This window comes from Ilyonectria robusta, assembly GCF_021365365.1.
Source record: "Ilyonectria robusta strain PMI_751 chromosome Unknown BGZ61scaffold_49, whole genome shotgun sequence".
NCBI lineage: Eukaryota > Fungi > Ascomycota > Sordariomycetes > Hypocreales > Nectriaceae > Ilyonectria > Ilyonectria robusta.
In genome coordinates, this window is record NW_025764483.1 from 35,465 (window position 1) to 168,999 (window position 133,535).

Sequence of the window (133,535 nt, forward strand, 5' to 3'; positions counted from 1 at the left end):
ATGGGTTGATCAGGATTATCAGCTGCAGAAGGCACTTCTAGGACTACCGGAATGTCGCGACAACCACTCTGGAGAGCGGCAAGCTGATCTCATTATGAGTATTCTCGAGACCTTCGGAATCATGTCAAAACTCGGCTATCACACCGGGGATAACGCTACGTCAAACGACACATGTCTGGAGTCCATAGCACGTCGATTGAAAGAGAATCTTGATGTAAGTTGGCGGCCGTTTTTGATGGACTAATCTAATGATGAGCGGTAGATCGACTATGACCCCAAAAAACGCCGCATCCGCTGCATCGGCCACATCATCAATCTCTCCCTTCAAGCCTTCCTTCTCGGGTCATCGAATGAAGCCCTCGTCGCCGCACTTGAAGCCGCATCTGAAGTCACTAGTGAAGACCTGTTAATTCGCTTCTCTCAGGCCCTCACCACCAGAAGACGTCGAGGACGTAGACGTCTCTCGAGATCGGAAGTTGATGAGGACTATCTAGGCATTGAGGGCATACCTGCGCTACGTAAACTGCACGGTCTGGCTGTTTGGGCACGCTGCTCATCGCTTAATAGCCAGCTGTGGGACGATGAAATCGGTTTGCGACTAGGGATCGATAATGAGACGCGGTGGTCTTCATGGTATCATGTCCTCGATAAGCTTTTCAAAAAGAAGTCGCAGATCGTTCAATTCATGCATGAACACGAGCAGATCCTCGGAGACAATCGATTGACAGCGGCTGATTGGGATTTGCTTCAGAAAGCGTACCTATTTCTCCAACCCTTTGATGGGGCCACATTGTGCGCTGAGGGCAATAAAGCATCTCTTTCACAGTCATTATTTCTAATGGACTGCCTTCTTTCTCATTATGAAAACGAGAAGGTGAGCCATTTCATTGCGACGTAGCGAGGACATCTCATCACCGGTCTCAACAGCTAAGATTGATGCTAATACGATTATAGCGGCACTACAGCGCACCCGAGACACGCGATGAGCGCATGCTACATGCCATCGATATGGGCTGGTTCATTATGAATAAATACTACACTATGACCGAGGATGTTCCCGTTTATTCCGCCGCTCTCCTTCTCGACCCTTCGAAACGAGACGCCTACATCAAGCAGAACTGGCCGGATGAGTGGTACGACAACGCAATTGGCGGAGCACAAGCGATTTGGGAGGAAGAATACAATATGGAGCTCCCCACGAAGCCTCCGGCCACTCCGAGCGCTGTCCCGGACTTTGTGGAACATGAGACTAATAAACTAGCTCAGTTGGCAAGGAATATGAAGGTAAAGACCGCCGGATTGCGTTATGAGGATGATTTCATGACCTTTATTACCGCTCAACCGATAGAGATCGATTCTACGCCGCTTCAATGGTGGTGTGCGTCTGAGCAGCGGAGAAGATATCCACGACTTAGCCGCATGGCCATCGCGATACTTTCCATCTCACCAGAGTCGTCCGAGCCAGAGAGAGCCTTCTCTGGGGCGCGCAGGACATGCTCATGGGATAGACTGCGGATTAAATGTGCAAACATTGAGAGGGTAGAGTGTATAGGGAGCTGGTTGCGCGAAGGTCATATCTTACCTACATCCCGCGGTGGATTTGGGTTACCGATGATGTTTTCCGCATTAAAAGATGATCTTACTGATTCAGATGAAGATTTAGAAGACAGGGAGGATATTGATTGATATAGAATAGAGTCGTTAAATTAATTGTTTGATTTGTCGCCTCATTGGCCCACTATCGTGTTCCTTATCCTGTTATCCTGTTATCTTATCCTGTTATCCTGTAATCTGTATTTTTTCTTATCTTGTTCTGTTTAACATGTTAAGGGATTTCTTAACATGTTATACAGGTTGCCCATGTATGCGGCCTGTGGCCAATGCAAATCGGATTGTCGCTTGAACGGCCTTCATGTTTGGCGTCCATTTTTGGTCATCAGATGGTGACTTTCCTCCAAGATAAAAAGAGACATTGCTCCTCTGGGTGCTAGTGCATTGAAGCATCTCTGTACGGTATGCCGTCCACTTTCGGCATCGGAAGAGGAAGTGTTCAACCGTCTCGCTCGCTTGTCCACAATCACACTGGTCCGATGATACCGCTTTGATGTGAAAGAGGTACGAGTTTAGTCTTGCCATGCCCGTTCTGAGTTGCGCCAGCACATTCGCTTCCTTCCATGATAGCTGGTCATAGAGTTGTTTCGTGTGTTTGCCTGGCAGTGCTGCGTCTATTCGCTTGGAGTGTCTTCCTACTTTTTCCGGCAGTGTCCTATTAGCGTCGACTTTCGATTGCGCAATTCTGAGCGTCGTCGACCGCATGCTAGAGCACTGTTTTTCGGGCATGGTTCCTTGCTGTGTTGCCTTCCGAGCCTCCTCCTTGGCATGCTTGAGAAGCTTGTTCTCGGCACTTGAGGGTAGCCACAGGACTTTCACAATGTTTCCATTATCCCGTAGTTCCTCAATCAAATCGTAAATACAGCGTATGTATTCTTGTCCAGATTGCTGACGGGGTTGCTTGAGTGAGAGCGCAGCAGCTTTGTTGCTCGTGATCAGTGCGACGCTGCGATATTTGAAGTATGGTAGGGCTCGCCTCAAAGATATTCCATCGCCGCAAGTTCTCCGCTGTACGGGTTCTGTTCTGTTCTCAGACCAAGGGTGAGCGAGAAGGTCTGGAGTTTCGGACCGCCTCGCATGGACAACGGAATCTGGATTGCTCCGCCAACACCTACTATGCCGTTCCGCGCGGAGCTGCTCACCGCGACGCGTATGGCCCAACCTGCTTCTGCCTCTCTCGCTGCTGTCCCATCGGTAGTAGCTTCCACTCGTTCTTCTCATGGCGCTAGCGTAAGTGGTTGAATAGTTTCCAGCTGTTCCATTGGGATATCAACTAGAGTCGTTGCTACCTGGTAGAGCGGTGACCGGTGAGATCTTCTGAACATTCGTATGCGAGATGTCATTCTGCGAAGAGGGTTGGTATCGGGCAAGGTGTGTATATTCGTTCACAACTTGATTGCCCTCTTCCAAAACCTTTGTTGTGCTGGAGCAATGTGGGCTTCTGCTTCTGCCACGCTCGTCGCCACGGTACTAAACGTCCCAACAATTGCCTGTGCTCCCGCTTTCTGAACCCTGTTGATCGGTCCTATAAGTCTGTCTTTGACACGATGCATCCACACATTGGAGGCATAGTCCACAACTGGGGCTACTGTAGCTGTGAATAATTGTCTTGCCGTTGCTGGCGACAAGCCCCTTAGCCTCTTCAGTGCCATTGCTGCCTTCAAACCCTTAGAAGCTGCCCTTGCAATATGTTCCTTGTACTTGAGCTCGGCGTCCATGACGACTCCCAGGATCTTGACATGGTCTTTTGGTTGAACCACCTGTCCCTTGATTGTGAAAGGTTTTGAGTCGGTTTTGTAGTTTCTCCGAGTGAAGTGTATGATAGCCGTCTTGTCCGCCTCAAACGTCGCGCCGCTTCTCCTCTCCCAATCCAACGCGTCTTCGATGATTGACTCGACGCCCTCGCGGTTGCTTTGTGCCGTTGGCCCTGTGACCCAGGCTGTGAAATCGTCCACGAATGCGATCGCTCCTCTGTTGCTGTCGATATGACGCTGTACCAAATCTGCGTTGAAGAAAAGGAACAAGATTGGAGAGAGCGGAGAGCCTTGGGGTAGGGCCTGCCTGTGGTAGGTCTCGGGTTTCTAATGACTCTCCATTGATTTGGATCATTGCCGTACGATTGGAGCAAAACGCCTCAACCCATTAGAGTAGTTTCTCCGGGATGCCACGTGCTTTCAGTCTCTGAAGCAGCCTCTCCTTACATACTCCATTGTAGGCTCCCTTGACATCAAAACTGACCAGGCTTACGATCCGTCGACCTCGCCAGGCAGCATAGATTTGCTCCTGCAGGAGTAGAAGAGCTTGCTCTGCTGATCGTTGTTTACGGGCTCCAAAGTGATTCGTCGGGAGCAAGCCGTATGTTTCCACCGCATGTGAGATACGTTCTGCGACTACCGATTCCAATACTTTGCCGAGAGTAGCTAGAAGTGAAATTGGTCGCCACACCTTTGCAATCGTGTGGTCCTCTTTGCCGGGCTTTTTTTAGCGGTATGATCTTTGCATGCCTCCATTGATTGGGTAATATTCCCTCATCTAAGGACGCTCGGAAGATGGCCATCACCTGATGTTTGACCACCGGCCACACCTGTTTCCACACAATCACCGGTAATCCATCTTCTCCAGGCGCCTTCCATGATTTTGCCGCGAAGAGTTGTCGTTCTACCTCCTCCATCGTGATGTCAGGCATAGACACAGGGGCTCTCTGAGGCCTGGGGCATTCGTCTTTGATGTCGGTCGGCAAGGGAGGGAAGAACTTGGACAGCAACTCTTCAGCTTGTTCTCTATGGTTGGTTGTGGTTGTTCCGTCCGCCCTGATTAGCTGCGGAACCTTGCCGAATGCCGTGTCATCGCCGGACTTCAGGTACTTAGCTGCCTCCCAGATGTTATCATTATCCGCCAGAAACTCGTTCCAATGCTTCTTCTTTTGTTGCCTGATGGCGTCATGATACTGCTTCGAGGCCCCTTTCGCTGTCTCTTCCAGTTCCATCCTCGCCCATCCTGCCCGTCTCGCGGACCGAGCGCGGTTCCTCCAGTACGGGTATATCCGACGAAGCTGCGTCAGATCTGCCGTCCACCACCGCTTAGCGTACGGCGAAGGCTTGGCTCTTGGCGTCAGGGAATGCACTGCCTCCATAACCACCGACATCAATTTGTCAGTCTTCTCCTGTACCGTGCCTTCCGACGGCATCGTCCCTAGCGCGCTTGCAATTCTTGCGTTGATTTCTTTGCAAGGCGCATTCTTTAGGAGAAGTCGATTCTGCTGTTTTGGCTGGGGAACCGAAATATCGAAGACCGTGTTAATCGCCTGATGATCCGAGCCGTGCTCCGTCCCGTGTATTGCGCATTTGACGGTCGAGGCCGTCAACTCCTCCGAAGCCAGGACCAAGTCGACTGTTGTTGCAAAGTCTCCACTACTCCACGTCTTCGTTCCTCTGGGGAGCAAGCTGGTGAGACCAAACTCGTTCATGAGGTCAATGATCCGATCCGCTTCGCCTTGTCTTACTAAAGAAATATCATCTCCTCCCCACAACTGGTCGTGCTGGTTGAAGTCTCCGACAACCATCACATCCACAAGCCTGCCAGCCTCTCCTCTTGTGTCCAAGATGACCTGGCGTAAGGTGTCGCAAGTGTCTCGTAAAGCCTGAGGATCCCCTCCCGGCACGTACGTTGATATCACCAGAACCGTCCGCTCCGGGAGACGTATGATGGCTGCCGTCATATCCGGCGTCTCTATCGGTATCTGCTCTGCTTCCATATCCTTGTTCACCCACAGCATGCTCCGTATCGGCCATCTGCCCTCCCTCCAAACTGTAGGGACCATTTTGATCCACCTGGGGTGTCCCATAGGGGCTGTCAGCAATTTGCCGTCGATTTTCCGTGCCTGTGGTTCCTGAATCGCTACAACTGCAAAGTCTTGGAGCTGCTTGTCGTTCATTAGGCTCTCGTGTACCATATCCTGTTTTCTCACATTCAGTTGGATTGCCTGAAACATTCTACACATGTCGAGTAGGGTAGAGTTTCGGGCAGCTTCGACTGAACGACTCATGGGGGCCACCACAGGGTACACACTTAGGTACCTGCGCCTGGCACTCACTATGATGATGGCCTTCGGCAGCACACCTTGCACAAACCCGATTCTTGCTGCACGAGAATGCCTTATGGCCGAGCTCCTGGCAGTTATAGCATTGCATTGGTCCGGTTCTGCGCTCGAAGGCGCTGGTGTATGCCGATTCGCCGGCTGCATGGAAGTAGCGTTCCTGTAGAAGTCTCATAGCATCCCTATTTTTAGTGAGATATACTACCATGGATCCATACGCCTTTGCGCAGTCCTTTCGGCTCAACCAGGCTATCTTTGCAATTTGGATTTCGTTCTCCTGGCCCAAGGCTTCCATTGCTCCAGGGAGGATCTTGCCTTCCTGGTCGAGAACGGCAGCACGGTTGATGTTGTCAACTTTGACTGGGTACAGTTGGTCTCGGAGGACTCTCGCACCTGGAGCCTTCTTGGCCTCGATGATCGCCTTGATCCTCTTCAGTTCTTCCTCGTTCCTACCGATGACCCTCAGGCGGTTGGTATTTCGTCCATCTCTGGTCACTGCAACGCATCGCCAACTAGGTTGGTCGCTAGACGTTCGCATTTCCTGTTCAATGGTCCTGCGAAGCACTGCTGGTGTGGTATCTCCGATATGATCCTCGGGCACCCTGGATGTGTCTACAGTGCAGAACACCGGTTCCGGGGTTGCCGATCGAACCGTGGATGGAGTTTGAGTGGTAATACTGACAGGTGTCATTCTGGCAGCATCCGCATATGTCTGGTTAGGCGATCGTGCTGCATGAGCATTGTTCATGATATCCAACTGTAGCCGGGTTTGTTCCAGCTCGCTGCAAACCTGGGTAAGCTGCTCACGGACTTGGGATAATTCTTGTGCCATCTGGGCCGTGGTCCTAGTGACTTCCTCAGCCATACGGTCGCGAAGCTTTGTAAACTCGAGCTGAAACTCGGCCTTCATGATTTCCATTCTCTTATTGAAGTCTTGTTCTAGTAGTTGTTCCAGACCCTGGATTGCCTCCGTCATGCTGCGAGCTGCCTTAGGCGTGGTCCTTTTCTTAGTTCTGGTGTGACTCAGAGCTCCCTCACTGCTCTCCTCTTCCTGCCATTCTATATCACCATTTTGCTGCTCGGATTCCAATGCCCTCGTCGTTCTGGTCCTTTTACGCAGGGGACGATGATATCCCCCGCCCGAAACATCCGGTTCGCCTTGTTGAGATCCGTTGTTTGACGGATCAATGGCTATTCCGATCCATTGGTGGCTGGGATGTGGATGTCTTCTTGTCAATAGCTTCCGCTGGTTAGCGCTAGTTTCTTCTTCTTCAATCAATACAATATGCTCATTTTAACACTATAGGCCAGACTGAGGACGCGGAGGGCGAGTTGATTCGTGTCTGGTGCGGCCAGCCACCTTGGCGGTGATGCTGAGCAAGTCTCCCGCTGCGGGGATCTTGACCTTTTCCCAACGCTTCGTGTTTTGCAGGAAGCAGGCGACCGAGAAGGGAACCGGAGCAGCTTTTGACGTGTCGTAGACGGACGTTTCGAGAGTGAAGCGGCGGGGTTCCGAGGGGTCAGGGGGATCGTCGGAGCGAGCCGACACGGAGCCGGTGATGGTCACCATCGGGCACCATTGTTCTGGCAAGTGGCGCCGATACTCGTCAAAGTCGGACGGGTCCCCCGGGTGTCTCGAGAGACTAGAGGAACTGAGGACCTGGACGCTACTGTCCAGGGTGCCATCGGCAGACGGGGTGGCGGAGAAGCAGCCGTCAGCATAGAAAAAGGTATTAGGGACGTAGAGGTTTCGTTTTTCTCGTGTCAGGTAGGCATGGATGCGGGTGCGGATAGGTTCGACATCGATACTGCAACTATAGAAGCCGTCCTCCTCGAAGATGTTGATCTCCGCCTGGATCTCGACGTAGTTGGCGGCGTTTTCCCGGCTCGGGTCGTCCTTGATGTTATCCACAAAGTCTCGCAAGTGGATAGTATTCGAGAATGTCGATTGCCGAGACATGTCGAATAGCGGTTGAAGGTTGACGGAATGTGTGGAAAAGGATCCGGAACTCGGAGGAGTGCGGACGGCTTGTATGGAGAGCAATCCCAAATCTTTGGTGTTGTGGCCTCGGCGGCTCGGCCGAGGAAATCTATATCTTCTCATGGATACTGGATGCCGAAAGGGCGTTTTGAGGCAGTAGTGGTCGAACACGGCAGATGTACGGCCAGATAGGTGGAAGGACAACTGCCGAGCCGGCCGTGATTGTTGACAGGTGTGGCCGAGACGGGGAGAAGGTAGGGAAAGGTCTGGGACGGGTGACACTGCGGGTGGAGCAAGTCGCGGGGGAGGCCGTGCGGGAGCTCGGCAGGACCTGGTGTTCGATGCGGGGCTGAAGCTAGCATTGACGATGGGGGCAGAGGGTGGTGATCGGTGGTCAAGATGGTGCCTGACATGAGGTGATGCTAGAAAGATTAAGGTTCGGCACGGGTGCACTGCGCTGCGGGGTGAAGGGGACCGAGGGCAAGTATGCGGAGGGGCCTCATTTGTATGACGAGAAGCAGTAGGCCGGCCATGTTCCGGTTGTATGGCAGGACACAGAGACATGCCGCGGTCGCCAGAGGGAATATATTCAAGTCGATATGGCCGGGCAGGTTGGAGTTCGCCAGGTTCCATCTTGGCATTTCAGCCGCTCATGATTCTCGGTCTGGGCCAGCGTAAAGGACCAGGGTCAGCTGTCGAGAGGGTGGGTGGTGCGGAGAGGTCACGGCCAAGGTAGCAGGACTATTTCTCCGGGACTCTGCGTCGTGTTTTGTCCAGCGCGGCAGAAACACAGAGATAGGAGGGCTAGTAAAAGCGAGTCGTTATGGAGAGGGAGAGTCTAGCCGACTTGTTCCGTCGCCTGGACGCGCGCAATCGCGAGAACGTGGCGCTTGCCGGTTTGGGAATCCGCACATCAGCAGACATCTTCGAGGCTGCACAGAGACAATACGAGGAGGCTAGGGAAGAGAGGAACCCAACGCGCAGGGGAACGGCTGACGCTTCGGCGCTAGCAGGTCTGGGCATCCGGACGTCGGCTGACATATTTGAGGCGTCGCAGAGGGAGTACGAACAGGAGAGGCGTGACGGGACTTCTCGCCGGAAACGGAGCCGGAAGCCGAGGGCTTCGGCGCTAGCAGGTCTGGGAATCCGGACGTCGGCGGAAATGGTGGAGTCTGCACGGCGAGGCCGCACGGTGGCCAGGGCAGAGGGAAGCACAGCGCGACGAGGGACGTCGGACGCTTCGGCGCTAGCATCCGTAGGGATCCGCCAATTAGCAGAAACATTAGAGGACGCGAGAGGAGCTCCTGGGCCGGGTGGAGAGAAACAGGTCGCAGAGAGGCACGGTCGATGCGTCGGTGCTGGAGAGTCTGGGCGTCCGGACGTCGGCTGACATTTTCGAGGCGACTCGGAGCGAGTACGAACAGGCGAGGCGAAAGGAGGCGCCTCGCCGGCAGCGGGGTCAGAAGCCGCAAGTGGCGACGTCCGGCGAAGCCGCCGCCGAGATCGAGCGCATGGCTGAGGGCCGTGCTCCTCCTGCGGGGCCGAGCCGTCTACCGGGACGGAAAAGAGTGGGTCTTGGCAATATTGATCAGCCGGCGCCAAAGCGCACGAGGACCGTGACCCGACGAGAGAGGAACGAGGAAGAACAGGCGCAGGATCTCGCTAGCGTTCTGCGAGCCCTCGATGAGGAGTTCGTCGAGAAGGACCGACTGTCTGACAGACAAGAATGGTGTGCACCTGTTCCCCAAGAAAGGAAGGTCAAGACGGTTGTGGCCTTCTACAAGGCGTTCCATGACACAAGGACGTTGCCGATCCTCACGTGTATTTTCTGCTACCGCAAATATAGCAGGGCAGAGCTGGAGGATGTTGAGTGGGAATGGTGGATGGCAAGTCCTATTGAGAAGCGTGACGGCTCGCCCTTCAAATGCGTCCGGTGCTTCCCTGTGGGGGAGAGGATTAGCGGGTGTGCCGACTGCGTGAGACACCTCGGGCGAGGAGCCTTGTCTCCAGCAGCGCAGCTGCACACCCGACTGGGATGCGAGCACATGTTTCCCGACGAGCTGAAGGGCCTCACGCCGGTCGAGGAGAAGCTCATCGCGCTCAACTCGTGCTACGGCTTCATCACCAAGTACAGCATCGCAGACGGACATCGGCAGAACTCCAGATATCCAAGGAACGTCAAGGGGCACATCACGGTATTCCCCAACAACGTACAGGAGCTCGTGACGAAAGTGCTGCCGCATCCGCTGCTGAAGGTCATGGACGAGATCCATGTGTCATGGCAGGGGCCGGAGAAGCCAGAGCCAAGCGATCTGGCCGTGCTCCTCTCGGTCCGTCGCCGTGTTGTGGAGAATGCGCTGATGTGGCTGAAGGGAAACAACCCTCTGTATGCCGACATCAACATTGACACGGCGGAACTGGATAGCTGGGAGACCCCGTCGCATGGCGTGCCGTCCCAGGTCTACGGTCGATTGGAACGGAACGAGCCTTCGGCAAGAGAAAAAACGCAAACGGCGCACATCGTCCCGCCGACCGAACGTGGGCTTGACGATCCGGGCACGGTAGACATCCGAGAAATCATGGCATCCCTGGCCGAGGACCGGAGCAGCTCTGGGGACGCAGCCAGGAATGATGCGGCTTCCATGGAAGAAACTGGAGGTGGGCCTGATAACAACCGCGATAGCGTGCACGAGATCGGATCGTCCGGCATGTTCGGCCTGGATTGCCGGCCAGACATCGCGGACGTGGAAAAGTTGCGGTATCTTGTGGATTCCATAGGCGGAACCGTTACCGGAGAGGAGACGTGCGGAGCCGCCTGGAGAGGGTCGGCCGAGGTGCGGCACGGGTGCGCGGCTGAGCCGTATATCGTTGTCTCCCGGGGCCAGGACTTTGCGGATTCCTTTGACACGTGGTTTTTGGCAAAAGCATTCCCTACTCTGTTTCCGCTGGGTAAGGACGGTCCTCGGCAGGCCGAGGAATGCGTCATGGGTGCGGAAGGGGAGGCATTTCGTGCTGTCGACGGGGAAGTCGCTGCGCAACAGTTGGTGTCGTCCCGGAACATGAGTCTGGAGGCATGGGCTAAACTGGTTCTCCAGCGCCACGGCGGCCGCTTTGCAGCGCACCCCGTGCTTGCGTTTCTTGTCTTCAATATGGGGGTCCGGTCCAGAAATCGTCGCGTGAGCATGGCCAGCGTGAGGAAGAGCGATTTCCCGGAGGTAGAGCGCACCGTCCAAGCGCTGACGGCGGCGAGACTTGAAAGGGCGAGGGTCGAACTGGAGGCCTTCGGGAAGACCACAGATCAAAGGTGTCAATCGACTACTCAGAAGCCTGTCGCTGTACGGCTACCGTCAGCCAATGTCGAGGGAGAGCCGATTGGCCATGCGGCGGAAGATCAAGTCCCTCATAATCCGGTACGGCATCCCCGCGATATGGTTCACACTCAACCCGAACGACATTACGAACCCGATCAAGCTTAAGCTCGCCGCATACCGCACACGCGAGACGGGCGAAGCCGAGGAATTCCTGAGAAGTCTCGATCAGGTGTACAAAAGGGTCCGACTCGCGATATCGGACCCCCTGAGCTCTGCCATCTTCTTCCACCGGGAGATCTCCATGTTCTTCAAACACTACGTGAGGATCGGGGAGGACTCGGTGTTTGGCCGTGTCAGCCAGTACTACGGGGCGGTAGAGACGAACGAGAGGGGTGCGCTCCACCTCCACGGCCTCCTCTGGCTCCAGGGAAACATGCACCTGAGCTCCCTCATGAGCGATGTTGGGAGGGAGGATCAAGCTGCATACCGGGAACGGGTGATCGAGTACATAGACAGTGTCTTTACCGAGGTGGGTTCGCCCAACGACCGGGGCAGGCTATCGATGAGTACGTTCTGACACGTGCAGTAGGACCTCGACGCAGAGGCATCTGCGGGAGTGCGGGCGGGCAGGTCGGTAACCGGCGAGATATCGTCGTTGCTGGACAACGCGGCCCAGTTCGCCGCATCATTCGAGGAGGAAGCGAACTTCTGCGCCGGCGCCACCCATGCGTGAAATATGCTATGGGGAGACAGAAGAGGCAGAATCCCTGCAGGTTCGGGGCGCCTTGGCAACTGGTCGAGAAGACCTGCTTCACGGAGGACCGGCTGCTGCGAATTCAGCGCGGCCACAGCTGTTGAATCGCTGGAACAAGGCGATGGCGGTGGGGTTGCGACACAACCACGACATATCCTTCATCGTGACGAGATGCAAGGGCCTGGCTCTCGTCTATTACGTGACCAACTATGCCACCAAGGTAGAGGATCCGGTGTGGAAGCGCGTGGTGGCAGCCAAGGAACTGTTTCGGCTCCTGGGCGACGGGACGACGAGGGATCAGCCGAATGACGAGCCGCGCTCGACCGAGAGTGACGGCCGGGGGAACCGAACGCGGCAGTTCCTCCTGCGCGTGGCCAACAGGATCTTCACGGAGCGGGCGTTGTCGCAGGTTGAGGTGGTGGCCCATTTTCAGGGGTATGGCACAGAGTTCACAAGCAGCAACGCCTGGACGTTTCTGAACGTGTGCACCCTGTACTGGCATACATTTAGGCGCTGGCCCCTCCTGCGGCGTGCAGCCGGCGGGGAGGACCTGGAGGAGCCAGTCGAAGAGACGGTCCTGCTGGGGGAAGGTGGACAGAGGATCTCCTTGTTGCAGGCGTACCCATACCGCGGCAAGCTTCTGGAAAGCGTGGCTCTGTGCGACTACATGTCGGTGGTCAGGCTGAAGCGGAAAGGGCAAGGTGTTGCTTGGGGAGAGGTGGAACTCGACAGCTCCTGGCCGCTGTCGAGGTTGTGGGTTCAGGCGCTGCGGCGGCCAGGGCAGCATGCAACCATCTGCTTCGACGGGTATCTGAGCATGGATTTCACCGAGGACGACTCTTACCACAGAAGGTACGTGAGACCCGCCACACAGCGGCCCTGGTGGCTTGTGCAGGCAAAACACAGAAGAATGAAATGGTGAGAAGAGTGCAGAGCAGAGCTGAGAGCTAACGAAGGGTGTCGCTAGCTTCAGAGCAGCAGTGCAACATCTTGCCCTCTTTGTCCCATGGCAGGCATTCCTGCGTGAAACGTCCGGCGACATCAACGGCATCTGGGACAGACAAAAGATGCGTCTTCCCAAGCGCATCTTGTGGCTAGTGGATAACATCCAACTACTGCGGCGGTCGGCCGAGGACGTCGCGCAGGACGCCAAACAATGGGCGGCATTGTCCGGGGAGCTCGAACCCGCCGCCGACGCGGCGGAATCTAGCAGTGCCGTAAGGAACGACGCACAGAGCGTAGCATATCGGTCGGATAGCGTCGGGACCGCGACACGTCTTGTAGACGTATTGAGAAACGCGGTATCTGCGAAGGAGATCACGGCCGGTTCGAAGGAGATCTCCGCAATGCTAGAGCAAATGTACCGGTTCCAAGCGGCCGCTCTCGGTTAAACGGAGGATCTCCACGGTGCGGTCCTCGCCGAGGACGCGACAAGGATCGTCAGCATCCTAGGAGGGACAGTCTCGGGAGTGGAAACCCCAGGTCAGGAGCAGCTAAGATCCATCAAGGCGCAGCAGACCGGTCTCTCCCGCGAGCGAGAGAAGGCGATTCAGGGAATGCAGAGCGGGTCAGGCGATGGAGTGGCGGTCCACGGAGCCACGGTGCAGAGCAGGTTTGACAGCCCCGGTCAACAGGACGACCCTTTTGTGGAAGCCGATTGCACATGTCAATCCCCGGGCACGGAGCCGTCAACGAGAATCCGGTTCGGCCCGTCCACATCGTTCTGCGAAGTGGGGAGGCAGGTGGCCGAGTCCCTGACGCTCAACCGAAGACAGAGGATTGCCCTCTGGCTGATCTGCCGCCAACTTGACCAAGTACGGCACGACGAGAGCGGCACCCCACAGCTCTGCCTGTTCGTTGGAGGCGAAGGCGGCACCGGAAAGTCGCGCGTCATCGCGGCCGTCGCCGAGTTGTTCGCCCGTACGGAACAATCCCATCGCCTCCTGGTGACGGCAACCTCCGGCACAGCGGCGGCGAACATCAACGGAATCACCATCCATTCCGCTTGCAAGTTTTCCAAAGACACGTCCCCCAGAGCCAGCCGGGCCGGAGACCCAGACGGCTTCACATCGTCTGGCTCAGCAGGCCTCCGGATTGACGGGCAGACCAAGATGGACTGGCAGAAGTAGTACGTCCTGATCATAGACGAGGTCAGCATGCTGGGTGTGCGGACACTCTACGCCGTCAACGAACAGCTCCGCAGGCTCCGGGAGTCCAGCCGAGACTTCGGCGGCATCCCGGTGGTCGTCTTTTGCGGGGACTTCCATCAGGTCCGTCCCGTGCAGGAGAGATCGATTCTCCTCCCCAGCTCGATTGTTCCGTGGGAGGGAGATCATGGCTTCGGTCCGGAGCAGCGGCGACAACACGACGTGGCTCACGCCCTGTGGGGGAAGTTCACCACGGTGGTAATGCTAAACGAGCAAGTCCGTGCCGCGCAAGATCCACGACTACGCGGCCTGCTGACGCGCATTCGACAAGGAGTGCAGGACCAGTCGGACGTGGAGTACCTGAACAACACCTGCTACCAGGAAGGCAGGCGGATCCCATGGGAGTCGGGAATCACGGTGGTCACGCCGCTCAATAGGAACCGCTGGAACCTGAACATGGAGGCGACGATTGCTTTCCAGAGGCAATGGCAGGCCCCGCTCCGCATCTTTGTTTCTGAGCACAAGTGGAAAGATGGCGAGCCAACGGAGGAGGAAGCCTTGATGATGTTGGGCCACGGCGATGACAGCGCAATCCCGGTGCCTGCCGTCTTCATGTTCGTTCCCGGCATGCCCGTCGTCGTGAACCACAACACCCACCAAGGTCTGAAGCTGGTCAACGGCGCCCCCTATATGGCGATGGATGTCGTCCCCGACAGGGGGCGCCCGGGTCATCGGATCAATAGCAATACCGTACTCCGCTTCGGTCCGCCGGCGGGGATCGTGCTGGCGTCGGAGACGACGAGGGACTTCCGCTTCGTGGGCATGCCGCCCGGCACTATCCTCCTAACGCCTATCAGCACCAAAATAGAGTGCCAGAGAAAGCGGCCATGGCAACAGCACGACGTCTCCCGCAGGGGGCTGCCATGCGCAGCCGCGTTTGCGTGTACCGATTACAAGGTGCAGGCAAGGACCCTAGATCGGGTCGCCCTGGACCTGCGGGGGACGAGGACGACCAATATTGGCGGCCAGGCGGTTCCGAGTACATGCGACCCATACAGCCTGTACGTGCAGCTGTCGCGGTGCAGGTCGCTGGACGGCATCATGCTCCTGACCAAGGCTGGATGGATGGATTTTATTTCGCCCGGGGGGACACACCCCAGAGGGCCTTTGCGCTAAGCTATTTTCGTTTCGTACGGTTCTTCCATAATCACCCGAAGCCCCACAATTTCACTTTACTGACTGTTCCAATCTGATGTATATGCAGTGACAGGCCTGCTTGAAGGCCAATTTCTCCAAGTATTCAGCATCCTATCCTCAGCAGCTGAAGCACGGTCTGCCAAAATGAGACTGTATGATGTTAGTAGGATTCAATCTGAATAGTTAGTGTGCCTGAGGCTTCTGGTCCATGTCAAGCCTCCCCGTTGCAATGGCAAATTTGATCGTCGCCCGTACTGCCCGCATGTCTGGCGCCCATTTGTCACCGTCAGACGCCGCCTTTCCTCCCAGGAAGTATGATAGGTTTCCCATCTTTGTCTGTGAGCATCGCAGCATGCCTTCTCGTTGCGCGGTCCATTTTGTGCAGCGGAATAGGAAGTGTTCCACTGTCTCTGATGCTTGCCCGCATTCGCAAGTGTCCGATTCCATTGCTCCTATCTTGCACAGAAAGCTGTTAAGTCTCGCCATTCCGGTGCGGAGCTGCGACAGTACGTCTGCTTCCTTCCTCTTCAGCGGGTCATATAGAGTACGGGTATGCTTGCCTGGCAGTGCCGTGTCTATCTGCTTCGAGTATTTCCCGACTCTTTCTGGTAGTGTTCTTGTTTGCCGCTGCTTGGTTATCGCTAGTCTGATCCTTGTGGATCTTGCTAGATGTGGTGGCACGTCTGGTCTGCATTCTCCTTCTGTGGCCTTCCGCGCTGCTGCTTTGGCTTTTGTTCCCAGCGCGAAATCCTCTTCTCCTGTTGGAACCCACAACATCCGGAGAGAGTGGCCCTCGTCTTCGAGACGCTTGATATGGTCGTATATTTGCCGTATGATCTGTTGGCCGGATTGTTGTCGTGGCCGCCGTATGACTTCTAGTGCGGCGCGGGCGCGGGTTGCCTGAGGATTCTGTCAAGGTGCTTACACTGACTAATCGACAATTTTCGCGCCTCCGGAGTATCACTTTTTTCCATATCCATTAGTAGCCACATCAAAGCACATTATATTTGTCTTCAATTTCACTGGGCTGTGCATAAAGGTATGCTCTATATAGAAATCAATTTTTGTGACACCCGTATGCCTGTGTCTTGTGGAAAACTCTGATATGCGGTGGACCAAGACTTTGGCGCAATCACCGATCCTGCCACTCTTCTGCCGAATAGCCCACGAAGCGAAGAGGAAACATGGTCAAAAATCAGTGAAGTGCTATCGAGCATTGTATAACGCTTCCTTCGGTCAGAGTTTGCATGTCTATCGTGTTGTAAGGCACGCGTTGTGTCCATCTTGAGTCAGGCCCAAAATCATTGACACGGCACTCAGACCATTTGCTCGAGGACGTCAGGTGACCTTTACCGATTAGGTATAGTCCCGTCCGTTGCCTTTGCACGAGCAAAATGGTCTGAGCTTGCTGAGGTAAGGCGCGGGAGCGTGACTGGTAGAGAGCGAAAAAGTCACGCTGCAAGTCACGCGCGAAGTCACGCCTCAGATCACGTGAATTTTGTGTCAGTGGGTTTTGGCTGAGCCCCTCTTTTTTCCCCGCGCCCGTCCTCTAAGACCCTTTCGTTCCTCAAGGCACAAATTGATGCAGTTACCGAGAGCCGGCGGTCTAGGCTAAAACTAACTCATAGAACGTGTGACTTGCAAAGGGGGGGGAATTTGACCAGAACTCGTTTGCTCGCTCGCTTTACACCCGCCGACCCAACTTCTCCCCAACCGCAAACCTTTCCTCCAGCAGCCCATTAATCCATGCCCACCGCTCGCCAATCAGCCCATGCCCTAGCCCCTCCGCCATGATCCCCACCGACGGCTCGATATACTCGATCAGCTTTTGCCCGTGCGGCGCTGGGATAACGTGATCCTCCGTCCCATGCACAACTAGTATCCGCTCCCGCCCCACCCGATCCGCCATCTCCTTCAGCTGCGCTCTCGTCTTTCGATGGAACCCCACCGCTACCACCTGCAGCATAAGCCCAGCCTTGCCGAACCGTTCCTGATCTTGGCGCTTGACTAGTTCCTGTGCCGAGAACCGCTGAAAATTCGTGTCGAATTTACCATAGGCCCCGTTCGGCGGTAGCATACACTTCGGTGTTGCCGCTGCCGGCAGGTGTACGTCGTCCGGAGCGGAAAGCCAGGAGGAAGTAAAGTTCTGGCCTGCCGTGTCCACGATAATACGGTCGATGCTCCTAGGAAGAATCATTGATATGCGGCCCATCATGTTCTCGCTCAACATCGACGTATTTATAAGCTGCGCGGAAGTGGATATGAGATTTAGGGTGCTAATACGGTCGGGAACCATGCAGGCGAGCTCTTGCGCGATCATACCGCCGAGACTAAGTCCCACGACGTGGAGCTGTCGCGAACCGGACCATCCTAAGTATTCGAGAACCTTGAGCAGGTCTTTGGCCATCTCGGACGTCGACGACCGCACCAAACGCTTGTCAGAGTCGCCCATGCCGCGGGTATCCGTCAGAAGGACGGAGTACTTGTCCCCATGCTCATGCCCAAAGTACAGGGTTTGTGGCTGCCACATGCTTTTTAAACTGCCGGTCCCGTTTATGAACTGAGGGTGTTAGCTGCAGTAAACTTGGGAATGAGTTTGTTCAAGAGGAAGCCAAGCACTCAGTATCAGTAGAAAGGGAGAAACTCGCTTCTGTCACGAGAAACGGATATCCACTCACAAGAACATTGATCTCGCCCTCGCCATGAACCTCCCAACTAATTTTCTGAGGCCTGGTTCCTCCCCCCGCCACGGGAAGCAATCCGCTCTGATGAGGCTCCAGCTTCCATATTGCGCCTAGGTATGATGGATGATTGAGAATTTCTTCCGTTGTTGAAATTTGTCCCTGGAAGATACATTTGTTAGCCTTTTCCTATTTGCTATGTTTCATATCTAATTAGTTCGTACATCTTGCTTCTCCATGTATGTCTTCAGGCAATCTTTTTGGATAATGCTGGTGCTTTAAATATAATTGAAGAACGGAGGTCAACCAGGGCTAGAAATACTCTAGCAGGAAACGTGAGCAATATAGCAACGGCGACAACACGCAGATGGTTATAACGAGCAAGATTCACTACGAAGGCCGGGCTCCTGACAATCTCCAGGCACTTGCAGGAGCCGTCTCGCGGGTAAATGGAGATTAGTTCTGTCTCAGCTTAGTCATGTCGAGATCCAGGTCGTCGGTGAAATAGCTGTGGGCTCATCCTGTTGTCAAAGGTGGCATCACCCCCACAGGTGTTTTCCAGGTGAAACGTACGATCAGGTCGCCGACCCCGGCTTTCACCGCCATACCCCGCACGATGGGTTAATACAGTATGTGCCTGTTGAGAACAGACAAATAGGCCCTAATTCCACTACCGGGAGACGCCGCACTTGCTGACCAGTTCAAAAAGTCTAAATGTCGCCACCAGCAATCTGCCGTGTTGAACGTCCTCACATGATATCAAAAAGATCAGCCCACCGTCACCTGATCAAATTATATATCCCAACCTATATCTGGGTACGCACTCTTGACAGGCCATACACGGTCGTTGTGCCATATTTTGCAGAGAAATGCTGGACAAGCAACACCATCTCAAACTATGGCGCCAAAAACCAACACTACAACCGCCAAAACCCCCCCCGATCTTCCTCACACAACCGTAATCCGCCTCGCATTCACATATTTCGGCGTTGTCTTTTCCACCGGCTTCCTCTTCGGCACCCTCCGCCAACTCTACATCATCCCCACGTACCATCTCCCCTCATCCAACACCGAAATCATTGAGGCACCACTCATGTTCATCGCTGTTATTGTTTGGGCGAATTGGCTAGTCAACCACTACAAGATCCCCGCCAGGGCAACTGTGAGACTGGCAGTTGGACTACTGGGCCTGGGAGTTATGGCTTGTGTGGAATTCATGGGGAGTAGATTTGTAGGAGAGCGGGGTCCTGTAGAGGAAGGTGAGGAGGAGGAATGGGCTGGGGTAGCTAGAGCGCTGTATTTGTTTGACTTGATGGTGTTTGGGATCATGCCTTGGATTCTGATGTTGATGGAAAAGGGGCGGGGGAAGCAGAAGGCAGAGTAACTGGCTTGCAGAGGAAATTCGATAACAATTTGATCTGTAGACCCCATCATCCACTTGAGCTCAAAATCCTTGATAAATAGAGTGACAAGAATAACTCGTCCCTTCCATTATAGTCTGCAGTTCTGTAAAGACCTCATCGTCTGTCAATGCATCAATGCGTGTCAACACTTCTTTTGGCGAACGAGAGAAGGTCCGGTGAGTGATGCGAATATACCGCGGAGGTCACATAAAGTGAGGTTGTCATGTAGATGTAGAAAGATGGATGACGAGCTAAGACTACAGTTGAGGACGGGAGCATAAGGTCTCCTTCCTCACGTGATGTTACATATAACGCCAGTCTTAAGCACCAGGCCCAAGACTGGTTTTTCACGTATCAGTGAGACAGTGGTAGATTGATCATATTGCTGGGAATGAGTGGAACAGAGGTCCTGTAAGAAGTCAAGTCATTCGGAGCGAAAAAAGGTGAACAGGTGAGATGAACGATGTGAACGGCCTCTAGTAGCTGGATTCCAGCTATCTAGTCCAGGATGCTATTTACATCAAAGATGAAGAAAGAAAGAAGTTCCCAAGTGCCCCTGAGCTGTGGAACGATTTCTCGTCCCTGGCGCGCACGAGCCTAGTACGTCTTGCGGCACAGCCGCAAGGATATGGGCCCTGGCCCGTGACAAACGAGGAGATAGCGAAGGCTTTATTTTCTCGCTCCTCAATAAATAACAACAAAACACCCTTTCCAACACCCCTCAGCAATCCTGATAAGAATATACACGTGTCTTTACTTGATATCAACCATTTAACAAGCCAAGCCAAGCTCAGTTACAAGAAAACGAAACTAAAATTATGACTCTCCGAGCGAACGGTCTCTCACCGGTCTCCACTAGGAAGAGCTGGTATCAAATATAACCTTCCAAATCAAATTTGTAACTTTTTCCTCCTCTTCCCCTGGTGCAAACAAATTGTACCCACAATCCCAACAGCTCCCATGCTTCAGCAATCCATCATGACCCTCAAAAGTCTAGTCAAGGCTCCTGAGCAGCTAGTAACGCTCATAATCCAAGGATGCGAATGTCACGGGCCAGGGCCCATATCCTTGCGGCTGTGCCGCAAGAGGTACTAGGCTCGTGCACACCAGGGACGAGAAATCGTTCCACAGCTCAGGGGCACTTGGGAACTTCTTTCTTTCTTCTTCATCTTTGATGTAAATAGCATCCTGGGCTAGATAGCTGGAATCCAGCTACTAGAGGCCGTTCACAGCGAACCACTCAACGTACTTCAATATATTGAATGGATTGATGATCAACGTCAATTCAACTCAATCAATATCGATATTTGATTATGTAATACGTCAATCCATTTTGATATTCTGTTGATTGAATGGGTTGAATTCGTTGACTTGTTGATTTAGGGTAACTTAGCGGATTCTACACCCCGTGATATGCCTTGTATACGAAGCCATCGGGTCAGTTGAAATTACCCTTTTGAGTTTCGCAGTCATTGCACTAGCCTATTTGGGATTTAGCGCTCAAATCTCTAGCCAACCAGAATTTAGCCGTCACGCACTAACTTCATTTGATTTTCGCGGTCACGCACTAGCCTAATCAGGATTTCGCGGTCAACTCAGGGGCAAGCTCATTTCATCAAGCTGCGGGAACTTCAACACAGCCCAAGTCAATCACTGTAATTCTGCATCTTGCTCACTATGCCTGAAGCACCCAAAAAGCGTGGGCGACCTCGAAAGTACGATACGCCAGAGGAGAAAGCAAGGCAAGATGTCATTGCTAAACGCGCCCGACGACGGCTTCGGAACTCCTCGGTGCACGGAGATATCCGATTTCAAGTCTATGTCCCCCAACCGATAGAAGCTTTGCCACCTTCATCCTCGCCGCAAGGTCGCCCAGAGTCAACAAGCTGCCTTGATGTCCTCGCAAATACCGCTAGCCGGTCAGATCGAACTGAGACGCCACTCCCACCAGCCTTGAACCACATTACAAGCGACACCATTGTGGCCAGAAATGGATTGCGTTCACAATCAACGGAAGGGGCTGTGTTGGCACCGTCGTGTCTGCAGCATCTACGCAATGCGGCAGAGCCACGCAGAACAATTGATACAGGCTCAAATTCGCCTCGCCCGTTAGGAGAGGCGGTGTTGAGCTCGTGCGTGATGGGATGATGCGCAGGCGTAATCTGGTGAGGGGAGTACATCCTAGGCCGTGCCATCGACTTTAGCCCAGCAATTGATACGGCGGCTATGGCTGGGGTGGCTACTGGTAGCAAGCAGCTGAGAGTGTGTCAGCAACAGACTGCTACTACGGAGGGCCCTTTCAAAAGTCTTGTCCTGGCGCTAGTTCAAAATGGGAAATCTGGCGGCTGTGGCTGGGCCAAGTACGTCAAGTACTTCCTCTGGGATCTTATCCACTAAAGGCTGCTAATTTTATAGCAGCTTGCACTCACTGTGTGACATGGTGGTCCCCCTAAAGCCCCTAAAGCTGTAGGGGATATAGCAGCTAACCTACTGTGGCTGGGTTCTGCACCTTGTACCTCAGGTAGCCGACAAGGATTGAGGGATGTGGCGCATTTAGCGTTGGACAAGACTTTTGAAAAGGCCCTCCGTAGTAGCCGTGGGGCTAATGTAGCCGTGGGGCTAATGGTGGCTACCTCAACAAGAAATGGCTACTCGTAGCAAGTGACTACTCGTCTCCGGCTGCTACTAGTAGCCGCCTGTGGCTGTGACGGATGTTATTATTAGTAGCAAGTGGCTACTAGTAGCCGCCTGTGGCTGCGAGGGATGTTATTCTTAGGAGCAGCTACTGCTGGCTACGTCAGCAAGAGCGGCTACTCGTAGCAAGAAGCGACTGTTGGCTCTGACATCCAGGTCAGTTAGCGAGGGTGGATTAGGGTTAGGCGGCGAATTTTAGCGACACGACCCCTGTTCGTTACGTTCGACGTTTTCTTATGTTCTGTTACACTGAATGGATAGGATCACAATGATGATGATGAAAGCTCTTGATTTCTAGCTAAGGGACGGGCCTAGAGCCCGTCTTTTATACATGATGAAGACGGCTGCTGCCGGAGGCGGCAGTCCGTCGCCGCCGCACAGGGGCCGGGGCCCTGTGGGTCCCGGGGACCGGGATCGTGGTCATAGGGCCGGCGATGTGGTCTGAGATAAGACGAGAAAGAAAGGAAAGTCGCGTTGTCTAGGAAAGCCGGAAACGAGGTTATCATGCGTCTCAGGATGACCCCGAAATGTGACACGTTCTCGAGCCGATCAGGGCCTAAATCCCCCTCCGTAGTCAGTCAGCTCGCTTCCTGCCTAATCAACAAGTGCATGCTTCAACGCTTCCCTCGTGCTCGTGCAGTGTCACCCCCTCTCGTCCGGCATTTCTTTCTCATCTTGCCGTCCTAATCTGGCTCGTTAGCCACTGTCTCTAGGGACCTTTGTCTTCGGGCTGTGTTACCTCAGGTACCTGAGGCATGGTGCCACCACGCAAGCGGCGCCGGCCCCGCTCGCTTGATGGCAACGACACCGAGTTCGACCACCACGGCCACCACAGACAGCCGCGCTCCGGCTGCATAACACGGTCTCGTGCCGCCACGGACTGTGCCCTAGCTGCCGCGGGAGCAGCTACCGGCCGGTCTCGGCGCGACTTTCTCTCTCCGCTCCCCAACGAGCTCGCCATCCGCATCCTCTCCTACTTGTCCGCCTGGGAGCTCCTCGACGTCTCCCTCGTCTCCAAACAACTCTCTGCCTGGGCTTCTAGTCCCCAGCTATGGCGCGGCCTGTACTACCGCTGCTTTGTCCTGCCCAACGCCGGGAGTATCTTCCAGCGCCGCCCTGACCGCGGCGGCGATGAGAGTGTGCTCTACTCCTCTGTCCATGACGTGGAGTGGGTGGCACGAGGTGGCAGCCTGGTGTCCCTGCCCAGGGATGAACTTGATGGCGAGAGCGCCGGCGGGGGTGCCAGGGATGCCGACTGGAAGCGGGATTATAGGAATTACCATTCATGGCGAAAGCTCTCCTGCATCGTGGAGATACCTCTGGAGGCCCCCGCGCCGCGCTCTCCAATGACACTGTCCTGGGCAACGCCGTCGATGGCTATTCTTAGTGCTACTGGTGGCTCTCGTAGCATGGTGGCTACTCGTACCAAGAAGCTACTGGTGGCTCGGGCATCCAGGTCAGCAAGGGCGGGTGGCTCTAGTGTTTAAGTTAGCGAGGGTGGATTGTCAATGACCTGCAACGACAGTAACAGGAGACCGGTCCCCTACGGGGTCCGCCAATGCCTTGAGGAACGGGACGAGAGTTGAGCATGAGTTTGAGTTTGAGCATGGTGGTGGGTGTCGGTCCGGCGGATCAGCGGGAAATCCCTTAATGAAGCTTGTTCCGCTCGTGTGGCTGTTTGCTCATCTTTTAACCCCGCCCACATCACCTCACCGACTGAAAAGCTCATTAATTACACGGCTTGTACCTACCCCTCATCCACCCACTCAAGTCTTTATTGCGACACAAGCTTGAACACAGACTTCAGATTGATTCAGTCCTCACAATCAGTCTTTTGCAATTATCGTTGCCGGAAACGACTCATCATGGCCTCTGCATGCACCAGCTGCAAAAAGTCGCCGCCGGAGGTCCACCTCAAGCGGTGCGCAAAATGCTCCACGACCCGGTACTGCTCTAGGGACTGCCAAAAGGCAGACTGGAAGGCCCACAAGAAGATTTGTGGCAGACAAGCCGACGCCACGACATCGTTTTCAGATGGGCCTGCAACCGCAAATTTATCGCCTCCGAAGGGGTTGGAACAAGGTGTCGCCTGCCCCTTCACTCGCCTTGATAATGGCACTTGGCTCCATGACCGATCGGAGAAGGATGTCTATGGGCTGCTCATTGACGCTTACCGCTTACGCGTGGAGGACATGTACAACATGGAAGGCGAGGCGGACACAGACAGCATCTATGGCGGCGCTGCCGACGGGTTGCGTGGCTTCCAGCACTTTCTGGAGCGCGTCGTGGCTTGTCCTGGTCTGCTGCCACCGTGGTGGGATGCCAAGAAGAAGAGGGATTGCGAGCTACTTGGTATGACTCCGTCGCAGTGGTACGACCTGCGAAGCGCTGTGCATAAGAGCGACATCATTGAGAACTACGGCGACTCTCAATTCCCGATGCAGTTCGCATGTTTGCCGAGGCAGTGTACGGTCAAGCTCCGGGGGGGACAAATGGGACGGCAATGAGGCAGATGATGGTCGCAATGGAGCAGGGCAGAGCAGGAGGCATGCACTCGCACATGATGGATATGTCACCAGCTATGTTTGGTCGACGTTGAGGAAGAGAGCGACGCGAGACTTTTGGGATGTGCCTTTCCTCAGCTATCGACGAGATTTATCGAAGAATGCCAGCCCAACTGGTAGCTTTGCAGCGCATGGCCCCGAGGCCAGAGAGCTCTGCTTTGGATCGTCGGGGCGGTGGCGGTTGCAGGGTTGGGGGAAGGGGAAAGAGACAGCCAGCAAAAGAAACCATTGACGTCCACTCGTGGGGTAAGGGCGGTCTAGCCGTGCCACCGGGGATGCAAACGCAACCATTGCACGGAATCGAGTCGAAAGGTTCAGAGGGATTTTCAGGATAAGACAGGAAGAGCTCGGCCGATGATTGATTTATCGGCTGTGTTTGGTGAATATAGACCGTAGTGGAGCTATCGAAGGGCAGTTCCCAGTGAGCGGAGTCAGACAGACAGAGATGGAGCCTCGGGCGGACCACCCCGCATTCCTCTGCTGTGAATCGTGGGTGAATCGATCCCAAACTTGGTCCTGTACTGTATATTTGCATACAATAACTGGGCTATCTTGAGCTGTAAGCGCACAAGGGGAAGGTATTACGATCAGAGGGCAGGACACGACCCATCCCGTCAGTTCGACGTTCTGTTGAAGATCGATCAGCCCGCTATCCACCACGCACAACCCCGCAATCGTTCTATAACACTTCTCGAGCGCGACCCGCCCACAAGAACACTCGCAAGTTTATTAATTCCAAAGCTTGTTAAATCTCGTCATTTTACCCGCTCGCTCCGCAAGATTCGTTGCGCTGTTGACATGTCCTTCATTAGCTGGTCACGCGCCACGGCCAGCTGCTGGTTCTCCTCCTCCAACCATAAAATGCGCCGTAGCGCAGCATCCAGGACTTCGCCCTTGCTGACAATTGCGTCGACGTCGTCATAATCGTCGATTGACGACCGCATTGGCAATACAGAAAGTAGTTTCTCAAATTGCATCTTGAGCCGATTTCGATATTGCTTCTCGACCATGTTGTGATTCTCTCGTGCATGCAGTACCGTCTCTGGGGCGGGGATCTTGCGGGACGAGTTCTTCGATTTGCGTGATGCTGTGCGGAGCTTGACGTCTGGGCGGCCGGGGGTGCTGTTGTTGCTGCAGGGGGAGCAGCCCAGTGGACTCTTATCTCCCGCTGGTGACAAGACCCTGATTGTCTCAGCATCGACGCCCTCTGAGGTGGGAGCATAGCTCGGTTGCAGGTTGGTTTCACTGGAATTATCATCGCTGCTGACCTGACCATATAGTATGTTTGTATCCAATTGCGAGGGATCGGCCGGCAGGATTTCTGGAGATTCGAAGGCCATATCAACATCTTGGGCGAAGCACTCAGTTGCTGGAGATCCATCCGTGCTCCAGGTGGTCCAGGTCGGCGTAAAGACATCTGCCCAATAAACAGAGTTCAGAAGCGTACCTTGACCCAGGGAAGGGTTCATGGATGCCTATAGACTTGTTTTAATTATCGGCGGCCGGAAGAGCATTATGCGGTGGTTTTGCAGCAGGAGGAGTGAGCAGAACTCCGCTAAGCCGAAACCGTGGCAAAGGTGAAGAAAGAGCAAATCATTGGAAAAGGTAAGCAAACAGGGGGGTTCTCACCTGAGCTTGGCGGTCATTTTGTCCCCAGTAAAGGAGCCCCAAGTCCATATCACACTCAGGCCCAATCATGATCGGCTTGACGGCAGTTGTTTGTGTTGCTAGAGTGGAAAATTGTGTCTTTGGGTCTAGGACCAGAAACAAGAAAGCTCGTGCTTGGCGATATTTAGCAAAGAGGACGTTGCAAAAAATATACTTGCAGTAACCGTCTCGCAGCGGTCACCTCCGTCATTGTCACTTTGGCATGAAGCATCACAGTTGGGCCACAGCAGCTCGTGTGGGCCGATACGATGAGTCTAGACCACGCGATGGTTTGCAGATTGGGTTCCATTCCCAACTTCCGGTCGACTCCCCTCACCTCCAGTACCTTTAGGAGCAATGCCTCCAAATAATGCCTCCAAAGGAGGATTTTCCGCAAGGGTCCAAGTTGGGACGCAAGGGTTCACTATGATACCCTGTACTGTATCGTCACTTCTGACGCAGGGTTCAATTAGCTTGCAAGTCCAAGTTGCTTCAAGATTTCCTCACACCATCGCATTGTCATGTGTCCATCGGGCCGCGCCGAGCGCGACGATAAGAACATAGCCAGAAAGCAAATCTAAGCCTGACTGCCCACGACCGCCGCCTGGATGGGTCGGGTATCTTTTTCGTTGCTGGTGCTGCTTGGGGCCGCTGGTGCGCAAGACGCACGCAAGTTTGGCCAATCGCGCCAGCACGGGCGTGACTTCACCCCGTTCACTCCTCACCCTCATCAACTTAACCCTTTGCTTGTCGCCCTTCATTTGCCCTCATCTCCTACCACCCTTCTGGCTCATATGAGGTATCTCAACGTATGCTGACGTTGGCTTTGAATCGCGTGATTTGCCTGCGGCCTTCGCCGTCTGCCGACACTGGTGCGAAACTTCATCCTGGCCAGGCATGATGTGATTCCGAAAATTAGCTTCGAGGCTTGCCCAGAACATCGGCTGATATAGACACGTGCAGGCTGGTAGGGTGCCTAGTGCGCTGCAACTTATTTCGTAGCGCGGTATTTGATTTGGCAATTCACCGGAGGAGGGTCTGCCTAGACCTGCTTCACACCTAGTCAGCTGCTCATAATATCATGCTGCAACGCGCCATGTCATTGAATTTTAGCGTCAGAACAGCTCAACACGGAGTTCGGAAGACTCTTGTCAGTCCATCCAGCTTCTGAGATTGGAGGTGGATACGGCGCTTCCAACGAAATGGAGGCCCAGAGGAGTAAAGGAACGGCTCGGACGGTCAGCAGGGCGAAAGTGCTAGGCATTGCAATGAAGAGGATCAGGAATTTGGCGGCCCTGGCGCAATATGAGCAATTCTGGAATGAGCAGCCGAAGACACAAGAGTGATCGATGATGGCGACAAGGGCCCAAGCAACGGTGAATGGTATGTCATAAATCCTTCGCGGGGGCACGGGGCTTGTTACCAAGCGTCAGACCAGGCGTTGTGGAACGGCGGACCAGGGTAAAGAGACGGACCACCAAGTCAATGAGAGCATAGCTCACCAGAAAGGAAGGAAGCTCACCAGTGTGAGTTTAGGAACAAGGTGATCCAAGGACAAAATACGGTGTGTATAGACCTCACCAATTTCCTTCATGATGTACGTACATCACCAAACGTGACGCCAGCGCTCACGACAACGCCCTAATAAATCCCTGACCTAGGTTTATCCCTTAGGAAACCCGGTCGTCGCAGGGCTGTCGTAGAACCCTGACCCTCCTAAATCAAAAGTCTTTCATGTCGCTGTTAGTATGAGACAATCCCAGCACCTCTCCCTCTTTTGCCTTCTCTTCTCCTTCCTCGCTCTCTTCACAGAGCCAGGGCTGCAGATGTTGAAGCTGAGATGGAGTGTCCGGAGCTGTGATGAGGGGCGTCAGGCGGCTCTGGAGCTCCATTTTTTCCTGCAAAAGGCTTTTATTCCTCTGGTCCAACTCCATAATATAATCCGTTGCCCTTTTGAGGATCATCGTCTTGCTAGGATTGCGCTGGGGCGTTGATCTTGGTAATGCCTTCTCCAGGAATGCTTGGTCTTGCTCGTCAGCCTCGCTGTCCGTTTCTTTCATTTCCTGCTGATGGGATTCTAAGGAGAGCGGAGGAAGACATTTGTGAAGCGCCACGAACTTGTCGTTTAGGTCCGTGTGGTACCAGTCCTCGACCAAGCTGGACGCTGTCCCTTTGGATAGGTAGCTGAGAGTGTGACGATCAGGCGTTGAAAGGGACGGCGATGATGACTTATAAGGCGACGACGGGGCATTGCCTGAAGACTCTGGCTTGGGCGAACAGCGAGGTGAGGAAGCTTCGGGTGATGAGGATGGGGGCAGCCGCTTCTGCTCTAGTGATACAGGAACGGAGTCGATACGATCATCATTAATTTTCCCCCAATCTGATTTTGCAGGTTCCATTCTGTCAAAGTGAGTAGGAAGATGCCATGCATGTGAGGGTTATTGAGAGTCAATTTTTTGGCCTTAATCACTGCTCAAGTCAAGAGGACGAAGGTCCCAGTTATATACACAACAATGGTGCCCAAGTGGGTCGGGACGCCTCCTCGGCTGGGGCGGAATATCGTTTGACACTCCCACTCATTCCAGTCCGAGGGACCTTACCTCCGACCGCTTGGTTACACTCTTAACGGTGGGTCTAGGACACCTCCCCCATGGACGCCACGTGGTGAGACCAGTTACGTACTCCTCCCACTGGTTCCTCCATGGGGGCACCTTTCCTAGCCCTCTTCCTAATGGTGGCTGGCCAGGACGCCTCCCCTGCGGACGCCAAGTGGTGAGGCCAGTTACGTGCTCCTCCCACTCGATCCAATCCACAGGGCCTATCCCTAGCTCTTTGCCTTGGTGCTCTGTAGACCCGGTCAGGACGCCTCCCCTACGGCCACCATGTGGTGAGGCCAGTTACGTACTCCTCCCACTGGTTCCAAGTCCGTTGGGGCCCCCAGTGATGGATTTATACATTGAAACTGAAACCTAGCCTCTGTTTTGTTTGTTTCAGTGAAACTTGCACTCTGTTTCGGTTTTGTTTCAATGTTTATAAAACAGAGCTGTAAATATGGTAATTTGGCGGAAAACCTGAACCCAGTGTATGTAACAGTCTCCAATTAACTTAGTAGTACTAGATAGCCGGAGACAGGGTTCGGAATAGCTCGTACCTACCCCTAGTTACTCTTAAAGTATAATGTAATCCTCTCGAGGATCTTGATCTGCCTCTATTCGGGCATTTTCGAGTATTGCTGCTGCCTCTTCAACCTGTGTAGCATTCCTGAATATGCCACTTAACACTGCCCGCTCTTTGCCTGGTGGAATCCTCACCCAGCTCTTGAAACACTCGGTGATCTCTACCATCTCTGCTCCTAGCCGAATGCGCTCAGGCGCTATAGTATGCTTTGTACCTGAGAAAACCCGTTCCGGCTCGGCTGACATGGGTGGGATCGAGAAGATTGTGATAGCCATCTTGCTCAGATTCGGATAGACGAACTGGCGTGCCGGCTCAAGCCACCAACCTAAAGCTGATTGTTCGCCGATTATGTGAGGCGTTGCCTGGTCTACGTATTAGCAAATATTCAAAATGTTGATAGGGCGCAAACAAATCCTGATGAAGTCGTCAAATTCGTCTCGGAGTTGATCATGAATAGCGCCTGCTGCCTGAGCCTTGAAGCGCCGAAAGGGATTCTCTATCTGTCCGATATTTGAACTTTGGGAAGTTGGCGTGAGTTCTTCGCTTCGTGGCTTGAAGTGCTTCTGCCATAGCTTCCGCGCAGTCTTGATTGTTGGTTCGATATATTGCCTCTGATGGTCCCAATGAGTGTCAAAATAACCCTTGCGGTACCTAAGCTGGATGGAGAAGTACTGCAGCGGCATAGACTGGCGTGTCATCAGTAAGCTTGTAGTACTTATCAAACTTAAACCACGAAGCCAGGACACGAGCTTCAAGCCGCGGATGATTTGACTGAGCGCACTTTTCCTGCTCTTTGTAGTGCTGAACTAGATAGTCCATTGAGAGCAATATATCATCCAGAGTATTGACCTTCCCCTCAGTGCCCTTTGTAGCAAAGAGAAAGGCTTGCAAAAAAGAGAAAATGTCCTCGAGCTCTTGCCAATCTTCGTGGGAAAGGTAGTCCTCCTTCAGCTCGTCATAGTGATCATCAAGGCAGCCACGAATCTCCTTTCTCATTGCGAGGGCCGCTTCAATCTCTTTGGCCCAGGGATTCCACCGAGTGTCGTTGTCCAGCGGGATTGCTCTGCCGGCTGCCGCCACAAACTCTTGATAGCGCTGTGTAGACGATCGAAACCAAACGTTGATGTTATGGAGCTTGCCAAGTGCACCCATCTGACGCCATTCGTCCGCGATATCTGCTTGATCTCTCTTATTGCTGTTTTCTTCGTCGGTGAGGCGTTGAGTATCCTGAAGAGCCATTTTGATTGCCTCATCCTCATCGGCTCTAGATGCTCGACTCTTCCCCCGGAAGAGGAAGGCTTGGACTGCGAGGTCAGGGCTCCTAATAGTGCAGACCATTTAGACTATTAGTGCAGACTGCAGATCAGGGCAGGGAATACGGACGCCCGGTGTGGACGCTAAGTACGCTAGGTTGTTGGCATGGTGTTACAAAACCAGGGTACCCATGATTGTTGCTGTGCCAACCACTTTGTTTTGGATATTTCTGATCAATTCACTGGTGCGATCCGGATCAACAAGGCTCGTTTCAAGGGGCGCATCATCCTAGTCGTCAATCCACGAACGCCCGTCGTGGATTGATTATTGATCTTGGATTGTAGTCTGCACTAATAGTGTAAATGGTCTGCACTATTAGGAGCCCTGTGCGAGGTTGATAACATGCCCGTTACAACGAACCCGGCGGATGCGAGGGACGAACAACGCAGGATGTACCTCGTTGATCTCTTCAGCAATAAATCGAAGCATATTATCATTCGATGCCGCGTTATCAGGGGTAAAGAAACCAATCCTGTCTAACCGAATTGCATAGTCTTCAACGACCTCAAGGAATACCCCAGCTTGCTGCTCGCCGCCGTGAGTTCCTCTAAATTCGCGGAGGGAAAGGAGAGCGGTCTCTGCTTGCATTGATTCTGCATCGACCCAGGAGGCAACGAGAGCTTGGTAGCCGGTTTTTGACAGGGCTGTCCACATATCGATAGAGAAATGGATCCACGAGAGCGAACTTTGAAGCTTTTGCACGAGCGCGTTCTTGTGGAGGGTGAAAGTCCCTCGGAGAAGCTAAGGCACATCCTTGCGGCATACTCTAATCATATCCTTTCCCATGTAGTTAACGGAGTGGATAACTGCCCAGAACTCAGGCCAATCGAGGAGAGTATGCGGATGATTTCGGATGGCAATAAGCCTAGCGCAAGCTTCGTTAAACTCGGGAAGTGGAATAGCCGAGACAAGGGCTTTTTCTTGCTGAATATCTCGTTCTCTCTGGCGTTCGCCTTCTCTCCCAAAAATATCATTAATGGTCGCTTGATTGGCAATTGTTTGAGCTCCTGGTGGCGCGCCTTTCATGACGATGTTGTGCTTGCTGCTCAGATGGGCGCGGAATCGACTCGAATTCGGTGTACCGCTATACGTACAGTGTGGCTGGCCACAATAGTAGATCTCCTGTTTATGCTTGTTCCTTAGAGGTTCTCCATCTTTAGGAGGCCTCGTGTGAGCCCAGAGGGCTTTGTTGCCGCGCTTCCGCTTTGCTGGTTCGTCCTCCCCCCTTGCATCTGATCTCTTGCGCTCGTTTCGGGGTACTGGGTGTGATTCGAGATTTTCAGTGTACTCCGTGAGCTCGGAGACGCTGAATTCATCGTCTAAGGCCATATTAGCCTTCGTCACTGAGCTAGGTTGGCTGGCGGTGGTGGACGTGATCAAATTTGTGTGATTAACAGAGGAGGCCAGTTGACTATTTATTACTGGATGACTCAATCGAGCGATGCACGACCTGTAATATAAACGCACCATTGACAGCCAGGCAGCTAAGACACTTCGTAGGCAGCGTAGCCAACACAGGCAACCACAGAGATCAGTTTGAACTAATTAGGCAGCAGGGAAGCTTGGAATTATGTTGAAACGTTTGAAACCTTGAAACAAACATCTGGCTGGTTTCAATTGAAACATGGGAGGTCGGTTTCATTGAAACTGATGCGTTTTTTTCCATCACTGTCACGATGACGCTCTGTTCAAACTTATTGCCACCCGTCTGGTCGAGCCACACCACAGTCGCCCCCACCACAGGGCCAAAGAATCACAGTGTAGTGGTGGAGTGAGTGTAAGCTCATCCTAGCAGCAGCTCACAGCGGGCCAGCATGTGAGAATCACACCACTACAGAGCAAGAATGGACTGATCAGCATGTGAGAATCACACCACCACAGAGCAAGAATGGACTGATCGTAACAATGGCCATATATTAATCAGACTAAGTCGTTCCACAGAATCCTGGAGACCAAGAGCTTCATTGCCGAATCGCCTGGCTCCTCTTACTTCGGTCTCACAGCCAAATATATCCTTGACCGCATAAGCTGCTTGTCTAATGGAACCTGCAAAATCAGATTGGGGGGGGATTAATGATGGATCGTCTCGACTTTAAACCTGCCGTTCTATCACGAGAGCAGCAGCGGCTGCCCGCATCCTCATCACCCGAAGCTGCCTCGCCTCGCTGTTCGCCCAGGCCAGAGTCTTCAGGCAATGCCCGACCGTCGCCTTATAAGTCATTATCGCCGTCCCTTTCAACCCCTGATCGTCACACACCCAGCTATCTATCCAAAGGGACAGCGTCCAGCTTGGTCGAGGACTGGTACCACACGGACCTAAACGACAAGTTCGTGGCGCTTCACAAATGTCTTCCTCCGCTCTCCTTAGAATCCCATCAGCAGGAAATGAAAGAAACGGACAGCGAGGCTGACGAGCAAGACCAAGCATTCCTGGAGAAGGCATTTCTAAGACCAACGTCCCAGCGCAATCGTAGCAAGACGGTGATCCTCAGAAGGGCAACGGATTATATTATGGAGTTAGAGCAGAGGAATAAAAGCGTTTTGCAGGAAAACATGGTGCTGCAGAGCCGCCTAGCACCCCTCATCACAGCTCCGGACACTCCATCTCAGCCTCGACCTCCTCTCTCACATTTGCAGCCCTGGCTCTGTGAAGAGAACGATGAAGTGGAAAAGAAGGGAAAAGAGGGGGAGGTGCTGGAATTGTCTCATACTAAACGCGACATGAAAGTGATTCCAGGAGTGTCACAATTTCTGATGGATCTGGATCATAGGGATAAAAGCTCTTGATTTTCCTATCTAGTGAGTGAAGAAGGGTCGGCTTCTTATACATAAGATGAATTGAGCCTCCAGGGCTGGTGTTGAACTTGCTTTTTGAAGACATGACACCAACCTCTGGCTGGAAGTCCGGACTTCCGGGCTGCCGGCAGTGTTGCTAATAATATGGCAATAAAGTAGTATATTGCAATATACCCCATATGATATGGACTTTCTCATATTGTGACAATATAATATGAAGATTTTGATATTGTGACAATATAATATGAGGATGTCCATATTGGCAATATATTATTTATATTGGGTTCAGTCCTGGGGCGAATTTGCCTCTTGACAGTAGCCGGACAGGCCTTACCCTACACCAGCGACAGGGATACTTGGCTTTTTATTGGCTGGCATTCACTTCGACAACACGTCTTCGTTGACAATCATTGAATGAATGAAATTTATTCCGCCCGGGAGGACTAACCTCATAGGGCCAAGTGCGCTAAGCTATTTACGGTTCTTAAGTTTATCGGTTCGCGTCTCCCAGACCACGCGTTTCTTCCACGCGTCAGAGAAGGCATAGCCGGTACAATCCGCGAACCGGAAAAGAAGAGTGGCGCTGCAAACATTGTGACAGATTGCAATTCTGAACGGGTTTATGGCTTTACAAGCGCCCTTGCATAGTGGCTAGAGGAGGCGCAGCAGAAAAACTACCCGAGCCTGAGCAAGATGGCCGTGGATATACTGTCAATTCCTGCAATGTCTGCGGAGCCTGAACGACTCTTCCCTGGGGCAAAGATAACGATTACAGACCGTCGAAATCGACTTGGGAGTGATGTAATTGAAGCATTGGAGTGCCTGAAGTCATGGTTTGGGATACGAGATTTTCAAGGTGCGGTTTAGCGATGGGGTCACGTGGAATATATTGGATGTATTGTCACACTGCCAATATATTGGGTTCTTGGCAATAAATACAATATGGGTCCTGTTCATATTGGGTAATACAATATGCACCTCTTGACAATACAATAATATTGCGAGGGTGTCCATATTGCCAATATCGTATTGTTTATATTATTAGCAACACTGGCTGCCGGTCTGAACAGCTGGAAGACCTTCCGGTTTGATCAAATGTATGACTTTTTAGTCTGTTGGATGTGACAAGGTCAGGGTTCAACGACAGCCCTGCGACCACCTGGGATTCCTAAGGGATAAACCTAGGTCTGGGGTTTATTGGGGCGTTATCCTGAGTGTAGGCATCACGTTGGTGATGATCTCAAGGAGATGCAAATAAATGATCGTGGATAGCTAAGGAGTGTAGATACATGATGAAGGAAATTGGGGAGGGTCTATATACACCGATTTTTCCCTTGGATCACCTTGTTCCCTTAAACTCACACTGCTGAGCTTCCTTCCTTTCTGGTGGGCCATGCCCTCATTGACTTGTCGGTCCGTCCATTTACCCTGGTCGGCCGTTCCAGATCTAGCCTCCAATTTGATTTGATTTGGAAATTTGGATAGCCCCACTTTTCTCCCAAGATGATACACACAGAGCTGCTCCTGCATATAATATAAAATACTACGTCACCCCATGCACATTGGAGCGGCGATGGGGTGCATGGGGTAGCCTCAGCCGAAGGCTGTGTGTCCGCGGGCTGGGAAGCTATTCCTACTACTGCATTATCTACGTACTGATCCATTGCCATGGCCATTCTTGGTATTATGTGACATGTACGGATTCCGTGTGAGCACCTGTCGTTTCCTAAGCTCCTGATCCCTCATCTTCATCTTCATGCCATCCGGGGGAGACCCGTAGACCAGGTGATTACGATCAAATGGTGCATCCAACATCAGACCCTCGAGCGTTTTCACGCGAGAGACAGCCACGTAGCTTAAACCAGTCTGAAAGTCCCGGCAGGACAGATCTGTAACTATCATGTCTTCGGTGATGCTTTGTGACTTGTGCACGGTAATTGCGTAGCATACGATCAAGGGAAACTGGGTGCGAGCGCAGAGAGTGGCTCCGATGAGGAAGTCCCTCTCCACTGGGAGAATCGGCACAATCTTCCTGCCATCAGCGGTGGTCAGGAATACCGGTCCGCTGTATTTGTCAAACTCCATCATGATAACACAGGGAGGGTCTTGGATGGGGTCGGCCCCAGGACCCAGGTGCCCAGCCGATATCGTAAACTGTGCCGCGAGCGCCGTTGCAGAGGCCAACTGGCTGCCAAAGGTTGGACGTCAGCATCAGACGGGAGCCAATGCATATGGGGATCTGCTTCGCAAGGTTGCCCGCCTTGTCATCAGGCGCAGCAGCCGCGCCGGGGCCGACGTTCTTAGCCATGACCTGGATGACTGGCCGGCTGAGGCGGTCGAGGTGATAGTGGTTATATTCGTTCACCCTATCTTTAGTAGCGTATACTCGTAAAGCGTTGACAAACCTTGCGACCTCTTGATCGTCTAGTTTTGCCTGTACGCGGTTGGAAAGGAGCTTCCAGGACTCCACGTCTTCGTCCCCTGGTTCGGAATCGCACTCTACCCCTAATTGCTCGAGATACCTCCGAGGCCGAGCAGGCGAGAGAAGCAAATTGAAGTAGCCCTCGGCGTTATTGGATTCAGAGAATTCCCCCTTGTCACCCATATTTATCCCGTCCCGTTCTGGATGTGCGCCATGACCGTCGGCTAATCCAGTGGTTAGCCTGCACAACGACGACGATCACGGCCAGGGATACCTTCTTCAGGCTCATCAGGAACTCCAGAGACGCCCAGTTGAGATATCGAGGGAGTCAGGGAGACAGTCTCCCCCGCACGGCGCCGTGAACGATGGTCGTGCTGTATAGCCACCTGCCTTGCCTTCGCCTCAGCCTTGGAGGCATCATCTTGTGAGTCTTTCCCGCCCTTATGGAACCTAGAAGCTAAGTAAGAGTACTCAGCATCAGTTGTGCTGCTTGGGACAGTAGATGGATCAGAATGTGACGCGATTTGATCGGTCGTTGGCTGTACGGTCGGTGAGGGAGCAAGAGTCCGGAAGTTGCGCAAGCTTTGTTGGGTTGGTGGGATTGGCGTCCCCAGCACCACCTGCGGCTGGCTAATCGGCTCTTCAAATAACCTCCTCGCCGTGTGAAGTTGCCGTAGCCTCTGGGGAAGTAGGCTGGGTTCCGGATCTCTCGTTCGGAGGCGAGAGGCCGGCATCACCGTCGGTTCTCTTCCGGGCAGGTCTTTCAGCTGAGGAAGAACGGACGGCGAGCTTCCTCAATATTTGGATCGCGCTTCTGGATCTGGAATTCTTTATTCAGTTAGTGTTGAATGCTCTTATGGTCTTACGGAGTGGGGAGACAGAGCTGACATGAGAATTGCACTGACTACGACAGCCGAGGCAGTTTTTGGTTTTCCCAGCAGATTTCCGTTTGCTGACGAAGTCACCCGCCGGTTTCTCCTCGCCACAGCGGGCACAGACGATGGAAATCAAGTCATCTTGAAGCCCTTGAGGAGTAGACTTAGGACTCATTACTTAATGAAGCACGCATCAAGACGCGTTGTTTCAATGAAATTTCTATGTCAAGCGAAGCGCAAGTAAACAAACCAGGGGTGCTGCGAGCCGCAGAAAGCTAGGCCCACTTCTTAGCAGCCATTGTCCAGTTGTTGCACGTTTTGCGACCATCCATACAAATTGTTGGCCAATCAGAACCCGGGAAACTTATTGACCCCTGTCTGCACCAAACCCTTAATGTAGAGTCAGCCTTCGGCTGAACAAATTCAAAGTTGTGGGCTCAGGCCCTCTGGGAGCATTACCCCTTTAGGGAAGGCGTCGCGCTATTAAGCGCGTCCAGTGGGCCTGAGTGCCTGAGGTAATAAGCTCCGGTCCTCAACTGTAGTCTTAGCTCGTCATCCATCTTTCTACATCTACATGACAACCTCACTTTATGTGACCTCCGCGGTATATTCGCATCACTCCGTGACCATCTTTCATACCAGGAGGGTGTTCAGCGTGTAGAAGCCCCAAGTTCTATTCTCAATAAACACGGGATTTTAAACCTGCAACGGGCAGAATCGAGGGCGCAACAGATGCGCTATGAGCTGAAACAGAGCGCCCGTCCAAGGCAGGCCGGCTTTAAATCCTCTTGCTCCTGCACTGTCATCATACGGTCGATACAGTCCAACTCAGCTTTCCTGCGCTCTGGACCTGGTCGATACGGCGACTCTCAGAGCATCCAATAGTCCTGATGCTTGGGTGCGTTTAGAAGCTGGCGGCGGCATTGACACGGCCGCACCTCACGCGGGGTTCGATGGGCACGAAGGTCGAGTCGAATAGTCGATCACGGGGCCGGAGGGTGTTTTCGACTCGAGCTTAACCACCAAGTCCGGGGGCGAGATGTCCAGTTGGCCCAGTATCAAATCACGCAGTGCTGCCATGAAAGAGTGTATAGATTGATACTCTCCGGTCGGCGCACCTTCTACGATACTAACGGTCAGCTCTCTGCTAATCTCTTCGACGGACGACCTTGTTCTGTTTCCTGAGAAGCTGGCTCTTCATGGCTCTTCGCTTCTCTCGCCCTGAGGGAGCTGGACGCTCGGAGCAGACTAGATAAACACCGCGCGCTGCTAGGTCGGACCGCCTTCTGGGATGGGATCTCTGACAGCGGAAATAGAAAGGCAGCCAGCAAGAACTCGCAGAGCGCGGCTGGCAGGATGTCAGTATTTAGGAATAATATGTAGAGACTGGGATAACTGACCTCCGAGCAGCCTCTCCTGGTTGGATATCTCAGTGATGGCGGCTCGGTATTTTGAATGGAAACTGATACGGCCTGGCGCACGATCTGAAACGTCCCTCCTCCACGGATTCCCTTGCGTTCCAAACGACCAGGGAAGTCTACCGAATGCAACCCTGAAGAGACTAACGCCCAAGGCCCACACATCAGTCCTCCCGTCGTATTCCGAACTTTCGTGCTCCGGGGAGTGAAATCCTATAGTTCCATTGGTGCCCGGTCGAGCTGGGATGGTCTTCCTCCCGTGGTGGATCTTCTCGATCGAGTCGAGGTCGAGAAGAACAGCGCGGAGTGGACGTGGAGGGAGTTCTGATGAGGCTTCATTGTGGGCGTGATCCAGCCGCAGGTTTACGAGACCAATGTTTGTCGGCTTGATATCTGTGTGGACGAAGTCGTGGGCGTGCAGAAAGGATAGGCCTTGGAGACAGTCGCGGAGTATCAGTTCCAGTTTTGTGCGGCTACCACCGTCAGTGACCTGAGCTTGTAGTCGTCAAGATAACCTTACTGCGTTTGTAATGGTACCTTGTCCAAAGTGATGTCGACAAAGGGTTCTAGCACGATATGAAACTCGTGTATGTTGCCTCCCATGTGGATGGACTCAACGCAGGTCAAAATGTTGGTCTGCCTCTCCATGGTGGCAATCTGCGAGATGGACTTGATCACCTCGATTTTCTCACGGATAGGCTGCGTATTCCCAGCCTTCTCCAGAGTCTTGATCGCCACGAGCTTGCCATCCGGACCAGTTGCCGGCCGCACTCGTCCGAAGGAGCCCTTGCCGACCATGCCGGCCGCAGTGATGGTGTACGACCCGATGGTCTGGGCATTCATCGTGGGGGTGGGCGTCGCGAGAAGGGCTTCTTTGGTTGGCTGGTCATCCCCGTGGATGGCAGTCAGATAGTCACGGAGCCTCGCTTGGCCTTCGGAACGCCGGCAGTGTGGTGTATACTCGAGTGTGTAACGTAGATCTCCCAACGAGATGGAGTTTTCTGCATTTGCACAGGCTACAGTACTCCCTTGAGAGCTTACCGAGGTATTGTTGATAACAGCAGAGTCGCCAAAGTCGAGACTGACGCAGGCCATTTGTGTTTCTTTCGAAAACGAGATGAAAGCATGTCGTCGAGCGAGTTGCGTTTTCCGCGATATCGTCAGTAGCAGGTCAACGACAGGCTGTCCCAAGGCGACATTCTTCTTACTTAGGCGCCCTCCAGACCACCCCAGAGAGTGTATAAGAGGTGAGGTGTCCGGATCCAGGAAGTAGAATCCAGTCCAGATAGTCACCGGAGGCGACGAGTGTTCGCTCGAGGAGGAGGGTGAAGAGCTTCCAACACTCCTTCTCTGGTTCACTAGACGTGTGACGGCAGGATCAGAAACCTGCTCGTCGGCGAACCAGATAAATTGCGCGTAGTGAGACTGAATGCGGACCAGGTTCTCGTCATCCCGGTGAGTCTGTTCCTGGATGAAGTCGACGACCTCGGAGAAGGCCAATTTAGCAGCGGCATTTTCTGGTCGCAGGATGACGAGAGCACGGCCGGCTGGAGAGTTCGCCCCAAGAGGATCCCAGTTCGTGGCATTGCTGCTTGGAGACGCCATGCCGGTAGTTGATCTGGAACGGAGGCCGGGGTGAATGGCGGGAGTCGGGACTTCGTCGGCCGGCGGGCTGATGGAGCGGATTAACTTTCAGCCGGACCATCACGTGAGGAAGTGACATCTCCCGGAGGAACCATAATCGACCCCGGGAAAAATTCGAAGCACGTGATTCGGTGTATGGTTACTCCACCTCCGAAGATTTGTTTACATGCTCGCGTTTTGGCCAGTGGCACCCGACTTCGTCCTCTTATCTTCGCGCCTCTCTTTCCAGACCTCTCGTTCAAACTCTGCCTATTGTCCTGGTGAATCAAGATGGACGCCAATTCGACAAGTCAGTCTTGGTGCTCGAAATGTAATGCATTTCGTGATTCCGGGAGCTTCGAGAGGAACAAATCCGGCAAAATAAAGAAGCTGTGCAACCGGCACGGGAAAAAGAGAATCCCGTTTGATGACTGGGACATTTTCGAGAAGCAATTACGCGATTGGAATTGCCCAGTAAGCTATTCATTCAATTGCCTGTTCTCCTATTAACATTTTGCAGAACCAAAAACTCCCTCTGAACCTCGAATGTACCTTCGACATTGATAGTCTACCTATTGCATTTGGTTCCCTCGAAGACGACGGCACGTTTGATCGGACTAAAATAAACAACATAATCAGTAAACTTGCCGAGATAATTTGGGAGAAAGGTGGTTTTCGATTTTGGCACCGAAAGACATACTGGGCCGATCGTGCGTGGATTTATTTCTGTTCCCAAGATGAAGAGCGTGTTCGGGAATCTGTAGCCCAAGGGAAACGCGATACGCCACGAATGGCACGGTTCCCATGCAAAAGCCGCCTAACGTTTAAGCCGGCGCTTGGGGATCGTACATTGGCCGTCAATCTGCAACATATATACCATACGCCATATACAGATCGCCAGCTTTCTCCGGCAGTGGTCGAGTTCATCCAGGCACGAAAACTCCTGGTGAGATATATCGAAATTTGCAAACGTCACAGCCGTTAGGGTGGCAATCCGCAACTCCATCTCAGGTCTATTACCTATGGCAACAATCGAACTCAAGCATATGGCGTCGCGACCAAGATCCTTTGGCTTCAGCCCAAATTTTGCTATCGGAGCACCAAGAATGTACTTCATCTTTGTATTTTTCAGAGAATTTACGTGCAATAGCATTCTACGTTTCGGATGCTATCCGTATTCTGGCTTCTCGTGCGAAAGAATTGGCTATAGATGCAACTTTTGGGACGAACAACATGGGCATGGACTTATTTGCGGTCTTGGCGGAGGTTGATGGCACAGGGGTGCCATTAGCTTATTGCTTTACGGAGCTCTTCAAGGACAACGATCGAGGCGTTCGCCGTGCAAAGCCAGGGGCATCGACGGGTATTCTGGAACAATTTTTACGACCACTTCAAACTTCTGGATTTGATCCGACCTTCTTTGGGACTGATAAGGACAGTTCTGAGATCTCGGCAATACGCCAGGTATGGCCAGGGACGACAATCCAGCTTTGTTGTTGGCACGCGCGGCGGGCCGTCCGTACGAAACTCACTTCTACTCGTCAAACCGATTCCCAGGGGGACTACAAACCCGAAGAAGCCCAAGCAGTGATTCCGGACTTAGAAATCTGCTGGGGTTCAATGCCAACACGTCGTCCAAATGGACCTCATCGATATGGTCGATGTACTTGCCCCTCGAAATCAACGGATATTGTTTCCTCTGGTCGAGTAGAAACATCAACCAGCGACGAACAGGATACCGTCCTCGAGATCTTTACTCGCCACTATAATTCCCACCCATTCATCCCCGATCAAAATGGTACTTTCCGATCTGCAGAGGAAATTCATCGTCTCAGTGCTTCGGAAATGTATTATTGGTGTAGGAAGCGGAATTACTTTCGTTTATGGGCCTATCTTTGGGTCAATTGGTATCACCCAAGCCAATGGGTTTTGTGGGCGAGATCAGTCAATGAGAAGGAAATTCCGGTCCTCAAAACGACAATGATTGTTGAATCGCATTGGCGAAAAATTAAACACGATTACCTCCATCGTTTTAATCGGCCTCGAATCGACCTTGTCGTCTGGGTACTTCTTTCACGATTGATCCCCAGTGCCATGATACGGATGCGAGCTCTCCTTCAACACGATCATCGACAAGCAACAGCATCGTGGAGGAAGGACTTCAAAAGAGAATGGAAAAAGGTAAATGGACGCCTAACCGACCGAACTCGCATTCAGCACTATCACACCGACCCTGCACGATGGACGTGTGCATGCCCTTCTTTCTTAGACTCGCGTTTTTTACTCTGCAAACATATTCTCTCTTGTTATGAGCCGGTTTCCGATCGCGTTGACTTCTTTCGATCTATTCAAAGACGCCGAGAACCCCCGTTTTGGACTCATGCACAGTTAGTTTTACAGCCTCAATATCAGCCATTGCAAGCTGATACTAAGGCTGATGAAACAAACGATGTTGACATGGACGGCGCTGTTAGCATTGACTCAGATGAAGATTTTGATCCTGCAATAGTTGAGCAGGATCAACTGGTTGAGCTCGAAGAGGAAGGGGAGGACGTCGAAGTAGATGGCAATAAGTTTGCTTCAAATATGCAGTTCGCTCTAGATGTATTTCGAGAACAACAAGCGAAAGGGAACGAGAAGTTCGTGCAAAAATTCATGGCGATGTATGGATCGATTGAGACTCTCGTCGAGGAAGTCAAGGCGCTTGAAAACCGACGCACAATGCGTCGGACTTGGGATACTTGGAAACACCCTTTAACAATGTATCATAATTGACAACAGACGCGGGTTAGAGGCATAGATTGACTTGGCGCAAAGATTGACTTGGTGCAAAAAAGAACTTGGCGCGAAAATGAACTTGGGTTGCCTGGAAAAATATTTACCCGCCAAAAGTTCACGTGCTCGAATTTTTCCCGGGGACGATTATGGACGGTCACATCTCCCCTCCTCGTCGCCAGCTGACGCAAATTCCTCGAAACAACAAACGTCGCCTGGACGGTCCAATTCACCACCGGTCGCCAACGTCCAAACCCGCCATGACGGCCAGCAAACATATGCCGCCATGATCTACAGCGTTGAAAGTAATTTCTGATCTCAAGAAACTCCCCGCCCGCGTCGAGAAACACGCTCAGAGCGACACCGCGAATGACGGTCGCAACTCCGCACCTCAGCTACCGATGGACGCACTGGCTCGCCTTGGCCTTTGAGAAGGCAGGAGGGGTATGCTTCCCGACCCAGCAATCTTGTTTCGTTTGGCTGATCATGTCCAGAGCCTCCCATGCCCCGTCTCGTCACAAGGTGCCCACCTCGTCCACCCGCCGCCGACGCCAGCGCTGCGAGATGCCCCCATCGATCCCACTTTCGCCCAGACCCTCACGGACCGACTAAACAAGCTTGTTCGAAGACAGGAGATCCGCGTCAATATGTACGGCGCTACTTTTGCGGAGGAGTGGCCGATCTCGCGCACGCCGATGCAGGAGGCGCGTGAGGCCAAGGCGAGGGTGCAGCAGTTTCACGAGCAGCAGCTGCGCCTCGACTCGGATTCGCCCTCGGAGTCAGAGGAGGATGTCCCGAATGTCCGTCCACAGCTGCCATCGCCGGTCGGTACAGAAGATGGGGAAGAACGCGTGTCGGCTCAACCAACGGCTCAGTTTGTCAGATCGTCTCGGGCGCACCCTCCGCTCAAGCGCAAGCGAACGGTTTCGACCCTTCCGACTTCGGCCGATCGTCGGACCAGTAGACGATTGAGACCGCGCCGACAGACGTGAATGAGACGGGTGGACAAGGCTGAAGCAGAGGGGTGCAGCGACTCGTGCATATGGATGCAACGCCAAATGCCGCTCAATTTTACAGGCGATCGGCCTGTTGACTCGACGGCCGTAGATTATCGCGTGTCAGTGGCCACGGCCTGTCGGTATATACCAATTGAGGCGTGTTGAGCTGCTCGTACTAAGGCGCAATCGTGATTTCACCGTGTTTTATGCTGTTGACGTGACCGGTAGAGGGAACTGCATCGAGGCCGGGGTTGATGATTGACCCATTCTCCGTCGATCGAAGCATCACGGAAGAGCCTTGGGTTATGAAAGGACTTCTATCCAAGGGGAGTTGGACATGATGCAGTTGCCTCTTATTCTCTGCGTCAACACAGGGCGGGACCCCCCATCTCGATACCTCATGGTCGTCCATAAAGCATAGAGCAAACAGCCGCAATGTTCAAGCTGACGACACAGGCTCAAGCTGGTTGATGGTTACCGATGACTGCGCTGCGGCGGAACCTTGCATATGCCAGTGACGACGACTTCTTTCTGGACAAACACACCTTGGAAGAGATTGAGGGCCTTGTCAATAAAGCCAAGGCCAACAAGTCCGAGACTGATAAAACGGCCGACAAGCTCAGGCACCAGGCCCAAAAGGCCGAGGCCGAAACCCAGAACGACCTTCATCAAGCCGCACAGGCGCACAACGATCACAAAGAGGCCGAAGAGAGAGTCAAAAAAGCCAACGCCGAGTCAGTGGGAAGCCACTGTGGACCGTGTGAAGAATGCAACTGATGTGCGGGATGTGGAAGAAGATGTCGTTGATGGCTCGGATGATAAAGACGAGGAAGGCTCGTACGGCATTGAATGAGCGTGATATCTTATGAGTCGTGCTATTTGTACAGCCCTGTTTTGCTAATCGTACAGCTCGTCACGTGAAACTCGGTAATTTCTTCCTTCTTTCCTTACCTTCCCCTCTACATACCAAAAAATCTATGACAACTAGAGGTGACTAAGAATCACGCAAAAAGTCTCTTAGCCTAGGTCCAAAGACCTGACCACAATCTCATCTCGAAGGGGCGATTGAGTGACCGGGATGAAGTTATCGCCGGACGGCGTTGGTGCTGCTGAGAGCCTCGAGCTAGCCCGGGTTCCCCTTCCCCTTGTATTTGTAGCTGTTCGTGATCGAGTCGATGACGGCGTTGAAGCCTGTGTCTGTGACGGCGTTGAAGCCCGTGATGTGGGCAAATCCGCCCCGATAGAAGTCTTGAAGGAAGTTAAAAAGGTCATTAAATGTGTGAAAATTCGGCGATCGGGGCAGTGGCGGGATTTTTGTTGATCTGGTTGATGGTCTAGGATAGGACTGCGCGTTGTCCGTAGGGAAATCGAATTCGCTCTACGACGAGCCAAGGAAGCAGCCAAGGAGTACCACGACGCCATACGGAGCCAGAAGAAAGCACATTGGGACGACTTCTTGGCCGCAGATGTGAACATCTGGAAGGCGGCCAAGTATCTCGAACCTAGCAAGGACACCATGGGCGACAAGTTGCCACCATTGAAGAGGGGAGATGGATCTATGACCAAGTACAAGGCAGAACAAGCCGATGAGCTGCTCGGCACGTTCTTCCCTCCCTTGCCAGCGAGAATCGAAGATGAAGGAGTGAGACAACAGCGGAAAGTGGTGCCCATGCCGGCTGACCCTGGAAGAAATTGAGGAAAAGGTCATGGCAGCAAAACCGTGGAAAGCACCCGGCGATGATGGCCTCCCGGCGATGGTGCGGAGACGACTCTGGCCGGTGGTAAAGTACCGGGTGTTAGCTCTCTTCGTTGCGTCGCTCAGAGACGGCATAGTACCTCACCAATGGAGAAGTGCGAAAATCATCCCGCTGAAGCAGCCTGACAAGGGAGACTACACGGTAGCGAAGGCGTGGCGACCGATATCGCTTTTGTCAACACTTGGTAAAATAATGGAAGCGGTCGTCGCTGAGCGCATCTCCTATGTTGTAGAGACTTACGGGCTCCTGCCCGCAAACCACTTCGGAGCGAGGAAGCGACGGTCGGCCGAGCAAGCGCTCCTGCTCCTGCAGGAACAAATGGAGAGATCGCAAAGTGCTGAGCTTGATCAGTTTCGATGTCAAAGGCGCCTACAATGGAGTGTGCAAAGAGCGACTACTCGAGAGGATGAAGGCGAGAGGGATACCAGACAGACTGGTCAGGTGGATGGACGCCCTCTGCTCCGGGCGTACAGCCTCGGTGGTGGTGAACGGGCACACATCTGAGCAGCGGGAGCTACCCCAAGCAGGTCTCCCCCAGGGATCGCCTCTGTCACTGGTCTCATTCCTCTTCTTCAACGCAGATTTGGTGCAGAGAAGGATTAAGGCGGAAGGTGGCTCAATTGCTTTCGTGGACGACTATTCGGCTTGGGTGACCGGCCCGACCGCGGAGGCGAACCGGGCAGGTATTCAGTCGATCATTAACGAAGCGCTCGAGTGGGAGAGACGCAGCGGCGCAACGTTTGAAGCTGACAAGACGACAGTCATCAACTTCACGCGTGTCACCGCGCGCAACAGTGACATGCCATTTTTGATCAAAAGGAACGAGGTCAAACCTAAAAACAGCGCAAAAATTCTGGGAGTAGTTATGGACGCGGGCCTGCGGTACCAGGAGCACATCGCTAGAGCCGCCGCCAAGGGACTCACCGCCGCCATGTGTCTGAGAAGGTTGAAAATGCTGTCACCGAGGGTGGCGAGACAGCTATTCGTAGTGACGATCGCGCCGGCGATGGACTATGCCTCTAACGTCTGGACGCACGCTCGCCGTGCGAGAGAAGCTGCCGGCTGTACAAAGCCCAGTTGGTGGGAGCGAGCGTTCCGTACTGTTGGAACAGCGGTGGCCGAGGCCGAAGCCAGTATCCAGACGGTAGAGGAACGACACAGACAAGCCGCAACAAGATTCTGCATCAACCTTCGGACCCTTCCGAAGACACACCCGCTGGCAGCTTTGAAGAACAAGGCAAGCAAGCGATTTATATCACCAATGCAGAAGATTGTCTCGGCGGTGGGAAGGGTCCACACGGATCGAATGGAGGTTATCCACGAGTATGCGGTGCCTCCATGGACCAGCCGCATCCTAGTGGTGGGCGAGGACGACCTAGCGAAGGTGGTCAAGGCACCAAACGACGTCGATGGCATCATCATAGCAACGTCTAGCTCGCAGAAGGGCGGCATAGTGGGAATGGGAGGCGTCGTGTGCGACGCAACTCGCAACAGCGCAGGCGAGATGGTTTCCAGCTATTCGGTCACTATCGGGCCCGGAGATGAGCAGAATCCGTACACAGCGGAACTAGCAGCAATAGCGATGGCGCTGAAGTGCACGCCGCCCAGGCTTCCGTGACGGTCATGACGAGCAATCGCTCGGCCGTGGAAGTTATCAGGAGGCCTAGGCAGCAATCCGGTCAATGCACTATCCGTCAGATATACGACCGCACCAAGTGCCTTCAGAAAAGAGGCTGTTCTGTTAGACTCATGTGGGTGCCGGCTAAGGCCGAAGGTTTTATATTGGGACCGATGGCCAAGGCAGCAGCGCAGAGAGCCACCAAGGCAGAGGGCATGCTAGAGGCACCGTCGTACCAAGCAAGGTCCACAACACTTCGACTGTCGCTCCTCCAACAACGGCAGTGTGGGCGACTTCCGGAAGGGGTTGGACAGTACTCGAAGCGCATCGACAAGGCGCTGCCGGGCAAGCACACCCGTGCACTATACGACTCACTAAAAAGAAAAGAATCGGACGTAATAGCGCAGCTTCGGACCGGGATGATGCGACTGAACAGTTATCTTCACAGGATAGGGGCAGCGGAATCGGACATATGCGATTGTGGACAAGCAGCAGAGACGATTGAGCACTTCCTCTTCCGATGCAAAAAGTGGAGAATGCAACGGGAAGCCATGTTTAAATGCTCACGAACAAAGATTGGGAATTTGTCGTTCTTCTTGGGAGGAAAAGCTGCGTCGGACGACGAAAAGTGGAAGCCAAACATGCAGGCCGTGCGTGCGGCAATCAAATTTGCTATCGCGACAAACAGGCTCGATGCGGACCAGCGGCATCAGCAAACTAACCTCTAGCGTGCGACTATACTAACAAAAAGCAGCCTCGATTTTGGCAGGCCGTGCTTCAGCTGCCGAAGATGGGATGCTGAACACTTGCAGAATTTGGCCTTCAAGCAGGCCTGTCATGGAACAAGCAGCGACGAGGTTGAGCAGCAAGCGATGAGACGACGATCCGTGGGGCTTGGGGTGTCAGGTACCAAATGTTCTGAAATGTGAACTAGATTGTGTCAAGGCCCTATAGGGACTTCCCTCCGGGCGAAATAAAATCAATCCAACCGTAGTCGTCACAGAGGAACCAGGCAAAATTTCGGGCAGGGCTTGGCTAGGAGCCCTGTAACGGTCGGTTCCTTGCTTGGCGGCCGCCACCAACACCAAACCCCGGCACCCACAGGCGATACAAGGCCATGACAACAGCGCATCAGAAAACGGCCACTCCTCGTAGTTCACAATGGCAGCCAACCCAGCCTCCTCTCCAGCCGAAGAGGCAAGGGTACCAGTGCTCGCCCTGTTGTGTTTACTGGTAGCGCGTGGTCGGTGTTTTGGAGGCGGTTTGAGCTGGCGCCGTGTACCCATCTGCCTGCGGGCAGGGAACGCAACTTTCCGTCGTTTGTGTGATGGCATATCTTCATCGCCGCCTTCAGCCTTTCCTTCTCCGATAGAAACCCTTTTGGCCGGGGAAGAACGATGACTGCGCATGCTACCAAGTGCCGTGTGGTTTCGCAATTGCGTCTGCCCTTCCTCACCGTCAAAATCGGCGCCATTAGGCTGGCTCGCCCAATGGTTGATATTCCGAGGCTCCCCGGCGCAGGTCTGACCGCTCTGAGACCGCTCTGAGACAAGGCCTACATGGTATGGATATGCGCAAAATCCCCTGTCAGCTGTCCCTACTCTCTCACTGTAGCAGAAATCACCGAGCGACCGACCGCGAATTAGGGCAACCTTGGCCGCCTTGTGTCACAAGGCGAATCCAGGCCATGGCACTGCCCCCTTTGGCCAGGGCGGGGGCGGCTTTCAAGGCTTCTCGGAACAGCGTTGCGATTCCCCGACCGGCATCTCAAGGCACCCATATCCCAGTGTTCCATACTCCTTTGAATCAACCAACCTCTCTTCGAATGTTACAGCGACTTGGACTGTACGTCTAGCGATGGACAACTGGTGGCGCCCAGATCCGCCAGGGACCATTAGCCCAGCAAAGCTCACCTCATGTACACCAACTACCTCCGAAGCCCTGACCGCTCCTGAAGCCGCCCACCAAAGAGTCCCATCAGCAGCACCGACCCCGACGATACCTCGTTCAATTGCTCCCCCTCTTCCTCGAATATCTTCCGACTGGGATCCTGAACACGATATTGTGGTGCGTGGGAACTTGGGACATCAGGATATTCGGAAGGAGTTTGAGGACTCTCATGTCGCGAAGCGGCGCCTGGCTGCTACGAGAGCGAGGCACACTTCGCACCATGGCTATTTTCGGAGGCAGACTGACGGTAGGGCGAGCCTGCGTGTTCCCGTTGATCTGGGAGCACGTGCCGATGCCACGGTCTTGATAGATAGGGCTACGGCGTCGATATATGATGTTTACCTCCTACGGGCCGACATCTCGAAGAACGAGAACTTCTTCCGGAGGCATCAAGTACGTGAGAACGCATGCACATGTATAGACGATGTTAAATTACTAACGAGAAGCTCTACAATAGATAGTATTCAACCCAGAGGCCAAAACCTACACGCTCTTGACTCGGGAAGGTCGCGTTGGGCTTCAAGGCGTAGGCAGGCAGGAAATGGAGGAAACCGATCTAAAGCCCGTCATTGCTAGGTTCCGCAAGATATTCCGCAACAACACGGGCCTGGCATGGAACCGAAGATACGAATCCCCTTTCATCCCGAGCTGGCACTTTATGTTCGTCGAGCTGGACTACCGCGGGACCGTCGCATGCCCCAAGGAAGTCCCAAATTACGCAATGATCGACGCCAGGATTACGGAGGAGGTGAGGGATTTGATGGAGCTTATGCTCTATGGCGGTTCTATGCGGAAACATAATGGCGGCGAGAGCCCAAGCACGTCGAGACCCTGGCCGCCATTTAGCGCTCCGTACGAGCAGCTCAGTCCTTGGTCCATCTTCTTGGCATTCAAGATTCTGGAGCGTATCTGGAAATACCTCGAGTCCGTGCGCCCCATCCACTGGAAGGCCATCCTCAGAGCGTCGTCGTTGTATCGCAGCCGGATCCCCTTCTGCGCAGGGCACGACCGCCCCCCAGTGATATCAAGCTATCATGCCATCTTCCTCGAACTCAAATTCCTCCACTCGCTCCATCCGCGGCAGGAAATAGCCAACATGCTAGCCGACGTCCACCGCCGAGGTTCCCTCCAGCTCAATGCACATAAGGCCCTCGCCCAGCCGCTGTACCAGGCCTACAGCTCTCTGCGGCATGGCTTCCGCCGCCTGACGGATGCTTCGACGCTCGAGTTCCGGGAACTAAAATATTACCTAGAAAATTCCTGTCATCGCACGCATTGTCGGATCCTGGAGCTCCAGGACATCTACCGAGTCTTCGTTAAGGCTAACCTGCCAAATCCGTACTGCGACTGGATCAAGGCAAAGCAAGGCCACGATGTCTGTGGCGAGGAGAGACTCCTACTGTGGCACGGCACGCCACTCGACTCTCTGCTGGGTATCCTCGACCTGGGGCTACAGATCCGCAGGCGAGGGGCTAGCTTCACGGGGGCCATGTTCGGCAACGGCATCTACCTCGCCGACGTGTCAAGCAAGTCGGCGGGCTATTGCAAGCATGAATTGTGGGGCGGCGAGGCGGTGATACTCCTGTGCGAGGCCGACATTGGGGCGCGGCGGATCCGGAGCCTGACGAGCATCAGCGATGGACACGAAGCCATCGAGAAATCGGGCGGGCAGCAGAGGTGTATTGAAGGGGTAGGGAGGGTTCGGCCTTCGAAGTGGAAGAAAGTTGGGTGGGAGATGGGAGGACTGCCCTGCACGGGCGAGGAGATGGTTTTGATGGTTTGTAGATTGAAATTCTTTCTCCTCCTTCTCTTCCTTCCATTTTATTGCATGTGGTTATTTGAGAGGATTTCGAGACTAACCCGTGCGTGACTTTATAGCCCGACACGACGGTTCCATACAGTGACACATTTTCAGGGGGGAGCTTGGCGTTCCATGAATATGTTGTTTATAATCCTTCGCATGTGCTTATACGGTATCTGTTTCGGGTGAAAGTTAAAGAATAGATAATTGCGTGTTGGATGGGAAAGGGAAGAGAAGCAGCCAAACTCACGAAGTGGGGGTTCAGGGCCGCCACTAGAACACCAGACCTTCGGACCGACTCAGTCCACCCAGACCGACCGGCGGCTCCGGTCGGTCGGTCTGTTGACAATTGCCGGTCGGTCGGTCTGCGGTCTGTCAGACGGTCAGTCTGTTAGCCACACTGTCCACCACCGTAACGCCTGCGAGGAGATTGAATGGGGCGTCGGCAGGGCATCAGTTCTATTGTATAATAATACTTTGCCCTAGGCCTGGTGTCCCTGGTGATTGCTTGCTTGCCCAGTTCGTAGTTCCAGCTCGTCCTCCCAAAAAGCTCTATGCATTGGGCCATGGTCCTGGCTCAAGCTATCTTAGGCAGGGATGGACATCTTACGAATCTATCGAATCGAACGCCAAGCCTTGGCGTTCGAATCGAATGTGACCCCGTAGATTCGAATCGAATCGGACGCATCTCCCACAGATTCGTATCGAATCGAACGTGCCACAATTCTTGTCCTGTAGATTCGACTCGAATCGAACACATCTCCCGCAGATTCGTATCGAATCGAACGCGCCACAATTCTTGTGCCGTAGATTCGACTCGAATCGAACATGTCTTCCGTAGATTCGATATCTATCGAATGCCAAGATTCGATCGAATTCGATTCGAACTCGATCGAACGTAGAACTAATCCCGGCGGAGACCGAAACACCAATAGGACCTAGAACCAAATGGACCGTCGTCATCATCACCAGGCCGTCATGCCGTCATACCCCGACAGAAGAGTGGTGAGAGGTGCAGAGCGGGTTTAGAAGGTATCACGGCTTCAGATAAGACATCGCAGAACATCGTCAATTGTGCAAAGGCAGGTACTAGGCAGATTAAATGTCACTCGTCCCCCTCAGCGACGCAAGTGCGTCAACCCATTGATCATCACTGAGGCTAACCAGCGGCAGTGAAGGCGTGTAGATCCCAGCTTTACTCCATGATCGAATGCACTGAGCCATCGCCACTATCTCCCTCCTCAGCCGACTTCTCAACGGTGCCGTCATACGTCCTGCACTGCTAAATGTCCTCTCGCTCTCCGCAGACGACGATGGGATGGTGAGCATATCAACCGCCATCAGAGACAGTCGCGGGTACCGATTCCTGTTGATTTTCCACCAGTCAATCGGCCTGCTTCTGTAGTGGTGACTGTTGACAACATCCTCAGCACAGTACCGAGCATATTCGTCATCAGCAGTCGCTCCTGCTGTCGTGTGTTTCGTCTTTCGGGTGCTCTTGCGGGCACTGGACACTGCCAAGGACGAACCCTGGGCGCATGGCGACCCAGCTACACTCCTGGCAAGTCTCCGCTCAATGTAATCCATTGAGGCCTCGTCAGATGTAGCGAAGACTTCGTAGTCAACTTCGCGTTCCCTGTAACTCTCCCAGATCTCCAAGAGCTGGGATTCGTACTCTAATCGCCAACCCTTGGCCTTACGAGAAGGCACTCGAGACCACAGTTGATCGAGAAGGCGCCACTTCTTCGCCGGGTTGAAGACAACAGCGCCGACATAAGCTGCGCTAGTCAGACAGTTGTAGTACTTGTGCAGCTTCTTCCATCCGAGCTTGATAAAGACCTTGAGCAATCTACGGGTTCTGCTATCGAGCCCGTCGTAGATGGCGACTTCGACGTCCTTCTTCTCCTTGCTCACTGGATCCTCAACTTCTTCAAAGATTGTGCCTTCGATAGCTCCTTCGAGGTGGTCAAGTAGGATCTCGAAGACAGGGAAGTATTCATCGAAACTACCGCAAGTCGACCTCGCGTCGGGAATACCGTCGCCCTGAAGTTGCTTGGTGGCGATTTCAAAAGGCTTCAGAAGCTTGACAAGCACCTCGATAACCTTCCAGTCGTACGCACTTAAGCGGTATTGCAGAACTGCCGGTTTCGGTTTGTCACAAAGACCCTCAGTTTCCCAACGGTTCTGAACGTCATTGAAGAACGTATTGAGAGCCGGGCGGAGACGAAGGGCCCTCTCCATCATCCGCATATCCGAGTTCCATCTGGTGGCATTGTTGAAGACCCAGTGAAGTGTTGATTCATGGCCGGATTCCTTGCGCTGAGACTGAAGAAACTGCTCGTACAGCTGTGTAGTCGCTCGCAGCTGAATCCCGATGTTGTGAAGCATTCCTGGGGCGCCGTTCTGGCTGTACTCCCTGAAAGTGGCTCCATTGATCTCCTCCGGGGCTGGGTGGGATGATAGGAAGTCCTCTTCTGGGATACCAACGGCAGTGTTCGCTTCAAAGTCTTCATCCGTGCCGTCTTCCATTTCTACATCCAGGGCCTCGTCGATAGCTTGATCAACTAGCTCCTCATCGTCATCTTGATCGTCACCATCGGCAGCGATGATTGCCGCGAAGTTCTCTCGCTTCGAACCGTATAGCATTGCCCGCACGCAAAGGTTGAAGATATGCGCAGCGCAGCGGATCCGTCGCTCTTCAGCTGAGAAGCCGTGTTCAAAGGCAAGATCGTCCATGCAGGTGTCATTGTTGGCAGCATTGTCCAGCGTGAAGTAGCCAACCTTGTCCGGGTCGTTGATTTGCCAGAATGCGAGCGTATCAGCGACCTCATCGGCAAGTGAAGCACCGTTGTGTCTGCCCGAGAGAGGTCGAAGCCCAAGGAGGATTCGGTGTTGGACAAAGTGGTTATCAATGAATTGAGCGTTGATCCCAAGAAACGAAGTGTACGACTTGGATGTCCAACCGTCGAAGGAGAAATGAATCTGGGATCGAGCGCTGCGCAATACTTCGGTTACCGGCCCAACGGCACCCCTATACTCGGATTCGAGCATGCGAAGCAGCGTCTTCGCAGAGGGAATGTGGGTCACATCAAGGAGGGGATTGCCGTAGAGAAGGATCCGCTGGAACCGCTCGGTATTGACAATGTTGAACGGCAGGTTATGGTAGGTAATCCAGTCGAGGAGGAGTACTCGGAGGCCTTTGCTGCTGAATCTTCCACGCAGCTTGCTGAGAAGAAACTGGTCGTGGGGATTATTGAAGTCGGCATCGATGAAGTCGGTGATGGTCCTGTCATTTAGAAATGAGCCCCCCACGGGGCTGGCAACTTTGTTCGGGGCCTGCCAAATCAGCACGTTATCAAACCGTAGATGAGAGGCACACACTTACAAGAATCCCGTGGGCTTTGAGTAGGTGTTTCCTGATGGCGACTCCTGTCGAGCAGACGAAACAGAAGTCCGACTTCTTCTTGAAACCTCGGGCAAAGCAGTCGGCGCAGATCCACTTCAGCTTATTTCCCTGCCGCGAGGTGGAACGGTCCTTAACGCGATACCCATATTGTTGCCACCATGCCCTCGTGTCTTGGCCGCCAGTATAACGCTCGAATCCGGGCCATTTGGCCCACTCTTGGCGGCCCCAGAGTGTCCAATCGACCTGAATAAAATCGGCGGCAGTCCCGCGAGGACGGAGCGATGGCGTCGTTGGTAACGAGGTTCCTGGAGACGGGGCGGCTGGCGAAGAAGAGAATTCATCGCGCTCCATCACACCTGGTTGATTCCAGGACGAAGGGCTCAAAGAGAATGGTTCGGAGGACATCATGATGCAGTTAGTTTAGCTAGTCGGACAGATGGGTCGCGTGGGTCGAGGTTGTTGGAAGCCATTGAGACTGCACTGAGGCTCAACTTAAATCCATCCATCCATCACTGACTGGACAGGCATTGAGGCCAATAACACGCGTATATCACGCCCATTTTGTCGTCAACGCGAAATTCGCGACATCTCCACTGCCGCTAAACATGCAAAGTCTTGTGCGATTAATGATGCATTCGCGAGCAGCGCGAACGACGACCTGGCGCGCCCAAGGCGAGAGAGTCGCGCGTGAAGCCGCCATTGTATGTAAGAAGCCAAACTTTGTTCCGACCATTGGTGTACGGAGATTCTCCCAAGTGCCGCTCCACCAAGCTCTCAGTACTTGGCAACCAGCCAAATCGGGGTCTCGTTGATTAGGTCCACAGACGGCGGGGTAAGATTCCATATATTCCCTGTTCCACTTGCGTCAGAGGCTCCTATTGGCTCATGCCACAAGCACAGACGCATCACTACGGGCCAACCTTGAAAAAAAGCCATCCCGTTCCTCAGCCGAGTCCCCATACCGGCTTTGCATTTGTGCTCATTCCAATCTGGCGTCAACTCAGAATGGATTCTTGAGATTTTCGTAAACCGTTCACGTGAGGGGGCGGAACGGTGGGGACTTGAAGTTGAGGCTCTAAGTGGATGCACCTGTGAAGTCGCTGGTACATCGGTTCACAGGCAAAGCTGGCTTTAGGCGCAGGTCCCCGAGACAACCAAAAAGTTAAAGAGGGGGGCAGGAAGATCATGAATCCCATACTCGCCAATGCGTGAAAACTTCGAGCCGGACATATTCATCTGATCATGCCAAAGCTGGCATCAGTAAAAACTTTTTAGTAGAGAGAAATACGGAGACAGTTTTTTTTTGGTTTCCTTTTCTTTTCTTTTTGCTTCCTTCCTATTATTCTGCAGAAAAAGCGGCGTGTTTTTGGTGATCCCCCTCTCTGTATAGCGGCCTGTTACTGGGACAAACATACCCTATACTCCTGCGTTAAAAACTACTGTAAGCCCCACCTACTTTATATGACGACCTTGGTACCTCCTAACTTGGGAGGTTGTATTTTACAGCAACAATAACTCATACTTCAACCCCCCACGCGACAAATATATATTCCTCATAGAAACCGACTCAGTGTTTTATTACAAGATTAAATTGGGTTGTCCGTTACATTCCTGTAAAGCACCTGCTGGTGGGTTGTTTGTCGGGATTGTGACCATGGGAGTCATTCCCAACTGGTAAACCTGTTGGCAATTCGCGGTGGCCGGCGCGTTAATCCGTTCCGGGCTGGGGGGCGGTTAGACAGGGTCGTGACAGGGATGATTGCTGTAGTTGCAGGGTACCTAGTATGCTATGGGCTTTTAGGGTCATGTTATGTACTTGCTAACACATCTTAGCATTAAGATGAATTGTTGTCAGTGTTGATCGCGTTGCACTTCTCGCGTCGAGGAGAGTGCCAGGGGCCTCTTAACGCGTCTGCGAATCGCGCTGAATCCACCCCTTGGTCATGATTCGCACATCGCGTCTCTCTGTTCGACCGAATCGATCGATTTTCGATCGAACGGGTGGGGGCGATCGATTCGATGTCGAATCATATGGTGACCTGTACGGTTCGAATGTCGAATAGGATGCCCCACATTCGAATCGATGTATTCGAACATCGAACAGGACATGTCACATTCGATTCGATGCGAATCGAATGGGCACGCCGCAGATTCGACATCGAATCGAATGCCAAGAAATTCGATTCGACATTCGTAAGACTTGGCATCGAATGAATCTATCGATTCGATTCCCGTTCGTTCGATGTCCATCCCTGGTTTCATGGTGGCCTCGATGACATAGAAGCCAGTGAACTCAAAGAGCACCAGGCTTAGGTCCAAGGGGACGACAAGGGCGTTGACAAGAATCAAGTGTGACATGACCCTCGACTCCTCGCGGCCCCTAGCTGCCAGGGCGGGTTGAAGACATCGAGCGAGTTTGTAGGCTTCGTAGATGTAAAGTCCAGATATAATGACTTCCTGAAGGGCGAAGCCAATGATATGAATCCTCTCGAAAACCTGGAACCCGCCAAGGAAAGGATCAGGGTTTCCGGAATTAGCACCCAGGAAGAGGACTGTGGTTGGGATATGGAGAATGCAAAAGTTTGTTATGATCATGATGAGAACCCAGCGGAGCTCCGCTCTATTGTGAACCAGCAAATGGAGGCGAGAGTATAGAACAACGGCTTGGCCGGTCACCATGAAGTACCAGGCCAGGTCGTTGAGGACGCTCATGACGAAGTTTGGGCCGACAGCGTAAAGGCGGAACAAGACTGTGATGGAATGGAGCGGTATGCCGAACGTGGCCACGCACATGCTCCAGAAGTACAAACCTCGTCGTTTCTTGAACATGTAGAAGATGGAAATAGCGATTTCGACGGCATTATAGCATGAGATGCCGAAGAATGCGGCTATAATCATCGAGAGTGAGAGGGAAAGACCCGCGGCCCCGGTCTCGCCGGCCATGTTGAAGATTGAAGTCTTGGGTGAAATCTAAATGTGAAGAGATGGTTAGAAGGCTGAGCAGAGCAGGATCTCGAATCTCCATCCTTGTCCCAGCCCGTTACAGCGAGCCCGGGGGTCCTTTGAATCACCTAGTCTGTAAGGTGCTTTCTCTGTGTCCGACAACCTCTGATAAAGCTCTTTCGCTTACCTTATAGGTTGGGCTCCTGCTAATCTGTTGCCAATCATGTACTTCTCCAATGTTCTAAGCGCGGGACGCTCTGTGGATCGCCATCCCCCTTGCGGACATCATTGGTGGCGAATTGGAGGTTGTTTTTGGTGTATTGTGGCATGCTAATTCCAAAATGTATTTGTTTTTCGATTCTCTTGATACGTTGTTGAGAAAACGCGATTTTCTTGTCGGGTTGCGGGGAAGTTTTTTGGGGTGTGGAGAGGTGCGCAGGAAGAAAAGCGGGGGGACTTGCAAATAGCCTCTTTTCATCCGTCGGCGATTTTGTGGCTAGGTCTGGATCGCGAAAAAAGGGTGCCGTGTCAGGCCACATGCAAAGCTAGTTCAAAACTAGGCCTGATGTTACCCCACAGATTCGGCAGGTTCACCAAGGCGGGCGGACCTATGTGTGGAAGTAAGATTACTCCGCACCACGCCAATTCAATCTGTGCCACACACTTGGGACAAACCTCACACAAAGGTTAAGGGCCGAGAACTTACCCATCTCGTGACCTCTCCCTCCTACGCGGCCTCTACGTCACTCCACTACCAGCTCTGCGTTATATCGAGCATCGATACCAGGCTGGAAGCCGCGGAGGAAGCTGTACTACAGATCGGGAATGCATTTCCTTTGGCTGGGCCAAGCGAATCTTGTCGCACTCTAGGCATTCGTCACCAAATATGGGGAGCTGCCGCCAACGACGTATATGTATGGATTGAGCGAGTTTGGCTCAAGTGGCAAGCCTGCCTTTGCCTTGCGCATCCACCATGTTTTTAGCGCCGCAGGGCGCTTGGTCTTAAAGTGAAGCCCAGGTCGGGTCGAACCTTAATTCCAGATCGGCCAATGCTTGTCCAGCAGCTCTTCTTTGCGTCCTATGTGCGTCGAGGAACTGGGCAGAAAAGTAGTGCTGGCGTCACCGTAGTGTGCGTCCCTCGCCCCCCCCCCCCCCCCCCCCCCCCGGAACTCCCAGCGGCACTACTTGCCGGAGTGTCTCATCCACGTCTCAGACAATTCATAGGCGTTGAAGTTCCTAAATTAGGGTATGAGGTGACTACAGATCTGGTTTCTTTAAGAATCATGTTTGCGCTCTAAGGAGTTCAGAGTGTATTCTGAATGTTAATTTGAGATATTCAAGATAGCAAACGAGCTCAAGTGGCCCTTGAACAGATTCATATTTCGACATCTCGCAAATAATAGTGCGATCTCTACGGAATGTTCCATCCAGCACGCGCCCGCCACGAGTCATGTATACTTTACAGAGGAGCTAACGCCTCGACGGATATCTCCCCGTGCTAGCGTATAGCAAGGCACTCATTGAAGACTTGCACTCGGACTGTTTATGGTTATATCAAGTGGATGTAACAGGTCGGATTGTATGGCGGGTTTTCGGAAAACCCCGCACCTATTACACCAAATGTTCGCCAAGGGTGTACCCGCGACATGGCTCAAGGCATATAAGACTGAGGTTTGGGGTTAGAACGAAGCTGCTTCTCGGGGACTTAAGCATAGAATTATTCTCCATTAATAAGAAGGTGATGGATCTAATACGCCTAGGTCGATCAAGAGATAAGTAATTGATCAAATGGTCTGACTTCAATGATGATTGTGTTGATGATCTTGGGTCCTTCCGGACCCCTCTTTCTGTGAGGGATTTAACTGTCAATCTCACCCCCCTCTATGACTAAGATCAGGATATTGAAATATCAGAGGATTGCATCAGCCGAGGGTCAATCCAACAGAAGGTTAGTCCCGTAATATTCCCTGTGATGCTCGGGTTTAATAGATCGGCCCTATCAGGTAAAGCATTCCATCGTTTGCCTTGCTGCTGCCTAAATTGGGCGCTCCTCTGCTATTGGGGCTGCGCCACAAATGAAACGGCGCATCACGAGACGCCTCCAGGGTATAAAACCAAGGCTCTTCTGTTCTATTCATCAGATGCGCTCATCCCTCCATTTCGATCAGCTCGTAACATTGCGGACCAATTCACGACTTGCTGCCTGAGGCGCCAATACGACCAGAACACTCCTTCCGTCCGACAGAAGCCTGATCTTACAATCTTACGGCGCGTGCAACGTTTATCTGGATCATCACCTTTGGCCTCATGCCATTACTTAGTCAAAGTGACACATTTTCCCCCAGGATAAGCCCTTCAAGTGCCAATCAGTCAGATGAACTAGTCAGAAATTGATCAAATTATCACGCGATCAACAACTGCCTAAACCTCAACAATCACGGAGACAACCTCACTCCGCAGCCCAAACGCCACCTTTCTATCTTTGCCGAGCAACCTTCAGGAATGTCGGCTTGCTCCTATTGCCGGGCTGCTTTTTCAGTTCCGTCCACACTGCCCATCTTACCAGAGTCCTGGCGGTATTTCGTTGGGTCTATCGGCACTCGCTCCCCTACATATTACTTCCAGCTCAGTCGAGATGCGGCGGATTCCTGGGACACAATTGGCTTGCCACATCATTCCAGCCCTGATTCTCTAACGCAGTCTTCACGCGACTGTCCTCTCTGCCGGCTCATCTTGCAAAAGTTTGAGGGCTTGGTTGCCGAGTTCCGAGAGGTAGAGCCAGGCTCAGTCGAGAGATACTTTCAGATCGAGCGTGGAGGCCATGGGTTGCCAGTGGAATCAACTTTCAAGATCGTGCGGCGCTTTGATGGAGGCGATGGATTTTCGGTTCTTACAAATAGCAATAGAGGCAGCGTTTTATATCTGGTCGCCGTGATCGGATTCTCTGCGGAGCGCGGTATGTCTACCTTGCCTTGGTTTCTTTGCGGTAGTAATGCTAACTGAACGCCCCGTGCGACTAGAATACTCTAGCTTCATTCCAAGTCAAAAAATTGGCCCAGATGCTGCAGCTGAGGGGCCTTTGGAGTTGGCATCCGGCTGGCTGGATGATTGTGTGACGAACCACCAGTGCTGTCAGCCTCCAACCGGCGTGTTGCCCTCCCGCGTCATTGACCTCAATCATCTCGATGATCTGGACATGGTCTGTCTTGTTGAAACCGACGGCAGCCAGAAAGGTCGCTACATCGCGCTCAGCCACTGTTGGGGAACCAATACCTCAGGGCACATAAAGATGACTCGGGACACCCTTCCAGACTATGTTGGCGGCGTTGCGGTAGAGAGCCTCCCAAAAACATTCCAAGATGCTATCAAAGTCACGCGTCGTCTTGACATTAGATACCTCTGGATCGATTCGCTATGTATTTGCCAAGACGACGGCGACGACTGGGCACGGGAATCCGCAGCTATGGGGGATCTCTACGCCAAGGCCCACTTAGTGATTGCTGCCGATGGCGCCGACAGCATAACGAAGGGCATTTTCCAAAGGCAAGAAAGGTACTACGTACCCGTGAAGTTGGCTGTCTTATCTCCGCATGAGGGAGCTGACCAGGGGTCCACGACCATCCCCGCGTTGGCATATGATGCTCCCACGCTTCCAGCTATCTCTCAACGCACTTTACTCGAGCTTTTCGATGAACCCCTCATGTCCAGAGCTTGGGCTCTCCAGGAGCGTCTTCTTGCATACCGGATACTACACTTCGCATCTGATCAGATCTTCTTTGAGTGTAATAGCCACTTTGTATCAGAAGACGGCGCTGTGGTCCCGGGTCGCTGGAACTCGATATATCAAGAACCTGAGCCGTCGTCTACCCAGATTGCTCGCATGTCTAGACACAGTGAAATTCACCAGCTGTGGTATTTTATTCTAGAAAACTTTACGGGGCGGAACATGACCTTGGAAACTGATCAGCTTCCGGCTATTTCGGGGTTGGCGAGTCTCATTAGGGGAAAGTTGAGGGCCAAAAGGGCTTCGGATGGTGGCATTGAAACCTCAGCTGGCATCAAGTATGTAGCTGGACTCTGGAGTGACGCCATCGTGGAAGGTCTAGGCTGGCAAAGTCTTGGCAAGAAAAAACACAACCACCATTTACCAGACGAGTTACCTCTGTCAGGAGAGACGGGATATATCGCGCCGACGTGGAGCTGGGCGTCATATAGTGGGAAGTCGGCGCACGGAACAACGAGACTGGGCTGGGTGGACGTGGCGACGGCCACTGACTGGAGCGTGACGCTGAAGAACGACCAAAACCCATTTGGAGAGCTGACGGATGGCTGGGTCAGACTGAGAGCTCCCATGCTGAAGCTACATCTGAGCGAGCTGCCGGAGCGAAACGAGGCGGAGCTGCCGGAGGGCTTTCGCCCCAACATCCGGCTATGCTCGTCCCAGGGCGACCCGTTCGGAGTCTACTCGAGCTTCGATGGGGTCTTGGGGCAGGCGGAGGAAACGAGAAGATGGGCGCTAGAGAAAGAGTTCTTTGCGCTGGTTCTGTCAAAGACGCAGTCTTTGAATGCCGATTCTGACAAGGAGGGCTGGACATATACCACACTCATTGTGGATGCTGTCGCCTCGGTGAGCCCAACGCCTTCTGGGGGCAAACGATTCAGGAGGCTGGGCAAGCTGGTGATTGGCTCAAAGTCGTTGCATGGAGATGAGGAGGTGATTGATGCCCCCGAGACATACTCAGACGTTGTTCTGGTCTAGGATATGTGTGAGGATATATAACACGTGTGCCAGTGAACACTGCGCTTAAGATTGTTAGTAGGTTTGTCTTTGTCTGTGTCTAGTTCTTGAATGTAGCATCTTTCGACAGCTACATAAAAACGTAATATTATTTTTTAAAAAAAAAGTTTTCTTCTCTTTTAACTCTAAATTATATGTCACTTAGAAGTATGTATATATATTTTTCGTCTGAGGGCTGCGAGGCCTATAAAGTCCCCCCTATTGGAGCACAGGACATGCTAAGCTAGAATCTCTACTAGGGGGGTCTCGTCATTTCACTTCAGCTCAACCCCCGTTCGTCCCTCATGGGGGGTCGGTGACTAGCTAAAAAGTCGGCGACCTAACAAATTTAGGTACCTCAATCTGCATCAAATTCTTGGTGTGGGCGATGTGCCTTCATTATAGCGATTACATGGGGTAAGTTGAAATCGTTCCACAGCTCAGGGGCACTTAGGAACTTCTTTCTTTCTTCTTCATCTTTGATGTAAATAGCATCCTGGACTAGATAGCTGGAATCCAGCTACTAGAGGCCGTTCACAAGGGTCATCAATCCCGTATGCTGAATACGACGCCGTCGTCGCAGGTAGAAGGTATCAATTCGCCCAGAAGTGCTGGACACCCTCGCGAGCGCACGTGGCAAACGTCAACCCGAATCGGGAATCGCACAACGGCTCGAGTGAACGCAGACGTGCATGGGCTATGGGCCTAGGACAACCCTCTAGAGGATTTTGAAATTACATGGCACTCTATTCCAGACAACGAACGGTCACCGCCAACCAACTCCTCTGCGTACGAACCTACAAGGGCCAGGGTTGCAAATCAATCCACTGAATGCATTGTCCAGTGTCCCTCAGTCTCCTCCCTCCCTCTTCCAAGACCACATTTCATCGCGCTCTTCTGACCTCGAAGGCTGACAAAAGTTCAAGAATGCAACGAAGCAACGGTGATCATTTGATGGACACTACTCTTCCACTTCCTCAACGGCCCAAACCTGTCGGAAGCGAAGCCTTTTCTCCTTTCGCATCGATTCCGGATCTATGTAGAATCGCAGATCAATGTCGTGCTGCTGTAGGTTTGAGACTCGGGCAACCATGTAGATGGTCGGTCTCTTTGATGAAGAGGGCCTGGGTTTTGTGTTCTCCTGCATCTGTGCGACACCATATAGTTAGTAATGCCAACCCAACGGACTCTAGGCGTCGTCCTATGATGCATACCCTATCGTACTGGTTGCTGCTGAGGTAGAACTCCTTGTTCTTATTTGACAGGGACGACTTGACCTCAATCAGATAATGTGGTTTTTGTCCACGCCATATCCCGCTGTCAAGGTAGCCACTCTGAATGAGGAGGTTTGTAAAGGCACCAGTATCGTCGAGGAAGTCCAGGTCGGCCGTCTCACCGCCGACGTAATCGGGGAAATGCGCCAGATCCGGGTGTTGTTTGGCCCAATTTCGCATGTTGCTCTTCCAATCTTCAACGTAGATACCATTTGCAGGAAGAAGAAAAGAGATCAAGGCCCACACCTTGTAGCATATTAGTTGAAAAGCAGCAGGAGTTCCTTCATGGACTCGACTCACATATAACTCCCCAGCAGCACCAATCTTTGAATGTCTCTCGAAATCAGTAGATGAGCGGATTTTGAATGGGATGGGCGCCTGGGTCGAGCCACTAATAGCTGGCAGTGCGTTCCTGAGGTCTGACATGTTCGGCATTTGGCTGGGAAACCTCTTTTTTTCTGCTATGGTAAAGACATGTTCCAGAAGACGAATGAGTTCTGGGTCCTTCCGAGTGTATGGCGGCTCGTCATTGCCGAAGGATCTATTTCTCCTAGGTTCTTGGGGAGAGATATAGCTCGAATCACCAATTCCGCCAGTCGGCTGTGGCCCCTTGTATCTTGACGGAGTGGCTGGAGGAGTTAAGTAGGAAGGCCCTGGTGCCTTCTTTGATGACCATCCTTTGTAATCGGACATGTTGCAACGGCCCACGGCGCATGATTTGAATGGTTCTCCCGTTTTTTTAGTTCCGCTGCGAGAGTAATAGCCACAATCGCAGAGCGGGTTTCCAGGCTCCACTCCCTCGGTGTCGTCCCACGTGCTCCAGACTGGTTGGTTGTTCCTAAGGTAACAATAACAGCACCAACATGATCGCCTTCCGCGCGATTCCCGCTTACAGGCTTGGCCACATTCCTTGCACTCGGGTGGTTCTGCGAGAGGAAGCGGGGGCATCTGAGGGTCATAGTTATTTTCGGTTTTCCCCATTGCGGATGAAGGTGACGGCTGTGTGTGATGGGCTTGGGATGAAAGGTTTGCAGTAGCTTAGGGATCTGGCAGATGGGATTTGTGGGTATCGGTCTCGTCGTAGCTGAAGAAAATAGACAAGGCAGACCGATTGCGGAAATCTGTAAAATAAGGGCAATTCAACGAAAGATGAGATCGTTTTACGAGTTTGAGGAACCCACGTGGGCCTGACAGATTTGGTCAGTATTTAAGCTTAATATGTGACAATCACAACCAACCCTAGCCAGGCGAGCTAAACAAGCCACGGCGCTAACTGACACAACTCCCTCGACAGGCGCCTTTGATGCCATGGTCTTCCTCTACTATAGCGTGTACCCCGCCTGTGTGAGAGAGAGCCAAAGCGAATCACACTCAAGCCCGTGGAATGACGTTCCTTTGAGTGATTTGTTGTCCAAATGCCCTGCCTGAACTTTGCTTTACATGAACAGCCACGGTGTTCCCCTGTTGCAGCCCAACGAATACAAATTATTGGTTGTGGATGCGCTGTGATGTGATGTGGCTTGCTTGGTCGCCTAGTCCAACTTCGGAAACGAGCAGCCTGCACTGTGTAAGTACCGTCTACTGTGGTGGTAGGTCCAAGGAAGACGGCCTCTCGAACCGGTCGCGGGGTCTTACAGAGTCAGCCCCGTGTTGGCGCAGTGGCATGAAACGATGGAACCCTGGGCGCTTAGCAAACGAGCTCACAGGTTGCATTTCGCGCAGCCTCAACCTTTGCCATTGTGATTGGCGCTGTTATCTCTGTGGGGCCCTTTATGCAGCAACCAAGCCAGGTGGAAATTGCTGAGCTCGGTAAGGTTCAGTCTGGGTGGATGGCGCTGAATGCCGGATTCGTAGGCCTGTTGTCCAGCCTGGCGTTGTGGGAGACCAAACACGTAGCCCAGGCATCTTTGTTGGGTTTGATGTCGTGCGAAACATGCTCGTAAATCCCACAGCATTGGGGGAAGGCGGAGAGCTGGCTCGCTCACTCGTTCCAAGGCGTGGCCCAGAGCGCTTATCATTCCGGCCATCTTGTAACATTCGAGGCCTTTGCCCAGGACAGTCAGTTCATTGGACCCAAACTGGTAGATAGTGTTTCGCCATCGAGGCGGGCGAGGAGCCCAATTTTCGTCGAGTCCGCGAGAAACCTCACCTGGTCTCGGGTCATTGCTGATGCAGTCCCACCCACACCAGCGGTTAGGCTCTCCTGCCTCGGCCGAAGGCCGTCCCACCCCCACCCCCCGGTCTAACCCTTGTGACTCGGGATGCTTTCCCCGGTGACTGGCCGTACCAATGTCGACGACAAGGACGCCCCGTGATCGCGATGGATTGTGACGCGAAACACCCCACCCTTCTCGCCATTCCAACTGGCTTTGCCCATGAAGGGCGAACCTGTAGGAAATACCCCATTCTCGACAACAGTCGAAGTAATCACCACACAGGAAAAAAAAAAAAAAAAGTCACATAGCGTAGTCGCTGTTTCAAGTTGTTGAATAGTGGCAAAAGGAAGCTCATGGAAGTAGCTTGAAAGGATGATAAATATTATCATCAAAGATGACAGTTGCCACCTATTGCCACTGGCTTAGGAAGCAGCTTCCAGTTGATTCCACATAGCAAGGAAAAGGCATATAGAGCTTGCTCTAAAACCTCAAGTAGCAAGCAGGACACAGAAGTCACACAACAATATGAAGAACTCACAATTCACCCTAATATCTGACAAGTTGCTAGCGTCTTGACCCCGGCTTCGGCACAGCCGCAGCCGTGTCCCCAGGCTCTAGCCTGTAACTGTTAGATTGGATCATGTACAAAGCACCTGACCGGGCGGTCACGTGGTGACCTCTAGGGTTGAGACCGCCTATTGGTGCAGATACCTCAGGCCCCCACTTTTAGTGGTGATTGCAACACATACGCAGTCACGGCCGGGAGACCTCCCAGAGACACACAGACAATACACCCACAATCAAGTCATCCAAGTGCCACGCTAGCTTTCCGACAGTAACACATTATAAGAAAAAATCGTAATAATTTAGGAAAATTTACACTTATTAGTATATATTTAATAAATATGCTTTTAAAGTTGTAGATACTTTTAGCCTAATTTGAAATTTTAATAATTTTTTAAAAATCGCGATTTAAGGTGAAAATCAAAGTGCGACGCATGGTTGGATGCGACGCACGGGTGACATATACGTTAGTCAAACTAAATCCGGCATACACGCCTCTTGTTTCTACTCAGACAAAAGCTAGATGCAGCCTTAGTTCGGGAATTATTGCTCTCCCATTCGCAGTTTCGCTCGAGTGCCCTTTAGCCAGCTTCCAAAGCTCTCAGGCCATACTCTGTAGCATCGACGCAGAGCGGGAGGACCAGGGACCCTGATGGGATGATCTCGTTGTCTCCTCTGGGGAAAGAGGAAACTGCGTCGATCCATTGCCGTTTTTGGTTTTGATGGAAACCCTTGTCGAAGACCCCTTGACCGGCTGCAGCCACAACAGCCCCGTCGCAGGGGTCGTATCTTACGAGCAGGGCGGAGAACACGCCAGACAGGTGCCTAATTGCAGGCGGCTAATCAAGTCGTGGCGGGGACACATGGGTATCGGACCTTCGCTTGCGCTTGATCGGTGGGCGGGTGTGGGGGTAGGCGACCCCGAGGGCGGGGAAGCGTTTGTTCAGCTTGAGGGTCACTGGCTGGTGTGGGAGGGGTAAGGCGCAAGCGTCTTGAAGGAAGACGTATACTACGTAGTAAGAAATCGTAGTGGGCAGTGAGGGGAGATCGACTCAGCCGCAAGGATTGGGAATAATCGCCGTGGTATCTTGCCTCGGCTGAGAGGTGACACGAAAGGTTGTAGTAGTGGGTGTGTCGCGCCTGTCAGCATCAAATCGTAGTAGGGCAGACAGGTCCGCTCCGCGCGGATCGCTTTTAGAGCCGACTAGATGATCTGCGTTATCTATTCGCCCTTAGAGGATAAAACTTGCTGCATTGGAGGTGTTGGTTGTAACCGAGCTTCCTGTCTTACCGCACACGATACAAAGACCCATGAGTTGGTTGTCTTCCGGCAGCAGCGGATAAAACCGGCAGGATGCGGCGTTTTCTCAGCCAACGTTGCCGGAAATTCATTGACCCGTTGCTGCCTGATGCTCAAACGTGCAGCAGCACCACCAAAACAGTCATGCACTTTGCCGTCCGAACCGCGCGTTGCTTTGGTCGAGCTGAGGTGGCTTACTGGGGGCTTGCGGGGGCGCGTGATCAGCCGTGCTCCGTTTGAGGCAGGCGGAGTGGACGTCATTCCGTCGTTATTGCAGCCTGACAGCTCTTGGTGTTGTGGGTCATTATTGTGGATCACTCTCTGTGCTACGGAGGAATGAGGCCAGGGGTGGGGCTCGGATCACACAGTGCGTCCGCGATTACTCTTAGGTCGTCGAGGCAAGGGATGTAAGGAAAATATTTCCCCGAACTCCGACCAGGCGGTGGAAAGCTCGTCCGACGGCCTAACATTCGTCCGAGTGTCACATGGTGATTGGTCCAAAATGCCGCGCTGCGCCGCAAGCCACAGGTTTAAGATCAGGCACTTTTCCCCTAGTCCAATAGAGGCCTTCAAGCAGGCCTGTCACACAGAGTCAAGCGAGGCGAGGGGGCTTCTGGGAGACGCGAACGATAAACTTAGAACTGTAAACAGCCTAGCGCACTTGGCCCTATGAGGCTTGGTCCTCCCGTGCGTAATAAGAACGAGGAAATCGTGACGCCAGAACCTTGACTCGCATTAAAGGTATCAAAGTCCTCAAAATATTTAAAGAGCGCCTCGTAGGTATCGCATAATTTCTTGCACACCGTTGGGTCATTGAGGTACTTGAACACCATGCCTTGAATCCAGGAGCAAACAGTCAGAACCGAAAAAAGCGGGTTGAGTAGAATACAAGACAGGGAAGGTTGGAGGACTCACCCATCTCTTTGGTGGCGAGAAGCTTCTGCTCCGCAGACATTCCTGCGTATGTGTCGAGGGCTGTGGACTGCTTGCCGCCAAACATGGAACCCTTCATGCGGTTGAGTCGGGCCTTCAAGATGGTGAGGCGATCGAGGTTCTTCACGTTGCCCAGCTCGGCAAGCAGCAGGAAGATGAAGGCTCTGAGCCTGTCGAGCTTCCAAGGATACGAGCTGTCCGCCTTCAGGCGGCAACGCAAACGTCGGCTTCTGGGTGCGCGATCCGTCAGCGTACCCATTGGCGCAAGCCTTTCTCACAGAGCAAAGATTGATAGAGCTTCTCGTGGACGATTGGGATGAGCGGTACTCAGTGGAGAGGTGTGAGTTTCCACACTTGCATGCGGTTCACTTGGTGATCAAGGGGATCCTGCAGGACGGAGTTAGTAGTAGTAGTGTGCTCGATGGCTTTGGGAAGAGTATTTCGGAGTTTTTGAGGGCGAGGGTTGTTGAGCTTCCGGGGGATTTGGTCGAGGTTGAGCAGCGGAGGAGGAGTGAGGCGCGACAACGGGCGGTTAGCTTGCAGATGAAGCTGTAGCAGGCGTGTGTAGGCAATCGTAGTCCTCAGGAGAGGAGTCAATGACAATGTTCAATGAGTTTCTAGTTCCATGACTTTTGGCATCTCCAGTCTGCCTTGTCCAGCCCAAATGCGGCCGTCTTGCAGACGCCTGGTCCCCCCTCTTACCATTAACCAATAGACCAAGGCGTTTCAAGCCCCATGTTGATTTTCAACCCGGTCGCATCCTAATCACCTTGCCTTTATCAGCACTTCTCGCCTCCCTCCGTCTCTTATCCTTCACCTGCTGCCTCAGTTGATGAACTCTGTGTTGTGTCGCGTGAAAAAACCTGGCAATCTCTGGCTGTCCGAAACGAGTCAACAATGGCTGAACCAACTAGCCTCATCTCCAAATTCGTGTCCAGCGTTGCCAGTGTCCAGAACGAGCTGCAACTAGCAGTGGCTACTCTCAATCTCGACTTTACCCTTGTGAGACTGGAAGCGCCCAAAGAGTACAGCGGCGTCGCCACCACTCTCGCCGAAGACAGGAAGGAGAATGCCGAGTCTGGAAGTCTTCATCGAACGGCACGGAAGCTCGGGGCCTTGTTCGACGGCATTCCTCCGTCAACCCCAGCACTCCTTCGCGCCTACGGATCGAGAGTTTCCGAAATCTGCGAAAAGGAGAAGATTGATCCCCTGGAGCGTGCACGCCATGGCATATTCTCGAGATTTGTTGGTGTTGACTCGGCAAGCATCTGGGCTGCCGCTACGTCGGGAAATAATGCCATTGCCGTCCATCTCCTGGCTTGTATGCTTGCTGAGATCTTCGACGCGCCTCAGGCTGTGTCTCTCTGGATGGAGCTTATCGAAAGGCGCAAGGCAGACATTGAAATGACCATCGGCGACGAGACAGACCAGTCAAGGGCCATCGCAAAAGCCTGCGCAGCAAAGCAGGATATTGCCAGGCCCGAAGTGGCCGCCTGGGATAACAGTGCCAGGGCATGGCTGCGAACGGCCAACGAGGCCAAGGCCGTCGAGAGACGAAGAGCGCTTCTCGAGACCGAGAGCGTCGGCGCAATTGTCAGCACTCTCCCCGATATGTACGAAAGCACAATTCGCGCCTGGAAGGATGCCATGAGCACCATGGATCTTCTCATCAGAGGCACGCCGCAGCGAGGGAGCAACGGCGCGGTGCTGCTGGCTATGAATTCCTGGCATCTCTTCCCTAACCTGTGCGTCCTGAGCCGAGGCCCAAACATCATCACCCAGGATGACCATCTCGTCGGGAAAACGGGGATCCTGACCATCGACTTTGAGACGGCAGACGGCGACTCGGGTGGCATCTCCTGGTCGGTGCCACTGTCCTACCTGAGATATTACGGAAGGCCTATCGTAGTGAAACAAAAGCTTAGCCTCGAAACGAGTCGTGTAACCGTGGAGCAGTTCCGATTCGTTGTCCTGGGCTGCATCTTCTCAACATGGCTGGACTTCAATTCGTCAGCAGACCATGCCATTTCATGGGCGTGCATGCTTCTGGACGTGCTGCGGTCGCCCGAGCCAACCAACAATCGACAGCAGCTCGCCTTGATGCGCCAAATCGCGTCGCCTTCTTCATGGATCGGATATCTATTGCATGCCGCAGACGAGCTCCAAGGTGCTGAGCCTTCGGAAATCGAAACGCCCTTGAAGCTTCTCCGACTTGGACATCGGAAGCGACGATTTCTATGCGATGTAGCGCATCATCCTCCGCCATTGTTCGGACTTGCTCAAGTCAACAACCTCTTCTCCGTCTTGTCTGGCTCCGAGACTCTCATTAAATACCTAAGGGAGTTCGCCAAAGACGTTGGCCTTGAGCGCAGCTCACACATCATCTGCTACAAGCATACACAAAAGGTCCGGAACTCGACTGTCAGCGTATGGGAGTTTGCGTCCATCGCCACGTTTGTAGGTGACGTTGCTTCTCGAGACTCGAAAGGGCGTGTTGTTCCGAATGCCTTGTCCATCCCCGACAAACCAGTCCGCTGGATAATTGTTTCATCAGACTCGCAGCGATGCCAGCCCTCGATTCATGGTTGTCCGTGCGAGATCCACCGACCGACAAACTGCGCCTGCTGGAGGGTTGGGGGTTGCTCGCTGTATTGCCACGACTGGTCTAAGGAAGAACCCTGCGGATCTCTGCATCAGGGAGTTCTGTGGGAGAGGGTTCAAGCAATCACAAACGCCGGCGAGCTATGCTTTCCTGCGTGCGAGAGTTTTCTTGCCCTACCTGGCGTCAGGCAAGTCATGTTTAGCCCCGGCGATGATTTCAGAAGCGGACTGGCAGCAGCCGGTGAGTGTGTCTGCATCGTTAATCGGCAATCTTGTTGTATACTAAAACCGAGGCAGCTGAAAATCCAGAGAGGGCCGCAACTGTCTTCCTCAGATTTCGATACGGAGATCCAGAGACAGCCTTCATCCTCGAGCGATATGACTATGTCCGAGACAATAACAAGCCCCCTTACCCGGCTAATACCACAATGCCCGAGAAAACCTTGGCCACTCTGTTCTCCTCTCGCGCTTTCGACTACACCGCCCTCGCGTCATACCTTCAAAACCATCATACGGAATACCAAAACACCATCGTAGCGTGTGCTAATGCCACTGAGATTTTCAAATGCCTTCCTGGAATGACAATATCGCTTTCCATACTCGAGCGGCCTCAGCCTCTCAGTCAAGCGAGATGGGTCAACGTCCCCAACATGTCAGAGAGAGGCCGCCGCAGCGCCTCCAGCTGGCTAAAAAGCCGAATATTCTCCTGCTTGGCAATGTTCGAATCTGGGAGCTTGGACATTGACCCTAGCAACCTCACGAATGTCTTCGCAATGTCATCTAGCAACTCGATATTTGTTGCCAGCTCAATGCTGTGCGACCCGTACGAAACTACAAGCGAGATGGAAATCCAGCGAGTCCATGGCAACATTGGCCAGCCTGGAGTCTCGTTTCTCGTGCCTCCGCCGGAGCCTGTGGTTCAGAAGCCCGACATCGGCAACTGGGCTGTGCTGAACTATGCCCCGTTCCGAGGCGAATGCGAGGACAACTTCTCTCTGACATCCATCCATCTTCGTCTGACAGAATACGAACTCCCCTTATCTGGCTTACAAGACAACCATCTCATTGACCGTCCAGCGCGTATCCTGGAGGCTCTCGCTCAGGTCTATGACGGCCCCAAATGGGTCGCAGATCTGGACATCCTGGGTGCTCTCAAGCGAATTCACTGCCTCCAGTGTAGATGCAACACCTTGGAAGCGAAGAGCGCGTACTCGGAGGTATTCAGAGGAAAGTCGGGTGTGGTTTCAATTGACAATTGGGATGAATTTCTCACTGAACAAACCGACAACCGGGTCTATGCGGTAAGGTCCTTCGAGAATTGGCTGGCAAGGCTTGCTACGACATGTGTCGGCGTGCAACTCGGCTATAAAGTCTCGGTTTTGCCTCGAGATGTTTGTTGGCACTGCGTGAAAGCGTATATTACCAATGGTCATCAGGTATTCATCCTGTAATAGGGGTATTGTGTTGCACGGTATTGGGCATGATTCTGCTTTGGTATTGTTGTTGGTTGTTGCGTTCCGGATGAACATAACAAATGCCGTTACTGCTTCTGATGGATCTGGATTGACGATATTGTGGCCGGGCCGCTTGACAAGACCACCCTACAACAACAATAAAGACCCAATACCAGTATACTCCGAGACGAAACTCAAGCTCAGCAAAGTCCATTTCCGTTCCTAGAGCTGAGATGCGGCCGATCTAAGCTGAGTGGGAGCTGAGCTGAGGCTGAGCTGCCTGGCTGGGCCTAGTTTCGGGATCGCAAAGCCCTGCTAGGAGTCGGATTCTCGTGCATACAGAATTCCTCCCTGATAGCCTGGCCAGCTCGGCCGACTTTCCCTCCCGAGAATCAGAACCGAGCCTCGGTAAGGTTATTTAGCCCCCCTGCAAACGCACCTCCAGGCGCCTCGGCATGGTGATCACCGATGGCGGGATAAAAGTCTTTTTATAGGCGACCCCAGGTTTAAGAATTAGCGGCATCGTCGCTGGAGATCAACCATCAGAGTTGGGCTTCGGGTTGCGGGTTGGCACGTGTGTCGCGAAAGGATAAAATAACACAATGAAATCAACCAAAAATCAGCCACAACGATACGCGAAATAAAAAGTATATGCACCGATGGAGAAAAATCTATTTGGTTTGATGAAATTAAATTAAATATTTTAATGTCTTCAACAAGCTTTTTATGCTTCATTCAAGTCAACAACATGAATGTACAGGGTAAGTCCAAGTCTATCCCTGTCAGGCCGTGGGACGGACGGTATCCCTGTCAATTCTCCGCGAGCCAATCAGGATCAGTTTATGTTACCAAACCCCTGTCATCATCTCCACACCTTTGATAAGATAAGACCCTGCCGGACCGCTACAACGTTGACCCGGTAAAGTGGGGCTTCCCCCCGGAAAAGAACAACGGCAACAGGACCACTTGATTGACAAATTACGTTAATCGTCTTGTCCGATAGAAAATGGAGAAAGCAACTGAATATTTATGTCAGCCCCCCTCTCACCCGGGATCCTCTGAATCCCAAGCTTTGGTTGTAAGCCACCTCATCTCCTTTGTTATTAGCCATGATTCACTGACCAATCAATTACTCTGGGCGTATTCACGGGGTTAAAAAAGCAAATATGAAAACACAACATAAAGCAATGTAGGAAATAGGAGAACTCCGGTCCTAACGAGAGTGTGAAATCATGGAAAAAACATCTGAAAAGTTATGGGTCGTCGAGCATTCACGAGCGCAACGAAGAAAGAGAGCCCGCGCGAACGTGCGAGAAATCGTCGTCTCCAACAACTTCAAAGAAAACAAACCCTGGTTCTCCAGGAATGTTCTCGCTACCCCACGGTCCGCCTAATTGACGATTCCTTTCATGTCCAGCCAGCCCAGGCTTGCTCCTCAAATCACGACATCGCAGTGGTAAATCCCACGCACAACTTGTTATCGTTGGCGGGGTTGTCGCGCCAGAGTCCTGGGCCTACTGATAGACAGTCTCTGCCAACTGATTCGCTAATTCGCCAAGCAGCAACTACGTTGCCTTCAGCCGTCCTGACAGCTCCTGTGGCTGCCGCACCACCAATACGACTTCCCGCACAGCTGGTGTATTGTCCAACACCCTACGGTTCGAGTGGTGCTCAGACAACCTCACCATCAACCAGCCAACGAACAGAAACAGGAGATGGTATGAGGCAGCCCACAGGACTCGCAGATACAAACCCGACATGCAATTCACCGCCTATACGTCAAGAAGATCACCTTGAAGTCGGCCGTTCCCGGACAGACTTTTCTGTGCGGACCCGAGAACTGACACGCCGCCGCGTTCAAAAATATCGGAACCGACTACATCGCTTACGAATCCCGGCAATTATCCCTACTAACGACCCCAGTTTCCCAGTCATCAGAAATTGCCAGGGGCAGTCCATCCCAGGGCCACCACTATCCACGCCTCGCTCTCATGCAAATCCACAAGCCGACCCGGAAAACTTGCACGCCAGGACGTTAGAAGGCTTAGCAGACGACGCGTCTCCGGAAGGCGCTCAAAATAGCAACGCCACCCTTGAACGCTTCATTCAAGCCCTTCAGGTCGAGGACACTCGAGACGACTCTGACTCTCTTGGGCCATATCGAGTTGCGTATGATCAAGTGTTTCGGATATTCTTCAGCTCCATCTGCGCTTGTATGTCTAATACTATCTTTGGTAATAACGTGTCATACGCTAACCGAACTCTTAACCACAGGTTCACGTCAGCTTGAAGTCGACGAGCCAGAACACACTCATACTCTTCAGGAGGCCGTGCAATACTTGCAGCACTCCCTTCCTCCTTTACCAACAATCTTCGGCGAGCGAGGTTCCTATAATCCTAGCAACTTCTTCCGGGATTGGGAAACTTTTCTCTCCAATCAACCGACGCAGCCTCTTTCCTTTCGCAAGTCACAGGCGGCCCTTACCCCATCAAATCTCTCTATCTCGCGGCAGTGGGATATTGACAGTGTTTGGTTTGGGGCGAAAGGTTTGCAGGCGATCCGGCCACCAAATGACTTCAAGCTCTCGTTTCTTCCCTCTTCAGCCCTCAATCTCTCCACTGATCAGGTGATTCAGCCGCATGGGCTGGATCTAGCAAAGACAAGACATATTCTTATGGGCACCTTCAATACGCAGAGCGTTCGTTTCTCCGCCTTCCTGTTCTTCCCCCATGCTGCTCGAGATTCAACATCGGCTACCAGGAATGCGCTCTCACTCGAGCGGCAGAAGGACCTTTACGACCACATCATCATTCCGGCAGCCTTTGAGGCAATATCTGATCCTTCTCGGCAGGAGATACCCCGAACGTATGACATCGCATATGCAAAGTCTCGCTCCTTCCAGGAAAAGCCTGGCAACAACCGATGGAAGCAGGACGACGTAAGCAGAGCTTTCCATCTCCAGTATACAGTCCCGGCCCAAGATCTCTCGCTCTTCTGGCACTTGGTGGCTGAAAAAGCAGACTCATTCCAGATTCCAACACAGCGGGGAGAAATGGTGTCATACTTTAAGAACCCTCGGTTGCTCTTTCAATCCCACGATCTGAAAAACACATTTGGTCAGAGGACTCTCGAAGAGACCCTGAATATGTTCCAACAGACCATCCTTCAGGCTTTTGATCCTACCCATCTGGATATTCGCTCTTGCTGGCTTGATATTGGGGCCCGCGACCACGTTACCAGTCCAGTGTGTCCAATAACCAAGGTAAGGTAAGGATTTTATTTCGCCCGGGGGGACACACCCCAGAGGGCCTTTGCGCTAAGCTATTTTCGTTTCGTACAGTTCTTCCATAATCACCCGAAGCCCCAAAATTTCACTTTTACTAACTGGTCCAATCTGGTGTATATGCCGTGACAGGCCTGCTTGAAGGCCAATTTCCCCAAGTGTTCAGCATCCTATCCTCAGCAGCTGAAGCCCGGTCTGTCAAAATGAGACTGTATGATGTTAGTAGGATTCAATCTGAATAGTTAGTGTGCCTGAGGCTTCTGGTCCATGTCAAGCCTCCCCGTTGCAATGGCAAATTTGATCGTCGCCCGTACTGCCCGCATGTCTGGTGCCCATTTGTCATCGTCAGACGCTGCCTTTCCTCCCAAGAAGAACGAGAGGTTTCCCATCTTTGCTTGTGGGCATTTCAGCATGCCTTCCCGTTGCTTTGTCCACTTTGTGCATCTGAATAGAAAATGTTTAACTGTCTCGGATGCTTGACCACATTCGCACATATCCGATTCTACTGCGCCGATGTTGTGCAGAAAGCTGTTTAGTCTTGCCATTCCGGTGCGGAGCTGGATCAGCACATCTGCTTCTTTCCTCTTCAGCAGGTCATATATAGTACGGGTATGCTTGCCAGGGAGTGCCATGTCTATCGTCGTCGAGTATTTCCCAGCTCTTCCTGGCGGCATTCTTGTTTGCTGCTGCTTGGTTATGACTAGTCTTATCCTCGTGGATCTTGCTTGATACAGTGGTATATCTGGTCTGCAGTCTCTTTCAGTGGCCCGCCGGGCTGCTGCTTTGGCTTTTGGTCCTAGTGCGAAGTCTTCTTCGCCTGCTGGAACCCACATCATCTGGAGAGAGTTGCCCTCGTCTTCAAGGCGCCCGACATGGTCGTAGATTTGCCGAATGGCCTGTTGGCCGGATTGTTGACGCGGCCGCCGTATGGCTTCTAGTGCGGAACGGTTGCTCGTCACGACGGTTATAGTCCGTCGACGCAGTCCGAGTGGCATGCATCTCAGCGCCATCTCTATAGCTCCCAGCTCGGCTATGTATAGGTTCAGCTCCTCCGTCGACCCAAGAGTGATGGAGTAGCTGGCCACTAGTTCGTCGGCATTGTTGAGGGCCGTATCTCGTACGACACCTCCCATGCCTACCATGCCCTCTCTCTGCGAGGAGCAGGTGGCAATGACTATGCCATCCACCCTCTTTGCTTCTTCCACCGCTCTCTCCCGGTCACGGTCGCACGACACCGGGATACGGTCTCTCCATGGCGGTAACGCGTACTCCCGAATGATCTCTATTCGTTCAGTGGCTGTTTCCCCTTGTACTTGAGCAATCCTCTGCATCGGCGACACGAATCGGCGACACACTTTCATCACCTTCAGTGTCGCCAACGGGTGTGTCCTGGGAAGGGTCCGGAGGTTGATCCAGAACCTTGTTGCTGCTTGCGCATGCCGTTCTTGCACCGGTTGGATGCTAGCTTCGGCCTCTGCCACCGCCGTTGCGACGGTCCGGAAAGCTCCCGTGATCGCCTGTGCTCCGATCATCTGTGCCTTGTCCAGCCAAGCAGCTTCTCTAATGCCACATGAGTGCGCCCACACGCTGGACGCATAGTCCATGGTGGGAGCTACTGTTGCTACGAACAGTTGTCTCGCCGTCCGCGGTGACAGCATCTTCAGTCTTCTCAGACACATAGCAGCCGAGAGCCCCTTTGCAGCGGCTCTAGCTATGTGTTCCTTGTACCGCAGTTTCGCGTCCACGACCACTCCCAGGATCTTGGCGCTCGCCTTGGGCTTGACTACTTTTCCTTTGATCATGAACGGTTTGTCGCTGGTACGCGCGGCGTTTCGAGTGAAATGCACGATGGCCGTTTTGTCTCCGTTGAACGTCGCACCGCTCCGTCTTTCCCAGCCCAGTGCTTCGTCTATAATTGATTGGATGCCGGCTCGATTCTCCTCCGCTGTTGATCCCACCACCCAGGCTGAGTAGTCGTCCACGAATGCCATCGAACCACCTTTTGCGTTGATTCTTCTCTGCTTGACTTGCTTGGTTGAGGTTGCTTGATTACGTAACAACCAACCACAAGTAAGGACCCTCCCGACCAACCACAAGCAAGCCTTTTTGGCTTACTCGAGTTAACTTGAAGTTACTCTACGGCAGCCTGCAAGGCTTACTGTGTCAAAAATCAAAACTTTCCTTTTTGGGTCATCTTCTTAAACTACGAATGCCCCCTCCGTATGGCCTGAGATCGTATTAATTTAACTCCTCTGTAATTGCGAATAGGAGGTATCCACCTGTAAGCGAGGGCACAGACAAATCTGATCACACTCATAATTTTCATCGAGAGTGAGTCTCTGGGCAACTGTCAACTAACGTGGCCACTGTCACGGGCCAGATGAGATCAACTCAAGAGGTACACGTTGGTCAAGGCCACTGCATTGCAAAAATACTACTCTGTACGGTGAAGTGGAAAGAGAGCATGCGGGCCGGCGTGCGCGCGTGTGGACGCATAATACCTAAAACCCTTGCGGTGGTCCGCCCCTCTCACCTACCGTATTATCTCGAAAAATTGGCCCGACCTGTGGATACATGAGAGAGCGGCAATCTAGCTGTATGTAGTTTGGCCCCTTCGCTTGATATTCTGGTATGGGGAATTAATGGGTCCTATGCAAGAAAGAGGAACCGATTTTGGTATCCACTGGTCGGGCCAATTTTTCGAGATAATACGGTAGTTACGTTTCGATCCCTGACCCTGGTTCCAGCACTCCGGGCGCTCCCGTCACAGCCACCATGGCTCAGATTTGCCCAACAAAGAGCGGACTTGATCATTAAGGTATACGGCAAAGTTAGTACTGAAATGGAAGACGTGCGCTTTATAGTTAGCCCCACCTGCCTTCAGCAAAATCCACAACAAAATCGAAAATTCCGCCCCTACTCGTAGCGGAAAAAAAGGGCGTAGATGGACCAACCTCGCCAACAGGGAAAAAATAGACCAGCGATTTGATCGTCTCAATCAAATATGTCTCGTATCAGTGTTTTCCAGCTCGCGCAAGGCCTGCGCTGTGAGTGGTGGGTGGGGTGGTTGCGTGGGGAAAAGAAGCAGCTATGGGGTTATTGCTTCAGTCTACCATGGGGTGGCCGTAGGCAACACTTGATTTCTGACACAGTAAGCCTTGCAGGCTGCCGTATTACTCGACTAAGTTACCGTATTGGGAAAGTTGCCAAGAAGTCTAACCTCAAGAGGGCAAGCTGCGACAGTAGCGCGCCCTGATTGGCCCATTCTTTGATTGCGTTTTATGACGCCCAGAAGGATCTCAACTATAGCCACGTCGGCGCCGAAGGATATGATATCTCACAAGATACCCTGACTCCACAGGATTGGGTCGATCTGGACCACTTCCTCAATATCCTCAAACCTTTCAAGGATCTAACAAAACGCATGGAAGGCCGAGCCAACAAAGCTGGCTCGGAAGGATCACATGGCTCACTGCATGAGATTATCGAGTCGCTGGATGTGCTCTTCAAGAAGCTTCAGGAGGCCGGGAAGTTCGCAGATGATCACCCTGACGTGGTGTCAACATACTATTCCCATGCTATTGATGCTGCTCGTGTCAAGCTTGAGGAGTATTTTGGCCTCACAGATGCCAGTCCTGCATATCGATGTGCAGTTGCCTTGCATCCGGCCAACAAGTTTACCTACTTTGAGCTTGAATGGAGTCACAATAAGCAATGGATTAGTGGGGCAAAGAGAGTGGTGCAGGAGGTGTTTGAACAATACGAGGCAGCAGCAGCGGAAGCGGACCTAATGGACGGAGCACAGCAGGAACTGGACCTGGAGGAGCTAGAGGAGAAGGCTATTGTTAATGACAATGCGACACTTGATCCACTCCAGCAAGCTCGTAAGCATCGTCAGAGGCTTGCTGTCACTGTGGGGTCAGCTAGACGGGGAAAGAAGCGGGCAAGACTGACGTCTGAGCTGGATGAGTTTATGGCTAGAACTAATAAGGCAGACCTGGATGTTGAGGATCCTCTGGAGTGGTGGGTTCACCATGCATCTGACTACCCTGTCCTGTCCAAGATGGCGTTTGACTTGTTCAGTTGTCCAGCAATGAGCGCTGAGTGTGAGCGTGTCTTTTCACAGACAAAGAAGGTCATTACAGATGAACGGAATCGGCTCAGTTCGGACACTGTAGCAGCGATTGAATGCCAGAAGCACCTGCTTCGAAGCGGTATGTTAGCATAGATCTACCACGGGAGCCACGTAATTAGGGAATGGAAAATAGTCGAGTAACGTCAACCAACCAAGCAAAGCAAGCCACTACTACCGAGTAAACCAAGTCAAGCAAGGGGTTCAGTCAACCAAGTAAAGTAGAGGGTCCAAATTTTGCTTTACTTGGTTGTTGGACACACTGTACCAGTCTTCCGCCCCATGATTCTCTAGGATCAGAGTTTTATACTCTATTATGGAAGAGTCAATGCCATCATCAACTTCATGAACAACTCCGCAAAATTTCTCCCAAGGCACGAGTCAATGCCACATATTTCCGCAGCTTTCTCCTTCGCGATGTCGGGGACTATCAGGGTAAGGCAAAGCGTACTCGAGCCTCGAACCCAGGACACCCTGACGAGCGGAAGCCGGGGATCATTCGCGCTAAGGCGTACAGCTGCAACAAGGAGATATTTTCGGTCATGTCTAGTGATTATGATATATTTGGGTCAGGATTTCTCCCGCTCCTCGCTCTCAACGAAGAAATGATCAATGATCTTTCATCAGCTAACAAGGCCGTCATCAAGCACCCACCTTCCGGCTTCAACGTAATTCCTTGGTCAAGGCGTGGGAGGCAAACAAACGCCATATGAGAGCCATTTCCAACACCAAGGCTCTCGCAAGCTATGGTGTCCGAAGGGAAATGACCTTTCGGCTCGATGCGATTCTCACGATGTGGCACCGTGGGTATTTCCAGCCCAACCAGAACCCCCACATAGGACAGCGGGTTTGGAACCTGTCATCCGCGTCTGAGTTGACAGAACACTTCCCTTTCTGGGCAGTGTCAACTCGAGATATCAACGCGCTCATGTTCACCCAGGCCGCAAGACTTGTTCTTCCACTGGATCATTTGTTTCAAGAAGCTGCTCTCAATTCCACGGTCTCCTCACCCGGCCTCATCCTTGCATTCTATACTGCCCAACTTTTTTGTCGGATTCTCACTTATACCCTCACCAGCGAGCAGCAGTTCCCGTACGACAACTGGATCTGGCTTCCGCGATGGAGGGTACAAAATCGCCAGGCTCGCCAGACCAGATCGTTACTGGAGCGGCAGGGCCTCGGGGTGGATGTATCCATTAGAAACTCTGGAATGCTCTGGATCCCCCGAGAATGCATGGACTGGTATGGCGGGCACATTGCACTGGACACCCTGATCCAGCTCTATATACCTCGGAATCCCTTCCAGCGAGGCCTTCTATCTCAGATGAATGTGCAGCGCCTTACCGCGTCTAAGGTCACCATCGAGCTATCTTTGAGGCAGTTACTTCAGCAGGCCCGGTCCGAATTCGATCACGGCCGTCGCCACAGGGCAGATGAAGTTGTTGAAAGAATCATTCTGCTGATTACCGAAGAGGTCGCTCGAGCTTACCACCAGCATATGCTTTCCAAGCTGCAGCTGCACTGGGGAAGGCTTCGCCCTCAGGTAGGACACAGTGTTCTGTCCAGTCTTAAGCGTCTGCAGCAAAGCGAAGAGGAGTCCGCGATGCAGGTCGGCCGCATCGTTACAGCTCAGACGATATGGGAAATTTACGATGAGGCTTGGACTGGTTACATTCGAACTCAGCCTGTTACTGACCCCGAAGACATGCCGAGAGATGTACCTTGTTGGATGGCAACGCGCAAGTATCTGCCACCGGACGACAGCTGGTCCAATTCTGTCTTCCAGCGCCTCTTTAACTGTAAGAGTATTTCATCTTGGAACGGCCTCTACTTCCTTGACCTTTATCGGAGGTTTAAGGGGCTCTGGGAAATGATCGAGGGTTATGCGGGCCCATTTGATGAACGATTCAGTCGCACTATTGGCGACTACATCATGGTTACATTCAACAGTGATCAAACCAAGGAAGTCGCTACTGATCGGAGGCCTGGGACTTGGTATCAAAGAGCAACATTCTTTCGGATACAGTACTGGGCTCCCTACTTCTCACCGCCTAAATGTGCTTCGCTTTCCTCCTGGAGCTCAGTCGATGATTATCAGCATCGGAATCCTGGCCTCCCACCAGCTACGATCTCGAGAGCTATCAACGCCATGGAGTTCCAGAACCGTTCTAATACTTTCACACAACTATGGATGCGGTTGATCATTCAACACGATCAGCTACGCGAGGCCAAACCCAGGGAGAGGAATCGGATCTGTAAACAAGCTATGGAGTGCTTAGTAGATCTTATCGGCCCCCAATGGAGCTATCAGGGCGATTTGGCATTTGTACTGCCCTGGAAGTTTTCTGAGTCAACGGTGGGAGGCGGACAGCGCGAGGACCCATTCCGTTTTCCCATTCTGACAACATCTGCCCGCTTCTCGACCAAGCCCGGTCAGCCTACGATTCTGTTACCATCCCGCCATAATGTCATGGCTCTGGTCGGTGCAATTGAATCCCTTCCTCGACTTAATCAGACAGTCCTTCGGCGAGCCACATGGATCCGCGAGGTACTCCACAACAATGGGCAGCAATATGAACTGCGCAGTCATCTTGAGGCGAAGCAGAGAGAGATGGACATTGTGACTCTGCCCAATTCATTACTCCGGGAATTTTTGGCTCAAACTGAGCCCCCCCAAAAAGAGATTCAAGTCTTTGACACATTCAATGAGATTTGAGGGCGTATGGAGAACAGAGACGAAAATGGGTCGGATGAGGGTAAGTCTACGGGCCCGCGCTGCAGAAAAAGCAAGGAGACCATAGCAGGAAGTACTTTGAGCGAAGTAGACACTGTAACATATCAAAAACAGTCCTCATAGTGCAAGTATTCGCCTGCTCAACGGCCCTCCGTCGAGCGAACGCGTCTCCGCGTCCAACGACACCGCGACCAACAGCACCTTGTAAGGGTACAACAACTTGTTCAGGAGGTTGCGGTCACTCAAGAGCTGCCACCTACCGTCAAATTCTCTGCCCTGACCTTACGTGATGATTCAACCCCATCATCTCCTCCCGCCCAAATCCAGTCTTGGTCGGGTGACATATCAGACGACCAATCTGGTCCCGAGCCCGAGCTTGAGACAGCTCCCTTCCCCTCATCTCCAACTGCTTCGCCCATGCATATCGAGGATGACGATGGTGATAACTCCGAGGGCTCCACGTCCGATATCAATCCCGTGTCACAACCGACGACCTCAGCACCATCATCATCGCCCGGCCTTCCTCGGCAAGACGGTCGGTTATCCCAGCCGAGAAGTTCTCTTTCGTCAACATCAGACTCGCCAGACTGGTTCGTCCCATCAGTCTCGCCTTCACTTGGGCCCGAGGGTCCAATCCTCGACGGCTTTCTCCAAGCGATCCACGACCGGGATACTGCCGGCGGCCCCGATTTTCTACGCGCGATGAGCGATGTGTATGATCGCGTACTTCGTACTTTCTTTAGCTGTCAATGCGACTGTAAGTCATCCGACCCGACTCTTTTCAGTCCAGAGGTGCTTACATCATGCTCAAACTAGGCCCAAATTCACGCGAGCTTGCCGAACCCGAAGACGCCCACACTCTCCAGGAACGAGTTGAGCGTCTCAGCCATTCCCTCCCTCCCTTGCCGGCCGTCTTCGCGGAGCGTGATAACGCATGTGATCCTCGCGCCTCTTTCCCTCACTGGCAAAGCTTCCTCTCCGACCAACCTGCCGAGCCGCTCTCTTTCCGCAAGACACAAACTTCCCTCTCCCAGAACTCTGTAACCATCGCGCGACAGTGGGATGTCGACAGCATCTGGTTCGGGGCTAAGAGCCTATCAGCTATTCGAGCCCCCAACCAGTTTCGACTCTCTTTTTTCCCACCTCAAGAGTAACATCTCCACCAACCAAGTCATCCAGCCTCATGGTCTTGACCTAGCACATACGCGGCACACTTGTATCGGCTCCTTTACCACGGCCGGCGTCCGCTTCTCCGTTTTCGTCTTCTTCCCTCATGGAGCCCGTTCACAGACACGGGCTTCCGCAAACAGTCTCTCTCTCGCACGGTTCAGAGATCTGTACGACGAGATAATCCTCCCGGCCGTCTACGAAACAGTTCCCGATCACGCCCGGCAGGAAATCCCTAGCTCCTATGACCTTATCTACTCAAAATCTCGTGCCTATCAAGAAAAGCCGGGTGCTGGCCGCTGGAGTGCCGAAGACGAGAGCCGGTCCTTTCGCCTGGCATACAACATCCCTGCCGATGCCCTCCCGCGCTTCTGGGCGTCGATCGTAGAGAGAGCGAACTTGTATCGGGTCCAAACACGGCGAGGGGAAGACGTTGCCTACTTCCAGAACCCTCGCTTGCTTTTCCAATCTCATGACTTGAAGAACGTATTTGCGCGACCGAGCCTCTACGAAAGCTTGGCTCTGTTTCGAGATATGATCTTGGCCAATCTCGACCCAAGCCAGCTCGACATGCACTCCTGCTGGCTTGATGTGGGGATGCGGGACCATGTTAGCAGACCTCCATCGTCATCGCGGCCACAGGACGCTCAGGGCAGGGCTGAACCTTGGACGCTACTCTGGAAAAGTGAATGCTGCCGTCATCTTCATAAGAGCCTTCAAGATCTGGTCCCAGAAGCCCCGCTTGACGCCAAATACTACCGTTCTTTCCTCCTCCGCGATGCAGGGACCTACTATGCTAAGGCGAGGCCAAGCCGGGTCCCCAACAGTGTGTCCATCAACCAAGTAAAGCAAAAATTAGACCCTTTGCTTTGCTTGGTTGATGGCACCCCTCTGCTTGACTTGGTTTACTTGATGGGAGGTCCTTGCTTTACTTGGTTGGTTGACATTGCTCGACTGACTAGTGTCTAGTTTTATATATAACGTGCATGACAAGCATGTGCACCAAACAAGCATGTGCACCAAAAATCCGTCAATCTCTCCTCTTTCCCTCTGATCAATTGTTTCTCAACCACAAAACATGTCACAGTCAAATAAAGAGGCAAATATCCTTCTTGCCCTTCAAGCTCTTCAAAATAACTCATCATTAAGTCTCAGACGCGCCGCAAGGATCTATGAAATTGATTATTATGCCCTACGTCGCCGACAGAATGGCATTCTTTCTCGACGCGATTGGATCCCTAAATCACGCAAACTATCAAATCTAGAGGAACAGATCATTATTCAGTTCATTCTCGACCTAGATTCGCGAGGATTTCCTCCGCGACTGCGTGGTGTGGAAGAAATGGCCAACCGACTGCTCGCTGACCGCGACGCGTCACCCGTCGGCAAGCGCTGGGCTTCCAACTTCGTCAAGCGACACCCAGAGCTTAAGACGCGTTTTTTTCGCAAATATGACTATCAGAGGGCTAAATGCGAAGATCCGACTATTATTCGCGACTGGTTTACGCTTGTGGCGAACACAATCGCGAAATATGGTATCACCCTTGCTGATATTTACAACTTTGATGAGACTGGCTTTATGATGGGTATGATCGCAAGCGGAATGGTCGTCACAGGCGCAGAAAGGCGTGGAAGACCGAAATCAGTCCAGCCTGGAAACCGGGAATGGGTTACGGTCATCCAGGCTATCAATGCGGAAGGCTGGGCGATCCAGCCGTTCATCGTGGTTGCGGGCCAATATCACCTCGCCAGCTGGTATCGAGAAAGCAACCTCCCGGGCGATTGGGCCATCGCCACGACCAAAAATGGCTGGACTGACAACGAGACGGGTCTTGAGTGGATCAAGCACTTTGATCAGCACACAAAGACCCGATCAAATGGTCGCTATTGCCTTCTGATCCTCGATGGGCACGAAAGCCACCACTCGACCGGCTTTGAGACATATTGCGAGGAGAACAACATCATCACGCTTTGTATGCCACCTCATTCGTCTCATCTACTCCAGCCTCTTGACGTCGGGTGCTTTGGGCCACTCAAAAAGGCGTACGGTCGGGAAATAGAGCATTTGATTAGATGCTCTATAACCCACATTTCAAAGACCGAGTTCTTTCCGGCCTTTTACGCTGCCCACCAAGCCGCTATGACAAAAGGCAATATTCAGGGAGGTTTTAGAGGAGCCGGGCTTGTTCCTTTAGACCCGGAAAGTGTCATATCCAAGCTTGATGTGCAGTTACGGACTCCAACACCTGTTGAGGAGGAGGCGAGCCTCCCCGACCCTTGGGTTCCAAAGACCCCAAAGACCGTCCTTGAGGCTAGCTCTCAGTCTGAATACCTCAAAAGACGAATTAGAAGGCACCAGAGCAGCTCCCCGGCATCTATTCTTGAGGCACTTGAGTCATTTTCTAAGGGAACAAAGGCAATAATGCATCAGATAGCATTACTGAAGTCTGAGAACCAGATCCTTCGACAGTCAAATGAGGTACTTAGCAAGCGGCGTAGAGCAAAAAGAACCCGCCTGCAGAATAGAGGGAAGATGACTGTAGATGAGGGAAGGGAAGCAATTGATCAGAAGGATGTTGGTATGCAGGTAGTGGCCGAATCATCGAGAAGTGGTGGTCAAAGAGGATCGGCGCGACGGAAGGAAAGCCGTTGTGGAACATGCGGCGAGACCGGGCATAACGCAAGAACATGTCAGATCGTTGTTGCGATGTCTGGAGAGGAGTATAGCGATTAGTCTCAATTGATTAGATGCTTTGTTGTGTTTTTTTGCTATGTTTTATCTTAAAGGTTAAGTGAAAGTGGTGCACATGCTTGTTTGGTGCACATGCTTGTCATGCACGTTATATTCCCCCCCCTCTTTTTTTTTCTCTCTCCCCAACTTCACCCTGGTAGTAGATCTACGATAACATGCCGCTTCGAAGCAAGTGCTTCTGGCATTCAATCGCTACTACAGTGTCCGAACTGAGCGCCATGCCTGTAGATTGCTGAAGGCTGGGACTTGGAGTTAATGGCGCGCTTATGGGGCTGGCGATATCGAATGGATGGCATTGGCTTCCTATCATAGCGGATATTGTCCCAGTCGATAGGGAAAGGGCACTGAGCGGCCTTCGGCATCTCTCTTTCATGAGAAAGCGTTGAAGGAGAAGGCCCATCATTGGACACGTTGGCCGGGGTTGAGGCGGCGCTAGGAGCGCTCGACTGGGCGGAATTGGGTGACTGAGAGGGTGCCCTAGGAGGGGGGTCTTTCCAAGCCTTCCATGGGGCTAAAAGAATGGATGCGAAGACATATTTTTCTCGGTGTTTGTATGATTAGAATAATGGTTGATTGATTGATTGATGCTTTTCCGCCCTGTAGGCTCATGTTTGCTGCAAGTTTTTGCGAGCGAAGAACTGAAAGATAGCAGCCAATCAGGGTGTGCTGGTCTTGCCGTTCGCCCAATCAAAAGCAGGCGTTTTAAGAGACTTGCCTAATACGGCAACCTAGTCGAGTAACCTCAAGTAACTCTGAGTAAGCGAAAGGGCCTTGCTTTGCTTGGTTGAAGACCATCTTTACTTTACTTGGTTGTTACGTAATCAACCAATCCCAACCAACCAAGTCAAGTAACTTGGGGAGCGACCGCATGGCTGAGGAAGTCACTAGAGCCCACGAAGGGATGTGATACGATTGCTAGAGTGGCGATTCGAAACACTTCTCGAAATCTCATTATCTTCTTTATTACTTTTGAAATACCCGGTAGCCGCTTGGCGGAGATTCAGGCCTTTGGTGGATGTCTGAAGTTGCGAACCCCGCTTCAGACGTCATTGTCGTCATGGAAGGCGAGCCGGATGTTCCGGGCGGGGGATATCATCGTCCCCTGCGTAAAAGGACCAGAACGACAAGGGCATTGGAGTCCGAGCAGCAAAAAGGCGATATGGAATGGCAGGAGGAGGAGAGCAGTGAGGGAGCTCTGAGTCATACGCGAACTAAGAAAAGAACCACGCCTAAGGCAGCTGGCAGCATGACCGAGGCGATCCAGGGTTTGAAACGACTCCTGGAACAGGATTTCAATCAAAGAATGGAAGCAATGAAGGCAGAGTTTCAGCTCGAGTTTACAAAACTTAGCGACCGCATGGCTGAGGAAGTCACTAGGACCACGGCCCAGATGGCGCAAGAATTGTCACAGGCTCGAGAGCAGCTCACCCTGGTTTGCAGCGAGTTGGAGCAGACCCGGCTACAGCTGGACACCTTGACCAATGCTCATGCAGCAAGATCGCCTAGCCAGACATATGCAGATGCTGCCAGAATGACGCCTGCTAGTATCACCACTCAAACTCCATCCACGGTTCGATCAGCAACCCCGGAACCGGTGTTCTGCACAGTAGACACATCTAGGGTGCCCGAGGATCATATCGGAGATGCTACACCAGCAGTGCTTCGCAGGACCATTGAACAGGAAATGCGAACATCTAGCGACCAACCTAGTTGGCGATGTGTTGCAGTGACCAGAGATGGACGAAATACCAACCGCCTGAGGGTCATCGGTAGGAACGAGGAAGAACTGAAGAAGATCAAGACCATTATTGAGGTCAAGAAGGCTCCAGGTGCGAGAGTCCTTCGTGACCAACTGTATCCAGTCAAAGTTGACAATATCAACCGTACCGCCGTTCTGGACCAGGAAGGCAAGGTCCTTCCTGGAGCAATGGAAGCCTTGGGCCAAGAGAATGAAGTCCAGATTGCCAAGATGGCCTGGTTGAGTCGCAAGGATAACGCAAAGGCATATGGATCCATGGTGGTATACCTCACCAAAAACAGCGATGCCAGGAGACTCTTACAGGAACGCTACTTCCTTGCAGCCGGTGAATCGGCTTATACCAGCATGTTCGAGCGGAGAACCGGACCGATACAATGCTACAACTGCCAGGAGCTTGGCCACAAGGCCTTCTCGTGCAGCAAGAATCGGGTATGTGCGAGGTGCGCTGCCGAAGGCCACCATCATCGTGAGTGCCAGACGCAGGTACCCAAGTGCGTACCCTGTGGTGGACCGCACGAGTCGTTCAGTCGAAGCTGCCCGAAACTCTACCCTACTCGGCATGAGTAGGATATTCCAGGTAATTCAACTTAATGTAAGAAAACAGGACACGGTACACGAGAGCCTAATGAACGATACGCGACTCCAAGATTTTGCAGTTGTGGCGGTCCAAGAACCACAGGCATGGAAAAGTGACGGCAAACTATTAACAGTCCCTATGGGGCATCCCAGATGGATTAAAATGGTCCCTACGATTTGGAGAGATGGCAGATGGCCGATCCGGAGCATGTTGTGGGTGAATAGGGACTTGGAGGCCAACCAAGTACCAATACAGTCCCCGGACTTGACAGCAGCAGCCATACGACTCCCGGACCGAATAATGTTAGTTGTGTCAGTGTATGTGCCGGGACGCAAGCCCCAGGCTCTTCGAAATACATGCCATACCCTGCACCGGGTGATCCTCGACCTCAGGAGCAGGACAGGGATGGCGGTGGACGTCATACTGGCCGGAGATTTTAATCAACACGACCGGCTTTGGGGAGGAGACGATGTGGCCTTAGCAAGGCAAGGCGAGGCCGAACCGATCATCGACCTCATGAACGAACACGGTCTTTGCAGCCTGCTCCCGAGAGGCACAAAGACATGGCAAGGCCCCGACAAGGAAAGCACAATCGACCTGATGCTGGCGACGGCGGAGGTGGCAGACGGAATGGTGACGTGCTCCATACACCCGACAGAACACGGATCGGACCACCGGGCGATCCAAACGACGTTCGATCTCGCGATGCCTGATCGGATTGTCACGGAAAGACTGTTGTTCAAGAATGCACCATGGACAGCAATCAGAACCAAGGTGGAGGACAATCTCCAAGAGCTCCCCTGGACTGTCGGCGTGCAGGAACAGACAGACCAGTTAATGAGGGTCATCCTCGAAGCGATCCACGAGCTGACGCCCCGTGCACAACCAGTACCGTACGCGAAGTGTTGGTGGACGAAGGATTTGACAAGACTTCGGCGGGTGTACACGTTATGGCGGAATCAGGCTAGGGCACAGCGGCGAGCAGGCCAGGTGAGGCCCGACCTGGAAGGACGGGCCAAGGAAGCATCCAAGGAGTACCATGATGCCATTCGGAAACAGAAGAAACTGCACTGGGACGAATTCCTGGCAGAAGATGTCAACATATGGAAGGCGGCTACGTACTTGAAACCCGGAATATGCGCTATGGACGACAGAGTGCCCCCTTTGAAGAGACAAGACGGCTCCACCACGGTAGATAGGGTGGAGCAGGCAGAGGAGCTGCTCAGCACGTTCTTCCCGCCGTTGCCGGCCAGGATTGAAGATGAAGGCGACCGACCGCAACGGACGGAAGTGCACATGCCAGACCTCACCATGGAGGAAGTTGAACAAAAAGTGCTAGCAGCGAAACCTTGGAAAGCGCCTGGAGAGGATGGTCTGCCAGCAATGGTGTGGAAACAGCTTTGGCCAGTGGTTAGATACCGAGTCTTGCACCTCTTCGACACATCCCTCAAGGATGGTGCGGTACCCCACCAGTGGAGGAGTGCGAAGATCATCCCGCTAAAGAAAGCAGACAAGGGAGACTACACAGTGGCCAAAGCATGGAGACCGATATCGCTGCTGTCGACACTGGGCAAGATACTCGAGGCAGTCGTTGCAGAGCGGATATCCTATGTAGTGGAAAGCTATGGATTGCTGCCCGCAAACCACTTCGGGGCAAGGAAGCGAAGGTCAGCCGAACAAGCACTGGTTCTGCTGCAGGAGCAGATCTATAAGGCATGGAGGGCCGGCAGGGTGCTCAGTCTGATCAGTTTCGACGTCAAAGGCGCTTACAACGGAGTGTTCAAAGAACGACTCCTGGAGAGGCTGAAGGCGAGAGGCATACCTGATGGACTGGTGAGATGGATTGACGCCTTCTGCTCTGGACGAATGGCCACCGTGGTGGTAAATGGACACACGTCGCAGCTACGGGAGCTGCCACAGGCAGGTCTCCCGCAAGGATCACCGCTGTCGCCGGTGTTGTTCCTGTTCTTCAATGCAGATTTGGTGCAGAGAAGAATCAACGCAAAAGGTGGTTCGATGGCATTCGTGGACGACTACTCAGCCTGGGTGGTGGGATCAACAGCGGAGGAGAATCGAGCCGGCATCCAATCAATTATAGACGAAGCACTGGGCTGGGAAAGACGGAGCGGTGCGACGTTCAACGGAGACAAAACGGCCATCGTGCATTTCACTCGAAACGCCGCGCGTACCAGCGACAAACCGTTCATGATCAAAGGAAAAGTAGTCAAGCCCAAGGCGAGCGCCAAGATCCTGGGAGTGGTCGTGGACGCGAAACTGCGGTACAAGGAACACATAGCTAGAGCCGCTGCAAAGGGGCTCTCGGCTGCTATGTGTCTGAGAAGACTGAAGATGCTGTCACCGCGGACGGCGAGACAACTGTTCGTAGCAACAGTAGCTCCCACCATGGACTATGCGTCCAGCGTGTGGGCGCACTCATGTGGCATTAGAGAAGCTGCTTGGCTGGACAAGGCACAGATGATCGGAGCACAGGCGATCACGGGAGCTTTCCGGACCGTCGCAACGGCGGTGGCAGAGGCCGAAGCTAGCATCCAACCGGTGCAAGAACGGCATGCGCAAGCAGCAACAAGGTTCTGGATCAACCTCCGGACCCTTCCCAGGACACACCCGTTGGCGACACTGAAGGTGATGAAAGTGTGTCGCCGATTCGTGTCGCCGATGCAGAGGATTGCTCAAGTACAAGGGGAAACAGCCACTGAACGAATAGAGATCATTCGGGAGTACGCGTTACCGCCATGGAGAGACCGTATCCCGGTGTCGTGCGACCGTGACCGGGAGAGAGCGGTGGAAGAAGCAAAGAGGGTGGATGGCATAGTCATTGCCACCTGCTCCTCGCAGAGAGAGGGCATGGTAGGCATGGGAGGTGTCGTACGAGATACGGCCCTCAACAATGCCGACGAACTAGTGGCCAGCTACTCCATCACTCTTGGGTCGACGGAGGAGCTGAACCTATACATAGCCGAGCTGGGAGCTATAGAGATGGCGCTGAGATGCATGCCACTCGGACTGCGTCGACGGACTATAACCGTCGTGACGAGCAACCGTTCCGCACTAGAAGCCATACGGCGGCCGCGTCAACAATCCGGCCAACAGGCCATTCGGCAAATCTACGACCATGTCGGGCGCCTTGAAGACGAGGGCAACTCTCTCCAGATGATGTGGGTTCCAGCAGGCGAAGAAGACTTCGCACTAGGACCAAAAGCCAAAGCAGCAGCCCGGCGGGCCACTGAAAGAGACTGCAGACCAGATATACCACTGTATCAAGCAAGATCCACGAGGATAAGACTAGTCATAACCAAGCAGCAGCAAACAAGAATGCCGCCAGGAAGAGCTGGGAAATACTCGACGACGATAGACATGGCACTCCCTGGCAAGCATACCCGTACTATATATGACCTGCTGAAGAGGAAAGAAGCAGATGTGCTGATCCAGCTCCGCACCGGAATGGCAAGACTAAACAGCTTTCTGCACAACATCGGCGCAGTAGAATCGGATATGTGCGAATGTGGTCAAGCATCCGAGACAGTTAAACATTTTCTATTCAGATGCACAAAGTGGACAAAGCAACGGGAAGGCATGCTGAAATGCCCACAAGCAAAGATGGGAAACCTCTCGTTCTTCTTGGGAGGAAAGGCAGCGTCTGACGATGACAAATGGGCACCAGACATGCGGGCAGTACGGGCGACGATCAAATTTGCCATTGCAACGGGGAGGCTTGACATGGACCAGAAGCCTCAGGCACACTAACTATTCAGATTGAATCCTACTAACATCATACAGTCTCATTTTGACAGACCGGGCTTCAGCTGCTGAGGATAGGATGCTGAACACTTGGGGAAATTGGCCTTCAAGCAGGCCTGTCACGGCATATACACCAGATTGGACCAGTTAGTAAAAGTGAAATTTTGGGGCTTCGGGTGATTATGGAAGAACTGTACGAAACGAAAATAGCTTAGCGCAAAGGCCCTCTGGGGTGTGTCCCCCCGGGCGAAATAAAATCCTTACCTTACCTTGGTTGTTGGACACACTGCCTGGAAGCTCCTTTCCAGCCGCGTACAGGCAAAACTAGACGATCAAGAGGTCGTAAGGTTTGTCAATGCTTTACGAGTATACGCTACTAAAGATAGGGTGAACGAATATAACCACTATCACCTCGACCGCCTCAGCCGGCCAGTCATCCAGGTCATGGCTAAGAACGTCGGCCCCGGCGCGGCTGCTGCGCCTGATGACAAGCCGGGCAACCTTGCGAAGCAGATCCCCATATGCATTGGCTCCCGTCTGATGCTGACGTCCAACCTTTGGCAGCCTGTTGGCCTCTGCAACGGCGCTCGCGGCACAGTTTACGATATCGGCTGGGCACCTGGGGCCGACCCCATCCAAGACCCTCCCTGTGTTATCATGATGGAGTTTGACAAATACAGCGGACCGGTATTCCTGACCACCGCTGATGGCAGGAAGATTGTGCCGATTCTCCCAGTGGAGAGGGACTTCCTCATCGGAGCCACTCTCTGCGCTCGCACGCAGTTTCCCCTGATCGTATGCTACGCAATTACCGTGCACAAGTCACAAAGCATCACCGAAGACATGATAGTTACCGATCTGTCCTGCCGGGACTTTCAGACTGGTTTAAGCTACGTGGCTGTCTCTCGCGTGAAAACGCTCGAGGGTCTGATGTTGGATGCACCATTTGATCGTAATCACCTGGTCTACGGGTCTCCCCCGGATGGCATGAAGATGAAGATGAGGGATCAGGAGCTTAGGAAACGACAGGTGCTCACACGGAATCCGTACATGTCACATAATACCAAGAATTGCCATGGCAATGGATCAGTACGTAGATAATGCAGTAGTAGTAATAGCTTCCCGGCCCGCGGACACACAGCCTTCGGCTGAGGCTACCCCATGCACCCCATCGCCGCTCCAATGTGCATGGGGTGACGTAGTATTTTAAATCACGGCTGTCAAAGCAACAAGAACGGGATCTCATTCCCTATATCCATAAGCTTTCGTCACGTGGCATTCCACCTACCCTACCTATGATAAAGAACTTCGCTCAGGATATCGCGAAAACTGAGGTCGGAAAGAACTGGCCGTACAGCTTCGTTCAACGCAATCGTGATGAGCTCGGCTGCACCTGGTTCGATGGATTAGACATTGCACGAAAGAGAGCTGATAATGCATCTAGATATAAAGCTTACTTTGAGCTTGTAAGTTGGTGTGCAAATCGTCCATTTCGCTGCTGACGATGGAAGATCCGCACGAAAATCGAGAAATACGACATCTTACCTTGCAACGCGTATAATGCGGATGAGAAAGGATTTCTCTTGGGAATAATCAATCGAACGAAGAGAGTATTTGCCCTTAGTGTCAAAAAGCAAGGCAAACTGCTCGGCGCAGCACAAGGTGGCAATCGATCCTGGATTACCTTTCTGGCGTGCGTCTGCCAAGACATGACATCGCTGCCTCCATTCCTTATCTACCAAGGCAAGCCAGGGCAGGTCCAAGATTCCTGGCTCACGGAGTTTGACCCAGAGCATCAATCAGCCTTCTTCACAACGTCAGAGACGGGATGGACAAATCACGAGCTTGGGAAAGAGTGGCTCGTCCGTGTTTTCGACCGCTTTACTAAGGCGGAAGCTCGAAACGGTCGTGATTATCGCCTTCTCATTACTGATGGGCACTCCAGCCATGTTAATATGGACTTTTTGGAGTGGTGTGACCAACACCGGATTATCGTTGCGGTGTTTCCCCCCAATTCCACGCACCGGTTGCAGCCCTTGGACGTGTCGCTATTCAGCTCCCTCTCAACCGCTTACACAAATCAGCTTATCCAGTGGACGGCAAAAACACAAGGGCTTATTGGTCTATCGAAACGCGAGTTCTGGACTTTATTTTGGAACGCATTTGAGGCTTCCTTCTCTCCGGAAAACATTGCGAGTGGTTGTGAAGTTATTCTTAATGATGTCAGGAATGGAGGTGGGTGTAAGTCCGGCAGATCACCGGATCCGGCGGATCACCGGAAAATCTCTTACATGATTGGCTGGGACTATTGCGGGTCCCTGTCGGTTGTAACATCTTCCACCACCAACACCTCGTTGTCGTCGCCTATGACAGCTTCCTCCACCATAGGTCTCGCATATCTAGAATGCTCTTCCTGTCTTTCTTCTCCTTTCTGATAAATAGAAGAAAAAAAAGCCCAAACACCGCGCCCATCAGAAGATTTTCAGCTAGGCCAACCCGAAGGCCAAGACAAAAACCAGTCCCAAAATAATCTACCGAAAAAAGAGTATATAGTTTTCCTTGCTCCAACTTATCAAAAAGATTCAAAGAAATGAACAATCGTGTGTGGTGTGGCTCAGAGGCTAGAACCCCTTGAATGGTTCGCCTCGGAAGAAGTCTTCCTCGCCTGCGGTTCGGCTCTCATGGTAGTAGTCGTCGGTGCCACGGGCGCCTCGAGAGTTGTAGCTGTCCTGGTGCCGGCTCCGACTGTGTCTCCTTCGGAGCTCTTTGCTCCGTCTCCGTACCTCGTGTCGGAACCCGTTCTGTTCATTGGGGAAGTCGCCAAAACCTGTGGGTGCGAGGGGGCTAATGAAAGCCTCCATCCGCACCGTCCCGATAGCATCGAAGAAGTTGCTAGGCCTTGAGGAAACCTCTGACGTCCTCTGAGAAATCGCCTGGCTCATAGGGCACGTGCCGGTGCTCGACGCCTGAGACTGGTAGATGTCGGAAGACCCAGTAGTGCCGATGCTGGCTCCCGCTGTGCTATTGGTGGAAGCATGATGGACACCTCTAGCGGGTCCAGAGAAACCACGGAAAGAAAGGGGAGGGGGAATATGACCTCCCGTGTTGCTTCGCTTTGGGCTACATGCCATAGGCTGGTTGTTTCGCTCGTGGAAACGGGAGATGAAAGGAGGCTCTATAGCGTCGGCAGAACCATCTCGTGAGTGGTTGCTCGAAATGTCTCCCAGAGAGTCTACCATAGGGAAAGGAATCACATCACCCATCTGCGACGACAGCGCACTCGGTATGCTCGGTGCGCTTGGAGTGGCGGCTTTGGGTACGTGTGTCCGCCCCTTGGCCAGGCAGATCGAGTCCCTAATGCCAGGTCGCTTCAGCCTTGTCCGAGGTAGCTTAAACTCGGGCAACAGCGCTGGCTGTTCTCGCAGCGGTGGATCAGAGATGATTTTAGAGACTGCCTGCGAGGGGTGCGCCAGGAACGACAAGGCCGTCAGCCAGATGTAATGCCGTGCTGCCGACGTTGCTGTAAACTTCAAGGCTCTCTGCGGAGTAAAGATCAAGATCGACCGGTTGAACAGTGGTGCCGAGCCCTTAGGGCAAGCGTTGTCGTCCTTAACATCAAGCACGGATCGAATCGTGACTGATTCCGTTAGTGGTTCCAGTACCTGGTGGGTGAAGGCGAGCTACTTACGTTTTCTGCCAGTCTTGCCCATCAGGGCGCTGCCGGAGGATGGCTGCTTGCTGCTCCATAGGATGGCCTTTTCATACGGTGCGAGCCAGACCCATCTCTTGTGGCGGTCATTGCTGTTCTCATCCTTGATGTTGCTCTCGGGCACTCCGAATGACTTTCTTCTGCGAACATACTTAAACATCCATTCTCCTACCATCGTCTGTGCAATCGCATCCACCACATTACTGCTTTGAGCTCCGTTGCTTACGAATAGAGGATCGGTGCTCATGGTATTGTCCTTGTTAGCTGTGTTAACCGACAGCTGATGCAGGTAACGGAACTGGTCGCTGCCCTGGGGACGGTTGCGAAGGGGGGTGGTATCGTTCCTTGGCAGGGGAGGGAGCTTCGGGCTTTCAGGTGCCTCGGTAGATGGAGACAAAGGTTGGGGAGAACGGCTGCCCTGTCTGCGACGTCGTTGATTGCGAGGCAGCGCGGCCGCAGAGCGGACCCTTCTAATGCTACCCGCCCGATACTGGCTGCGACCAGTTCCTCGGCAGAAGAACGTCTCTCCACGAGTCAGACTTCTCTGCCCATCACTGGGAGCACTGGAGCTGAACGGGAGCTTTCTCGAGCTGGCTCGCGTCGGGATCGGGAAGGGAGGGTTCTTCGCATCCGGGATGCTGGGACTCCTAGATCGGTCCTGGTGACTCGCAATACCATTCTGAATAACGCTCGCGCGGTTCGAGGACATCGCAGCGGGGCTCTTCTCGAAAAGTCTGCCGGACTTGGCAGAAGAAGGTATCCGGCCAGAGCTGTCCTTATCCCCTGAGAAGAAGTTGTAAAGCTCGTTCGCGAATGGCTTCAATGAGCCGCGAGACACTTGGCGTACAGTGATCTGTTCAGAGGACGTTGGGATGGTCCCGTTAGTGGTAGTCGTCCCATTCAAGTTGCGCTTGCCTGGTTGACTCGGAATGGACTTCGGTCTGGGTGGTGCAGACAGGGCAGTCCGGTACTCCGAGTCGCTCAGATCAACATCTCCAAACTTATCTCCCTCATCGGAGCTGCCGCCATCAAACTCAGCAAAGAGCCTGCTGAAACGATGCGAGTGTCCCATCGAGACCTTCTGACAGGAAAGGGGGCCATCGTCGTTGTTCCCGGGATACGTGTCGTGCGTCATATCAGAATCGGCAATGGAAATAGGAGAAGCGGGCATTTCTGGCGTATCCCGCCTGTTCGCCAACCTGCGCGAGTTGCGTGGCGGGACGTTGCTAGGAACAGGGTTGAAGTTCTTCGGCGGATGAACGGCTGATGGCGGGTTGGGGGAGGATGGCCGCGAGGTAATGGTAGAGGGCTGCAAGTGAGGCGGGAGCAGAGCGAGTCGCTTATCAGTCTGGATAGCCTCTGTCTGAACTTCGGCTTCAGAGGTGGTAACCGGGGAAGAAAGGCTGACTTGGCAGCCAAAGTCCTTGAAGTATTGAGGCAATCGAGGCTCTCGTGGGGTGGCGGGACGGCTTGTGGGAGGGTGGACGCTGATGCTCGGGATTTCCATAGGCGGTGCGGATAGAGGCATAGGAGGAAACTGGAAAGTGCTTGTAGGAGGAGAGGTAGTGTCAGTCTGCGTCGAGGATGCTATCATCGACGGCTTCTTGACGTTAGGAGGGGGCGGTGGTAGCGGTGGTCGAATGGGGGACCCCGGGATCTTGGGAGGTGTCAGGGGAGGCTCCTCGATGGTCTGCGAAGAAGTAGACACCATAAGCTTCCGAAGAGAGACAGGCTCAATCGACAGAGGTCGGGTAATGTGAACACGCTTGCGGTGCTGGTTCGCTTCGATTTCTCTATCTCCATAGGGCGAACACTCGACCTCAGGCGACTTGCTACAAGACAGAGACGGCTCAGGTGTCATACGCTTTGAGACTGGCAGCTTAGGCGACGGAGGCGGGAAGAACTGGATTCCAGTATCCGTATAGGAGACCTTAGGGGCAGGAGGTCGAAACTCCTCATCTTCGCCCTCAAGAGCTTCCAAGACCGACTGGTTCATGAATAGTCTGTCCTGCACCACGCTTCCCGATCGCTTCAGACTCTCCAAGCTCTGGTTGCGGCGATGATGCGGTCGGTTGAGGACACTCTCCTGGCTGACGTTGTGAGCATGGGCATAGGGGTTATGGTTGGATAAAGCACTTTCACGGCCATCGATGTCACTCTGTTCGTCCTCGTCGTCGAAGTTAAGCTCGTCTGCAAGTGAGTGACTGTTGGGTTTCATAGATCCTGGGCCGTGAATAAGGGAAAAGCGGACGCTGTTGGTCATACTCATCGTTCTGACACTTGTAGCATCGCTTTCCCGGCCACTCTCTTCAATCTCGCTCTCATGGCCATGGCCTGCCCCAGCGTTCTGGGCCTGAGCTGCCTGGTATGCGGCAACCTCATCCAGGATAAGCTTGAGACGACTCTCAGCGACATGGATCTTGCGCTCATACTTGCGTTTCTCCTCTTCCCAATTGTCCTTCTCGTGTGCCAAGAGATCATGCACTCTCTGGGAATCGTCATCCTGGTTTCGAATCTTCTTCTGCGCCGCCTCTAGTCGCTTCTTAACATCAGAAACCGATTCAACAGCATCATCTCTTTCCTGGGCCAGTTCGCCCAGAGTAGACGAGGTCCCGCCTTCCAAGAGAGACAGTTTTCGCTTTAAAGACCGACTCTCCTTGCCTATTTTTACCAAGTTCTCTTGAAGCGTCTCTCGCTCTTCCCTTGTTATGTGGAGAGCCGTTTCCAGCGACTCAATCTGCCGAAGCTTCTCTTCTTGGTCTCTCCGGAGAGTCAAAATCTCGGATACCAGGTTAGCATGCAGTGTGGGTGTAAATCTTCGAGGATCCAGAATGCTGATGGTCTCATCTGTGGTGATATCTCTGGATGATCTCTTGGAGCACTTTTCGCTGGGCATGGGAGGTAGCGATGTGCCCTGGCCTGGTGGGGTAATTGAACGTCGGGATTTTCTCGATGTTCTAGACGGGGTTCGATATGGCGTGTCCTGCGGTGTTGGTGGCGATGTTGCCGCTGGACCCCTACGGTACTCGTCATCGGTCTCCCAGGCACCCATCTTGGCGGAAGACATGCTGTACAAAACAAAACAGTGATATGCAACCGCGGTGACCCTTGCATGTGCAAGGTGCAATCCCGGAGAATGACACAAAACCTTTCCCGTATCAATGAAGCACTGTTTCCAGCTCAGAGTCAGCATCCTGCAAAAGCAACGTGTCCGGCATGCAGAAGGATATCCGGAGAGGGAAGCTCCAATGGATGCGGGGCGGAAGTTGAGGTTGGTGGGCTTACAGGCAAAATGACTGGGCAAGAAACGCGCTCTTCAAAATCCAGAAAACAGAGGCTGTGCCTGTAAATCAATTGGCAAGCCAGCGTCAAGAGTACTTGTGGTCCATGATAAAGTCGTCGCTTGCTGAAGGGTTCGGAGCTCGCATGGGAGGGAGTCAGGGTCGCCACCCACCTTTGAGAGAATAGTACATATATATGTGGTCAGAAATACCCGATTCTGAGACGACGGAAAGGTAAAAAGGAGACGAGGTTGGCGATGGGTAAGATCATGGGCAAGTCAATGCACATAAAGAATCAGCCGTGCAGAGTCTACTGTCGATTGCAGCCTGGCGAGGGCGAAGTTCGTGGTGCAGGGCGTGTTGGTCGTGGTCGTGGTCGTGGTCGTGTAAGTGAGATTCAAAGGTTCCTGACAATTGGAAGCAACCTTTCACAGTCGTTCGATCAATAGGGCATGGGAAAGAAAGCTGTATGTCGGCGACCGAAGACAAAGATACAGATCAATGACGAATTCGCAAACTGGATGGTTGTCAGCCACGTCCTCCTGAGATGCGCCGTTGCAATGCGCATACCCTAACTTCGAATGACTTGGCCGTAGGTTCGGCGATTCTGGGGCTGGGAGGAAAATTTGAACCTGAGAATAAGAAGCTTGTTTGTTTAGATGCTGGTGGAATTCATGAAGCTCGATCTCTTAAGGAGCAGCCTCGCAGTCCACAGTCCCCAGCGCAAATTCCGCGATGTACGGAGGACCATTTCAAAAGTTTTGTCCTAAGAAAAAGCAACGATATCCAGTGAACCAATCAATGCTAGGATAAGTACACTAAGTACTTCTCTCATCCCATGAGCCCTGAAAGGAGTCAAATTATAGCGCACTAGCGACCGCTAGCCCTTGGCCGATGATACCTATTTCCTCTGAAGTTATAAAAGGCGTAGCGGATGGATCAGTGAAGCGACTTTATCCTCGATGTACCTCAGGTAACTGACAAGGGTCAAGGGATGTGGCGTCTTTAGCCTTGGACAAAACTTTTGAAATGGTCCTCCATATAGAGTGTGGAGTGTCTAGCGTCGAACATACGTCGCCTCCCAATTGCCCCAGTCGAATGGCTTGGCACCACTAATGTCGCCTGTGGATCTGTCTCCACCTGGGCCCCACTGATGCCCGGCTCGGCCCTCCGCGGGACGCAAGAAATGCTCAAGCTAGCTTGCTACCCTGTATACATTTGCACTCAGGGGCAATCTCTTGGCAGAGGGAGAACGCACCTTTGGGACTGTCTACACAGTAATCGGATGGCCTGTGCGACCTCAGGCTTGCAGCGCGGGAGGTTGCCAAGTCTGATCCCCACAGATTGAGGCCCCGCTGACCAGGCCGAGCACACGCCCCTTGGCCGTGGCATTAGCTGTGCCCATACCCTCGTCTCTGATGCCACCCTATCCTTCCTCCTGGGACGCGTCACTTCTGTTCTTCTATAATAGATAATGCAGGTTCTTGCGTAAGTAACAAAGTAGGCGATGTTGCTACTGATACTTACGGCTAGGGCCCGACTGGCTCTTCCATGGATTACGGGACTTCAGATAAATGCCATGCCGATATGACTGCTGCGTGGCGTGAACTCTAAAGCGTAGATTATGCCTCGGCTGAGAAGGCGAGGCCCGGTGGTGGTAGATTCTTCACGCCGACTAAACTGCTAACAGTTGGCCCAGGGCTAAGGCTAGTAAACGTCATATTGCTCTTGACGAATCAGCTTGGCGAGATACGAATGAATCACCGAGTTGCCCCATTGGGGTTCGGCACGGCAAGATGGCTCTGCGCCCAATCACCACGGCTCCCCACAAAACGAACGAAATCGGCATATGCTTGCCGTGCAAACTAAGTTCAGCTTCATGAGTGGCCTAAAGAGTCGAGAGAGTTGGACAACGAGCCAATTGGAGGCGGATCTGCTCACGTATCATGCAAGGGCTCTCCAGTCTATGGATCTACATAGCAAATCTAAAACGTACCAATTCAACCTTCACCCTGGGGATCAGTCTTCTACAGAGGTTGACTCTTGAATTATTGTTAGGCTCGACCCACCTGTCAGGGGTGATTTTAGGGAGCCTTTTCAGCGCGAGAGGTAACCGGTACAATGTTTGAGAGGAAATTAATACTCAAGAATTAGCCAGGAAATTACTACTAAATAATATTAACATATCAAAAACATAGAATACATTAGAAAAATATTAAAATCCTAATATTAATTTTTAAAAGATTTAATTACTATTTTATTGTATTTTATATTTACTTGAATGAGCCGACTCGACCCGTAAGGTAGAAGGCTACGGAGAGATATGCCTGTTGTGACGATTTGACCCCCCTGCTTGTGTGGGTCGAAGCCAACAGTAATTCAAGCGTCAACCTCCGTCGAGGAGCTACCTGACTCAATGTACACGGACAGCCAGGATCCCGAGGGATGGCGATGAGCAGCGATGATGCTAGGCCCGTTTGACCAACTGCTACGGCCATGTGCCACGATGGGGATGCCGTTAATTAAAGCTGGATGACATCGCACACGCCAAAGGTGAGAGGGCAGCTTGACAGGGGTCCGTCGGTGTGGTGGTGGTAGGAGGCGGTGGCGTCGAGGGGTAGTTCGGAAGCGCAGGGAGACGAGGAGAAGGATGGGGAGGCCCTTGTGGAAGGGAGGCCGGAGCTATGACTGTCTTGGCTCAACGGCTCTGCAAGTTAAGGGCCTTTGGTTGTCCATTGGAGCCATAGAACCGAATAAGCAAGAAACGGCGTCGAGGCGCATTCAGACCTGTGCCCCGGCACCACTAGGAGGTTCCTTTCGTGTCAATCCATCCTATCTGTCTGGTCGAGGGTCGCAATCATCCAATGGCCATCCGCTCATTTGCGCGGGTTTACCTCTCATTGATAAGGTTCCCAAGGTTCTGGAGCATCCATGAGCTGAATCAAGGGACATCTAGCGACCCACCCACCAGCTCGGGATATTAGCCCATCGGGTTAGAGCTGAAGCTAGCTAACTGTAGGTTTCGATAGACACGGTCCAAGAAGCCATTATGAGACAGTCTGGAATTTCTTTGGTTCATCGTGACAATGTGGACTCCGGATATGGCTGACCCTGCCGATGAGATGAGGTTAAGGGGGGGGGGGGAAGGATGGGGAATTCTTGGGACCCATGTGTCGAGGCCTCGTCCCGGGATGGCACTGTCGCATCAGCCATGCGATCTGGCCCGTCTTCCCTTGACTTATTACGGAGTACCCGATCGGGCGGAGAGGATGGGGTTTTAGAGGGGCTAGTTGACGGTACTGCGGCACCTCCCTAGGGACCACATTTGCCCCTTCTGGAAATACAGCGTTCTGGGGCACCAATGTTCACTTCTGAGACCTGTGCGGGGGATCATGTGCGCGGCGCAATGAGGGTAGTTAAGTTGGTCATTAGTATCCAGGTGTGAAGAAGCATGAACGAGTCTGGGCTGGAGGAACGGGAGGTTTAGGATAAGGCCCCACACCCACCTCATCACCTTAGTACCTCACCACCTCAGACACGACAATGCGCCGACAAATGGCAGATACAGTTCTCGGGACCCCCGAACAAATGGCATCCCTTCCTCACATCAACGATCAACGGGCCGGATGGAATTCGGAACTGACGCTAGGCACATACCTAGCGGAGATATTTGCATCTGGTAGCCCTCCTTCTTTCTCCGCCATTGTCGTATTTCCTACAGCACCTTGCAGTGACAGCCGCCGCCTGGTGGGGAAACGGCCCACAACCCACAGTGCCTGGGGGACGCTAGGGTGACGCCCAGCCGGGCGCTATTCGCAGCGGCGTCAGTGTCCGCGGGAGGGTTTTTCGCAACGCGAACGAGGTTCAGCCTAGGGGCAGTCTAGGGGCGAGTCTTAATGTGTATACGGCATTGTTCAGGCTTGAGGCCGCACACGCGTCGTTGTGTCAAGCACAAGGCCGGACCGTAAAGGAGGGGAAAAAAAAGATGGATGTGATGCTGCATCGCGGCGAGTTGTTGATCGCCACGGGACGGTCACGGAACGGTGTTTCACCTCCAGGCACGAGCGCTACAGCCGGCGCCAGACCCCCCTACGTAGTCAGATGACCATCCGGGATGAGGGATATGAGGGATCTGTGTTTTCTTTCTTTCTGAGGGTGGGTTCCTGGGCCCTGGGACTCCAACTTCTCGCCGCCAGCGCATGTCAAGGATGGTCCAGGCCCATTGGGCTGTCCGCCCTGACTGCCTGCAGGGAAGCGGCTGCCCCAAGAGGTGGAAGCCGATGCTGCATGTTGTGCCGCATGTCGTTTGCTGCCGAGCGGAGGGACTGAACGAGGGATGAGGGACGAGGGACTAGGCATGTAGTACCCCTATACCTCCCTTACTATGGGACCAGATTTTGCGGCATCGTACATTAGTTTCCCAGGTTGTGTCACCCATCTGCAAGGAGGAGGTTCCTAACGGTTCATGATGGACCCATATCCCAAACAATTGGAAGCTGGCGATGGGACGGACGGTGCCTCTTTGGGTGGCAACCAACAGAGCCTTCATAAAGCGGAATCCTTGGTATCAGCATGGTGTAGAGAGGCGTTGGACAATTGTGTGGGCTTTTGAAGAGGATGCGCTACAGCTAGCATAACGCCCTCTGAGAGCGAAATAGAATATGGTTTTCGATGGCCGTATCCAGTGTCTCGATCGAGCATCAATAATCAATTACAATCATCGCAATCATCAACATCGCCATCCTCATCATCATTTACTACTGGTCCACTAACTGACCCATCCCATGTCTCAACCCTGCTGTAAGTCGCCCACCGGCGGGCTTACCATGGTCGTGCCCGAGCCCCGGGGTACAGGGAGGGATTGCGGCGGCGTGGATTTTGGCGGCCGGGCACCCGCCATAGCAAGCCTGAGGCCACGACCACGCGCCAACCAACGAGCCTAAACCCAACTACGAGGTACCTGCCGCAGAGGCGGACTAAGGCATGTATGTCGCCAAGGACGGGAAGGTGAAGCTGCGAGCCCTTGAGCTCCGTCTTTCTTCCGTTGCTAGCATTTTTCCAGCCAGCTCCCCGACCTCGACGGGCACACCCTTACGGATACTCTTTTACCCAGTTCAGCGGGCTTTCGAGACCCCGGCTTAGCTGGGACCAAATGCTTCCTAGGTAGGTAGTTGGTCCTCTCTTTCAGCCAAGTCCCGCAGGTTGGCAGGGTTTGAGGCGTCGTCCAAATCTCAAGCTCCAGCTGCTGGTGCAGCACGCTTTCGCCGATCTTGGTCGTCCCGGCCATGACGGCACCAACATGCGAAACAGCCCGACTCACTGGGCTTGACTGGCTTGCTTGACTGGCTTGACTGGATTGCTTGCTTGTCTTGACTGTCTTGGGCAAAATCTAGAACTGAGAGATGAGCCCTTCTCGGACGGTTTGTTCCCTCTGGAGGCTAAAGCTCCATGCCAGCGCTCTCAACAAGACAAGCCTAACCAAGACAAAACAAGACAAGTCAAGTCAAGCCAAGTCAAGTTGACGATCTTATCAAGCAAGACGGCTTTTTTGGCTGGCTTATCAAGCCAAGACAAGCTAGAGCTCTGGCTTGACTTGGCTTGACTTGTTGAGAGCGCTGCTCCATGCCACGCACGCCGGCTGCCATGCCGTGCGAGACCTCTCCGTGGCTGGTCTGTGTCTTGTGTCTGTCCATCTTCAATCACAAACTCAGTCCACCACGCTCTTGGTTTGGCACCTGGCCCATGCTCCAGCTCTAGCTTGCGCATTGCCTCTAGTTCTGCCTCCATCTTCCATCCCCCGTCTCGAGCTTCTCGTGTCCTGTCTTGTTCATCCACGCCCCCCTGCCAACCCCCCACTCCCTCCCTTCTCCATCATGTGCCTTCTTCATCATCGTCGTCGTCTCTTCCTTGATACTGCAGGGCTGCGGGTAACTTGACACTCGCTGCTTGGTTAGCTGGCTTCGTACCCGTCGTGCCTCCTCCGTGTCCTCGCTGACCACGCCGCCCCGTTGCCCCCAGCACAAACCTCCTCCACCTCCACCTCCACCACCTTCCAGTGCCTAGGTACCTCAATACCGCCGGCCGACTACTGACCAAGGAAGCAGCAGCCTGCATCCTCCGCTCTTTTGGGCCTGCGTTCGGGGCCTGCTCTGTCTAGTTAACTACTGGCTGCTGCTCCTGCTCCTTCTCCATTTGCTGCTAGTTTTCCTACCTGCGGTTGTCTCGCTTGCTGTCATCCCATCTTCTCGACCCTGCTCCTGTTGTCCAGTTGCCTCAACCTCCCGCCGCCTGCCCGGCCTCGACTCGCTGCCAACAAGACGACGGCCTCACATGAGACGCTCTCAGTCCTTGTAGTAGACGACAACTCCCACACGAGACGAGACACTGCCCCTCCCTCTCCTGCTCGCCTAGCCCATTCATCTCCGCCACGCCCCAATCATTGCCACCCGTGGTGTCTTATTGCACCTGCCCTGTTGCCAACCCTGAACCACCCCCTGCTGCATCTCAATTGCGTCCGATTATACACACAAAAACCGACCGCGAGCCACCATCCAGCTTTCGTCCGCAACCGGTCCCTCGTGCTCGCGACTTGCCGGCCAGGAAAGGCCCGACGAATTCTCCCATCACGTCCAACATCCTCCGAGTCCGCTTCACAGGTCACGGCCCCTGGGCATCTCTGTAGTGGTCCGAACACTTCTCGACATCCCACTAGCACGGCTTCATGCTGTATTACCAGGACGCCCCAAGATCCAGCTTCCCAGTATCACGGTGCAGCATTTCGTCCCACAGGCACTCGCCCTCGTCTGTCACCGCCGTCGACTCTTAACTCGCAGTCTCGCTGTCACGGCTTGACGTTATTGACATCGTCTCGACGCCCAACTGTTGGGTATTCTTCTCGTCTGGCAAGCTTTTGTGCCGATAATCCCGCGCGGGGCAACTATCCTGGCCATCCCCAGATCGGCCTCGACAACCTCCCACAACAGGGACCTGATCAGCTTGTTCGGTCTTGAGCTGGACAAAGCCACGCATCACTCGACGATTGTGTCCTTGGCAGACAGGTTTCCCACCAAGGGCGCCTCCTCAACTCTGGTTGTTGCTCGTACTGTGTGGAAGCGGATGCTAACAGCGAAAGTGAGCCCACACGACGTGTTGACATCTCCGTATCGAGATCATCATCTGGCACTGGGCCTAGGGGACTTAGTGATTGTTGGATCGAGCATACGGGTGCCTCTCCGTCCGGCCAACTAAACCAGGACAAGCGCTCGCTCCATGCTCCCCAGAAGTCTTCCCGTCGACGCAACGCCTGTTCCGCTCGGCCAGCACCGAGGAATCTCAGACCTGGCGCGAATCGCCTCAGACCTGACCTGGGCACCCAAGAGAGTAGAGTTCGATGACTCTGCCCGGTCTCGGGCATACCCCTCTCCACCCATGTCAGGGTCTCCGCCTCTTCCCACGAAGCCATTTCAAGGGGCCGGCGAACGTGGTCAAGCACCAGGTGGGTATCCAACTGGGAATTCCCAAGATGGCTACCGCGGAACTCCGAACCAGCAGTCTCCAATAGATCCCCGAGGCCCGCCAAACGCGCCCCCATCGCTACCCAGCTTATTCCGGCAAGAACAGCAGGAAGCAATGCTATACCCGCCCGAAGAAACCCTAGCCAGACCTGGCCCGTATGTTCAACCAGGAGTTCCAGGAATGCCCCAGCAACCGGGCTATCTGCCCGCAGCCGGACCCAGCGCCCCAGGGCCATATCCTGTGCCCAGCCGTCCTCTGGTTGCCGAGAACCAGCAGATGACCTCGCCCAAATCCCAGAGGAAGACCAAGGGCCATGTGGCGTCGGCCTGTGTACCATGCAAACGGACCCATCTCCGGTAAGAGCTCCTGTAGGTTTGGACACCCCTTGTACCAGGTTGCTGACTGGGTGATAGATGTGACGGTGCGTATTCCCGATTGCATTCCCACCCCCTCGATTTCTTTCAATGCATCGCATGCAACACCCGAGTTCTGCAGTACATCAACAGGGTGGCAGCGCCCCCAATCCAACCCAACTTATCTGGGAAAGCAGGGTTTCACCAGTACCGATGGCACCTGAGCTATAGGGGCAGCGCCACTGGTTTGTAAAGGGTGTAACCTGAAGAGGAGCCTGTTTCGGACCTGAAACCTCGACCTGAACGTGATAGACGACTGGCTCGCCAGCTAAGGTTGAAGAGATGGTTGAGAACATGGCGTTGGAAGACTTCGGCTCGAAAAAGAGCCTGGCTTGAAGGCTGATGGTTGTGCTTGTTGAACTGGGCATGGCTGGTGTCGCGACTTGAAATTGCCGATGGCTTCGTCTTTGGATATTGGTGCTAATTCGTATTGCAGCGCAACGACCTTGTTCGAGATGCATCACAAACGGAAAAGACTACTCTTGTGTTGATATGCAACACAAGAAACGTGGCCGGCCGCGCCGGAGAGACGATCGAGACACGCGATATGACCCGTCGCAGTTTCCACACCCTCAGGACGCGGCCGCAAGACGACCATTGAGTATATACCCATCTGGTGGTGGTGCAATGGGATCAGGGTAATGACTTATTCCGGAAGTGTTAGGCTAAGTGCTAACACATTGAGCAAGCGAGCCGATGCCGCCTAGATACCTTGAACGAGCCCCAGCCGCGGATGCAAATTCGTATGCAGTACCCTCATCGATTGCGGCTCGGGTGCCGGAGCCTGTGGCGTTCTTAAACATGAAGATGGAATTTGCCAAAGTGTCCCCAGTGTTTGCGGATGCGATTGGCGGTGCCAATATCCAGGGACGAAGTTTGGGCGACATTGTGGTGCCGGCCGAACGAGAAAGGGTCCTGGCAATCCGAAGCCAACTCCTCGAGGAGCAAACAAGAAAGGAGCCGAACTACCTTCCCCCAATTCTGGCAAGGCTCGACCACATAATACAGGGACCTGGATTCAGCGCGGAGGAGGTTGGGCGGTTTCAACTTGAGCGTCAGGAGTACCTGACCTTTCGAACGTTTGATGGACAGGCCAGGCAATATCTAGTGCGCCTGGGTCTTGCAAAGGAAGGGTCCATCTATTTCGTGGTTATGATGTTGAGCCACGCTGCACGACACTTTTATCCACAGGCGCCCTCGCCCTTCTTTGCTCAGGGGTACAACCCGCAACCGCAAAACCCCCAAGCGGCCTACGGCCAACGTGCCCCAGTCTCTGCGACGTTCGATCCGGCACGGCAGAGGTTCAACGAGGGACCGCTCGGATCTCGGCCGCCTCCAGGTCCATCTGGGCAGCTGCCACCAAATCCAACCCCAGGCATGGGAGCCGGAGCACCGTCGTATGCTGCGTCCCCGAGCCGTCAAGAGTACCCTGGGCCGACGTCGTATCATATCCCTCGAAGCGAATTGACGACAACGATTCGACCTCGACCGCAACCGTTATTCCAGCTTTCCCCAATTCGAGCTCCCCAGGATCAGGCGGAGCATCCTGGGGAGCGGACCTGGTCTCGGGAGGAACGACCAGGCAGAGTCGATATCGGAGGGTTGATTAGAAGCCAGGTGCGTCAGGACGACTACGATAGTCCCGCGATCGTTCGATTCCTAGGCTCTGTCCAGTAACGGGGCAAATGACGACAACTCCACACTCCAAGCACGAGAAAACCTACTCCTATTGGGAACAAGCGCCTGATTCGCCCATGTTTTTTGGTCCTCCATTGAATTACGCGTCTTTTTTTCTAACGATAATGCGTGTATAATAACCCTCTTTGGGGGAGACATCGCATATTATATGCCCCCCCTTTGTGGGCCAAAGGGCAGTGACTGACAAGTTTGCTCCGGGAAGGTTACTATTTGGGCATTTCTGCCGACGGCGTTGGTCGAGGATGTGGCCGCGGATGTTGCTTTTAAGGGCCGGACAGGATAGGTGGTTAGATGGATCCGAATCGACTAAAATGACCGGATCTGTACGATAATATGTGGCTTGGCGCCGATCAGATGCCCAAGTTGGCAGCGCGCGCTGTGGGAATAATTGTTGAGTGAGGGGGCCATATGCGGCGTGGGCAGTGCCCTCTGATGGATGATATGGTGTGGGACGGCGAACGAGAAGATGGATACAACAGTATAACAGACGCCATGGCAATGGGTAATGTGAGACAAGAAAGAGATGAGGATAGAAATGAGGAGAGAAGAGACGGAAGTTGTCTGTGGGTGCGCCGGGGTTGACAGGGGGTATACAGGGAAGCCCAAGGCGAGTTGGCTCAGTTGGGCGACAGGCGGACGTGTTTTGGGAACAAGGCAATATACCACAACCGAATGTGTAATGCGATTCATATATGACTCAACTTCAAATTTCCGGCATCGATCGATAATCAATAGTGAATGTATCTGGCAGGTGAGAGGTTGGTGTCTGGACAGTCTGGGGCGGGACAAGGGAGATGTTTGCCGTCGATAGATGATGCCCCTGGCAGCGGAGTCGGTGCACTTTAGGACCCGCCAGTCAGGAGAAACAGTGAGTTGTACTAACCAAGCAAAAGGGATCTCATCATTGTGTCGTTATTGCCAGCATTGTCCATCACGAAATATCCAAGCTTCGAAGCAAAGCCCCAGTCATCAACCACTTCCAAAATGGCCGCAGCGAGGTGAGAACCGTCGTGCTCACTGTCGATGTCTTTCAACGCCAAAATATGGTGTTCCAGCGGACCGTCTTCCGTGACATAGTGGCCGACTACGCCCAAGATGGCCAGAGAGTTAGGAGAAGTCCAAAGGTCGCAGCTGATGTGAATTCATGACTTTGCCGACTGTATGCGCTGCTTGACCTTCTCCTTCTGGTCTTCATACTGCCGCAAGATCCATTTCTTGATGGTCTCGTGCGTATCTGGAAGCCAAGTATCGATATCGTTATTGATCTAGGCCAAGAGTAGTCGGAACTCTGGGCATTCCACAGGCCGAAATGGGAGAGAACCGGCCGTAATAAACCTCACGTATAACACTTCGAGCTGGTCAGGGTCGATCGAATCTCCGGATTTATCGTTGAGCCAACGGCGTTTGCGGGGATATTCTTCTGCTGCAGCACGAGCTTGTTCGAGAATCGTTCGTATCGTTGTCACTTTAGCCGTTCGCGGGGCTCCTTTGGGCAGACCGTGACCGTCGGGAGGAGGGTCCATAAGATGTTTTGCGGGAGCCGCAGTACCCCCAGAACAGGCATAGGTTCTGTCACAATGTTTGCAGCGCCACTCTTCTTTTCCGGTCCGCTGATTGTAGTATCTCGTCTCTATCTCCTCGTCTGGCATATGAGAGAAGACCCATGATGTTCTAGGCTTGGTGGAGGAGGTTGTAGAGGCTGTGCAAGGTCGAGATTTGGACGTTTGGCTTTCGTCTAGGCCATGTAACTGCTGGCTGGAAAACTCCGAAAAGTCGACTGAAATTGACGACTCTCTTCGTTGTGACCATTTTACAAAAGGGAGGCGTTGTTGAGGCATGGCGGTAAGTCTGTCTAGGCTCGACAGTGATAAAGAAAATGGGCAGAGGTGACGATGGCCAGTGTTGCTAATAATATAAACAATACGTATATTGGCAATATGGACCCCTCGCAATATTATTGTATTGTCAAGGGGTGCATATTGTATTACCCAATATGAACATGGCCGATATTGTATTGTATTGCCAAGAATCCAATATATTGGCAGTGTGACAATATATCCCATATATTACACGTGATCTTCATTATTTACCTGCCGTAGCTAAAATATCATCACCTTGAAAATCTCGAATCCCAAACCATGACTTCAAGCACTCCAATGCTTCAATTACATCCCCCCCAAGTCGATTTCGACGGTCCGTAATCGTTATCTTTGCCCCAGAGAAGAGTCGTTCAGGCTCGGCAGACATTGCAGGAATTGACAGTATATCCACGGCCATTTTGCTCAGGTTAGGATAGTTTTTTTGCTGTGTCTCCTCTAGCCACCATGCAAGGGCGCTTGTAAACCCATAAACCCGTTCAGACTTACAATAACGCTCATACTCATCTGTGATAAGCGCTGGTTGTAGATGCTTGTTTCTCCAATTCAAGAACTCGTTCGTAGTCGTCGACGGGACCTCAGATAGAGGAAGATGCGGTTCCACAGGTTTATATTCATCCCACAGTGTCTCCATCAACTTCTTTGACGACTCAGCCCACTCCTTCTTCCAGTTCTCGTGTATGTAGTGCCATTTGTGCGAAGGGTGCAGCACAATCGCAGCAACGTAGGCAGGCGATTCATCAGTAAGGCGATAGTACTTGTCCATTTTCGCCCATCCCGAGTTATACATCGGTGCCATAATCCGGTCGAAGAGTTGGGAGAAGTCCAAAGGTCACAGCTGATGTGAATCCTTGACTTTGCCGACTGTATGCGCTGCTTGACCTTCTCCTTCTGGCCTTCATACTGCCGCATAATCCATTTCTTGATGGTTTCGTGTGTATCTGGAAGCCAAGTATCGATATCGGTATTGAGGCAAGCCAAGAGTGCTCGGAACTCTGGGCATTCCACAAGCCGAAATGGGAGAGAACAGGCCGTAATAAACCTTACGTATAACACTTCGAGCTGGTTTGGGTCGATCGAGTCTCCGGATTGATCGTTGAGCCGACGGCGTTTTCGGGGGTTTTCATCGGCCGTAAAACGAGCTTGTTCGAGAATAGTTCGTATATTTATGACTTTAGCTGTTCGGGGGGCGCCTTTTGGGAGCCCATGACCATCAGGAGGAGGATCTGTAAGGTGCTTGGCTGGAGCGGCAGTTCCACCAGAACAGGAATACGTTTTGTCACAATGCCTACAGCGCCACTCTTCTTTTCCGGTCCGTTGATTGTAGTATCTTGTCTCTATCTCCTCGTCTGGCATATGGGAGAAGACCCATGATGTTCTTGGCTTGGCCAAGGAGGTTCTAGAGACTGTGCGAGTTCGCGACGATTGGCAATTGGAGGTTTGGCTCTCGTCTGGGTCATGTAATTGCTGACTGGAGAGCTCCGAAAAGTCGTCTGATATTGACGACCCTCTTCGTTGCGACGTTTGAACAAAAGGCAGGCGTTGTTGAGGCATGGAGGTTGTCAGTAGTCCTCTGTAGAGTGACAGAAGAGGGTCTCGAGGGGCTGCCCGTGAACGATACCCTACCCTGTAGACCATGAATTTATACTTTCACTACGCGTTTTCTTGCCCCTGACGTAAAACAATAAACCAGTTACGCGTTTTCTTCGCACGCGTCCCCACATGTCGACGTTAATTGTCAACAAAACAAGTGCATTTTGCCCGAAGATCCGCCAGCCAATACAGACGATATATTGCCAATATGGATAACCTTATATTGTATTGTCACAATATCACAACCTGCGTATTATATTGGTACAATATCAGAAAACGCATATTGTATTGTATGTATTGCAATATATTGTTTTATTGTCATATTATTAGCAACACTGGGGACGGGTCCCCGTCCCCCTATTGATCGCCCCTGGGGGTGAGGAGGGTGCACGGACACCTGCCCCCAGGTCTGGAGGTGGGCGAGTCTTTGTAAGAGCGGTTTTGATTTGCGTGGAGTCGTCGAGGAGTGCGCTTTATTCGACCTAGCGGGATCCCTTTGTATTGCGTGCACCGGAATGAACTAAAGCTTCTCGACTAGCATCGGTGGCAATGCGTAAAGCGCGACCGGCCAGATCAAAAAGATAGCCTTGGACATGCTTCGCACTATGTTATGTGTGTCGCGATAATCCCTAGGCAACGTTCGACCCACAAGTCATCTTGAGTATCAAATATAAGAGCAATGAATGCAGGAGGATTATTAATCAATGACAGTAACTCCGTTCGTAACTCCAGGACCTCCTCCTCTGGACACAGATCCAGTTCACAATTCCGTGGGTTTTCCCGATACGTTGTACAGCGAACAACCCAACCAAGTTTGCAGAGGATACGATTGTTTATTCCTCTATGTTCTGAGAGATCTGTCAGCATCAAATCATCAGATCGGTCTGAAGTACGTCCTTACCCATCTTCTTCATCATTTCAGGGACTCGGAGAATCATACCACCATCCCATTCCCAAGGGAACCATTGCGGGTAGAGGAACCAAAGCATTCGAGTCATGAGTGTCACAGCTAAAAGCCCTCTATGCTTGGGAGGCCCGGGCTCAAAACTGGTTTTGTTCTGTGGCAGTGTCGGCGTGACGGTGGATGACGCAAATGTCAGCACTATCATCAGCAGGAGATCACATAAAGGGTCCCCTAGGGCCTGCTCGAGACAGTCGCGAGCAGTTTCGTAATGTGCCAAGATTTTCTGATCACCAGAAGCATATAGTCGTCGAGTAAAGTCGAGCCCTTCTTCGATAGTTCGTGGGATCTCGGTGAAGGGGAAAGGACATCCAAAGTCGATTGAGAAGGTCTGCAGCCTCATTTCGGCAGCATCAGTCTCAGTCTCAGTCTCGACCTCATTTTCCGGCAGGAGACTGACGGGAAGGCCTGACATGTGGAAATTTCCACCAAGTAACCAACGGTCCTCCCTGCAAAGCTCCATGTCATCCTCCCATATCCTCCATTGATGTAGACCGGAGATAAACGGGCGAATGGTAGTGAGCTGGCCTGGGACTTTTGGTAGGGTGGTGAACAAGCTGTGTTTATTATAATGTGGAATGATCCAAAAGTGCGGCAGAGCGTGTCTTCCCAAGAACCTCTCCGGCTTTCCGCATCACCTGGGCCAAGGTGGGTCGCGATAGACGCGTAAAACTTCCGAGCCAGCTGTCGATAATAGCAGTGATCCCAGAGTGTACGGGCGATACCATCGTCCCAGTCGAAAAGTCCTTGCACCCTGTCATGATAAGTTCTTCCCAGCTTGTGCGGTCCTTTCCGTGCAAATGACAGATAAGGCGGCTCGCCAGCCAAGGTGTGGATGATATCGTAGCTCAGTCCTTGGTAACCTTCCCAGGCCGTTTCGTGCTCACTCTCGAGCCCCGAGTCGAGCACTAGGTTGCTGCAGGTTTGTCGAATGACTTGGAGTGCAAATTGCCGATAAACCATCTTCCGCATGCGGTCCAGGGTATCAGGATACTCACTCGGCTCGCTGGTCCGCAGGTGATCCTCCAATTCTCTAGCTTTGCAATACTCTCGACTTACCGAATCCACGTCCTTCCAGTTGCGGAACACGCCCTGGAGTCCATTGAAAGTGAAAGTAGTTGACGCAACGAGGTCGTCACGGAGGTGGAACTCAGACCAATTGAAAAGATCAGGAGGCAACCAAGCGAGGCCTGTCTGATGCATACTGCTCTTGAAATCTAAACCACGGAGAGACTTTCCCTGTCGGTTTTTATATGTGCCTTTGAACATTTGTGAGCGCTTTGCAATATGATGGCAATTGACACTGGCTTTCAAAGAACGAAGAAGGATGGTGACCATGATCATGTTTCTTTGATGATCTTCCCAGTTGGCATCACGACGGCTTCCTCGAGACCGGACATATTCGATAGCAGAGAGCCAGCGATTGAACTCCCATCGCATGAATTCGTTGACATGAGTAGTTGGCAACATCCAGAATGGGCGATGTGAACCATGAGGGTGTGATGTCGAAGGATTCACAGTCGTGAACAGTTCCCAAGAGATTCGATATTCTTCTCGAACGCCGAAGCTCGTCTCCATAGAACTGTCCAGCGCAAATCCTATTCGAGATTTCATAGCTTGAAATACTTTGCGAAGTCGTTTGAGTTGCGGTGCAGATTTGAGTGAGGTCGCCAGCCCGGCGTTGCGATACTGCCGAGCAGCCACAATCCAAGCGTCGAGTAATGAAGGTGGGCATGTCAGCCCCTCTAGGTTCGGTTCACTGAACAACCCACAGTCCCGCTTCGAGGCTGTTGAGAAGAGATCCTTATTCACGTTGTAACGTTGAGCATAAGCAATGCCCCCTTTGCGCAGGGGGTGCGATCGGCGAGTCTCCACTCTAGCGCTACCTGCTTGGCCGGTAAGGTTCCAGTTGAAATGTTCCGACGACATCAGCGGCTTGTCGGCGCTATACTTCATCGAATGGGCCCAGGACTCCAAGCATCGACTTTTGAACAAGAATGTGCACTTCTCTGAAACTGCAGTATTTTCGAGGCCAACATCTACCCATGTGTTGGACAAATCGGCTCTTGACCAATCTAACACTTGGTGAAGGTGATTAATGATCTTGGTACGACATTCTTGGAATGTTGGAGACTTTGCTTCTAGTTTGATGTTCTTCGCGCTTAGTACAATAAACATTCCGCAAAACATGGCAAGCTCGGGCTGCTCAGTGTTTTGATTCATATGGTGCCAGATTGCCTGCAGGTATTCTTGGGGGAGGTAATGATGCATATCCATTCTATTAGGAACCATTCCTCCGCAGGTTTCCCGTTGGCGGCTGTAAGCTTTACTCTCCACATCGTTGAAGGAACGAGGATGATGTTGGATCACATCAGGCGGGCAACAGCAACGAATCGCGGGCAAAAGAAGTTGGTTGATCCACATCCGCCGTTCATCTTTAGTAAGGTACGTAGTCGTTCGACAGACGTGGGAAATTCCGGGAAAGAAAACATATACGCCAAACTGAGGGGATTGGCGCCCGCTGCCTAGTCGAAGGTGACGGATGAGATGCAAGGCCTTTCCTTGGTGAAAGACATGAATGTTGCTTCCAAAATTCCTTGAAGTTGGAGGATGGTACGAGACGTAAAGCCCACGGTTGATTGATAAACACGAAGCCCAGGAAATGACGCTGTCCACATCCCAAGTACGTTGAATACCTGGGGTGATCCTTTGAGACCTCTGGATGGTTAAGCTTGGGCGACTGTTTCCACCACTTAGTATCGAGGACCAATCCAATTGGATATGTTCGTTCTCATCTGTCCCAGCGTGAGGTGCCGCAGGACCAATTGAATCTGGTACCCCAAGGTTCCGCCAGTAGTCGGCCATATCCTGGAGATCGAGCCCAGGCTGTTCACTCCAGCTGACGCTTTCTTCTTCCTGGCAATCACATAGATGATCCCAGTTCCTTTCCAAGAAACATTTTGCCAAGTAGAGATCCGACCCAGAAGGAACACCACTGTCGTGGATGTCCATCTCACTTCGAGTATCTGAGACGTCCGACTCGGAGCTAGAGTCGGCTTCAAAAACATTGGCTGACTGGGACTCGAGGTCAGACATTAATCCATCGCCACCACCTTCTTCTTGATAGCTTGTGTTCTCATCCTCCCGTATTCCACTCGGGACGTTTTCGGCTAATCCGTGTGCATCTAGACTGGGAGGGGCGCTTATCCTCTCCGGCAAGGAGAGCATGGCGCTTTCTCTCTCTGAAGAATCTGACACAATATCATAATGCAACTGAGAATCCGAAGTCTCGTATGTGTCATTGTTTCCGATAGAGTGGTCATTGCCACCATACGGTGCCACTTCGTACGAGGGCAGCACCGCTGCTCCTGACGATTCTAGCGAATTTGAGCACGTGTTGATCGCCCCGCGTGGCTTTGCCGTATTGCAGAAATCCTGCGGATACGGCGATGCGAGCATAGCCCTGTCTGTTGATTGTGAACACAATTCGTTTCGGGTCACAATGGTGTTGCTTATGTTGCTTGTGATGCGGTTCGAGGTCGAAGGGAGAGATGTGCTGAGTCGGTCTGACAAGCTAGCGGCATCTGCAAGGACATCGAGGCAGTTTGTTGACTGGGAGCGATTTTGCTGCGAGGATGAGGGCGGCAAAGCACCTGTCGGTTGGGCGACGTAAACTTGAAATCGGATATCTCTGTGCGCTGGAGAGTTCCGAAGCCGTCTTCGAGCGCGTCGAGCGCGTTTGGCGATGGCATCTTGCCTCGCTTTCTCCTCTTGCGTACCGTACTTTCGGGGCCGTCCACGCCTTTTGGGTGTTTCGGGCATAGTGGGCAAGACGTAGTGAGATGATGGTTGAGACAAGCCGTGTTCAAGTTCTAGCAACTTTCATGAATTGAGCTTGCCCCTGAGCTGACCGCGAAATCCTGATTAGGCTAGTATCGTGACCGCGAAATTCGAAAAGGCTAGTGTGATGGCCGCTAAATTCTGGTTGGCTGAAGCTGCGACCGTGAAAACCCAAATAGGCTAGTGCGCTGACCGCGAAACTCAAAAGGGTAATTTTGACTGACCCGACAGCTTAGTTTACAAGGCATATCACGGGGTGTAGAATAAGGTACGACAGAACGACTCCTGGATCAGGACACACTTCGACAAGGCAACGTTTTACGGAGAACAATGGTACCCATTCCGGGTTGATAGGGCGTATCGTGCGGTGGCGACAGATGAGCTCGGATGTGCCGTTTTTGGGCAGATGAACGGCGTTAAAGTACACAAGATGCGATGGCTTGGAACAGCGTCCGTGGATAAGGAGTACCGCTCGATGGTGGTGTATGTGGACAAGAAAGAGGAGGCGAACAGATTGCTTGCGAAGCAGACGGTCGAGATGGCGAATGGCGAGTGTGCATTCACCCGACCTTTCGTCCAGGGACTTCAGCCAGCCAGGTGTTACCGATGCCACCTCTACGGACACTTACACTATCGTTGCAAAGCGCCGGTTCCGACCTGTGGACAGTGTGCCCAACCGGGCCACTTCGCGTCCGCCTGCACCTCGGACGTTTTCAAATGCGCAGCGTGTAATGGAAAAGGAGCACACAAAGCTACGGACCCAGGGTGCCCGGTGTATCGCCGAGAACTGGCCAAGTTACGACCGTCAACCTACTAACAAGATATCCTCTGTCTTAACCTTTTCTTTTCAGCACCGACCCTCTACCTATACCTGTGGTTGCCCGCAGCTGGTAGGTTAGCTACACCGAACGTCTTTAGGCAAGTGTACTCTTCGTCAATGGCGGCGGAGGAGAGTGGCCTGTATGTCATCAGGCAGGCTCCAGAATTGGAAAAGGACGGGTCAAATAGCAAGAGACGGATTCAAGGATATAAGAGAAATTCAGGCACTTGTATCGAGATAGATTATTAGGGCTCGGAACCGAGTATTGGACGATTCTAGAATAGGCTAGCGATTCTTACGTTGCTGCCCCTCTAATCACGGGCGTAATGGAACATCATATCATATCGTATCATAAAAAAGCCGTCTTGATTGATAAGATGCTCAACTTGACTTGGCTTGACTTGGCTTGGCTCGTCTTGTCTTGGTTAGGCTGTCTTGTTGAGAGCGCTGCTCGCAAGACCCGGCCTCCAGCACCCCGATCCTGCACCAAGACAAACCAGACAAGTTTGCTTAGCCTCGAACAATGTCGAGACAATGGGGGCAAAGGCGGCTGGGACCATGTGCAACCCTAGTAGTGCTTTAACAAGTATTTGCTACCTGCCGTAAGAAGGCCTTGATAGACATCTTGGCTGTTGAATTCCCTGTTAGATGAGCAGATGACCAAGCTTCGCCATCTTAACCCAAAGGCTACTGGGATCCGGTCTTTCTATCACACTTGCACTGGAATCGGACGCATTTATGACGGGACAAGAGCACGAACGAGATCAAGTGCGACTTGGGCAAAATGATGGTTCGTAAGGAGAGAAAGAGATTCCTAAGGAAAGCTCTGACTTAAGCTATTTACACAATATTCATAAAGTGAGACTATTTATAAAGTATGAAAGTCACATGATCGTTCCCTCACAGCATTGAGGTTCGCTTGGGCTATGGTGGCGAGAGTCTTTGTGCGCCAGGACGCGTCGCCGAGATCCACGCGTCAGGATAGCCCACATTCACCGAGTCCATTTCGTCGGGCATTCTGCCCCAGGACGGGATGTCCAGTCGCCAAAGAACCTAGAAGTGATTGACTGACCGATTACCTTAACGTTTCGGGGATCCGTCCCTTTCTTCTTTAGAAGCGCGGGTTCTGGCATCCGGGTACAAACTGAAAAACACAGGGTACCCTGCATTAGCATCATCTAGGCTTCCAGCATCAGAGCTCCTGGGGTCCCATGACTCTATTTAACTTTCTGTCAAGGCGAGGAATGCCGTTGCCAAATCATCCCGCAGATCTTCCCAGTTTTCAACGCCGATGGAGAAACGCAGCAATGTGGCATCGATTCTCTCATCGCTCATCCGCCGCCACTCTATCAAGCTTTCAACACCTCCAAGGCTAGTGGCGTGGTGGAATAGGCGGAGCTTGCTTGGCAGCTGGCGAGCGTCCTGTTCCGTCTTCATCCATAATGCAAACACAGGACCGAAGCCATTCGGCATCTGGTTGCGTAGCCAGCCCTCTTCAATATCTCCCGTCTGCAAGCTGGCGTGGACAACTTTATCCACAACCTGAGCAACAGCACGTCCGGCAGGATCAGTGCCCGTTGCACCGGATGTCAGGCTGTGATGCAGCCAGTTGACCAAACGCTCGGCATTGCGGCTCTGGGCTTGCACACGCAGTTGAAGCGTACGCAGACTGCGCAAGCCCAACCAACTTTCCATGTTCCCCATGACGCTGCCAAGACAGCTGCGCTCATGTAGAAGCTCCCAGAACCAGCTTTCTCGCTCCTTTGAAACGGCCAGCACGCCGCAGAGCATGTCGCTGTGACCACCGAGATACTTGGTACCGCTATGCATCACCACATCGGCACCGAGAGCCAGGGGATCTTGCAAGCCTGGAGGTCCAAAGGTGGAATCGACAGTGAGATACGCACCCCGCTTGTGGGCCTTCTCGGCGAAGGCCTTGATATTATAGGCGTCTCCATATGGGTTGAGCGGAGTTTCAAGATGAACCACGTCGCCCTTGCCCAGGCCAAGCTCGTCCCAGGTTGACTCATTGTGCAAGTCGGCCAGCTTCAGCCCGTGCATCTTGGTGTGCAAGGCCAAAACTCCGTGACAACCATGATAGCCACCCACGCTATCCTGGCCGATGGCAACCACGTTGGGTCTGAGATACACCATCATGGCGTGAAAAGCGGCCAGGCCGGATGAGTACGTGACGGCATGAGCGTGCAGAAGACTTGATAGCAACGCCTCCAGGCGGGTCGTGTTGGGAGCAGACTCTCGACTGTAAACTGGAGGAAAGTCGGTTGACTCAGGCTTTGGAAGTTCATGCTCGGGTACAAGCTCGTCTGGATTGCCGACGTAGCGGTAGGTTGTCGAGACATGAAGTGCGGGGGCGACGTCGGTACCCTTATTCAGCCAATCATCACCATGAACCGCGAGGGTTTCAGGACGATAGCCCTGCGAAACGTCTGCGTTGGGGACCATTTTGAAACGGGACAAGAAGAATGAGGGCACACGTCGAGGTAATAGTGGGGTCATTGGGGGGCTATGGGATACTAATTACCCTGGGTCTTGTCTTTATATACCCTTGGATCCATGGATCCAGCCGACCGATTCGTGGCTTGAGACAACCCCTCATGACGGCTCTAAGGCACTAGTCGAGGTTCGGCGCGCCCTCCCGTCGACAATAGGGCGTGACAGTGCCCATTTTTTCCTTGTGTCACAGGGGAGAACGAGAGGCTCAAAGAGGAAGTCCTGAGGCAAGAGATGCATGACGCCAAACTCCCCAAAGATTAGCTCATTGTGTAAGAGTCAGTCCCAGAGCCCCAAACGGGTCACTTCGGGAATCTAGAATCGTAAATAACCGAAGCAACAGCCTGAACCAGAATCATCACGTCGCCGCACTTTTTCATCTAGAAACTCCCAAACTCCCACCCGCCCTTTCTGAAAGAATGCTTCTTCACCTTCTGCAATGGTTTCAAGCCACTTTAAAGGCCTCCACGATCATTTCCGGAGCCATAGCTCTAATTATTCCACTATGCATTGCCTTAGCGGTTGTTATCAGCACTGGAGGTGTCTTTATAGCACCGAGGCACCTGAGACACCTGCGAAGGCTCGGCGTATCCGCCAGCAACATGGCGGACCAGTATGATCCCAAATTCGACATACCAGAAGGTACCACATCCGGTGGACCGATACGTATCAAGGCGATGTACATCCATCCCATCAAGTCATGCGGGCCTATCGAGGTGAATCGCGCCTTGCTCACCAAGTCCGGGTTTATGTACGACAGATGTTTCGCTTTTGCAACGGAAATCATCAAGACCGACACAGACGCGGGGACGGGATGGCGATTCATCAGCCAGCGCACCAAGCCAATGATGTCCCAGATTCAGACAGAGTTATGGCTTCCGCAAATGAAGAGCAATCCACACGACCCCCTCGTTCAGGCAGGCGGGTGTGTCGTTCTGAAATTCCCAGACCCGGATGATTCTAGCTGGACCACTCAGCTTGAAACTCTTTTTCATACGTGGAGGCCCTACGCGACGCCAGAGCTTTCCTTTGTCGTACCCCTCCACCCTACACCCGCCCAAATGCTCGAATTTCAGATTGGGCTGAAGACATTCACCATCCACAACCGCGATGCAAAAGGCTTCGATATGGGGAAAATCCCTTCTGTTGCAACAGCGCTACCGAAACTCAAGAAGCTTCTCAGAATCTCACAGAATCAAAACCTCACCCTGCTGCGATGTACGCCGGATTCTCTTACCCGTACCGATACGAATCTGGCACCACTGGACTACATTGGTTCGCCGGCAGTACACGGCTACACGGATCAGCAACCTGTCAATATTAACAGCTTGTCCTCGGTCCACGCAGTATCGGCGGTCCTTCCTCCGGAGAATCAGCCCCTCAACGCACTTCGTTTCCGCGCAAATATATGGATCACCGGGACGCCTGCATACGCAGAGGAGACTTGGAAACGATATCGCATCCTGCCAAAGATTGCTAGTACGGAACTGCGAGCTAGTGTGGCGCCGACGTTGTCTGTTGTGTGCCGCACGTCTCGATGTACAATGCCTAACGTTGATCCGGGGACGGGGACATTTGACAGAGACATCCCGCCTCCACACAAGAAAAAAGGTAGACCACAACCAAGCACAACGTTAGTGGAGCACCGTACGGTCGAATCCGGAAATAGAATGGCGCTTGGCTACATAGGCATGCATTGCGTGCCCGAGGATCGGAGTTTGAACGAGGCTGAGGAACGGAAAGCAGGCTTATACGTTGAAGTCGGCGATGAGATCGAGGTTCTGGAACAAGACGTACATCTCTATGGATCAACGGGTAATGACTACTAGAATTTATTAGCATTAAAGTTATGGCAGGGCAATTATCGGTACCTTGAGATGCAACAGGATGCGCCGAGATGGGAGAACTGAGGGACGAATGTACTTGTGAATGGTTCCTGTGAATCCTGTCTGACGCAGTATCCCCAACAGATGATGCACTCTCGATTGGATCGATCATGGCAAGATGGAGGGGGTGGAGATGATACTTTCCCAAGCGTTGGCGGACCTGAAGAGAGAGTGCGCACTTTCGCGGACTAGCGACTTACTAGTAGAAACCAGGTAATATTTTAAAAGTATATTAATAATATAGGTGGGGTTCCAGTACAGTACGGCACTAACCATATGTGGATGCGAAGGCAATCAAGTCCGAGAGGGTCCACTTTGGAGCAAAGCCTGATAAACACTCCTTGATTGACAAGTGGACCGGGCTAGGACGGAGAAAGGTTCATGAGTTTGATTGGTAGACCCCAGGGCCTTTGTCCGTGACTATGATTGGCGCTCCGAGCTGGTACGTAGTTTGATTTCCGTAGCTTCGACACACAAGGCTTCCTCGTGCATAAAGGTCCTCCCACGGACCGACAAGTAAATTGGAGCCAAGAAATTATCTCAATCTTAGTCTATACAGATGGACAGAAGGTGCAACACCAGCCTGTTATACAACCGATCCCAACTCCTCCACGACTACCACGAATTTGACCTCGATGTCGGTTCACTGTTGATGGTAATTGCTTGGGAGGCATTCGTCGGGGTGACACATGGCCGGACAAACCCCGGGCTTTTCTTATACGATCACCGTTGGATATAATTGAGTCATTCCTTTGCATCCAATTGAATCCACAATCACGTTGCGGACAGTCATCACACCTGCTACACAAGCCATGGGGTTGAACTTCCAAGCAGGTTTCCCTTTCCCTTACACCTTTATTAATAGGCAAGGTCTCTATTCCTGGAGATCTATGAAATGATGAAAACGACTCTTTCAGTTTCTCATGTATCACGGTATATGATGGTAGGGCATGAGTTGGATATTCGAGAAAATTGTATGGAGGTGTCGTAAATAGTTCCAGATTGGGATTAGCTCTGTGTGAGTTTTGAATTTTGTCTTGGAAACCTATTGGTGCCTTAGATCTTAGGATTAGACTAAAGGTTGGCGACCCCTCACCACCTTCGGCCACTGGATCTGAGTTTTCATTGACTGGCTTCATTGTGGACAGATGTAAAGAGTCGTAGAGAATACGCGCACGCTCACTTGAGTAGAGCGATGGAAGTCTAAACATTACCATTCGAACTACATCAATGAACCGGCTAAATTCATTTACAGGGTATGCTTCAGCCATTCACGACCCCACTGCCGTTTCCGTCTCCCATACTGATAAAACCCAGCTGCTGGACGTGCAAAGCTCGGAAGATAAGATGTGACGAGAGGGAGATAGCTTGTGAAAATTGTGAGAAGAAAGGCATTGCCTGTGGTGGTTATGATGTCCGACTCCAATGGGTATCAAACCCGCTCGCTCCACCTGTCGCGTCCGCAAGAGGGCGAAGAACTATCAAGTTAGGTAAGAGGACTACTACTGTAGATTATCCGAGGCTGTATAACTAAACCCCACTGAGACAAGGATTCCGGTAATCGGCACCGCATAGAAGACATTGATGGCTTTCTGGCCGACATCGATAATGACACTGAGACCGGAGTTTCGTCCACAAGAGGCCCGTTTTCTGCCTTTCCAGCTAATATTCACGGTTGCCAACGGCTTGATGCCCTCGCACCATCATACATCACTTGTTTCTCGGTTACTGATTTCCCGTCTGGAGATAATAGAAGTGGTGTATATGCTTCCCCTAGAGAAGCTAATCGCGACGACGACGAGGGCACACAATCACCCAACTTGTGGGCCTCGAGAACCATCTCAAAGTTAAGTCTATCAGAAGGTGAGGAATGCTTAGAGTCATTGCCAGTGATAAGTACCCACTAATCTCTGATTAAAGACAGTGACCAGCCTCGGGAGATAGAAGAAGGAGTGAGAGAAAACAGCGAATCCTTCAGAGCTCTAGTAAACCAAAGCAGCGCAACCTCACAGTACGACGTTGGTTCACCAGCCGACTCAGTCACGACGTACTCGGCATCCCTAGCTTCATCTAGTTGCGAATTTTCAATTCGAAACATCACAACAAGGCTATTTGGGGATTATCAAGCTGACCTCTTGATTAACCACTACAACTCTCACATTGCTGATCTCATGCAGCCAATAGCTCATGCAGAAAACGTGTTTCGTGGAATATACCTTTCTACGGCGCTTGAAGGATCGGTTATATGCATGTCAAATCCAAACACGTCCAAAGCTCTAGCCTATTCAGCAATCTATCACTCCCTGCTTGCATCTTCAGCATTCCACCTCTGGAACTGCAACAAGACACAAACCAAGTATCAACAAATTGGCATCAGGCATAGATACCAAGCAACTTGTTTCTTACAAGGCGCTGTCAATGCTTCAACTCCCGGTACAGATTATCAAGTTTTCATGACGGCGATGCTGTCCTTGCTCAGCATTGGGGTAAGCGCTTCTATGCACAATCCCTCAATGCAGGCTAACATGTATCAAGACCATGTCAGGAGACGGTAATGACTTCATCGTGCATATAAATGCAACCGCGCAGTTGCGGAACTTACGGGGCCAGTGGAAAGTAATCAGCCACTCTACTCGAAAACTCAACGCAATCAGCGCGTTCTTGGCCATTCTAGCTCAGACTACGTCCTTCCAACCCACCCAATCGCCAGAGCACACAAGCTCAACTTCAGATGACATTCTAGTTCAATCTAGCAACTGCTATGAGCACATCTATGGAATTACCCCATCCATCGCAGCAGCAATCCAGGAAGCATGCCGCCTTGCAGGTCTTCTCTCGCAGTATAACGGGCGACTACAGAACTCTATACCAAGCGATACTCTTGACAGGTGCGAGGAACTTGGTGATAGATTACTCGCCTGGAAACTTTCATCTGAAAGCGTAATGTCAATCTCACCAAATGACGACCTGATGCTGAGGATTTTTACACAACAAGCCAATGCATGGCATCGTGCGGCACTCATCTACTATTATCGACGCATCCAGCGTTTCAGCTCCGAAGACCTTGTGGACAATGTACAGTACGTGGCCGAACAAATGCATGCAGTTGAAGATGCAAAGGCGCAAATCTCGCAGGAGCCGGTAATGGCCCCTATCACTTGGCCAGGGTTTATAGCGTCATGTGAAGCCATTGGGCCTCAGCGAGACTTGTTGATAAAATGGTGGAAAAGACTTGAGAGATATAATATTGGGAATATTACAAGACAATGGGAAATTGTGCAGGAACTTTGGAGAGCAGATGACCAGATGCGGCAGACGGGCCTAGGTGCTACCGACTGGACGGATTCCTTTCGCACTCTGGGATTCAGCGTGTTGGCGGTCTAACGTTTAGGATACAGTGTATTCTCCTAGTAATGTGACGAAGGAAAAAGCAACACGAGAAATCCGTGTCTGCCAGATGTTGTTCTCCTTGCAGCAATGAATCCGGAAGGAAGATTGGCTCGTGATCCGTCGTCACCTTCGCATACACCACGTCCCCTTGCCCCAGGGCTTTTTGCATCGTTTCCATCATCATCAGAGTCCCATTTAGTGGCATGAGCTCACTCTCCATCTTGCCGCCCCGAGCACACCTTGACGTCTCATCTGCTTCCCAGAAGAAGCTATGTCTCCGATTGACGCGTGCATCATCCTTCGGGACCGGGCATTCCACTATTTCAACACGATTGCCACCGCCTCTTCTTGTCACAAGAAAATTGGTTGGCCGATATGCTGAGTGAGTGACGGATATCTTGCCCTCAGAACCCTGAATGCGAATGCTATAAGCGTTGCCTAATTCCTCAACGTCTGTAATCACCCTGAGAGAAGTTATAGCAATGCCAAGGGTGCCGTGCTGCGAAAAGTGGTAAATAATGGCGACATTTTCGTCTGTCCTAGTATGATGTATGATACTTGGTCATAGCTGATGAAATAATGGGTGGTTCCTTCTCTACCTCCAGTTACAAGTGGTATAAGACCTGATAAACCCAAGTGAAGGGGTAGGCACCAATATGGAATAATGTACTGCCTGCTAAATTAAAATTTACCATGCGGTGCGAAGCTAGGAAGCTTAAATTCCCGGCCTCTCTCTTGACTTTGTTGAAGGAGAGATCTGCAAGACTCGTGATACATTTCCTACCTCTCCTCTACACACAAGGTCACGTATCTTCTTGCTAATAGGCATAAACGTAGCCCACATAGCCTCAATGACGAACACGTTCTTCTTTCGTGCGAGGTTCACAAGACAGCCAGCTTGCTCGGCAGTAACTGTAAACGGCTTCTCGCAAAGAACGTGCTTCCTAGCTTGTAGTGCTAGGATGCCATTTTGGAAGGTGGTGGGAATGCGGGGTAGTGACGTCGACGATATCAACATCTTGGTCAACCACAAGTCGGAATAATGTCCATAGATGGCTACATCATAGTTGACGTTCAGTTTTGTTCGAAGGCCGCGGCATTTTCAAGGCGCCAAGATGACACAGCCATGACCCGATGGCTCACGTCGGAAACGTCCCGAGTTGTTGGGTCGGTACAAAGATCTTGGCTGAAAGCTGAAGAACAACTGTCAATGTGTAATTCCAGTAGCCTATTTGAGGAAAGACAGACCTTCTGCGATGGAACCTGTGGCCATAATGCCCCAGCGTACGATAAATTGAGATGCCATTCTGCTTTGAAGTGTCTCTATTGTGGGTGTCAATGCGCGGACTGTATGATACATGTATGTGGGAATCGAATTTCGACGAGTGCCACGGTCAACTACCATGCATTACCCACCTGCGGCTAAGACCCCTCTACCAATAAGCAAAAATAAAATTTCCCCATACAAAATGCACTTTTTCAACCTCATGGGAAAAAGTCACCAAAAATAATGAAAATACAATTATTTACGAAATTGAGTTTAGAATTGAATAAAATTTAATATTTTCTCGGTCTTTTAACTTCACGGCCTGTGCGGGTGCGTACGGCGGGTAACTCTTCCGCCTCCGAATTTGAACTTTCATCATCCTCCATCCCTCCTACCTCGATCACATCCTCCACAGCCCCTGTTTCTTCATTTGCTTGGATTGGCTCGTGAATAGTTTCACCAGCCACTAGAGCCTCGGCTAATGGCATGAACTTCTTGTTGGGATTGGGTATGGCCTTTCTCTTCTTGACTCTGCTCAACCGGCCGACATCCTCCTCCAGAATGGTGATTCTTGCGCTCAGGGAGGCTATCTTTGACTCCTGGGCTTCAAACCCTTTCGATATCACAGAATACCGTCTTCTGGTTGAAGGGCTCTTGTTCTTTCCCAGATCTCTGATATGACGGCTGGTCTTTGGCGTATTATCAGAGTCGCGTTGCTCGTCGCTGAGGCCCTCTGATGCAGGCGTCGTTTCCTTCTTGTCTGGTTGAATCTCCGGATGTATGAGGGCTTTCCGTCGTGAAATTGGCCAATTTCCAGTCACTCTCCAACCTGAGAGGATATTTTTCTTAGTCATACCCACTTCCCTGGCTTTGGCATAGGCCTTGATAAAGTTCACCTTATCCACCGGCGCAGAATCAGTCAGGCTTGTCAGTTTTTGGAGTTCATTGCGATATGCAGCCTTGGAGGCATTAAAAACGCCATTATCTAGCGGTTGTAGGCCATGAGAGCAATGAGCCGGCAGGTAACAACAATATACGTTGCTCAAAAAGCAGGTGGTCATCCATTCATCCTTATGTTTGAATTAGTGAGGTTAATGACTCAGAGCAGTGAGACACGTACAGATACATGGCTTCCATGGCCATCTAATATTATGAGTCTGGCATCAGACACATCTGCTGGCTGGGTTTGAGGCAGGTAGACCCCTTTGAGCCACTCAACTGCGATATGGTTGTCCGTCCAGCCGTTGTCGGACGTGATATAATACCAGTCGGCTATCTTCCTGAACTCATCGATAAACCACTGCTGCTGAAGTTCTTTGCCCTTGAAAATAATCCCTGGTTTCAGAAGACGGCCATCTGCAGTCACGGCTTCGATAAAGCTAGTCCAAGCGCGGGACTGAGTGCCTTTGAGGAAGGCCTTCCTCTTGGGATCGCTACTGCCGATAACCAAGGAATCCAGCCCTAGATTCGCAATGGATTAGTGAGGTTTATGATAAATAACGATAAATACTCACCAAATCCAGCCATGATACCGCCCTCGTCGACATTAACTGTGTTCTCAGGCTTGATCCAACCGTACTCCGACTCGCGGATATCGAAGTACCAATTGACGGCCATTGGGGTAAAAGAATTGAATCTTGAGGCCTCCTGACGTTTCCCTATCTTCGTCTTGATAGCTGGATGGCGTTTCATGAACCTGGATATCCAGTGTACACCGATAGGCCTTTCCCGGCTTTGTTGTCTCAAGAGGGCAGCGACGGTAGCGCGAACTTGACTGTGGGAAGGGGCATAGCCCAAGGCCTCTTGTCTCAGTATCCAGGTGACTAATCTGGCCTCTTGAGACTTGGATAACAACTGGGCAGGCTGGGTGACTTCAGATTTAGACGGTATGCCTCTCAGTCGGCGAGAAAGAGTGGTCTGAGGGATGCCATGCTTCTGGGCGGCTTGGTCCTGGGAGAGGCCGTTATCTGTGACATCCAGTATGGCTTCAATAACATCGTCCTCTGTATAAGACGTTCGAGGCATTTTCGAGGCGATTATAGAAGGCTGGTGAGATAAAAATTCGATGTAGCTTTGGGGAGGCCAGTTCGTGGAGGAGGCATTGATAGAAATTTTACATTAGTGCCATGCGACAAAACCGCTTATGTAATGTAAAAAGAAATAGGATAATACGAAACAGCATGAAACTCTCAATAAGACACAGCTTGTTTCATGTAAATAACTTCAAATTTGGCCAAGCACCGTGAAAGTGAAGTTGGGCATTTTGTATGGGGAAATTTTATTTTTGCTTATCGGTAGAGGGGTCTTAGCCGCAGGTGGGTAATGCATGGTATATATGACGAGGATTAACGTTTTGGGGGTACGCACCAGTTTTGGGTGTAGATAACCTGAATATGAACCAAGCCTTGGCACTCAGATATTTGACCGAAATAACAAGATATCGCACTGGTGGGGGAAGCCGCACTTACTTTTAGGGGGTCTCAAATTTAACTGTCACGGACCTATAATTCACACAACGCCTTACAGTATAACTTCTGCAGATGTTTCATTTCTATTCTCTGTATGAGCTCTGTACAATTTTGATTAGATAATGGATTAAGAGAATGAACAGGGGATTTACTTGAGTTTGGGATGTCTAGATTTTGGTTAGGCAATGTAAGTGCTGGGAAGGTTTATCTTATTAACTCTTCTTCTACAGAGATTCTACAGAGAGGTCAACTTCGTCGGCGCACCCGCCGTACCCCATCCCGCGAGCGTCTACTCGCGGTCGCAGCTTATCTTGGTCAAGGCAGACGACACAACGTTCCCGAACGGCGACACCTGGAAGTGCCTGACCTGCGGCCTTCCTCACGACCGGACCAGCATGTGGGATAACCCCCAAGCGTTCATCGACGGCAAGCGTGTCCTCGCTGGCCTCCGCATAGTCGACTGCGGCGAGCACCATCTGTCGAGCGACGAGTGCACGCCGGAGAGCACGAGCATCCATCCCATCCGGTAGAACATAACCCCCGACGGCTCGGGGCCTGGTGGCGAGCTTCGGTAACTCCGCCTGCACCCCGACAACGTCAATGCTGTCGTGGTCAGGGCCAGTTGCCAAGCCAGCCCAGGTGTTGTCCTGGTGTAAGGCGTTGCCGATAGCGTCACCTGTCTTGTCCCAGTTGGCGAACTCGTCTATCTCGTCAGTGGTGGTCATGTCAGTGGCTGCTTAAGGATGTATGTCGTTGTAGTCAAGAGAAAGGTATGCGTCTCATCTGGCACTGAGGCCGCTTTGGTTTCCAGCCGCCGTTAGGTTATGCTGGCAAGTGGTTCCAACTTGGAACTACGCTAGAAAGGGCCGGTCTGTATCACAGTAAAAGTATATCAGAAGCAAGAAATCAAGTTACAGGCGAAATATTTAACTAATGTTTACCTAGCGAACATGTAACTCTGATGCATAGAACCAGTTTAGAGGACGGATTATTTTAGCCAATTAAAGAGCGCCAAGGTTTCTTTGTCGGGATCCACTCGCAACCGAAAGATGCGTTCGGTTAAGTAGCTCCTTGCTAGAAGTGTACGGAAGGCCGGAGGGATCAACTGGTCATAACCCCCCTGGCCTCACAGACCCTTGCCAATTGTCTCTTAGGTCGACCCTGGCGTGTGAGCCCATTCCTGCTTAGATAAATATCACTCTTGGCCACATACGCTGCTCCCAAAGCAGCCAAGTGCCAGAGCTGAGGCAGTGGCACTACGGCAGTATTGCTCGGATGATTCCATTCGCAATTTGCCGTTCTCTAGTCAACCCCAGATCTACAATTGCCAGTTGTTATGATAATATATATCTCTGTATGTAACCATACTGTACCGGCTTCATATATACAAACTACCATTCTCATCTCTACTATAAGAGAGTGCTCTTCTTCTTATACTTGAACTTGAACTGAAATCACTCTTCCTCCCATTATTATCTACAGGTAAACCTTCTGTCTCTTTTACACAAGCCCATCATGCCTTCTACTTTGACTCCATTCTGTTCTATTGGGGGAGGCAGGCATGCCAGCTTCCAAGCTAAGAACCCCCGTGCAGTTTGCTGCCCCCATTGTGGACAACAGTTCAAACCGATCACTGATTGTGTTGATCTTACGGACGACGATGAAGATGCCCCTATTCCTACTGCCGTCCCTACTTCTCGCCCCAACGAGCGCCGCAAACTATCATCAACGATTATTCCTACCAATCGCTCGACTTCACTCCCCGCTGGTATCGAAAATGCCACGCTTGACGCAATGGCTAGGCGTCAAGAAAGCATTGCCAATACGGGCCGCAAAGACCCAATTGCTATTGGGGTTCAAGCTACATTCTGGGTTGGTGCTGGAGCCTATGAATATATTGGCGACATTAAGACCAGCTGCAGGACCCCGGTCAGCAGCACCGCAAGCGCGTAGTTGCTGTGCTGCGCGCTGTGCTGCAGAGTGCCAGGCATCGTCGGGATCTTTATTTACATCGTCGATCAGCCGGTTCAATTCCCAGAAGGCACGCACAGCAGAGACGGCACCAGCGGGGACCTTTGATAGCAACTGATTAGCATCTGATTCGTAGAGAGTCGGTATTGTTTACTCACTGGCCGACACGTGTGACCGTTCTTTGCGCAGTCCCAGCAGGCAGCACCAGTATCTGTCCGTATAAGTTAGCCTGGAAAAGCTTCTACGACAGAATAGCCACTTACTATCCTGAGAGGCACACTCATGCCCAGGGTTCTTGGTAGCGCGGGTAACACAGGGGCGGCAGGGGAAGTCACGCGCCGAGCCGATCGGAGGGGCCTTCTTCTTTTGTGCCCTCTTCTTACCCAAACAAATGTAATCAGTAACGATACCTTGTGCAGAGCAGCCGGGTGGACCGTACGGTGATCTTGCTCGCGGATTTGCGGGTGCTGGACTGGACTCTTCCCTTATTGTTGACAATTTTGTCGCTGTTGGACTGCAGTCCACCAGACGCGCGTACAGCGTCTACGTTTGCCATGACTAATGTAAGTCGATGGCGCACAGTTATGTTGCACTACGCTTCTCATTAAAAGCACCTTGGTGACAGTTAGAAGAGCCCAATTCGTTTCCTTGGTGACGATAATGAGAACAGAGCGGAAAACTCATTTAACGTATGTGATAAGCATGCCGGTCAAACAAGCTTGCCGGACACTTATACTGTACAGCTAAAAGTAACAATATTAGATTTTTGAAAACGGGATATATAACTATTAAAAATATAAAAAAATCATTTTTAGATATTTAAAAAAAAAGAAAACAGTATAGTATTTTTCTTAAATTTTTAATTAGCTTATTATATATAAAAATATAAAGATACACAGTGCGAATAGGTTTTTTCTTAATAACTTTATAAAAAGAAATAAGCAAAATTTTATAAAAAGCTTTTATATAATATATTATATAATTAACCTATATTCTAAGTTTTAGCAATTTTAGGCTTAGTTCTGATTTTTAAGAAATTTTTAAAAATTACGATTTAAGGTATAAAATGTAAGTGACCGGTATACTTGTTTGACCGGCATGCTTATCATGCACGTTATCAATAGGCCACTTGAGGCGTTCTTGAATTGATCCGCGTCCAAGCTATTCCTAATGAGTGGTGTCCGCCATCCCATTAGTTGATCTAGTCCGCAGCGAGGCAGCAGCAAAAGCGCGACGGTCCGCGCCGATCGCGTTGCTCAAATAGGGGTTCCAGCCACAAATCCCCTTGCATTAAACACCACGACCTCGTCCTTGCCTTGGTTCTCATCCCTACCTATTGTCATGGCTCGGCCACTCAACCCAATCGATCAATTTCGCGACTATGTCAGCTTGCTGTACCTCAATGGCGTCTCGCGAAGCCAGATCAGATATAAGCTGCGGAAACGTTACAATGTCACTGTCAACCTTAGCACAATCTCGCGGCGGGTGGCCAGCTGGGGACTTCCGCGTCAACAATCACGCACTATTGAGACTCCAGAGCTCATGGAAGCTATTCACGACCTTATCTTCCGTGTTGGCCTTACCGAGAAGCAGACCTTGAGTGTTCTCAGAGGCAAGGCTGGCCTATCACTAAAAGAGGTTTGAAACGTATCAGACTCCACCGGGACCGTCGCTGGCTACGTCGCATAAACAGCGACGAGGAACGCCTTGCTTTGTTGGAGAAGACAGAGCAAGTTATTGTCGAGATGGCTCAACGATCTAATGCCATTGCAGGATACGGTCGAAGGTTTCTCCAGTCATATCTACGCCAACAACAGCAGCTTTGGGTACCCAGGGATCCCCTGTTTGAAATGTACAAAGTCATGTTCCCAAACGATGTCGAGATGCGCCGAAGGATGATGCGAAGGAAGAAAGGGCAGTTCCTCGTCCCGGGGCCGAACTACCAGTGGTGCATTGACGGCCATGACAAGCTGAAGGCATACGGTTTCGAGATATACGCCGCAATTGATGCATACTCCCGCAATATTGTCTGGTTCTACCTTGGCCACTCAGCCAGCACCGCCTTGAGTGTGTTGAAGCAGTATTTGGCTGCATGCGACGCTTATGGCTTGCGCCCATGGTACTTGCAGGCAGACCGGGGTAGCGAAACGCCA

General features: G+C 52.4%; 37 protein-coding genes across 37 annotated transcripts in view; 19 read left to right on the plus strand and 18 right to left on the minus strand.

Annotated features, from left to right (window-relative positions):
• Positions 1-7,007: 7,007 nt before the first annotated feature.
• BGZ61DRAFT_372105 (uncharacterized protein) lies at positions 7,008-7,667 on the minus strand (the record flags this gene model as incomplete). Its single annotated transcript, XM_046242154.1, has 1 exon — positions 7,008-7,667. One exon carries the CDS (start codon positions 7,665-7,667, stop codon positions 7,008-7,010), a length of 660 nt encoding a protein of 219 aa, XP_046094948.1.
• Positions 7,668-8,482: 815 nt separating this feature from the next.
• BGZ61DRAFT_176759 (uncharacterized protein) lies at positions 8,483-9,085 on the minus strand. Its single transcript, XM_046237641.1, has one exon. It carries the CDS (start codon positions 8,969-8,971, stop codon positions 8,645-8,647), a length of 327 nt encoding a protein of 108 aa, XP_046094949.1. The 5' UTR covers positions 8,972-9,085; the 3' UTR covers positions 8,483-8,644.
• A 114-nt stretch (positions 9,086-9,199) lies between these two features.
• On the plus strand, positions 9,200-10,114 carry BGZ61DRAFT_372057 (uncharacterized protein; the record flags this gene model as incomplete). Its single annotated transcript, XM_046242151.1, has 2 exons — positions 9,200-9,558; positions 9,670-10,114. Coding segments are annotated over 2 exons (804 nt in total), but the record flags the coding sequence as incomplete, so codon positions are not given.
• Positions 10,115-16,543: 6,429 nt separating this feature from the next.
• On the minus strand, positions 16,544-18,244 carry BGZ61DRAFT_176787 (Alpha/Beta hydrolase protein). The gene is made up of 3 exons (XM_046237642.1): positions 18,003-18,244; positions 17,746-17,940; positions 16,544-17,657 (listed from the first exon to the last, which is right to left on the minus strand). The coding sequence occupies exons 1-3, from the start codon at positions 18,015-18,017 to the stop codon at positions 16,782-16,784; spliced, it is 1,086 nt and encodes a 361-aa protein (XP_046094951.1). The 5' UTR covers positions 18,018-18,244; the 3' UTR covers positions 16,544-16,781.
• Positions 18,245-18,421: 177 nt separating this feature from the next.
• Positions 18,422-19,420, plus strand: BGZ61DRAFT_466273 (uncharacterized protein). The gene has a single exon (XM_046247662.1). The coding sequence runs from the start codon at positions 18,677-18,679 to the stop codon at positions 19,160-19,162; it is 486 nt and encodes a 161-aa protein (XP_046094952.1). The 5' UTR covers positions 18,422-18,676; the 3' UTR covers positions 19,163-19,420.
• Positions 19,421-20,769: 1,349 nt separating this feature from the next.
• BGZ61DRAFT_466274 (uncharacterized protein) lies at positions 20,770-21,764 on the plus strand. The gene is made up of 2 exons (XM_046247663.1): positions 20,770-21,437; positions 21,611-21,764. Exon 1 carries the CDS (start codon positions 20,859-20,861, stop codon positions 21,327-21,329), a length of 471 nt encoding a protein of 156 aa, XP_046094953.1. The 5' UTR covers positions 20,770-20,858; the 3' UTR covers positions 21,330-21,437; positions 21,611-21,764.
• An 866-nt stretch (positions 21,765-22,630) lies between these two features.
• Positions 22,631-23,362, plus strand: BGZ61DRAFT_486519 (uncharacterized protein; the record flags this gene model as incomplete). The annotated part of the gene is made up of 1 exon (XM_046249868.1): positions 22,631-23,362. The coding sequence occupies one exon, from the start codon at positions 22,631-22,633 to the stop codon at positions 23,360-23,362; it is 732 nt and encodes a 243-aa protein (XP_046094954.1).
• Positions 23,363-23,740: 378 nt separating this feature from the next.
• BGZ61DRAFT_540839 (putative MYND domain protein) lies at positions 23,741-24,382 on the plus strand (the record flags this gene model as incomplete). Its single annotated transcript, XM_046254964.1, has 1 exon — positions 23,741-24,382. The coding sequence occupies one exon, from the start codon at positions 23,741-23,743 to the stop codon at positions 24,380-24,382; it is 642 nt and encodes a 213-aa protein (XP_046094955.1).
• Positions 24,383-25,236: 854 nt separating this feature from the next.
• BGZ61DRAFT_297797 (uncharacterized protein) lies at positions 25,237-25,548 on the minus strand (the record flags this gene model as incomplete). Its single annotated transcript, XM_046238653.1, has 1 exon — positions 25,237-25,548. A coding segment is annotated over one exon (312 nt), but the record flags the coding sequence as incomplete, so codon positions are not given.
• A 1,468-nt stretch (positions 25,549-27,016) lies between these two features.
• BGZ61DRAFT_177161 (uncharacterized protein) lies at positions 27,017-27,694 on the minus strand. The gene is made up of 2 exons (XM_046237643.1): positions 27,562-27,694; positions 27,017-27,501 (listed from the first exon to the last, which is right to left on the minus strand). Exons 1-2 carry the CDS (start codon positions 27,579-27,581, stop codon positions 27,186-27,188), a joined length of 336 nt encoding a protein of 111 aa, XP_046094957.1. The 5' UTR covers positions 27,582-27,694; the 3' UTR covers positions 27,017-27,185.
• A 113-nt stretch (positions 27,695-27,807) lies between these two features.
• On the minus strand, positions 27,808-29,043 carry BGZ61DRAFT_486522 (uncharacterized protein; the record flags this gene model as incomplete). The annotated part of the gene is made up of 3 exons (XM_046249869.1): positions 27,808-28,486; positions 28,769-28,931; positions 28,992-29,043. The coding sequence occupies 3 exons, from the start codon at positions 29,041-29,043 to the stop codon at positions 27,808-27,810; spliced, it is 894 nt and encodes a 297-aa protein (XP_046094958.1).
• A 1,789-nt stretch (positions 29,044-30,832) lies between these two features.
• Positions 30,833-32,067, minus strand: BGZ61DRAFT_466290 (uncharacterized protein). The gene has a single exon (XM_046247664.1). The coding sequence runs from the start codon at positions 32,045-32,047 to the stop codon at positions 31,319-31,321; it is 729 nt and encodes a 242-aa protein (XP_046094959.1). The 5' UTR covers positions 32,048-32,067; the 3' UTR covers positions 30,833-31,318.
• Positions 32,068-32,533: 466 nt separating this feature from the next.
• Positions 32,534-33,813, plus strand: BGZ61DRAFT_466292 (uncharacterized protein). The gene has a single exon (XM_046247665.1). The coding sequence runs from the start codon at positions 32,651-32,653 to the stop codon at positions 33,362-33,364; it is 714 nt and encodes a 237-aa protein (XP_046094960.1). The 5' UTR covers positions 32,534-32,650; the 3' UTR covers positions 33,365-33,813.
• Positions 33,814-34,559: 746 nt separating this feature from the next.
• On the minus strand, positions 34,560-35,174 carry BGZ61DRAFT_177252 (uncharacterized protein). Its single transcript, XM_046237644.1, has one exon. The coding sequence runs from the start codon at positions 35,047-35,049 to the stop codon at positions 34,732-34,734; it is 318 nt and encodes a 105-aa protein (XP_046094961.1). The 5' UTR covers positions 35,050-35,174; the 3' UTR covers positions 34,560-34,731.
• Positions 35,175-36,031: 857 nt separating this feature from the next.
• BGZ61DRAFT_486525 (uncharacterized protein) lies at positions 36,032-36,529 on the minus strand (the record flags this gene model as incomplete). Its single annotated transcript, XM_046249870.1, has 1 exon — positions 36,032-36,529. The coding sequence occupies one exon, from the start codon at positions 36,527-36,529 to the stop codon at positions 36,032-36,034; it is 498 nt and encodes a 165-aa protein (XP_046094962.1).
• A 1,500-nt stretch (positions 36,530-38,029) lies between these two features.
• Positions 38,030-39,693, minus strand: BGZ61DRAFT_372069 (kinase-like domain-containing protein; the record flags this gene model as incomplete). The annotated part of the gene is made up of 3 exons (XM_046242153.1): positions 38,030-38,561; positions 38,609-39,116; positions 39,171-39,693. 3 exons carry the CDS (start codon positions 39,691-39,693, stop codon positions 38,030-38,032), a joined length of 1,563 nt encoding a protein of 520 aa, XP_046094963.1.
• A 3,162-nt stretch (positions 39,694-42,855) lies between these two features.
• On the plus strand, positions 42,856-43,478 carry BGZ61DRAFT_372145 (uncharacterized protein; the record flags this gene model as incomplete). The annotated part of the gene is made up of 2 exons (XM_046242158.1): positions 42,856-42,930; positions 42,981-43,478. 2 exons carry the CDS (start codon positions 42,856-42,858, stop codon positions 43,476-43,478), a joined length of 573 nt encoding a protein of 190 aa, XP_046094964.1.
• Positions 43,479-47,850: 4,372 nt separating this feature from the next.
• Positions 47,851-50,885, plus strand: BGZ61DRAFT_466327 (poly polymerase catalytic domain-containing protein). Its single transcript, XM_046247666.1, has 4 exons — positions 47,851-48,181; positions 48,506-49,202; positions 49,267-50,586; positions 50,688-50,885. The coding sequence occupies exons 1-4, from the start codon at positions 48,021-48,023 to the stop codon at positions 50,811-50,813; spliced, it is 2,304 nt and encodes a 767-aa protein (XP_046094965.1). The 5' UTR covers positions 47,851-48,020; the 3' UTR covers positions 50,814-50,885.
• A 5,384-nt stretch (positions 50,886-56,269) lies between these two features.
• On the minus strand, positions 56,270-56,959 carry BGZ61DRAFT_298336 (uncharacterized protein; the record flags this gene model as incomplete). The annotated part of the gene is made up of 1 exon (XM_046238658.1): positions 56,270-56,959. A coding segment is annotated over one exon (690 nt), but the record flags the coding sequence as incomplete, so codon positions are not given.
• Positions 56,960-59,461: 2,502 nt separating this feature from the next.
• BGZ61DRAFT_540849 (heterokaryon incompatibility protein-domain-containing protein) lies at positions 59,462-61,718 on the plus strand (the record flags this gene model as incomplete). The annotated part of the gene is made up of 2 exons (XM_046254965.1): positions 59,462-59,915; positions 59,980-61,718. The coding sequence occupies 2 exons, from the start codon at positions 59,462-59,464 to the stop codon at positions 61,716-61,718; spliced, it is 2,193 nt and encodes a 730-aa protein (XP_046094967.1).
• A 547-nt stretch (positions 61,719-62,265) lies between these two features.
• On the minus strand, positions 62,266-64,185 carry BGZ61DRAFT_466344 (uncharacterized protein). Its single transcript, XM_046247667.1, has 3 exons — positions 63,311-64,185; positions 62,951-63,256; positions 62,266-62,883 (listed from the first exon to the last, which is right to left on the minus strand). Exons 1-3 carry the CDS (start codon positions 63,989-63,991, stop codon positions 62,698-62,700), a joined length of 1,173 nt encoding a protein of 390 aa, XP_046094968.1. The 5' UTR covers positions 63,992-64,185; the 3' UTR covers positions 62,266-62,697.
• Positions 64,186-67,611: 3,426 nt separating this feature from the next.
• Positions 67,612-68,589, minus strand: BGZ61DRAFT_466347 (uncharacterized protein). Its single transcript, XM_046247668.1, has 2 exons — positions 67,925-68,589; positions 67,612-67,865 (listed from the first exon to the last, which is right to left on the minus strand). The coding sequence occupies exons 1-2, from the start codon at positions 68,220-68,222 to the stop codon at positions 67,666-67,668; spliced, it is 498 nt and encodes a 165-aa protein (XP_046094969.1). The 5' UTR covers positions 68,223-68,589; the 3' UTR covers positions 67,612-67,665.
• BGZ61DRAFT_320203 (uncharacterized protein) lies at positions 68,273-68,455 on the plus strand (the record flags this gene model as incomplete). Its single annotated transcript, XM_046238926.1, has 1 exon — positions 68,273-68,455. A coding segment is annotated over one exon (183 nt), but the record flags the coding sequence as incomplete, so codon positions are not given.
• A 271-nt stretch (positions 68,590-68,860) lies between the features above and the next one.
• BGZ61DRAFT_372120 (uncharacterized protein) lies at positions 68,861-72,015 on the plus strand (the record flags this gene model as incomplete). The annotated part of the gene is made up of 2 exons (XM_046242157.1): positions 68,861-70,811; positions 70,862-72,015. 2 exons carry the CDS (start codon positions 68,861-68,863, stop codon positions 72,013-72,015), a joined length of 3,105 nt encoding a protein of 1,034 aa, XP_046094971.1.
• Positions 72,016-73,019: 1,004 nt separating this feature from the next.
• BGZ61DRAFT_177556 (uncharacterized protein) lies at positions 73,020-75,370 on the plus strand. Its single transcript, XM_046237645.1, has 2 exons — positions 73,020-74,231; positions 74,293-75,370. The coding sequence occupies exons 1-2, from the start codon at positions 73,274-73,276 to the stop codon at positions 75,288-75,290; spliced, it is 1,956 nt and encodes a 651-aa protein (XP_046094972.1). The 5' UTR covers positions 73,020-73,273; the 3' UTR covers positions 75,291-75,370.
• A 4,737-nt stretch (positions 75,371-80,107) lies between these two features.
• On the plus strand, positions 80,108-83,322 carry BGZ61DRAFT_568595 (uncharacterized protein; the record flags this gene model as incomplete). Its single annotated transcript, XM_046256004.1, has 3 exons — positions 80,108-81,982; positions 82,292-82,925; positions 82,985-83,322. Exons 1-3 carry the CDS (start codon positions 80,144-80,146, stop codon positions 83,320-83,322), a joined length of 2,811 nt encoding a protein of 936 aa, XP_046094973.1. The 5' UTR covers positions 80,108-80,143.
• Positions 83,323-83,497: 175 nt separating this feature from the next.
• Positions 83,498-84,151, plus strand: BGZ61DRAFT_291254 (uncharacterized protein; the record flags this gene model as incomplete). The annotated part of the gene is made up of 1 exon (XM_046238576.1): positions 83,498-84,151. A coding segment is annotated over one exon (654 nt), but the record flags the coding sequence as incomplete, so codon positions are not given.
• Positions 84,152-94,404: 10,253 nt separating this feature from the next.
• Positions 94,405-98,958, minus strand: BGZ61DRAFT_568618 (uncharacterized protein; the record flags this gene model as incomplete). The annotated part of the gene is made up of 2 exons (XM_046256005.1): positions 94,405-95,702; positions 95,871-98,958. 2 exons carry the CDS (start codon positions 98,956-98,958, stop codon positions 94,804-94,806), a joined length of 3,987 nt encoding a protein of 1,328 aa, XP_046094975.1. The 3' UTR covers positions 94,405-94,803.
• Positions 98,959-106,441: 7,483 nt separating this feature from the next.
• Positions 106,442-108,777, plus strand: BGZ61DRAFT_486536 (uncharacterized protein; the record flags this gene model as incomplete). The annotated part of the gene is made up of 4 exons (XM_046249871.1): positions 106,442-107,043; positions 107,101-107,108; positions 107,537-107,738; positions 107,790-108,777. The coding sequence occupies 4 exons, from the start codon at positions 106,442-106,444 to the stop codon at positions 108,775-108,777; spliced, it is 1,800 nt and encodes a 599-aa protein (XP_046094976.1).
• A 4,357-nt stretch (positions 108,778-113,134) lies between these two features.
• BGZ61DRAFT_486537 (uncharacterized protein) lies at positions 113,135-117,051 on the minus strand (the record flags this gene model as incomplete). Its single annotated transcript, XM_046249872.1, has 2 exons — positions 113,135-113,757; positions 113,955-117,051. 2 exons carry the CDS (start codon positions 117,049-117,051, stop codon positions 113,135-113,137), a joined length of 3,720 nt encoding a protein of 1,239 aa, XP_046094977.1.
• A 2,059-nt stretch (positions 117,052-119,110) lies between these two features.
• Positions 119,111-120,352, minus strand: BGZ61DRAFT_372115 (cystathionine gamma-synthase; the record flags this gene model as incomplete). The annotated part of the gene is made up of 1 exon (XM_046242155.1): positions 119,111-120,352. The coding sequence occupies one exon, from the start codon at positions 120,350-120,352 to the stop codon at positions 119,111-119,113; it is 1,242 nt and encodes a 413-aa protein (XP_046094978.1).
• Positions 120,353-120,819: 467 nt separating this feature from the next.
• On the plus strand, positions 120,820-122,229 carry BGZ61DRAFT_510776 (uncharacterized protein; the record flags this gene model as incomplete). The annotated part of the gene is made up of 1 exon (XM_046252081.1): positions 120,820-122,229. One exon carries the CDS (start codon positions 120,820-120,822, stop codon positions 122,227-122,229), a length of 1,410 nt encoding a protein of 469 aa, XP_046094979.1.
• A 1,199-nt stretch (positions 122,230-123,428) lies between these two features.
• BGZ61DRAFT_466381 (fungal-specific transcription factor domain-containing protein) lies at positions 123,429-125,739 on the plus strand. The gene is made up of 5 exons (XM_046247669.1): positions 123,429-123,542; positions 123,604-123,776; positions 123,832-124,149; positions 124,207-124,772; positions 124,822-125,739. Exons 1-5 carry the CDS (start codon positions 123,517-123,519, stop codon positions 125,668-125,670), a joined length of 1,932 nt encoding a protein of 643 aa, XP_046094980.1. The 5' UTR covers positions 123,429-123,516; the 3' UTR covers positions 125,671-125,739.
• Positions 125,740-129,635: 3,896 nt separating this feature from the next.
• BGZ61DRAFT_486541 (uncharacterized protein) lies at positions 129,636-130,136 on the minus strand (the record flags this gene model as incomplete). The annotated part of the gene is made up of 1 exon (XM_046249873.1): positions 129,636-130,136. One exon carries the CDS (start codon positions 130,134-130,136, stop codon positions 129,636-129,638), a length of 501 nt encoding a protein of 166 aa, XP_046094981.1.
• Positions 130,137-131,166: 1,030 nt separating this feature from the next.
• BGZ61DRAFT_540865 (uncharacterized protein) lies at positions 131,167-131,938 on the minus strand (the record flags this gene model as incomplete). The annotated part of the gene is made up of 4 exons (XM_046254966.1): positions 131,167-131,484; positions 131,541-131,593; positions 131,646-131,760; positions 131,822-131,938. The coding sequence occupies 4 exons, from the start codon at positions 131,936-131,938 to the stop codon at positions 131,167-131,169; spliced, it is 603 nt and encodes a 200-aa protein (XP_046094982.1).
• A 785-nt stretch (positions 131,939-132,723) lies between these two features.
• BGZ61DRAFT_540866 (uncharacterized protein) lies at positions 132,724-133,026 on the plus strand (the record flags this gene model as incomplete). Its single annotated transcript, XM_046254967.1, has 1 exon — positions 132,724-133,026. The coding sequence occupies one exon, from the start codon at positions 132,724-132,726 to the stop codon at positions 133,024-133,026; it is 303 nt and encodes a 100-aa protein (XP_046094983.1).
• The window catches only part of BGZ61DRAFT_594401 (uncharacterized protein), a gene marked incomplete at its 3' end in the record, with an annotated part of 1,504 nt that continues 907 nt past the window's right edge, over positions 132,939-133,535 (plus strand). The window contains exon 1 of the mRNA XM_046256849.1: positions 132,939-133,535. This exon is cut by the window's right edge and continues 693 nt beyond it. Coding sequence (XP_046094984.1) covers positions 133,128-133,535 — 408 coding nt within the window. The 5' untranslated portion in view covers positions 132,939-133,127.

Bases quoted from the DNA above. Each gene is read 5' to 3' on its own strand.
- BGZ61DRAFT_466327 (XM_046247666.1), top strand. From the start codon at position 48,021: ATGGCAGCCAACCCAGCCTCCTCTCCAGCCGAAGAGGCAAGGGTACCA. The intron at 48,182-48,505 runs GTGTGATGGCAT...ACCGCGAATTAG, and splicing joins AACGCAACTTTCCGTCGTTT to GGCAACCTTGGCCGCCTTGT. The intron at 49,203-49,266 runs GTACGTGAGAAC...GCTCTACAATAG, and splicing joins ACTTCTTCCGGAGGCATCAA to ATAGTATTCAACCCAGAGGC.
- BGZ61DRAFT_466274 (XM_046247663.1), top strand. From the start codon at position 20,859: ATGCCTGAAGCACCCAAAAAGCGTGGGCGACCTCGAAAGTACGATACG.
- BGZ61DRAFT_466381 (XM_046247669.1), top strand. From the start codon at position 123,517: ATGAACCGGCTAAATTCATTTACAGG. The intron at 123,777-123,831 runs GTAAGAGGACTA...AACCCCACTGAG, and splicing joins GCGAAGAACTATCAAGTTAG to ACAAGGATTCCGGTAATCGG. The intron at 124,773-124,821 runs GTAAGCGCTTCT...ACATGTATCAAG, and splicing joins TGTCCTTGCTCAGCATTGGG to ACCATGTCAGGAGACGGTAA.
- BGZ61DRAFT_176787 (XM_046237642.1), bottom strand. The intron at 17,658-17,745 runs GCGAGTTTCTCC...TAACACCCTCAG, and splicing joins ATCCGTTTCTCGTGACAGAA to TTCATAAACGGGACCGGCAG.
- BGZ61DRAFT_466347 (XM_046247668.1), bottom strand. From the start codon at position 68,222: ATGGGTACGCTGACGGATCGCGCACCCAGAAGCCGACGTTTGCGTTGC. The intron at 67,866-67,924 runs GTCTTGTATTCT...CCTGGATTCAAG, and splicing joins TGAGTCCTCCAACCTTCCCT to GCATGGTGTTCAAGTACCTC.
- BGZ61DRAFT_177252 (XM_046237644.1), bottom strand. From the start codon at position 35,049: ATGGCCATGGCAATGGATCAGTACGTAGATAATGCAGTAGTAGGAATA.
- BGZ61DRAFT_177161 (XM_046237643.1), bottom strand. From the start codon at position 27,581: ATGCTCTCATTGACTTGGTG. The intron at 27,502-27,561 runs GTCCGTCTCTTT...CTTGGTAACAAG, and splicing joins ATGCTCTCATTGACTTGGTG to CCCCGTGCCCCCGCGAAGGA.
- BGZ61DRAFT_466292 (XM_046247665.1), top strand. From the start codon at position 32,651: ATGATGGATCGTCTCGACTTTAAACCTGCCGTTCTATCACGAGAGCAG.
- BGZ61DRAFT_466344 (XM_046247667.1), bottom strand. From the start codon at position 63,991: ATGGGGAAAACCGAAAATAACTATGACCCTCAGATGCCCCCGCTTCCT. The intron at 63,257-63,310 runs GTGAGTCGAGTC...ATATGCTACAAG, and splicing joins GTGCTGCTGGGGAGTTATAT to GTGTGGGCCTTGATCTCTTT. The intron at 62,884-62,950 runs GTATGCATCATA...GGTGTCGCACAG, and splicing joins GCAGCAACCAGTACGATAGG to ATGCAGGAGAACACAAAACC.
- BGZ61DRAFT_176759 (XM_046237641.1), bottom strand. From the start codon at position 8,971: ATGTTTCTGCTAATTGGCGGATCCCTACGGATGCTAGCGCCGAAGCGT.
- BGZ61DRAFT_466273 (XM_046247662.1), top strand. From the start codon at position 18,677: ATGGCGCCAAAAACCAACACTACAACCGCCAAAACCCCCCCCGATCTT.
- BGZ61DRAFT_466290 (XM_046247664.1), bottom strand. From the start codon at position 32,047: ATGGTGCGTTTATATTACAGGTCGTGCATCGCTCGATTGAGTCATCCA.
- BGZ61DRAFT_177556 (XM_046237645.1), top strand. From the start codon at position 73,274: ATGGGTCGTCGAGCATTCACGAGCGCAACGAAGAAAGAGAGCCCGCGC. The intron at 74,232-74,292 runs GTATGTCTAATA...TCTTAACCACAG, and splicing joins CTTCAGCTCCATCTGCGCTT to GTTCACGTCAGCTTGAAGTC.